This window comes from Epargyreus clarus, unplaced genomic scaffold (assembly GCF_041222505.1).
Source record: "Epargyreus clarus isolate Ecla_fem2 unplaced genomic scaffold, WU_Ecla_fem_2.2 ptg000009l, whole genome shotgun sequence".
NCBI lineage: Eukaryota > Metazoa > Arthropoda > Insecta > Lepidoptera > Hesperiidae > Epargyreus > Epargyreus clarus.
Window position 1 is genome coordinate 2,984,575 of NW_027332217.1, and position 121,896 is coordinate 3,106,470.

Genomic DNA, 121,896 nt, shown 5'->3' on the forward strand with positions numbered 1-121,896 from the left:
AGGCAGGGGATACCGTAGCCCTATTCTGGTCCCGCAACTACAAAGACAAAACGCTACCCCCAGAGGACTAAGTAGGAATGCCTCGAAAACTCGTGATTATAAATATTTTACCTAATAAAATTTCTTCGTAAATAATGATAAAACCAAAACTTGTAATACTATTAAGGAAAGCTAAGTGACCTAAGACGTTCCAATGGTTGTGACAGATACAACGCGAAACTATTAATTTGTTGGTAATTCAGTTCTGTGTTTCGTATTTAATTAGTGTCTTGTGGTTAAGCGTACTATTCTATATCTATACGTATTATTTAATATAATACGATTATGAACACGCTAAATTAATATATTGGGGAATTTGTCTATTATATTCAAATGTAACGTAATATATATTCTAAGTACAGTCAGCTTCATGAGTAGATAAGCAGATGAAGATTTCAAATATCAACATCTTAATATTAAGGATAGTATTATTTTGTGCCAGCATAGATTAGTAAAGATTTCCCGCTCCTAACAAGAAAATGTAACCTTTTGACATTTGTCACTGTCATCTATTTTCGTGTTTGAAAAATATTTAAATATGTAGTTTTTAGATCATTTACGAATGAAACGATATTTCTTCGCACTTTTTCTTCGATTTCACGTGTTGTTCCGCGTAAATTACACCGATTCCGATTAAAATAAGCGATGTTTTTGGTCCGTAAGATCGATTCTTCGATTAATCGATCTCGGATAGCCATCCCCACTGATCAGTAACAGTTGCTTAAACGTTATGAAGGTAGCTCACATAACTATCATTCAAGCGATATTAGTCAATGGGCGGTGCCTTTAATACAGCACGGCGTGAAGTTAGCGCCCGAGCGCAGCGAGGGTGCTAAACGCCGTGCACATAATAGGCTACTTATGTCACAAGTATCGTATACTATTTTATATCTCGTGTGACATAAACCCGCTTATACTTTTGAAGTAATATGAGAATAATTGATAATTATTTTGAAATAAAGGAAAACTTATAAATGATTGAAATTAAAATTATGAAAATTTAAAAAAGAACGAAAAACGTGATACTACCAAATCTATTGAAACTTGATGTGAAGCGAACTCAGTTTTACGCGGACTATAACTTTGTAATGACTCTTGCAGATCAAGTACATTTAGAATCGGCGATTCGCGTTTTGGCAATTGCATCGATGCTACATCGCGATTTGGTGACAACAATCGACAAATCGCAACTAGAAAGTAACTATCAAAACCAAAGACTCAATTGCTTGAAAATATAGCTAAAGTTATCCTCGCAATTTAAATGAATCCAACGACAATAATATATCAAAATTTATGAAATCGTTTGGGCTTTCCAAGGAATAAGACATACATACTTTACTTCCGAGAAGGCGATCGCCTCTCCCAAGGCGAAGTCGGATTCCTCGTCAATAAGGTCCTCACTGACAATGTTGTAGAAGTATCCAGCGTGTCGACCCGAGTTGCATACCTTGTGCTGAGATTGACCAACAGGTATTCTCTTAAGGTCATTCAGGTGTATGCGCCCACTTCGTCACACTTGGATGAAGAAGTTGAAGGTGTATATGAAGATATCGCAAAAGCCTTGCATAACACCACAAAGGCCCACTACAACATTGTCATGGGGGACTTTAACGCTAAGGTGGGTATCCAGACTGGCGTCGAATCGTCTATCGGCGATCACGGTTTTGGCAGGAGAAACCACAGGGGACAAATGTTGGTTAATTTTCTTGAGAGCGAGGGGTTGTTCTTGATGAACTCCTTCTTTAAGAAAAAACCTCAAAGGAAATGGACCTGGAGAAGCCCTGATGGTAAGTCAAAAAACGAGATTGACTTCATCATATCGGACTGTAAGCGCATATTTAGAGATGTCTCCGTGGTCAATAGGTTTAACACCGGAAGTGACCACCGACTTGTACGAGGCTCTCTAAGTATCAATATCAAGCTTGAAAGAAGTCATATGGTGAAGTCTGCGCTCCGACCAACTCTCCAGCAAATCGAAATGTGCTCCGACAAATTTCAGTTGGAGCTGAAAAACCGATTCGATGCCCTGGAACCCACTGTGGACATAGACGAGGATTTCGAAAGAGTGGTGAATACAATTAGGGCTGAGGGCAACAGGTTCTGTCGAACGAGACATAAGGGCAAGAGGTCCAAATTCTCAGACGAGACTCTGGAGCTTATGAAGAAAAGACGAGAGCAAATTAATCCCACACCGTCAGAACTTCAACGCCTTACAAGGGATGTGCGAAAATCGATACGTAAAGATCTTCGGCGCTCAAATGTTGAAGTCATACAAGAGGCAATTGAGCGTCACCGGGGGTCTAAAGTATTCGCACATCACCTTGGAAGGAGTAGTTTGACGAGGCTGAAGACCCAGGATGGTAGAACCGTCGCTTCTAAGCCCGAGTTACTCGCTGAAGTCGAAAATTTCTATGGCCGGTTATATGCCTCACGCACTCCACGACCAGAACCTCAAGCCACGGATCCTAGAGCCACCTTGACACGCCACTACACCGACGAGCTTCCTGAAGTCAGTCTTGGGGAGATCGTACTAGCCCTCGGGCAACTTAAAAACGGAAAAGCCCCTGGTGAGGACGGCATCACTTCCGAGCTGTTGAAGGCTGGAGGGAAGCCAGTCCTTGAACAGTTAGTTAGGATATTTAACTCCGTCCTACAAACAGGGAGAACTCCGACGGCGTGGAACAGGAGCATCGTAGTTTTGTTCCATAAAAAGGGGGACAAAACAATGCTAAAGAACTATCGTCCCATCTCGCTCCTGAGCCACGTCTACAAGTTGTTCTCGAGGGTTATTACGAATCGACTCGCACGAAGACTTGACGAATTCCAGCCACCAGAACAGGCCGGGTTTCGTAGAGACTTTGCTACCATAGACCACATCCACACAGTGAGGCAGATTATACAGAAGACTGCAGAATATAATCAGCCCCTGTGTTTGGCGTTTGTGGACTATGAGAAAGCATTTGACTCGATCGAAACCTGGGCTGTTATGGAGTCCCTGCAGCGATGTCAGGTCGACTGGCGATACATCGAAGTGCTGAGATGTCTCTACAATGCCGCCACTATGTCCGTCCAAATCCAGAACGTCCAAACAAGACCCATCCAATTAAGCAGAGGCGTGAGACAGGGATATATACTGTCCCCGAAACTGTTCACTGCTGCATTGGAGGATGTCTTCAAGGTATTGGACTGGCATGGACGGGGCATACGCTTAGACGGAGAATACATCTCGCACTTGCGGTTTGCCGATGATATTGTCATTATGGCAGAGTCGCTGCAGGAGCTGCAGGAAATGCTGAACAGCCTAAATGGTGCCTCCCGACGGGTGGGTCTGGGAATGAACTTGGACAAAACGAAAGTTATGTTCAATGAGCATGTTGTTCCTAGCCCTGTTACCGTTGAGGGCATGACTCTCGAAGTTGTTCAGGAATATGTTTACCTCGGGCAGATCATGCAATTAGGTAAAAACAACTTTGAGAGGGAAGCCGATAGGAGGATCCAGTTGGGCTGGGCAACATTCGGGAAGCTTCGTCACATCTTCTCGTCGCCTATACCGCAAAGCCTGAAGACCAAGGTCTTTGACCAGTGCGTCCTACCGGTGATGACCTACGGAGCCGAGACGTGGACACTTACAGTAGGGCTAGTCCATAAGTTAAAAGTCGCTCAACGCGCTATGGAGAGAGCTATGCTCGGTGTATCTTTGAGAGACAAGATCCGTAACGATGAAATTCGCATGAGGACCAAAGTCACCGACATAGCTCTGAAGGCTAGCAAGTTGAAGTGGCAATGGGCTGGCCACATCTGTCGAAGAGCCGACAACCGCTGGAGTAGACGGCTCTTGGAGTGGAGACCGCGTCTAGGCAAACGTAGTGTGGGACGCCCTCCTGCAAGGTGGCGCGACGATTTGCGCCGGGCGGCGGGAGCTAGTTGGATGAGAAGAGCCGAAGACCGGGCTCAGTGGCGTACCTTGGGAGAGGCCTATGTCCAGCAGTGGACTAACGTGGGCTGAAGATGATGAGTATTATGGCTAATTTTGACAATAATTCCTAATTTAAGTATGTCCTACTTTAATGTTATTCTCTAAAAACATAATATCCTTCTTTATTTTTATTTAGTTCCCCGCTACATTGCTGCTCACCAGCAATTAAATAGACTCTTGTTAACATAAATTAACTAAAAAGTATTGTAATTAAAATATACCCTTACAATAGGTACACATTGTCAAGAAACTAAATACACCCAAAATAAAATATTAACATAATTATTGCTTTAAACAAAGTAATCCTTATTAACATTTAATTTTCAAATGACATTTAAAAGTACGAAACCTTCGTAAGGCTAGTCTACTGATATTCGAACAGTGTAAAAATCGGCTACTTTGGACACGGAAAAGCGTGGCTAAAATGCGGGTTTAGGTCACAGAGTGCTATTAAGATCTTTAAATTATTTACTCTTTTCAAACACAGCTTTATCAGTCACCGTCAGCTAATATATTTTAAAGTTGTGGAGAGAATTCAAATAAAAAACGTATAACGTAGTTATTTATTAAAATTTCATTACACAAAATTCTTACATCAAAATTCACGTAAAATATTAACAATATTATCAAAATTTTACTCGTATTGGCCTTGATCTTGCCCGGTCACATTGACCTCATCTGAATAACCTTTTAGAAACAAGTTAAGAATATATGATTATATTTTTTTGGTACTCATAACTTATATTGATAGTATTAATTTTTTTGTCCTAAAACTACCTCTGACTTGCGTCATACTAGCGACACAAAGTAGTGGACGTTGGTCCAGTGTGCGTTGTTAGAGAACCAGTAGAAGGATTTCGAGTCAATTGTTTTCAAACTCTTAAGGTTTTCACAAGGATCAGCTGGTGCCCTATTCTTGTTCATGTGCCACTGCTGGGCATAGGTCTCCCCGAAGAACTCAAGAAACGTTGAGCATACTCCATTACGATGCTCCAATGCGAAGTGTTCGAAAGTACTGGTGAGTTAGTGAGTTTCCAAGTTGTTCCGAGGTTATTCCCGAACGCATAAGGTCTTCGCAAAATATAACTATTATCTAATAATATCAATCGGACGGCGGCTTCACGTGCCCTCTCTCGGTCATCCATCCAACTCCCAACGCTCAACGTTGCTTAACTTTGTAGATCGTACCTTTTTTTTTTGTTTACGAGTGGTAAACCTTCAAAAGGTACCCGAGGACGTGAGAGCGACGCCGGGTTATGTGGGATTTTTTCCGCACTGAAACCCCCCCGGTGGCCGTCTTCAGCGCTTGGTGGAGAACTCCGGGATCTCCGATGGAACACAACCGGAGTTTGTAGTTCGTAACTACAAAAGCTTTACGCACTTCGTACAAAATAGTATTTTCTCGATAACTATTCAGACTTATTTATTGATTCTTATCGTACAACAACACGTCGAAAGTTCAACATAAGGTATATAATTATATTGTTAATGTGCACTTTGAATTCGGGAGGAACTTCCAACTTCACACCTATAAGTGGAGTTAATTCATAATTTGTATAGTTTTGAAACCCACATAGTTTTTCCATACAGCAATGATTGACGTCCTTGTAACCGAAATCAGAAGTTGAGGAGTGCACTGAAATAAAATAGAAAATAATTATAATATGATGAATACTTCGTTCGTGTGCAGTTACAGCTTAGTAGTGTTAATTTCGGCCTATTACTATGGTCTTGGGTTCTAAGCCCTAGCATATTTTTGTTTATTTCTCACAATTAAGCAATTATCATTAGACGATCTACGAACCTACATGTATGTAGAATCTATACTGTATATCAACCTATACTTGGACGAAAAAACATTATTTTAAAATAACAACTATAATTACACTACAAAAGATACTTTGTATTTATTACGAGTCTATTTGATTCTTGCATCCATGATAGTTCACAAAAACACACACTATAAATAAATATTACAGAATGTATACTAAACATCACTCCATGTATTTTACACATTTTCTTTAAATAATCACAATTTTTATCTAATATCACAATCTGGCACATTTTAATTAAAGAAATAATCACATTTTAATTTATAACTTACCTTCAGACAAAAATATTGTAAATAAAAGAACACAGAATATCGATGTTGCCATTTTTATAAAACCTGTTAGTTATATTTTAAAAATTAAAAACTACATCTGCACTGAACAATGTCTAGATGAACAATGAAACGAAAATATTTCCTGTTCCCTATAAATACTGGTGTCGATTAATGAAAAAATATTTTGCAATCGTATTCTTGACAAACCAAATATTGGCAATGTCTTCTATATGAATCCTTTATTTTAATCGGTATAATAATAAATAGATATTACTGAAATATGTATTTCGAAAAGGACCTCAAAAAAGCAATAAATATTTTGCAATCATATTATTGTCAAAATGCGAATTTGTAGTAATGTATACTTAATACATTGTCTTCGTATCTTAATTACTATAAAAATAATGATAAGTTTCATATTAACATTAATAAAACGTTTTCATAAAGTCCGCGAAAAGCCGATATAAACCGCGAACTAGCGAGTTGCGCAATATTTTGCTAATCATTGTGTAATGTTACTGTATGACTTATATAATATATTGCAAAATCGATGAACTAAAATATTTATTTATTTAGTGCTTTGTTTATTCAATGTTTTATTAATTAAATGGCAAAATATGACTAAGTTTTATAATGTATTAAAAAACTTATGAATGTATAATAAAAAATATTAAATTACATAATTGATAGACATTATTTTATATATTTCAAGGTTATTTGAATAATCAGTAATACATAATTAACAATGATTCGATATTTATAACTATGCTGGCATCGTGGTCAAAGGTCATTGAACCTGTAATGTGTAACGAAGGGCGCTCAGGTCAAAGTTTACTCTCATTTTTCGAAAAACTAAAGGCTTCAGATAGTAACCCATTGCTATATCTAATTCCATAAGGTAAGCTAAAGATTAAAGAATATGAGATTTGTATATGAGCGTATGTGTGTAAATCTCTAACTTTGGCACGCTCTGCAGTTCAAACAGTTTGGCAGATTTTGGGAGTGACTTATGGTCTAACTCATTGTTGTGGGAGTGAAACAAAAAACCGTCTTAACAAAATTAAACTTATAAAATAAAAATGTCGTCCAAAACCCTTTCTTGTGGCATAGTGCCCAGAACACTGGCAGCGTTACCTCGCTGTATAGCAAGGCTAATTTTTTGTGCGAAATAGCTGCCAGCCCTCTGGTCACCCGAAGCGAGGATAAGTCTGTGGGACATATCTTTTACAAACTTTTTCATATCAGCCGACCACGACCACTTAATAATTATTATTATCTTATCTCGTATTACTACAACAAAAAAGTCGGTTTTTATTATAGTTGTATGGAATTCATATGACTTCGCAGTCATTCGCGTTTTTATGAAACTACAATAAATATACTTAAAACTTCTGACTACGGCTGCAAGTAAATAGTTTGTATTTTAATTTCAACTATTCGAAAATTACTTGAAACCCTTTAATTCGGGAACCTACTATTGAAACATCACGCTAGGCGATGCAAACAGCATGTTGTGTCAAACATACCTAAACATATTTTTATGAAATCACATTATGAACATTCAACAACGCGGTGATGATGTGATTCTGGTCATAGATAATATATTTAATTCGAGTCAGCAGGCGTCTCGTTACATCGCGTAGCGTGGCGTTTCCATAATACGTTCCAATGTTTATCTCTGCCGTGTGCTGTAACAATGTGCGTCATTCATTGTAGAATAATACTATTATTCACGACCACTTTATAACCAATGATAATACAACCAGTATAGTCGTTTTTGAGATAGTCCAACTTCAGAGTACTTTTTAAAGTCACTGCCATAAATGTAATCGGCCATGACCTTTCATCGAATGAAGCGTCTGCTGTACATTAAAGACGATGCGGATGATGCGTTCTAATCACACGATTGTAAATTTTATGAATGATTGATAACTAAAGTGAGAAAGAAGATATTTACTTCATGTAATTATAAAATATCTAATATGTGTGACAAAGATACACACGCAAGAAAAGTCACGGCACTTTAAACTATACTACGCAAGTAAGGCAATATAATAACTCAATTACCAAAATATAACCACGCAATAGATCGTAGTCTTCGCTTGATATAAGTGTTATAACAATTATTCTTTTAAATAATCAGTAACAGTAATTTTTGGTTTTTCGACTTCTTGAGAAACAATAATAACCTTATGCTAGAAAAATCTTAGTACGTACGATCTAATTAAACAACCCATACACAGAGTTTTAAATAAAATATTTTTAAAGTGCATCAGAAATGTTTAATTTAAAGTTGAATTCAAAACAGCAAAAGTGATAAATAACAGAATCTAACAACCATTGAATCTTAATTATTTTTTAAATATACTTCCAACTCATCAACATGTAATTTCAAACGTTGACCAGACTAACGACAAGCGTAACAATAATAAATAATAAAGTATATCTCATTACGTCATCTTATTGATCGTTGGCTACTTCATCTTCAGTTTCCATCAAGGTCACTCGTATATTGAACCTGCGCCTGGTCAGAGTCAAGCTGTTGTCGCTGCTATGCACCACGAGCGATAACAACTCGTAGACACCACTGAACTCAACACCAACTCCTCGGAACCCAATAGCACAACTGGTGAAGGGCTGGACAGCTTGTTGGAACCAAACATTAGGGTGGGGAATAGTGTCCGTAGGAAACGCCTCGTACATAGTCCCATCAGGAAAGATCACGTGGCAACTTCTCAAGGTGTCTCTGAAGTCCTTTGCGATGCCTATGGACCTGCCTAGGTAAGGGTGCCTGATGTGGTTCACTTCCAGGTCTGGGAGTCGTTCTTCCCGCAAACTGTATCCTGGAACCGGCAGATTTGGTTTAATTAAATTTAATTTTGATTTCCTTTGATAACAAAAACAATGTAACTAAAGTCAAAATATCTAGAAGATACACTATCTTCTAAGTAGTAGAAGGTATGACTTAGACAAAGTGCTTACTATAGCTTGCCAATTATTTAGTCGTACAAGAATATAAAAAAAAGTCCACCGCATTTTTGCAACAAACAAATAACTTGAGAATTAAACAATACCTTATGAATTAAAACATTATGAATTAAAATATATTTGCTTAAGCTTAGAGAAAATAACATTCATAATAAAGCAAACATTTTTCACCTTAGTTATCTATTACAACGAAATGATTGAACAATTTGTAAAACAGACGCGTTTTAAGCAATCTGGAACTCTGCAAGATTGTTTTGTTTTCGTAAACAATCATTTTGGAAACGTTCTTATTATTTGATAAATAGACCTTATTATTTTGATGTTGCTTTCATTCGATCCCGAATTCCCAAGTTCCACGTCTAAATTATTGTTTCCAAAACAAACGAGAGAACTTAGTTCACGGAAGTTGATACAATAACAAAACATATTACTTTAACTTTTAGATACATCTTAGTATGGCCTTCGGAGTAGGAAATCGATTTGTAAGATACATTGCTGTTTCAACGTCGTATTGTCTTACGATACGATACGATGGATACGGGTCTTCTCTCATAATGGAATGTTTTATCCATAATCCACCACACAGAGGAAGTGCCGATTGCTGGAGCCCACAGAACTCAAGGTCCTTGTGAAAGATAGGTACTTAGGCTTTTTTCACAATATTACTTATCTCTGATCATTACGCTAGTATTAACAATATCATGCATGTTATTTTTAACGAATATCACATCTACAACAATATCATTAGATCATGCAGGGATAGATTCAGATGGTTGATTTATTTCATAATGCATCATCTCACTATAACCAAGTATTGTCTGAAGTATCCATAATCCATCAAATATTTCCCTTATTATCCTTATTTTAATTGTAATGTTAACAAAACGATATTAACAATATTGATAATCTGAAAATAACTACGATTACATTTCCTTCCTAATTCTTTATTTATTATTATTTAAGACAATTACCTGAAGATACAATTGCTGCAATAATCAAAAGACACAACACTTTAGACCCCATCGTTAGACCCAATCAACTAAAGAATCATTTTCATTCATCACTCCCTTATATAATTTTAACATAGCAATAATATCTGCTTTATTATTATCACCTAAAATATCCGATTATCGATATCTTTAATTGTATCTATTACTCGTATATTCAATCAGTGTAACGAATAATGCTCTATTCGAAAATATATTTTGATGCTTCATTTTCACTTAAATGTTTCTAAAAATATTTTTCGACGAGCTATTGACTGCAACATTTATAACAATAACTATTTGTAAAAAAATGATCGAATATCAAATAATCTGCACATTACTTTGGATTTTATGTTAGAGTTTTTTATTAGTTCAAACAATTATTTACTCAAAATACGGTATGTATCATTATCCTATGATAATAAGAGATAAATTATGTGATCTTCTAAATGAATTGTAAGGGATGTTATTGGAATTGGAAAATAAATAATATCAGACCAAGACCTTACCCAACATTTAATGCCGTATGTGTTATACACACATACAAATGTTACATTTATCAATATATAATAAATAATTATTAATAAATGTTCTGTGATTGTTGTAGTTGTTCTATTGTGATTTATCTGTTGATAAATATTCTTATCATACTTATCGAAATACGTGACTTATAACAAGATTGATATCAGTATTACTAAGGCGTTACTACCGTACACACTACAGAACTCCGTCATTTAAGTGTAAAGAAATTCTTATATATGAAAAATGAATTGTATTAATATTAATTTTATTTAAATCAATTGTATTAATGTGTGTGTTTTGTCATTCATAATTCCTCTATTCAATCTATTCAAATTTAGAATATTTCTTCTTACAATACACTCATAAACCTTTATTATAGCGGTCATTACAAAATATCAGTTACCCAAGCTACCTTTACTGTTCTCAGCTTTTTAATTAATCTCAAGTTTTATGACGTCATAAGCCAAGTTCAAAATGGCGTCATTACGGTCTTCCAGCACACGAGAACTACTCTCCAGAGAGCGATAGAACACGTTAAAGCTTATCATGCTCTTCATATCGCTGAGATTTTTCTCCACTTAGGCGTTATTGGTAATCATTTTTAATAGGTAAATGTCCTTAAATAATAATTCATTGTCACGTGCTAGTGTTATCATCTCAATGTTTGATTTTATTGTATTCTCATAGTATTTATTGTTACCGCTAAATACAAGAAAAGTTAACCGATTTGAAAATTCTAATATTCTTCTAAATCATATTTTATACTTTTACAATCCGTGACCGATAGCTGTAGACAATGATTGTTGAATTTAAATATTTTCTTTAGTATATTATGAGAATTTTATATCATTTATAACTTGTGCTATTTATAAAATAGGGAATGTAAAAGGTGTAATATAAAAAGTCTAAGAATTAAATGCTAAAATTTCAAAAGTAGTTTCGAGAGGAATACCGAGCTAAGGCTAAGTTGAAAGCAATTTTAAGAGAAGCTTACGCGGAAGCGTACCTCCAAATCAGAATTAGAGCACTCGTTTTCAGTATCACAACACAAGTATTAAATTAAATCGGAAAACGAACACTGGACCGGAATGTTGACGATTCGGAACACGCACAGAGACCTCTCCCGTTCGTTATAACGCGTCACGTAAAACAATTTCCAGACCCCTTAGTCGAGACTGCGTCTGGAATACAATACACTCACTACAATCCACAGAGTAATCACAAGTAGAGGTAAAAATAATAAATGATGAAACCACAAAAATCGCGCAGTTGTCCGCGAACATTACTACAATGTTCGCCTACAATTTGTTATTATTTGCTTGGGTAGTTTTACCGAAACAAATGTTTGTAGCTGTATATTGTTGTGGGCACTTCACCCACATTATCATTATTTATGTTTATTTAGTTTATATATTATATTACACATACACACGAACATATGAAATATTCATGTAAGTATATTACACACACACACTTACATACATACAAACATACACACTACACTCAGTGACACACCCCGGACTCGAATCCAGGACACTTTAGACTTTATAGACAATCGTTAGTGTTTAAGTTTAGTGTCTAAGACTTTGCTATCGTTCCTTCACTCCTTCTTATTTAAATATGGTAGATTAAAGTGCGGACCTTTATTTAGCTTTAAGTTCTAGTGTTAGTGCATGGTATAGACTCTAAGTTATTTACTAGTGCTTGCGCAATAAACTGTTTTCGTTACAACAGACTTGTGCATCATTGAGCTTAGCCCTTCCTGCACACTCGCTTGGACATTTCACCACACGCACACACTCATCTCCATACTGTGTAGCTCAGTCTCTGCTCAGCTCTGTATACCGTGCAATTGCAATCAGCGCCCCTAGCGGATTGTATCAGAACTGATTGGAAATATGTGGGAAATACGTAAACAAAAACAAAAACAGTTCTTTTTGGCAAATGTAAAAACTTATACTAAGGGTACAGTTCAGCAAACTTGTGAAAAAATGTTTTAAAAATGTCCTAAGAAATACAGTAGCTCAACAAGATGGTTGTATCTTGTTGACTATTTTAGGAAATTATTAAGTTCATAAATATCTATTAAATTCAAAAGTATCCATAAAATTTGTAAAATTCTCTTTTATGTGTTGAAACGAGTTTAACTGTTGTGAAAATTAATTATTATGAAAATACAGAATGCAAAGATGAAAATAAAAGGAAATTAAACCGAACATTTAACAAAACTGGTATTCCTTTGGCATATATTTTAAATTCTCGTATTAAAAGTATATATTTTCTTTTCACAAGTAAATAAAAAAAACGAAAACTTTTAAAATGACCACAATATTTATTGCTAAATACCGTTGTCTCTGTGGTATGTTTAATCTTTAGCAAATGTAAAGTAAACCGTACCCTTCATTGAGTTCCACCTCTGGTTTCGGGTAGAGGGCAAAAGAGTTTAGTATTTTTTCTTTACAAAAAGACGGAACAGGAAGATCATCGTAAGGCCAAATTTAAGAAAAACAAAAGTTACTGTATTTTTATAATTAGGAGGATTTATTTATTTATAAAATTTGTGGAAATTCTGTGAAATTCTGGAAATCGTTTATTATAAATGGGTAGTTTATACATATTTAGCTTATATTATTCATTGTTTACAATTAACAATATTATAAACTTAGGCAGAGATATTTCTGGTTCTTATTTATTCCTTATTAGTTATATGTATGGATATTATTTCTTCATGGTAAGGGAGATTCAAGCAGTTACACTTACATTAAGCTGGTATTTAAACCATTTCATTTCAATTTTCAATTGGGAGTGGTGTCAAGTTCCAATTATTTTACTATACCATCTTATATCCTCATTTATATATTCGTTTTATAGTTTTCGCTGTTACTAGTCAAACGATACAACCCATTGTAATAGTATTGAAAGCGAAAAAGAATTATTATTATTAGGCAAAAGCTGTAAATACACAACAGCTTCCGTTAACGGTTAAAGTTAGGCAGTTTGAGAAATGAATGAAAAGAAATTTGGCAAAACCTTATTGAGCATGTTTACATGTTTGCAAAGTTACGTTAATAAAACGAAGGCTATTCTGTGACAGATTAGTAGAATGATTTTTGTCCTCTTTTACACCGGATGTTTGGTTGTATACCTGTTTGAATAGACCTTTTTCGTCTAATTTATAAATATAGATTTCACTTTACAATTGAGGTCTCATACTCTAATTCGGATTGTTTGAGAGAGGTACAAGTTTGTCAAATGTGGTCATGGTCAAGTCATGGCGGATATTTTCATACTTTTCTTTGAAATATGGCGGAACTATTGTAGTTCGTCTAGGAAGGTACCAATACCACAAATATTTGTAGCTGTGGTAATATTATTCACGTTTCGCACATTTTTAAGAGCCAATTTGCTATTATCTACTATGGAACATAAAAAAGATTCCTTTGCCTGTCGATAGAAATCTAGTTTACACTTTTTTAACATCGTTACTATATATTATTTTCAAGAACATTTCATTTTATATTTTCTTACTTAATACGAACTAAAACAATTTAAATCTTGTTTTGCTATATAATATTGTTTCTGAACCCCAGTAATTCGTAAATTTACTTTAAACATCCTCAGACATAAATTAAACAGAGAACCGTCGGAGTAAACTACCTCATTACATTACTAAGATAAATGTATCCAACCGTTCTTTAGTTCCAAGGAATCTCACACGCTTCAACCGTTATCAGAAGATATCTGAATCTAGGGCAAGCGAAGGATAAATGTAGTAATACTAAATTGAAACACTTAGGTAATATCGTATGTACTCTAATTACTATTATGGAGATTAACGACGCTTTAGCAAGCCGGGAATAAGAAACACACGACATCAAACAACAAACATCCTAAGCACATACCTTTAAATATCAGGGTTGGAAAAAACACGGGTGCATATAACGGTTACTGATGTGTGTAATTGAAAAAAATATTTTTTCTTAAATATTTTACTATATAGTCTATAGATGTTGCTATAGTCAGACATGCCGAGTTTATTGTCATGATCCCTTAAGTTGGCTGGCGTTTAAAATTTTAATTCGATTTTGATTTCGTTAAAAAATAATATAAAATCTCGATCATTTTAATTACTTATACAAATCATAATAGTGCTCTATCAATACATTAAAGGTCACCAAAGAGATGTCCTTTGTTGTTCTTCAATAAATACTTTTGTAAAATTACTTTCCGTTATGTATCAAATAAAACGTGGAGTGAGCCCCCATAAAACAACCCCGTATATCTTTTACGTTAGAAGATATATCAAGTAAGGGAGTTTGGGATACGAAGTTTCGGAAGACAATACTAGCGAGATCTCGACACTGATAGATGATTGCTAACGATTTGAAGGCTCCTAATCAAGTTAAGTGGTAGTTTTTGTACCTTATGGGTTTGGGATCCAATCCTGTATTCCAATCGGAGAGTCAATCGGAAATGAGATTGATATTGGTTTAAGGGATATGTGTTTATTAAGAATCAGTGGATGTTTATAAGAGAATAAGTTTTATTTATATAATGGTAGTAAATAATAGATGTTTCTTGCAGAAGAACAAGAATTAGTAAAATGGGAACAGATGCAGTATAGTGTCTTAAGTGAATTAGTGTGATTGCAAGCTGGCTTTATTGCTGGTTATGAATCTATACCAAAAATAAAAAAGCGTTAATTAAATTAAATAATGTCATATGAGACATTGATGAAAACATAGCCACGTGAAGACATGGATAGTATGGACGAAATAGGTGAGTAAGATGAACACGTTGTAACTTGTAACAATGATAAAGTACTCAATAAAAACAAAGTAAAGACAAATGAAATTAATTTTGAAAATAACGAGAAAATGAAAATATCAAAAAAAATATCATCATATTAAGGAAGCTATAAATTATTTTAGTCTTCAATCAACAAGTACTAAATTTTTTGACGAGGTTTCAAATTTCCAATTTCATTTTTTACAACAAATTTTATGAATCACAATAAAAGCCAACTACGAAATAAAGCACTCATAAAGTGCAATGCTCATCACGATATCCACTAAAACAAACTAGAATAAAGGGATTTATTAGAGGCCATTAAAAATTAAGTTGGATCTGTTCCAACTCTGCTAACGTTATGTAATGCATGTAATTCACTTCGGAACTATTACAATCCGGGTTCTGTTTTGGCTTGGTATAACTCTTACTGAGCATTAATTAGAGAGAGGACTGAGCATCTGAACCACATTACAGAATGAGCTGTGCATCACATCTGAACGTTAATGAGTAATTTCGTGAGTTTGTCTCATTTGGGCAAAAGAAAACAGGAGATGAAAAACGTTTTTTCGGTTCTTTTAAAATTCGCTCCTTTTGAATATAATTCGCCCCTTTTTGATGATTCCTAATTAGATTTATGTCAAACATCTGTATTCCCAATTATCATATTAACTAATGTACAAAATGAAATATTGTTATATGAGCGAAAGTAATAGAATTGTGAAAATTACTTACTCAAAAGGCAATTAAAATTTCAGTTTGCTATGAATCTAATACTTGTAGAAATGTTTACTTTTTGTCTTGGTATAACTCTTGCTGAGCATTAATCGGAGAGAGGACTGAGCATCTGAACCACATTACAGAATGAGCATCATTTGGGTAAAAGCAAACAGGAGACGAAATGAATTTAAATAGTTATTTTAAAATTCCCTCCTTTTGAATATAATTCGTCCCTTTAGAATGATAAAGTTTTACGTCAAACATCTGTATTTCCAATTATTATAATTATCATTTTAACTAATAACTCAATAGTGAGTATTTTCACATTACTGAATAAGTTTTGTATCACATCTGAACGTTACTGATTAATTTCTTAATGAGGATATTTTGCAATGTTTGTCTCGTCTGGGTGTACAACTCTATTTCAAAAAATATTTAGATTTTTTATATGTCAAAAACCTTGAAAACAAAGTTACAACATAAAACTCCAAAGCCTTAACCAGCTTAACCAATTTCTGCCTACCATGAAATGGAAAATGATAATAAAATATATAAGATTTAATATTAATCTTACTCCTCACTTTATCCGATATCAAATATTTTGAAGTATTATCATTATGTATTTACTTTTCTTTATTTTTACATTTCATATTTTTTACATTAGAAGTCTTTAGAAAAAGGAGTCATAATCATGTACTTGGTACCTATAATAGTGGCAGTAAGAACCTTTAAATAATACAAAACAACCTCTTACTTACTACACTTTTCTTTTATAAAGTTGGTAATGATACCGAGGTAATGACGTTATTAGGGGAGCTTCGTATAAGCCTACGACGAAAAGACCGAAGCAATTAAATTTTGATCCGATATCAAATTGGCAGCGTTGAAATTTTAGTATATTTGATACGAGAAATAAATATTTTCTTCTCAATACAATTTTATTATTACTCTATTCGTACGTTTGTATTCTCTCCGTGATTGGGACAATTCTGGGGCATACGTATCTACACTACGAATTGGCCCAGTAGAACAAAAATATTTGCTGTCAAACTGTTATGAATTTTTCAATAAAAAAACGATTACTTTTCAAATTACTTAAACTTCCATTTTTATATCAACATGTTTCACACCAATTGGAAATTAATACTTATATGTATATGAATTTTACTCTATGCAAGCAAACAAGGAAATGAAAATATTTAATTTTCAGAAAGTAACGATTGATTTGCACCATTTGCAATCATTCGAGGCGATCATAAACAAAGCGAAAGATCATATAGAGTACTCGGCTCACTGTATTGATAAGTGTTATCACACATCTGAGTATTCTTTGTTCGTAACGCTGAAAATACATTATACATTACACTTAAATGTGTCTCCGCCTTAATAACAGAATATTCGAATCGTTTTGGCATTTTACAAAATACCTAATGCCACAGGTTCTAACCTTGTACAAAATTCAAAGTTTTACTCGTTAAATAATTATACGGTACATAATATATTTAATATAAAAATAATTAAGGGAAAAAAAAGGATTCTACTTATATTTTTCCTGCAAACACAATTAAAATGTTATTTGGTTTCTTTGTGTATATTTTAATTTTTGATTTACTTTTTGCATGTATATAATGAATTTAGACGTAAGCGAAAATTGGGATGTTTTATTTATATTTACTTTGTTCTTAATTACATAACGTTTATTTTTCTAATAATACTCCAACATGAAGACTAAGGGCTAACACTTAAATCAAATTGTTTGTCGACAAGCACGAAAGTATGCACAGGAATTCCTTATAATAGCATAGATATTAACTATACATTAAAAGCAATAATTTAAGTCAAACTTATCTATGCGTATTGTAAAATTTCTGATTTCATTCAAGACTAGTTTTTGCCCGCGGCTTCGCCCGCGTTTAAAAGAAAATAATATGACATACTAATATACATAAAACTGAAAATTCGTACCTTTATTGGAATGACAGTGGCGCCATCTGGCGAAAATTGGTCGTACCAACTCTGAAACCTTCGTGGGCTCATGGACAACAACTTTGCTGAAGATCATCACTTGATCAAATGCATAGTTTACGATTCAAACCTTACTAATATCGATTAAAATAATTGATTTTTTCGGTTCAAAAGAGCGATTCTCCGATTAATCGTTCTTAGATCGCCATCTCATCATGATTATTAGATAAATCTTAGACTGAAACTTTGTTCATTGCACCTATCAAAAATATGGCATCAAAATAAAAAAGAAATAATAAATATAATAAGTATGGAAAAAAGATAAACCCAATGAGTTTTTAAAACATTTCAACCAACTTTGAAGAGGAGGGAGGTTCTGTATTAAGATGTATGTATTTTTAGCACTACCGATTGGGATAAACTTATTTAAATTTAAGTTGCAAAACCCTCATATACTAATTAACTATCTAAACAAATTAAGAGCTTGTAATGTAGACGAAATTAGCACACAAATGTACGTGTATCGAAAATAATCTTTCTTATAAATATGGTTTCCGAAAAACTAAAATTTTGTCAACCATCACTAAAAGTAACCAATTCTGTTTCCAAAAACAATATACACGTATACATTATCTTGTAGTTATCCTTCCAAGAAAATTAAAATGCATATTATAAAGTTGAAAAAACGTAATCAAGATGTAATCGGTATTTTTGCACGTATATAAACCAGTTAGTCACAAAATATTCTTATAATCCTCAAAAGGTTTCCCGGTGGATAAGGAAAATAAGTATTTTGAGCCTTACTACGTTCAGTGGTACATGAAAATGCGAGTGGTTATTTTGATTACTACCGTACTTGCCTTTACATTGGCAAGAAAAGATACTCCGGTAAGTCCTCATATATTGAAACATCTTTGTCATTTTTATTTTTATTTTGCAGCAGTTTTAAGCGCCCCTGTATTCCGCTTTGAAGGGTGTGTTAGAGTGCTCTTAGTAAGTCGTGGAAAGAAGACATAATAAGTATGTTCCAACTTAGTCCCTAAGTAGCACTGCATCTGTGGCCGGCCTCAAATAAAAATCTAATCTTATCTGGGCTTATTACAGATAATCACACGAATGGCAGTAGCCACTTACCATCAGACAGATTGCATGCTCGTTTAAAAGAAAATATTACTTAAAAAACCTTACAAACAATCTAACACACCATTCATTTAATGATAATAATAATAATAATAATAATATTCTTTATTGTACCCAAAAAAGAACACAAAACAAAACATACAATTTTGGACGATACAAAAGGCGGTCTTATCGCTAAAACAGCGATCTCTTCCAGACAACCTTAGGATGAGGAGTTAAAGAAGAGATGACTTAAAATAATAGGGAGGGTGCAATTAAATGATAGATGCAGGACTAATATATAAAATTAAGTGTAAATATAGAGATAGCATACTATAGAACAAATAATAAATAAAGGGGAAAGAAGCTAAAAAAATAAAATTACAAAAGAAAGTTAACACAGTTTTATAGGTGAATAGCAAGAGCACAGATTTTGGGAGGAAAAATAGTTAGAGGTGAAGGTAGTGAGATTTTACGAGATTTTTGAAGGAGTATAAGGATTGGGAGTAACGAATAGATACAGGGAGGGAGTTCCAAAGACGGATAGCGGATACAGTGTAGGATTTTTTGTAAAAAGAAGTTGAGTGAGAGGGAGTACAGAGAGCAAGATTTTCTGAGGAACGAAGGGTTCGGTCATGGGACAAGTGGAGGAACTGGAAGCGTTGTTTGAGGTAAGGAGGAGCAGTTGGATTAAATAGTAAACAATAGAGAAGAGATAGAATATGAGCATTCCGGCGAAGGCGAATTGGGAGCCACTTGAGTTTAGCACGATATTCTGATACGTGGTCATATTTTCTTAGGCCGAATATAAACCGTATACATAAGTTTTGGAGTCGCTCAAGCTTATTTAATTGCTCCTCGGTAATGTCGGGATAACACACATCAGCATAGTCAAGTATTGGTAAGAGGAGGGACTGTGCAAGCGTAATTTTAGTTGGAATGGGTAAAACATTTTTTAGCCTACGTAGCGAGCTCACTGCAGCAAAGAGCTTTCTACTGACCTCTGAGATCTGAGGTATCCATGAAAGGTGTTGGTCCATGTAGATACCCAGATTTTTGACCTTATTACTATAGGGAATACGCACATCATCCAGTACGATTGGTGGTAACTGGTGCCAATCGATCCTAGAGATCAGACGCGAACTCCCTATGATAATAGCCTGAGACTTGGTAGCATATTAATGGTAGCATAATGATATTTCATTATAAACTTCTAAGAATAAAACATAAATGTAAGACTGAGACCAAAGCAGCTTTAAACTTCATCAGCTGTTACCTGACACACGCTGGACACGCCAGTGAAGATGGACACTTCGTCGTCTCCAAATTGATTAATGTTATCAAAGAGCACCTAACCTAACTGTTAATTTATTTCAGGATATGGTCGTAATAATACCAAAATCTTTGACCGACGTTCTAAAGATAAAACACAAATGTGAGGTAGAGACCAATCCTCCTCCAGACTCCTTCAAGAATATGTTAAAAGCATCTTACGAGAATGAAGCAGCCTTAAACTTCACCTTCTGTTACTTGACACACGCTGGATATGTCAGTGAAGATGGACACTTTGTGGTCTCCAAACTGATTAGTGTTATCAAAGAAGGTTATCCCAAAAAAGGAGAATTGATAAAAACTATCACAGAGTGCAACAAATTAAATGGAAAGGATCGTATAGATACGTTGGGTGTATGGTTTGATTGTTTTAGAGAAAATACACCTGCTCTATTTACACTTTAAATCTATGAAATCGAAGAAAATGTAATAGTGACTGGGTAATAATGTTATTTTGTAATGTCAAACACCATATGAGTCGGTAACAAGTGTAATTTAAATAAAAACTCCATCACCAGATTTTAGTTTGTCTCAATTGCAAAAACAGCCTTAATTTTTAGTAAGTATTGTACTCTATTAACTACAGAGCTTTTTTTGGGTAATATGCATTTATAGTTACACACTACATTTTTTTTTACAAGAAAAATCAAATTGAGGACAAATATCAGAAGGTTTTAAAACTGAAAATAGCCCTACTTTTTCAATTAATCTTACTCCTGATATTATTAGATTTATGACCTTTTGAAGTGTTTGATTATGTAAAATATATCAAGGGAACAATCTAATTTGTATCAATCTATTTATATCTTGATATTATTATAATTATTATATACTTGGATAGCACGAGTTGAATTCATTTACCTAATTATTATTAAGCGCCTGTAACCGACGACTTGCAAATAACACAAAACAAACTTCTGTGTTTCAATTAGGATCACAACAGCTCTTAACACTGGTGTTATTAGGCAGAAATAATTATGGCGGTGGTGCCGCCCGAGCTGAATCACACAGGGTCAGGGTCAATCTACCACCTGAACTACCGCAAAATAGATCGCATCTGTGGTCGTAATGCATGTTATTTCTTAAAAGTCGCAACGTTTTTATGATCGGATTCAAGTAGAATCCTTGTGTTATAAGGAGTTTGTATAGATGAATATGGACGACAGTGACCACTTACCATTAAGTGGCACTAGCTCGTTTGTTAAGGCTTATAATTATTACTTTATTTAATTAAAAACGCCTACTACTTTAATACAACGTCGAGACGAACAAGAAAATTTGCATGGTTACATTTTTATTACATCCTCAATTCTTGTGTTTAACAAAATAATTGTTTCTTGGAGTTTTTCATATAACCTTATAAATAAGCCTATGACTTACCTGATTTTGATAATAAAGATATAAACTTACAATGCTCCCAAACTGTTTTAGGTGACAGCTCATTATAATAAAATGCGATCATCACAACATGGTTTACATAACAAGCATACGTCGTTGATATCGTAATTATTTGCATTAGGTATTTATAATTATTTGCTTTAATAAGGATAAACATTCTTAATCAAATATTCTCAAAGATATATAGGAAGTAAGAAGCTTACTTATTCGCACTTCCTTATCTAAACTTTTTTGACTTTAAGGAGAGACTGTGCCCATCGGTGGGACAGTAATGCATTGATGACGTAACTATCTAAAGACAATGGGTGAAATTTCAAAACCGGGCCAGATATTATCACACACAACATAATCCATTGTATTCAATAACAAGTAGATACACGAAACTCGCTAACATGTAACTGGCAGTGCAACTTCGGCCGACTAACAAACTTAGCTCCTAGACGACAGCAGCTCCACTTCGCCAATAAGTTGTCGAACTTCGTGTTAGTCTGTCCTCTATTGGATTATGCCTGTAACTTGGGAATATCGGTTATTATTTCAACGTGTTTAATATGACACGTAAAGTAGTTTAATAAAGTGTAACATTTCCAATATTTTGATTACGTTTAATATTTTTTAAGAGTTGAATTAGTAAATGATTTTTTTTTTATAATATAAGTATATACACGAGCATGCAATTCATGTGATGGTAAGTGGCTACTGCCACCGATGGACGTCTGAAATCGACCTCAAATAAGATTTGATTCCTACCTAAGATCTCTCACAGATGCGCCGCTATACCTGAGGACCCAGCTGGAACGCCTTGGATAAGTATGTCTTCTTTAACATACCCTTCATATCGGTACCCAGTAGCGCTCTGCTTCAAATGATAATGTTTTAACATTTATAATGTACCTATTCAAGTAAAGATACGAGTAGTAATTGGCCACTGCCACCTACCATAATCAACCACCTATCAACCTGAAGCCGATTGAAATGTGGCTACTCCTGAGAACTAAAATATTCGCCTCATATGCAAATCAATTGTTCAAAAATAGGTGCAACCGTTTGATGTTAAGTGGTTACCTCTATCAAGTGAACATAGTAAGTCGACTAAGCTCTGTTGTAAATTGTCTACGTATGCTCTTTCATTTATTTATTTATTCGTTCAGTCAGATTTACGTACTACATCAAAGATTATTATTGATGTGAAACATCTATAGCCGCACGTAAAAAAGATTTCTGGCGTGGCGACGCTTACCTTTAACTACATAGACAAATGTTCTGTAAGGGACAGAGCTATTAGAACAATGTGATAAAAAAAGACAACTAGTGTTTGACCTTGCGTTTCAAGTGTACGCAAACGTAAATATTGACAATGGAATATAGTGACCAATGATTACTTCAGTCAAAACGGGACATCGATTTTTTTATGTCAAATACTTTTTTCTTGAAAAAATATAGTTAAAAATAATAAAAAACACGATTTTATGATAAAATTAACTAAAAAGTAGAAAATAATTTTCAATCTAGGAATCATTTAAGGAAAAGTAAATAGTATAATTGTGCAAAAAATGTGGGGCGCTTTATGAAAATGATAAATGGAGCACCCCATGTTTTTTTCATAATTATAATATTTACTGTTACTTAATTGACAATGGCAACGGTTCATTTCGGAGACAACGGCACGAAGCATCGAAAAAAGGGACTGTCCCGTTAAAAACGGGACGTATGGTGGTTTTCCCATTGATACGCATGCTTGTCAAAGACAATGAAATAATGGAACAGAAGGTAAAAAATGTCCAAAACTGTCGATAATAGTTTTAGTACATCGTTTACGTAGAAATGTTATAGTACAGTTTAACTAAATAAATTATTATTATATAAATATATAATTTGAAAGAATGTATCTATACAGATGTATCGACTGGTTTAAAATATACGATTTAAAAATTGTTTATATTTATTATCATAGATTAGTAAAGATTACTCACTCCTAACAAGAAAATGTACCCAGTTTTGAGAATTGAAATAGTTGCGTAAAAAAGTTTTGCCACGTCTCCGTGCTAAAATGTCCCTAAAATATTTGAAATAATTATTTATTTATTATGTAAATTACGCAGTATTAGTTATTTATTTGTAAATTTTCTCTAAAAATGTTTTTATTTGTCAAGAAATAAAAAAAAGAACTTACTAATAAGCCGTTTGTGGCTTCATTCAATTTCAAGGCGGCGAAGTATCTTTACTAATTTATGTTTATTATTTTCAGTTTTATTTTACACACGACCATTAATTGCAAAGTTGTGTACATTTTATAAATGTTATGTACTAGCTGACCCAGCAAACATTGTGTTGCCATATAAATAAAAAAAATGTTAAGGGTGAACAACCCTTATCACTTAAGAGATATGAAAAATAGATAGTAGCCAATTCTCAGACTTACTGAATATGCATATAAATTTTGATGAAAATCAGTAAAGCCGTTTCGCAGGAGTAAAGTAACTAACATCGTGACATGCGAATTTTATATATAAGATTCGAATCTTACCGTGGTCTTTTTGAGGATTAATTTCTGGCTATACAAAGATTGTTTATTAAATTATGTTTAGGTTAATTTATTCAATTAAAGAAATTTTAAAATACCGTATACTATCCTATATAAATTTTATGGTAATATTTTTTATTATTTACCAGAGGTATCGAAGAAAATTTAGAGATTAGGATACAGAATTTCCCATATATCGCTTTTATTTTATTAAAATAAACTATAAAAAGTTATATTTTGACTAAAAACACACTAATATAAAAATTAAGCAGTGGGATCTTAAACTATAACATACGACATATGAACATCGTGAGCTTCAATAAAATGTCACTTCTGTTCTGTTGATCTATGACCATGCATTTTGCGTCTTTATCACTTTTATTGACAAAAACATACTTTGTCTCTTTCTGGTTACTCACGTAATCATGGCGGATCGAACACGAAAAATAAACAAAATTTAATAATTTCTCTTTATTTACGTGTGATAGGTGATTCCATGAAGCTTGTTTCTTTTTCGAGCATAATTTTTGCATTTACGCATTGCACAAGAAGGCATTTTGAGGCTTAAAATTCAAAATAATGACGTTTAACGTGTTCAGTGACATTAGTGTGTATTACTACGCTGCACGAGAGCGACTGGAGTCGTTTTAACTCGTTTTACACCACGTTTCACATCTGCCAGGCGTCCCGTGACGGCTCACATTTTTTTTTTATTATTATTATTTTTTAACTACACATTCTATCAATATTCGTTACAGCCATTTATAAAAGCTCTTTGGTACAATTTTAATGGAATTCCAAATACTCTTCCATTTGTGTTCGGTAGGGCTTCGTTCGGATTAGTTCTATAATTCCATTACCACTCGCTCGCCGATGACATATCTCTTTAGAATATTACTGCTCTATTTGAATCCTGACAACTTTAATAATCCATACAAAATGAAGCTTTTAGCAGCGAAGCGAATTTTGCATATAAGATGTCAAACCGTATATGAAATCATTCTATTTGCAGATTTGGGTTTTACGGCTCACAATAGTACTATTTTTCATTTGTGTGCCATTGTGGCTTTGTTTCGTTGATTATCGTTTCGCAGCTATTTGCTTGATCAAATCAGATAAATATAGATTTGTGATAGCACAAAGTCTATTTTGAGTTCTTCATCTAGTAATTTGGAGGTAAGGGAAGAACAAACGTAAGAATTTACATAGATACCACATCTTGCATCGGATGGACAGTCGCATTTTTTATTTTATAGTAATTTTCTATTCATAGCCTCTTGTTCGCCATATTGCGTGTGTTAAATCCATGTTTTTTTTTCAAACTGCCGATAAAGTTTCTGATATAGCCAACAACTTGAATTGACGGACTTTCTCTCGTGGTTTAAACATTTAAATGAGACACATGACCCATATGCGATTGTTATCACGATAAGACAACTTTTTCGGTCTATCTCGATGCTATATAGACTTAGAATTCAATCAGAACGAAATCAGAGTCCTTTTAAAACGGTGTCCTCCTTGAGCCCAGGAGCGAGGATTAAACTCGTTTTACCTGCGTCTCGTTCATTCCAGAGTTGCTGACTGGACGGTTCGAGCTCCTACTCTTGCCCTTAACAAAGTTGCCTATTAGGATGATCAAAAAATAAAAATCTAAATAAATCTATTCTGGTCTCAGGCATGTGGCCTTCCAAAGCACTGAAACACGCTCAACTCAACGACTAGTCACTCATTCAAGTAACACGAATGTAACTTAAAACAAACGTTTAAAATACCGAGTACAAAATAAGCAAATTAAAAATGCCCTGACGCTACATTCCATGGGTTTTATTGCAGTTTCGCTCGATTGTCACTTTGTTTCCAACAGCTGGTATTACAAGTATTTAGGTACAGTATTTATTTGCTGGCGTGAAACTTGTTGGATTTCAATGACTGTGAAGTAGATGTGTGTTATACTGTTGTTTCAATGAAATAATGCTAACCTTTGTATGTGTTACTAGTTTTTGCCCGTGGCTTCGCCCGCTTAATAAATATAACATACTAACATACATAAAACTGAAAATTTGTACCTTCAACTTTGCTAAAGATCATCACTTGATCAAATGCATAGTTTACGATTCAATCCTTACTAATATCGATTAAAATAATCAATGTTTTGGGTCCAAAAGATCGATTCTCCGATTAATCGATCGTAGTTCGCCATCCCTAGTTCCCGTGGGATTTCCGAGATAAAAACTATCTTATGTCCTTTCTCGGGGTCTCAGACATCTTTGTACAAAATTTCATTAAAATCGGTTCAGTGGTTTTGGCGTGAAGAAGAGACAGACAAACAGAGTTACTTTCGGATTTATAATATTAGTAAGGATTACTTCACGTTGATCTCTTCTTGCACCGTAACAACTAATAATAGCAGTGTTAAGGGCCACTGTGTCCCAATGGAAAGGATAGAAAATATTTATGCGAGGCGTTACAACTTAGCCCTCAGGATTATTTTAGCAACGAATCTGTGGTAAACGTTACGTAGGAATCTAGTCTTATTTGGCGTTGATTACAAATGTGCATGGCACATGTGGCAGTTGTCGCATGGGTCGCACTCACCAACAGATGAACTTTAACAATTTCTGCCTTTTTTTTTGACGAGAGGGAAACCTTCAAAAGGTACCCGGTGCCGTGGGAGCGACGCAGGGTTATGTGGGATTCTTACCGCACTAAAACCCCCCCGGTGGCCATTCTCGCGCTGAGTAGAGGGCTCCGGGATCTCCAAAGGAACGAATCCGGAGTCCTCTTAGCGCATTGCCCCGTGGGGCTCCGCCCAGGTGAGCTTGTCGCTCGCCACACCGTCTGGTGGGCACGACGGTATGCGACCACACATACCGCCGCCCATACAAATTAATACCACAGGTTCAAATACTCGTATCACACAAAATTCATCGTTTAATCATCAAATAGGTATGCGGTACATTACATTAATTACACAAATAATTAAAGGAATATAAAAGGATTTTTAACCGACTTCAAAAAGGAGGTGGTTCTCAATTCGGCCGGTCTATATATTTTTTTATGTATGTACAAAAATTACTCCGCCGTTAGTGGATCAATTTTAATTGTTCTTTTTTTATTGTGTAGAGACAAGCTGGGAGTTGGTCCCACTTAAATATGGTTAGGATCCATCTAAGGTTTCTGGAGAAAATGAAGGAACTCCTCAATATATTTAATTAAGTATTCTTTCTGGATATAGCCCTGGATAGCTCAACTGGTAGAGCATTCGGCGCGTAACTGAGAGGTTCTGGGTTCGATTCCCGGTCTCGGACTATTTAAATTTTTCTCAATTTATTTATTGGTTAGGTAAGGTTGGAACATACTAGACAATATAAAACTAAGCGAGCAGGGCGCGGTAGCGCCCTGCGAGCGGGTGGGTCCGATCTGTATAAATTCAGACTTTACCTTTATTCATTATCACGTTTATACAATTTTATATAATCTATATATACGAATATAAACGTTAGTATATCATCACTACAAAATGTGAAAAAAAGTTTTAACAAAAAAATATAATTGACTTCTATGTCACTACAAAGTAAAAAATAATTCAAATAAATGTTGGTTTAGTACATAGTTCTGAAGTCGGTGCTCATATTGGACACGCTGTTTACGCCGCTATCAATCGAAATGTATTGAGCAACTTATGTTTTCCTGTAAATACTAATTAAAATGTTATATAGTTTCCTTCGGTATGTTATTATTTTACTTTTGTATCTAGACGTAAGCGGAAATAGTCATGATTTATTTGTATTAGTATATTTTTGAATTAAATTAAGTTTGTTTTTCTAATGAAACTCCAGAAAGAATACCGGTAGTCTACAAGCATGAAATTATGTACATGAGTTCCTTATAATAACGTAGATGAGAAGTAAACTAATACCCTATTAAAAGGGGGTACAACAAGTACAGTTTAGCCGGAGAGAAAACGCCGCTATACTTATTTCTACCATCCTCAGGATAAATGCATAGGACAAGCATCAGGTAATACCTCTGTTCTATATAAACTCAAGTACAAATCTCCTAATAATGTTCTCAAATAGGAAAGGCTTTCATATTTGACAACTTTATTAATCAAAACTGAACTCAACTTTATAATTTTCTGATTTTAAGAAGAGACTGAGCCCATCGGTGGGACAATAATGTATTGATGGCAAAATTCTCTAGATCTGATGGGTAAAATTTCAAAACCGGGCCAGATATTATCACACATAACATAATCCATTGTATTCAATAACAAGTAGATACACGAAACTCGCTAACATGTAACTGGCAGTGCAACTTCGGCCGACTAACAAACTTAGCTCCTAGACGACAGCAGCTCCACTTCGCCAATAAGTTGTCGAACTTCGTGTTACTCTGTCCTCTATTGCATTAAGCCTGTAACTTGGGAATATCAGTTATTATTTCAACGTGTTTAATGTGACATGTAAAGTAATTTAATAAAGTGTAACATTTCCAATATTTTGATTGCGCTTGATATTTATTAATAATTGAATTAGTAAATTATGATTTTTTATACACTTGGTACACGAGCATGCTGTTCATCTGATGGTAAGTGGCTGCCAGTACTGCCACCGATGGACTTTTGTAATCAACCTCAAATAAGATTAGATTCCAACCTAAAATCGCTCGCAGATGCGCCGCTGAGGACCTAGCTGGAATGCCTTGGATAAGTATGTCTTCGTTAGCACACCCTTCATATCGGAACCCAGTAGCGCTGTACTTCAAATGATAATTTTTAATTTACCTAATTAATTTAAGATGATAATTGGCGACTGTCATCTATATAACTGTAACCAACACACTATAGAACAGGATTCAACCTGAAGCCGATTGAAATGTCGCTGTGGACTAAAATATGCAAATCAATTGGTCAAAAATAGGTGCAACCATTTGATCTATATTTATTTATTTATTATAAGGTTGCCAACATTCTTTACACCTTTATATTTTCAATTAAACATTACAGCAAAAGGTAAGTGCTAGAATAATTACAAGCAACGACAGCATGAAAACAAGATGTTAAGTGGTTACCTATACCAAGTGAAGATAGTAAGTAGACTAAGCTCTGTAATAAGTTGTCTACATATGCTCTTTCATTTATTTATTCATTCGTTCAGTCGCATTCACATACCACATCAAAGATACCTTTAATAAACCCTCGTAAGCATACTCGTATATATAGTTACCAATTTTCGTGAACGACATTTTATCAATACTCGTTACAGCCATTTATAAAAGCTCTTTGGTACAGTTTTAATGGAATTCAAAATACTCTTCCATTTATGTTCGGTAGGGCTACGTGCGGATTAGTTCTATAATTCCATTAGCACTCGCTCGATGACATATCTTTTAGAATGTTACGGCTCTATTTGAATCCTGACAACTTTTATAATCCATACACAATGAAGCTTTTAGCGGCGAAGCAAATTTTGCATATAAGAGGTATGTCAAACCGTATATGAAATCATTCTATTTGCAGATTTGGGTTTTACGGCTCACAATAGTTTCATTTTTCATTTGTGTTCCATTGTGGCTTTGTTTTGTTGGTTATAATGTTTCGCAGCTATTTGCTTGATTAAATCAGGTAAATCTATCAGAGTCGATTTTTGAGTTCTTCATCTAGTAATTTGGAGATAAGGTAAGAACAAACGTAAGAATTTACATAGATGCTACTTACATCGGATGGATAGTCACCAGTCACATTTTTTATTTTTATAGGATTTCTCTACTCATAGCCCCTTTTTCACCATATTACGTGCTATACCATATAAAGTTTCTGATATAGCCAACATCTTGAATTGACGAACTTTCTCTCGTGGTTTAAACATTTAAACGAGACGCATGTGGGATTGTTATCACGATAAGACAGCTTTTTTGGCCTATTTCGATGCTTAAAAATGTATCAGAACGAAATAAGGGTCCTTTTAAGACGGTGTCCTTCTTGAGCCTTGGAGCGAGGATTAAACTCGTTTTGGCTGCGTCTCGTTCATTCCAGTGTTGCTGACTGGACGGTTCGAGCTCCCACTCCTGCCCACAACTAATTTGCCTATTAGGACGATCACAAAATACCGTAAATCTATATTGATCTCAGGCATGTGGCCTTTCAAAGCACTGAAACACGCTTGACCTCAACGACTAGTCACTCATTCAACTAACACGAATGTTACTTAGGTACATACACAACTTGTCAAATTTTAAAATAACCCTCTCACCAAAGAGTACAAATAGCTGCAATGAACATTGTGCATTTTCGACTTATTAACTTATTCACGCGTAGTACGGAATTGATCAATTCATAAATTAAATCATTTCATTATTTCATAAAAATCTAAACAAATTTGATTTTATATTACAACAATAATAAAATATTATATAAAATAACAATTAAAAACGTAGCGATTTACTTGCAGATATTGCCTTTAATATGTATATATAATTCGAGGCGATCATAAATAAAGCCAAGCTCACACTTGGCTCACTGTACTGATAAGTGTAATAAAAAATCTGTGTGTTATTTGGATATAGGTAATGCTCAAGTTGTAACATGATGAATTACACTTACACTAAATGTATTGCCTAACGTGCCGGCCACAGCTACGGGCGGCGTGGCGAGCGGAGCGGCTAGCAGCGGCATGCCACAGCTCGCCGCAGCGGCGACGGCGGTTGATGTATTTAGGACAATTTAAATTAGAAAAGTGTCGCCTTTGCCTTGAAATGAGTGCGTTCTTAGGTCAAAATATTATTCAGTCAAAAATAGCGGCGCACCCACTTAACCAAAAAAGAAGAGATCTTGGCGAATTTCACACCCTTTATTATGAATACATAAGTAGTTCCTGTATTTCCATTATTTTTTTTAATATATGAGAGCAAGTCACTGATAAATCGTTCTGTATCCATACATTTTATCTTAACGCGCAATTAAGTTAAAACAAAATTAGTGATTTCAAATTTCGGCGCGCGACTTTTGTTTCAACCGCTCGACTCATGCCGCGCCGCTCGCCGCTCCGCTCGCCGCGCCGCTGTTGGCTGTGGCCAAGTGGTTAGTGGTACTATATTCGAAATCATGTTGGTATTTTTTCAAAATAAAACCACACAAAATTCAAAGATTACTCGTAACTATGCAGTACATAACATATTTAATACAAAATAATTTAAGGAATATAAAAGGATTTTATTACTTATGTTTTCCTATAAATACTAATTAAAATGCTATATAGTTTCTTTCGGTATGTTATTATTTTACTTTTGTATGTAGACTTAAGCGGAAATAGTCATGATTTATTTGTATTATTCTATTTTTGAATTAAATTAAATGTTTTTTTTTAATGAAACTCCAGAATGACGACCGGTAGTCGACAAGCATGAAATTATGTACAAGAGTTCCTTATAATAACGTAGATGAGAAGTAAACTAACACCGTATTAAAAGGGGGTACAACAAGTACACTTCAGCCGGAGAGAAACCACCGCCATACTTAATTCTAACATCCTCCGGATGAATGCATAGGACAAGCATTTGGGGATAACCATTGATTCTAAACTCCAGTGGGGTCCCCACATCTCTGCTTAGTCCAGCAGACTTAGTACTGCAGCTTTTACAGTCAGAAGGATTAGACAGTTAACAGACATCCCCACGGCCAGGTTTGTCTATTTAAGTTACTTTTACAGCATTATGTCTCATGGCATTCTGCTGTGGGGTAGTGCTGCTGACATAGACTCTATATTTACTATTCAAAAAAGAGCAATAAGGTCAATATATAGTCTGCGACGTGGTGAGTACCTGAGAGAACTGTTTCCCACTATTAATATATTGACGGTACGAGTACATAGTCAATACATCTATGAAAATATTATGTATATAAGAAAACACACTGTTTTTTTGAAAAAAATAGTATTCACTATAAGTTTAATACTAGAAATAGAAATAAATTAGCAATTCCTAAACATAGGTTATGTAAGGTGGCTAGATCTTTCATTGGTAACTGTATTCGCTACTATAAAATACCCGACCACATTTTGAATCTCACAGAAAAAAAGTTCAAACATGTCGTTAAACAAACGCTATGTAAAAAAGCGTACTATAAACTAAGTGACTATTTCACTGACAAAACGGTGTGGTCTGAAGTAGTTCCAGCTCCACAAGTACTATTAAGTTAAGTTTGACATTGTAAAAAAAATCGTTTTTACATTCTCGTCAGAAAACCCTTTCATTTGATCCTAATATCATATAAAAAAGTGTTACAGGCACATCGCATTGATCCATTTATATTGCTGGTTGTTAATACTTTACGTCACTCATTAAATACTTTTCTATTTTATATTTTAGAATGTGGAGTCTTGCTTTGAGTCATAAAATGTCAGCTGATATTTGCAATGTCTTTTATAATGAAGATATGATAAAATAATGGTGGATAAAGATGTATTAACGTAAATGTTGATGATTATGGAAGAATATATTGTATTTCTGGAATTCCTTCTGAGCGTTTTAATAGCTCAGAAGTGGGATTACTGCAAAAATATACTGTTTTTGCAACGCCCACGGATGATGGATGCTCAAAGGTCATGTTATTTTTGCTATTTTTTGTAAACGATTTAAAGAAATAATGTAGAATACACGATAATTGAAATTATAGTCGAATGAATTTATGAAGTAAATTAATACTGAAAGAATGTTGAAATATATGAATATGTTAAGATGGTGAATATTCTGTTTTAAAATGTTCGATACAAGTTTAATCGTTTTTTCGCTTCAACTGATTTTTATTTTGTTTTGAATTACGTGATGTATTTTTGCATTTTTCATAAAAATCGAGGCGTCATAATTTCGCAAATTTCACATTTCACATGTAAATAAACATTTAAAGACATTGAACTATCTACACCCCAGCGAAATTGGAAGAATGTTTACCAACAATCGTTGCTTAGCAACTGATAAGGGGAATATAACAAAAGCCTTTTTTTCGTCGGTGCAACGTATTTAGAAATAATATTATAAAATTTTATTTGTTTTATATCAATATTGCTTCTTCTATTCGGCACATTACGTCTGTTTTGAATTCAATATTGTGAATAGATATTTAAACTTGACTTTACTTTTAGTTTTCGCGATTAATATTACAAATTTTAATTTTTAATTCGTATTCAAACGTATATTAAGTAAATTCATACGTCTTGTACTTAAAATGCCGTGTGAAATTATATTCTGATGATATAAATGCATACCAGTCTCATATTACAATGAATTGTAAATTGAAGATACTCACATTGTTATACAAACCAGCTGGTGCGGTGTGCATTATTGAATAGTTTCATAAATTAATTGAAATTGTATTTAAAACACCATAACAAAATCAGACCAAATGTTCTAACAACCTGACATTCCTATGGCATGGCTTATTCTTAGGGTTATTACTACTAAACTTATTTGGATATTTTTTTGTATTTGTCTGAGCGCAATAATATCAATGTTGTAAAAGTGCGTCGTATGTAATGAGGTTTAGAAATAGTGGTCATGGCGAAATAAAATATCATCCTTGACTTATTACCACCAATTCGAAATGGTGTCAGTATGAACCAGGTGATCGTTTTTTATGAAAATACTGATAAGGTCCTATCTACAGCCTTATATATTTAACTTTGAAATAAACCCCATAAACGATAAATAATGTAAAATTAATTAAACGAACAATTACATAGGATTCATGTGTAAGTTTCAGATAAAGGAAGACAAACAAAGTGAAGTTATCCATCCATAAATGCGCTTTAGATGGTCGTAGCCAACTGGAGAAGTTAAAAAAGCCAGCGATGATGAGCAACGAAGCCGAAGTATTTCCAGATGTAGTCCGAGAGTTTGTTATGACCAGCACCGCAGCCGAGGTATTTCCAGATATAGCTCGAGAACTTGTTATGATCAGTACCGCAGCCGAAATATTTCCAGATATAGTCCGAGAGCTTGTTATGATCAGCACTGCAGCCGAAGTGCCAGATATAGTCCGAGAGCTTGTTATGATCAGCACTGCAGCCGAAGTATTTCCACACATAGTCTGAGAACTTGTTATGATCAGCATCGCGGCCGAAGTTTCTTTAGAAAAGATCGCAAGCCATTCATTACGGGAAATGTGTTAAGTCCCAACGTATCTACGTGATAATGAAAGAAGAGGGAAATCGACAGACTATTCATTATTATAATTTAAGGTCGAATAATAATGAAAATCTTAATCAAGATTGCTTTTGTTAAAGAAAATCTGTTAAAGCAAAATGAACAACTCGTGTCTACGTTACTGCACTTGAATAATCACCTGAAACGAAAAGTATTCGTTCCTTACAGAAGTGATACTAAAAGTACAGTGCTTTATAAATCAAAATACCTACTCTTTTTCTACTGATTATTTTTGGAAGATTTTGCAAAAGTCCTTAAGAGATTATGGTTTCCTATTCCGCACAAAATAATGTTTCTGAAGAGTTTTATGAACGTGAAAATAAGAAGATAAAGAGATAGATAAGATAGATAAGAAATAAGAAGATAGATGAGAGAATATAGAGAAGAGATAAACACAGCAGCACGTTATCAAAAATAGACTAAAGGACAATTAGACTAACGAAGTAATATATAATAGATTAGATATATGAAATATGAAATATGTAGATTTATATGATATAAAATATGTAAGTAGTGAAAACATTTTAAGTTACAATTTTGTCAACGTGATCACAATAGTAAATCAGGAAAATCAAAATATAACCTAAGTTTGGAGTTGATACTGAATTCAAAGTGTACTTTATAACAAAGAATACCCCATACTTGGTACTTCACTTGCTCGAAATGGTAGAACATACAGAATTATACTATGTGTAATTAAACCTTTGCTGATCCTGTTTACTCTTTTAAGTGATAATTAACATTTAAAGACAATAGATAGTTTATATCTTTTTATTATTTCAAATAACATATTGTACTAAATGTTATATGAATGATGAGGTAGTAATGTTTTATTTGAATGGAGCATATAATTACATTTTACTTTTATAAGATGAGTACAAATAATGTTTATAATGATATTTACGATACGTGTATATAACATACGTATATATTCATGCAATTATTTTAATGAAATTTATGATATTGAATAATGAGAAGTAACAGTGTAAGGATATCTATACTGTCTACATATCACATGAGCTTGGTCCATGAGAGAGCATGTTCCATGCATGAGTGTTATGTGACAAATTTAGATATCTCTTAACTTAGTGATTAACCATAGGGATAGAATAGTGGTAGCGATATATAATTTCATAGCATAATAAAATACGTATGTTTATGTATATGTGTTCATTTTATTGATGTGAAATTGAAATGGAATTTAAGTTCAGACAAAAATGTAATTTTATGATCCTTTTTATTAAATAATATAGAAATAGTGATTTAACTTTAAATAATTGGAAGACCATATTTATACGAGTATAAAATAAGTGATGTAAACAGTTAACACGTTAAATTAATTGGCACAAATTACCTATATACCTTGACACAAATATCTTGCGATATTAGTTAACTTATTCCAAGACTAAATAGACGAATCAAACCCCAGGCCATATTACAAAGTCTACGGATATTGGGCTAATTAAAATATAGTAGGGTTTTAGATATATTTAACTGTACAAAATATTCATCATAGGCTTATGGAATATTTATTTTTAGAAGCAAGTGTTTTTATGATACAACTAATACGGATTAACAACAGATTAATTGAAAAAAAAAAAAAAGATTTGATACTGATATCAGTCTATTTGGCGAAAGAAAGGAATGGTATTTATGTTACAGTTCTATGATAAAGATCGCGATTGTGATTTATGGAGAAAATTATCAATAATTGACTCTTACGCATCACAGTCTCATTATGAGTAGACCATAGAAAGTTATTGTAAATATTTTCTATAAATAATGTGCGTAAGACAAAATTACTGACATGCACGCAAAACCCACTGAAATTCCCTGAGCAAATCGGAACTTACTTGCAATAATAAAAATTAATTCCAGCTAAATTATATTTTATCTGAAACATAAGAAGACTTAAAGTGAAAGTCAGTGCTAATGATGAAATAATTAAGAGAACAGTTTCCGAGTTATTTCAAGAAGGCGTTGATGGATATAAGGAGCCAGGACACAAGTTTAAAAAAAAAAAGTTGAAGACAGATTTTGTGTTCAAGGCGGAAATAATGATTTTAGTGGAATATTAGAAATAAACTTTACACCTTAAGATAGGGAAGAAAGATGGGGGTTTCCACGGATCTCTTTCCTTCGAAGAGTCAATCCATTGATAGAGGTACATCATACTCAACATCGATAGAGGCTTTTGTGACGTCAAGTGGACATTCTATATCTATTATGATAAAAATGAAGCAAACATACGATTAGGTAAAGGTCGATAATGAAACTGCAGAATGATGAACACAAATAGAATTGTTTAATTTTAATCGATTTTTGAAGGAGGTGGTTCTACGTTTGACTATATATTGTTGGAGTTCATGCTGTACCGGCAAAATGTCAGAGGTTCATGTCAACTGTATATTTTAACGAGTCCGAGACGCCAATAAGTTAACACGCAGTAGATACTTCGTGAAAGTGTGTAGTCCAGACGGCGTTATAAAGCTGACTGACGTGGGGAACGGGAAGGAACCGAGCGAATGCGTCTTGCGGAAATTGTTAGTAAAGATACGAGCGAAACGATCCAATAAGATATTTTGCTGGAAAGGAGTATGGGTCATATAAATTAAATGTGATTGCTAATGCTAATTCTAATAATGTGAAAAATCAAAAATAAAATAACCAACGGCTAAGATTTGGATTAAATGTGAAGATGCTGAAGGCTTGTATCTTCATCGAAAATAAAGTAAATTCAAGATATGTCACCAACGAAGAATCAACAAAATACTTAGATAAAAATTGTTGTGGCTCGAAATTGTTTAAGAGAAGAGAAGAAGCGGCATTTAAAAACTTTAAAAATAGATTTATGGGATCTAAGACTTCCTTGGATATGGAACCATTCTTTGGATATGAACTAAACTGGCAGGATTTTATTTTATTCAGGACCTATCAGAGTATGAGTTAGGTGTAATAATTACATATGCCATGAAGGACCGTTCTGAACAACACTAATTATGGCTTCACGCACTCTAGAGAATAATAATGTACGAATAAATTGACAAAGAAGCTTTTGCCTTTGGATTAAAGTAATCAGTATTAAGCAAGGATATTAATAGTTAATGCCGATTTTCTCAAATAGATGGACAATTCTTGCAACATCGATGGTTACCTTAGTGAGTGTTTTGAGGACATTCAAAGAACGAACAGCCGACAACAATTCGCTGAAAAATAGATTTATTAAAAATTATCGATGGAAATAGTAAAGATGAAAAAGTAATAGCTGAATACTTCTATATTACGGAAAGTCATGTAGGTCAAAGTCATTAAGATAGAGCAAATTATAAGTGAATGTAAGCTGCGTCAATGATGAGAAACAATCATCCGAAAAATTTAGAAAACATGAATCGTACTGGACAGACTTTGGAATATATTGATTTTGCTAAATTTTATATGAAGATCCATTTTTTGTACTGGTTGATAGCTACAACAAAAATAATCTCAGAGGGAATCACCTATTTGTGGTGTTGTACCACACATATATTTTTTTTTTTAAATATTTGCCTTGGTCTTTCAATAAGTTTTAGTTTCAGAGAATGAACTACTTCTAACCCCAATGTTACCTTCCGAAAGATGACAAAGGTAGGCAATGTAGGGAAGCGAAGAAGGGGAGCGTCCTGCACTAAAATGCAGATAGTCAGGGCATCTTAAGCCGTCTACCGACCCACAAACGGACAACATCGTAAGATTGGCTTGATTGGATGAGAACAGTGCGAGATCGGGACTTGTGTAAGACTAATGGAAAAGCTGACATCCAGCAGTGGATGGCGAATTGAAGAGAAAAATAAACGAGCATTGGTTTGGAAGAATCTATTAAACAGGAATAATAATATTTCACAATCTTACGAGTACTGAGTCAAGCGGAGATTACCATTAATATTCTTCTACAAATAAAAAAAACAAATAAAAAAAAAACACCGGTTGAGATGCTAAATGGTCGAAAGTATTGTACTGCGATCTCAGATAGGTATACTTCGAGATGCACAATCAAATAACGCTGACCAGCAGTCAGAAGTTTGATGTATTAAATAACGAGGGGACTCGTTACTTTGTCGGATGGCCGAATGTTACAGGCACATCGCATTGATCCATTTATATTGCTGGTTGTTAATACTTTACGTCACTCATTAAATACTTTTCTATTTTATATTTTAGAATGTGGAGTCTTGCTTTGAGTCATAAAATGTCAGCTGATATTTGCAATGTCTTTTATAATGAAGATATGATAAAATAATGGTGGATAAAGATGTATTAACGTAAATGTTGATGATTATGGAAGAATATATTGTATTTCTGGAATTCCTTCTGAGCGTTTTAATAAAAGGTTTATAAAAAAGAATTAGTCCCCCATCTTGAAGCATTCGCCATGTTAGCTTTAGAATGACGTCACTAAACTAAAGCATATGCACATATAAAATAGACCACACTAGTAACAAACGTGTCCTAAAATAGTTTATATTAAAATATCCGCGACCCGCGTGGCGGAGCGATCACCATACCGGTCTGACGCGCAGAGGGTCCCGGGTTCGATCCCCGGTCAGACAGAAATCTAAATGATGAATTTAGGTTTCTGTTTCTGGGTCTGGGTATTTGTGTATTTGTCTTTGTGTGTGTCCATGGCACCCACGATACAGGGAATCCTAGTGTGGTCTGTGAGTGTAGAAAACGTTACTGTTCTTTAATTGATTCTTAGATTGAAATTATGTACCTAAAACAATACTTGCCATTCATTCTTATAATTATGGTTTCCGAAATATCAAAATTTTGTCAACCATCACTAAAAGTTCTGTTTCCAAATAGAATATGCACGGTTTCATTATCTTGTAGTAATGTTTCTAAAAAAAATAAAATGCATAATGTAAATTGAAAAAAACATAATTAACATACAAGTATATAAACCAGTTCTCATAACTCTTTCTTATAATCATCAAAAGGTTTCCCGGTGGATAAGGAAAATAAGTGTTCTGAGCCTTATTGCTACGAGTACATACATGAAAATGCGTGTGGTTATTTTGATTTCTACTGTTTTTGCCTTCACATTGGCAAGGAAAGATACTCCGGTAAGTCGTCATATATATGTATGTATATTGAAACATCTTTGTCATTTTATTACCTAATTGCAGAGAGTTAAGTTTTGATGGTGATAGAATCCTTATTTGTAGTTCGACTCCGGAGGCGCCATGCCTATTCTGTCTTATAACAGTACTGTTAAATGTCGCTGTATTTAGCTTAGACGGGTGAGGTAAGAGAGACTTACTTGGATATGGAAGGAAGACATACAGTCATATTCGAGATGTTCCAACTTGGTACTCAAATGGCCGCATTTGTGGCCATTCTCAGGTAGAAATCTAATCTTATCTAGGGGTTTATTACAGAATATTTAGTTTATTATCTGGACGGCAGTAGCTACAGATTTTATTTATTTAATTAATTGGAACGGTTTCTCATTTACAAAAATTAATAAAAATAATTAAACTAATCATTAAAATATTATTAAAATAATAGTATAAACTTAAAAGTAAAATTGTAAAATACATAAAATTAAATACAAAGGCCATTTTTAATTAAATATAAAATGATTGAGTCTGGTTTAAGGTGCCGTATAATTATATAGATTCTACAATCTGAAACTTGAATTTACAGTGAAATATATGAATTCAAATACTAAAATCCGACAATTCATTTGGCGTGCCAGAGACTAAGACATACATACATACCTTTTGTTGTTTACGAGGGGGAAACCTTCAAAAGATACCCGACATCTTAGGGAGCGTCGCCGTGTTATATGAGATTTACCGCACTAAAACCCCCCACGGTGGCCGTCCTCAACGCTTGTTGGAGAACTCTGGGATCTCCGTCGGCACACAACCGAAGTCCTCCAAGTACGATGACCCGATCGGACTCAGTTTTCGCTCCTCCCTCATCATGTGGTGTTTACGACGTTACGCGACCACACATACCGCCGCTTCCGGGGTCGCTTGCTAAACGGTTCGAGCTCTCACTCCTTTTAGTCGCCTCTTACGTCAGGCAGGGGGTACCGTAGCCCTATCCTAGTCCATGGACTACAGACATACATAACTACGAAAGTCATTACCCTCTGCTGTTGGGCAAATATACAGCTACAGGTTCCAACATCACACAATAATGTAAAGTTACATGTTAAGTGAATATGTAATACATCCCATATTTAATACAGAATTAAAGATATAAAAGGATTTTACGTATGTTTTTCATGTAAATAGGTAGGTACTAATTAAAATGTGATTAACGATTCCTATACTTTATGTTTTTAGACGTAAGCGGAAACTGAGATGCTTTATTAATATTAATTATCTTTATATTACAAATAAAACTATAATATAAAAACTAAGGACTAACACCCAAATTAAACCGGTTTTCGATCTTGAAATTATGCATACGAATTCCTTATAATGACACAAATAGTAGATAAACTAATCTTTATTAAACGGATCTTTATTAAAACCAGTATATTTTAGCCGAAGGTTTAGAGAGTAAGGTGGAACCTTTATTGTATATGAACTCGAGAACAAAACTCTTAATAATATTCTCAAATTTACTACTACTACAACTACTAAGATACTACTGTACAATTTACATTCTACTTTCCTTTCTGCACGGAGGCCTATTCTCAGCGGTAGACTATTGAAATAATCGATACGAGAATTATTTTCTCATTTCTACACAAAATTCTCTAAATATAAATTTTTGAATCTTTAATATTCTCCTCAGAAAACCCTTTCATTTGATACTAATGGAGCTAAATAAAAAGAATTGGTCGGCCACGGCCAAATATACTAAAACAGATTATTTTAAATATTATTTACCTATCGAAAATAATATTAATCGTTCGTTCTTATAAATATCATTACCACAGTGGTTTTCAAAAACTATAATTTTATCAACTATCACTAAAAGTAACTTTTGGTTGCAAAAAGAGGTAACACAACAGCGTTATCTATTTATCCTTATAATTAAAATGCATAATGTAAAGTAGAAAAACATACTCAAGATACAATCGGTAGGTATATCTACAATTATATATAGCAGTTGTTTTAGATCCTTTCTCATAAATTTTCAAGTTTGCATGCTAGAAAAGAGAAATACTTAATGTAAAAGTTACTACACTATGCGATACATAAAAATGCGTTTGGTTATTTTAATTTGTGCAGTATTTGCCATTACATTGGCAAAAAAGGATACTCAAGTAAGTCGTCATTACGTTGTAACATTTTCGTAATTTTTATTAACCGACCGACCCAACTGATTCTACAACTTTTAAAAATACGTAATTTTTAAAAGTTGTAGAATCAGTTGGGTTTGACTCCAGCGGCACCACCGCTACACCCATTTCTACGTAATACCAATAGTGTTAAGCGCTGCTGTGTTCCACTTTAAAGGATGTGGTAAGAAAGACATACTTATCCGAGGCGTCCCTAGTTAATCCTCAGGGTCAGCAAAGCACCTGTGGCCGTCCTCAGCTAGGACATTAATCTTATCTAGGGTTGATTATAGATGTCCATGGGCGGCAGTAGTCACTTACCATCAGGTGGAATGCATGCTCATTCAATAGCATTACTTATAAGGCCAGTTAGCGTAGAAGTAACCTAACTGTTCTTTTATTTCAGGAAGAGGTCGTAGTAAAGCCAGATTCTCTGCCCAACGTTCTAAAGATAAAACACAAATGTGAGATCGAGACGAATCCTCCTCCAGAGGCCTTCAAGAATATGCTAAAAGCAACTTACGAGAATGAAGCAGCTTTACACTTTAGCTACTGTTACTTAACACACACTGGCTATGTCAGTGAAGATGGACACTTCGTCGTCTCCAAACTGATTAGTGTTATCAAAGAGCAGTACCCCAAAGAAGAAGAGTTGATAAAAACTATGATAGAGTGCAACAAATTGAATGGAAAGGACCCTGTAGACACGTTGCGTGTGTTTATTGATTGTTTTAGAGAAAATTCGCCTATTGTATTCACCCTCTAATGTATTAATCTTGTCTTAATCTTCGGTACTATTAAATGCATTTAAGGGTTTAGAATTCTCTAGGTATTTTTATAATTTTTAAATGTATAAGGTAGCGAAACTTTTAGTCCAGCGGTTGGCAACTTTATTGGCAAAATGGCATATAGTAGGTATACGAGGTAATGGCAGGCCGCATTCAAAATTGATTGGTGAAAAAAGGCGTCATAAAATTTGCATTATAATTTGAAGTAATACGGGCATAGATTAGTAAAGATAACTTGCTCCTAGCAGGAAAATGTACATAACCTTTTGACAATTGTCACTGTCAATGACAATTATTTTCGTGTTTGAAAAATATTAAAAGAATGTAGTTTTTAGATCATTTACTAATGAAGCGATATTTCTTCGCACTCTTTCTTCGATTTCGTGTCTTAACTGCGCATGTCGGGATTATTCCGCGTAAATTACACCACGACAGCCATTAAACGGCTGACAGAATTGTCAACTGTTTAAGTCATTTAATGGCTTCCTTCAATTACGGAGGAGGCGCTGAGATATCTATACTTATCTACGAATACGGGTGAGATATTTGGTTCTAGGTACACGGGCCGCACGGAGAGCTTCAAGGAAGGCCCGCGGGTCGCAATAAGAGTATCGCGGGGCGCCGGTAGCCGACCGCTGCTGAAGTCTATCACTCACTCATATTATCAATCAATAATATTATTAATCAACGTGTAAAATTTAAAATAAACAATATTGCAAAAAAAGTACAAATATTGCCTTGATTTCTAAAGTCATCCTTAGCATTATTCATGCGTATATTACATATGTATGTAACTTACATACCTTTGTTTTCGATCACATCTTGCGCATTTATCAGAAGTTTCGAGTAAGGATGCAAAAGGGATGTATACCACGATATTTGTGCAATGAAGAGTTAACATGAAACATATAAATGGCAGTATAAAAGTAAAATGAGGAACAAAGGAAGCGTTGCTTCAATTAATTTGAACCCGAGACCACGGGTTGTTCACGTCTGAGCGCTTAAAGGATTATATCGCATTTTCTGCAAAGAGGACTACAATTTGACATTCTACGTTTTCGGTAAAATTAAATAGATTCCTGAGACTTTAGCGCTGGAGACTTCAAATATTCTTACGCTGAAAATAAAATGCAAGTAATCCAAAAACTGATGTTATCACATCACATTTATTCATATACCTGATCACATATTTACTGGTTGTTGATAAATAAGTGGTCCGAGACTCAACCCGCACTTCTGATTTTTCAAAGTTATGTGCGTTTTAGAAATGAATTATCACTTGCTTAAAGGGTGAAGGAAAACATCATGTGATATCTTTAAAAAAAGAAAGAAAAGCTTTCAACTGTATGTGAAGTGTTGATGACGATGATGATAGATAATTTACGTCTTTTTTAATACTTTTTACAGTGTTTATGTAGAATTAAAAAATATATATATTATTTTTGAAATCCTTTCTGAGGGTTTTAGCAGTTAAGAACCATTTTGGCCAATTATTTTAATGACAAGCATAAACACTTTATTACGCTTATATGAGGAACTTTCAATATTTTTTAGTATTTATTAACGTTATTTCGAGATAGAGATCTCCTGACAAAAATATGTAATAATGAATAAATATGTATATATATATATATATATATATTGGTTTTGTACCCACTGGTGTATAAGATATGCTTTATCAGTTAGTGTTACTTTTATGCCGTACAGATCGCTATTAAAAGAAAGAAAGAGATACCTTTATTCCACAATTTTAATGGCACAAAATAAAGGTAGGTACATTTAATTAATTGGAACTTAGGATTACTCGCCATCTGACTTTGCTAAAGTATAAGTGCTAAAGGGATTATAACTCAATTTACTCTGAAGGGCATTTTGTAACTTTAGTATTTTATTAGTATTGAAAATGTTCTCTCTTTAGTCAATTCATTCTAAAGATGGCTAAATGAGAAATAATTCCAAGCGCTCATGTCATCATCAACCCCTTATTGTCCCACTGCTGGGCACGTCTCCTCTCAGAATGAGAAGGATTAGGCCATAGTCCATCGCGCTGGCCAAGTGCGTATTAGTAGACTTCACATACCTTTGGGTTTTTTTTATAAATCTTTCAGGTTTCCTCACGATGTTTTCCTCCACCGTTTAAGCAAGTGATAATTAATTTCTAATACGCACATAATTTTGAAAAATCAGAAGTGCGTGCCTGGGATTTGGCCCTCGGACCCCACAATCGAGAGACCGAGTTTCTTATCCTATCACTGCTTCATCGCTCATGTATTCTTTGCTTTTTGGTGCCCTACTTTTTTAATTAAAGAAGAAACAATGCATGCAGTCCAACTAATGGTAAGTAATCAGTGCTCAATACAAGCTATGGCTACCAAAATAGCCCCAGATACAATTCTAGTCCAAGTCGAGGTCCATAGATGCGTTGCGATGCTACCCCTAATAAGACTAATTTAGGGCACTTGAATACTTTTTAAGATCGGTTAGAATCGGGAAAATACCTTAGTAAGTTGGCCGCTTGTTGCTAAATTAATGATTTTAACTTAAATTATATGAAAATTATTTGTATTTACTGCAGAGAATAATGCTTTTGAAGCTTATGTATGTCTCTGTCTTTGGCTCGCACTACAACCGACTTGACAGATTTTAATATAGGGGTGTCGTAAGGCTTGTCTTAATCGTGCGACTAATATGTTTTATTAGTTTTAATATTTTAAATATGTATAATGAACACTTATGTATGCCTTACTCGCTTATCGCTGTGAGTGAAACACTACAGCCTAATGATTCGCAAGTGTGACGTAACTCTTATGTACGCCGCCGGCTTTTTAGGATCAACACGGAACTTTGTTGTTTAATAGTGTAAATATATTTGTTTTTTTTAAATAATTAATTCATAAGTTTATTTTGCTCGCTTATCGCCGTGGGTGAAACACTACAGCCTAATGATCCGCAAGTGTGACGTACATGTTGTGTACGCCGCCGGCTTGTTAGGATCAACGCGGAATTTTGTTGTTTCATGGTGAAAATATATTTAATGTTTTTTTAAGTATAATTAATTCTTACCTATGTACATTTTGCTCGCTTATCGCCGTGGGTGAAACACTACAGCCTAATGATTCGCAAGTGTGACGTACATCTTGTGTACGCCGCCGGCTTGTTAAGATCAACGCGGAACTTTGTTGTTTCATAATGTTCATATGTTTTATTATTTTTAAATATTATTATTCCTTATGTAAAATTTACTCGCTTATCGCCGAGAGTGCAACACTATTGTCTAATGATTCGCAAGTGTGACGTACATCTTGTGTACGCCGCCGGCTTGTTAGGATCAACGCGGAACTTTGTTGTTTCATGGTGTATTTAGTAATTAGAGGAATTTCTTATGTTTATCTTACGGTTATTTGAGCGGCCCGTGGAAGGGCACGCCAAATGTTTGGTTTGCTAACTCTAGGGAGAGTTTAGGGGAATTAGCGCGTAGAATATTATATTGTAGCGATAACAAAATCTTTTTAATTTTTCTTTTAAGATTAAATTGCTATTTTGTCGTCAAACTTTTATAGTCCCACTGTTGGGAACGGGTCTCCTTACAAAGTTTTAGGCCATAGTCCATCACGTTGGTCAAGTGCAAATTGATAGACGTTATACACTTTTTAAAGCTTTTTTTTTCTCGGGTGTGGGTAAGCTTGGAGTTATGTTAGTAATAGTAGTACACCTGTATATAAAATTTGCTATGATTTGGTAAGTAGTAAATAGGTATGAAATTATAACGGAAAAATTGTAAACGAAAATTATACTAACTTTTTTTATATAAATCCCACTGTTAATTTTGATTTCAAAATCTGTATAATCTCATGTATCGCAGATGTAAAGAAATGATTCCATTTATTTTTTTACAGATCATTGATCATAATTATCATCGTAGCATGTACTATTCTCATTCAATTTATTTAAAGGCCCAGGTGCGTTGAATATAACCCTCTTTAAATACTTTCAAGAAATTATAATTTATATTACTAAAGAATTTAGGAAAGTAATTTATCATATTCTAAAATAAATTACATACTAATGCATCAGGTGAAACAATCAGTCAACAAAACTCATCATGGCTGTATATCACCGCATACGAGAAAAGTTATACTATACGAGGCTTAAGAAATTCATTAGCACACGCATACGCTGGCTTAAAATTACTCGCTGCGAAGTTGTTATTACCATGTAACATCTTAAAATAAAATAAAATCATTAAAAAAATAGATAACTATTACATTGAAATAAATATTCATCCGGTCCAGTACAGTTCAGAGTCGAGTCCAGTTTCGCCTAGGCGAGTCCAAAGTCGAAACCAGTCCAGTTCAGTCCTGCCCAAATTCTAGTCCAGCTCAGAGCCTAGTCCAGTCTAGAGTCAAATCGAGTCCATTCAAGTCGAGTCCAGAGTCGGGTCAAGTCTAACCTCGAGTTCGCGTACGCAGTCGCTAGCTCAGAATTACTCGATGCGAAAGGACACGCTCACATTTGTACTTAACCTTTAAATATTCATCCATTTCAGAGTCGAGTCCAGTTCAGTTCAATTCAGTCCAGAGTCGAGTCCAGTCCAGACTCGAGTTGAGTTGGACCGGGTAGCCGGATGGAAACTTGTAATCTCATCAGTTTAAAATACATTTGAAAATAAATTTTACAACCGTCTCACTTACGAGGTAAGCACTGTTAAAATATTACCCTGTTAAATCCGTCAGGTAACCCCTCAATCCGTCAGCGAAACATCTTGACGGAATACATCATTGCAAACGAGAAAAGTTTTATTGGCGAGACCTTCAGAAATTCATTAGCGCACGCAGACGCTGGCTCGGAATTACTCGCTGCGAAGCGGTAATAAAAACTTCTGGTAATTCCGAAGTGCTTCGGTTGAAACGGGGAAGTGTGAAGCGAGTACGCATTTTAGGGATTAGTTCCGGTGCGTGGAATCAGTTTAAGGTTGGTATTAGTTTTCATGTACCGATTTATTATGTTTTGGCGATTATCTGATTTCATATATCCGGAGGCAATGGTAATTGATACCGATAGTTGAGTATTCTTTCGATAAAATAAAGCTAAACTTTTGTTATTAAAATACGATTACGCCACAAGATACGATAACGCCACACCTATTCCTACCTAATTACAGCAGTATTAGGCGCTGCTATGTTCCACTTTGGAAGGTGTGGTAAGGGAATCATACTTCAAAGGTATTTTAACTTACAACTGGGGCCGACCTCAGCTAGGACCTCAATCTTAACCAGTAAATATTAGACACCTGTAATAAACTCCATGGGTCCATGGGTGGAGTCCATGGTCGTTAGCTATTTCTATTATACATATAAAAAGCTTAATAGTATTTTATCCTTCATTTTGTATATCAAAACTGTAAAAGAGTTTTCACCCACAAAAGCTAATGCTTGCGTATAGTGGGGCAGGTTTACGAGCTAGTTTAATGGTGATGTGGATAAAACATTAGAGCACCTGGGTGGTTTAATACCGTTCATATACGTTCGATATATGTGATCATAACGTGATCGTAACGTTTTATAACAAAAACCCGATGTTGTTTTATGTTTTTATGATAATCACAAATCACTATTAGTAAGTAAAGATAGTTAGTGTTTTGATATGGAATTTAGAAAAGAAAAACGAACTGGATAAGGTAGATCGATTAATCTTCTCAATTCTCCCCGCTACCGCAGTTTCGTCGGGACCACGTCGACGGTCGATGCAATTAGATCGAAATATTGGCATAAAAGTAATTTAAGCCACGTGGGTACCTATACCTAACCATTTGATATTAAAATACCTGAAGTGCGATAACATTAGCCTAAAATCATATGAAACTACAATTTTAAAAGTTATGAGGATTTTTTAAAATACCAGCAAATGTTGCTATTTAAAAAGTGCATAAGGAGTTTCTTTTCTTACTTAATACAAGTAGCAACTAACCGTATAATCCTCTTTATTTTAATTGAACACTGTACATTGTAAGCTTTTCTTTCTAGGGGAGGCTTATGACTAGATTTATTTATAAGATTGCTTTATAGATCAGGGGTTCTATCTGAAGTCTCTCACAGATGCTTTGCCACTTCCTGAATCGCCTTGTGCGTAAGGGGTCGTTCAAGTATTACGTAACGCAATTTGGGGGGGAGGGGGGGTCTTGTAAAACGTTACGATGCGTTACAGGGGCGGGGGGGGGGTCTTCCGTAATACACGTTACGTAACATTTTTTTTAATAAAAAAATAGGGAATTAAAACTCCTAAATTGGCAACCCTTTTCATTTACGTTTTACGGGAAATCCCTTGAATGAGTGGGTTCAGCCGACTTAGTTCGGCTTTTTCGGAGTTGATGTTTTATTAGTTTTTACAGGTAATATGTAAGTAAAAGTATCCCAAGGATAAAAACTATAACATAACTTTTTAGCGAGTTTAGGGTAAAAATTGACACTTGAGTGTTACGTAACGTTAGGGGGGGGGGGTATAGAAAAACGTTACGGTGCGTTACAAGGGGGGGAGGGGGGGTCAAAAATATTCAAAAATTGCGTTACGTTATACTTGAACGGCCCCTAAGTTAGCCAGCTTCTACACCTTTCCAAGGAAACGCAAGTATCGAGAAATAGGGATAGCATATCTTCCCCGGTCGAACCATACTCGTTTTTCCACCTTTTGAAAATATGTATATTGCTAGTTTGATAGTAAATAAATCCACATATGCATATTTTTAGGCTGGGAAACCAATGAGACGTTTCAATACGTGGAAAAACGCCAGATTCAAAACATGAACTAACTTGAAACAAAATTATAAAAAGTCGAAAACTTCCAGTCACAACTTCCATTGCAATATCATAAAGTGCAAGACATTTTCACTAATTAAGGGCGCAGTTTCCATTGTGAGGGAAATATTTAAAATTTTCCTCAAAATTTTCGAAAATTTTAAGGTATAATTTCCATTACTATAAAATCGCGCCGACCCGGGATTTTCAGGAAATAAAAGTTTTATAAGATTTTTAAGACCGCTGCAGTTTTTCCTTTCATTGTTGTGAAGCTTTGCAATTAAATTCTTCATAAAACTTACGTTAGCTTGTTGGCTTTTTCCAGAGGTTTATTTTACAATTGTAATTGTATCTAGATTTACTGTATCTGGTATTTTATTAAAGGTTTTTAATCAAGGTTTTAAAGTCGTAACTCAATCTCGAATACATACAACATAATAATTATATAATAAATAAAAAAACAACCAAACGTTTCAAAATTGTAATATTTTTTATCTGTAAAAAATAAAATATTACAATTATTTCCTTTCTTATGGTAGCAAGAACCCATGTAGGTTTGACTGTGCCACCTCCATATCTATTTAACTGTAATAACAACAGTGTTAAAGGCTTATGTGGTGTGATTTGTCTGATGGATTAAAGGTAAAAAAACATACATGAAACATTCCAAGTTCGTCCTTAGGAATAGCAACCTTATTTCCTATATGTCCTGATTATGGTGATATGTTTGACCGAGTCGAATATAATAAAAAGAAATGTGAGGCCGCCTTTCAACCACTATGCTGATAAAAAATAATAGATTACTCACATTGGGAATATCTATTTCTATCTGGGGTTGATTACTGATGTACATGGGCGGCAGTAGTCACTTACTATCAAGTGGACTGCATGCTCGTCTGCTACCCCAATATTATAAAAAAAAATCCTGATTATTTGAGGGCGCGTTTCATTTCATAATAATAATAGATTCATATTCATCATTCATTCATAAAAATAATAGATTATTCACTTGTATATCTTCATCTAATCTTCTGTCTAGCTTGATCTTCGTTTAATTTAAACGTTCCCAAAACCCGTTATCATCTAACGTAACCAGAGTCACATGGTTTTGCATATAATTCACGGGTCCCAACATTTTGCACCCAATAAATTTATCCAGTGTCAAATAAAGCCAATGGAAACTAGATTTATTGGGGCCGACCGTAAGTATTTACGCTTACCGGGCCATACCTGGATCGCTGTTTAGCATATTATCTGCTACTATGAATAATTTTCATTTTAGGTTTCTCGATTAATACTAACGATGTAAATAACACTTATTGAATAGAAAATTTAAAGGTGTACAACTTTGTGGTTCAACTCCTAGAATCTGGAAAGTATTTTTATAAAAATGTACAAAATAAGTAGTAGTAAATTAGAAATAATAAACGGTCGTGCGTAGAGATACAATATATATGTTTGTTTTAATTGTTGATTTTGAAGAGATGGGCCTTCAGGGTAGCGAGATAGGTGCCGACCACAAGGAGGCAGAGAAGACCTACCTATTCATAGATAATAATGATAGAATTCATTAACGGCAGAGACAACTTTTTTATAATAGAGAAATAGCAAACAAATGTGCAGTCTATTTGATAGTGAATAGTTATTAGAGTCTATGGACATCTATAACCCCAGGTACAAGAAAAGTCTTACCTGAGGCTCACTATAAATGCATTGCTATCCATAAGGACTAAAATAAAAAGTAAAATCTGTTCTATGATTGGAACGCCTTGGTTAAGTATGTCTACCTTATTAGCACACCCTTACCATCAGCTGAACTGCATGCTTATTTACAACGTCATTTTCTTAAAAAAATACATTAAATTTGATTCGTCACTCCTTAAACTCTTAAAGCATGTGATCACAAAATTCCGAAGACTATAAGACGTGACGCTCTATTCCTAATAGGAAAAGTTGCAAATTGCCAAAGTTTAATGGGATCTTTAGGTATTGTGACAGTTTACAAGCAGCCAACTTGTTTAAGTGCTTTCGTTGCAATTACGAAGGGTTATCTATTCATCACCGTGCCCGTAGTCAAGTGTTTACGTTGAGATTTAGGGCTGCGACCCTTATCGAAATTAGATAGATAGAAATCGTTTAAAGGAGATGCTTTTGCTTTCTACACTCACAACCCTAAACTAGGATTCCCTCTGTCGTACGTGCCATCAACACACAATAGTACACACACAAGCACCCAGACCTAGAATGTAATTTAGCCACTAGCGATCACTCAACTCACTTGTAATCGTACTCTGCTTTGTAGATAATTTAGATAACACGTAGAGCTAAATACACTTAGTACATAAACATGGTACATCTAATTTAAACATTAAAAAGGAACCAAACTCCAACAGGTAACTAACGAACGCATTCACCGAAACGGTATGAAACCCAATCAGTGCGAGAACAATTGGAGGGCAAATATTTGCGCCAATCAACAGCGCAAAGTTGTTGCAAAGTCCACGCCGCAAATGTACGTGATGGAAATAAAACCGAAAACTGCGCATTTCAAATCATTCCAAATTAAATCTTTTTCCGCATCGAAAATAAAACCAACGGCTGGAAATTCCAAATTTAAAACGGTTCGAATTTTAAATTTATTTATTTCTTGTAAATCTGAATTGCAAACTATGATTCAGTTTTATTGCAAATACCGGTTAAACTGGTATCAATATTAAAATTGTTTGAGTAAGCCGATGCACTATTGATTGCATTTCCATGTTTAAACTTAAATTCCTGTATTTGTACCTACTTGAAATTGTTAGACTAGTATATTATTTTCGGAAATACAATGTTACGTCCATCTTAAATAACCACTCCCTATTTTGAGAGCTAACCCATTTGTCACATTTAATTTGAAAAATACTCAATGTCATAACTAAAAGGACGCTCACCATCAGGTATCCCTTTCATAAAAATCCCTAAAAGCCTTCTTAAATTTCGCGTAAAAATATTCTAATGGAACTTAAGAAACTCGTTGAGGTATCGCTGTCATTTCTTCTACATTTTTCTTTTAGATTATTTTTCTAATATTAATATTGAGATATTTTAGGTACTAGAATATATTGAGATTCTGTAACCCTCGGGTTTTTGATGATAGGGCATAAATATGACTCGTGTGTGTAAAAAATAATAAATTAAAAAGTATATAAACTTCAAATGTTATGTTTATGGCATATGTATGTGCATCAGTGTTTATGGTCAGTGACTATTTAGACAAAAAGGACATTCATTTTTTATGATATCTCAGCAAGCAAGCATAGATATCTCACCGCCTTGTAGTTGAAAGAAGCCATTAAATAGTTTAATTTTATGACCATTTAATGGCTGCATGGCGTAATTTATGCAGAACAATGCCGACATGTGCACTTAAAAAACACGGTGCAAAAACACGAAATCTAAGAAAAAGTGCGGAGAAATATCGTTTCATTCGTAAATGATCTAAAAACTAAATTTTTGAAATATTTTTCACTTATTTTATTCCGTAATGTCTAATTTGGTACCCAAATAAAGTGATGTTTACAACCCTATATTATATATTTTATATATTTAAATCTATTCTACGAAATTGATAAATTACGGATAGAATATTTTAGTTATGAGTGACAGCGACGACGCTCTACAAAGCAGAATTTATCCGATTGTTTTTATAAAACTCTGTGTAATATTTAGACTTGATATTTTATGAGCGATTATAATTCCTTATTTTATTAAACCTACACGTGTTTTGTCATAAATCTTATTAATTAGGAGACGATGAAAATCGCCCAGAGCCGTTCAAAACTGAAATATTCCTTTCCGGGCGTAAGTCTGTTAACGAGGGGATTTACTGAAATTCGACGCTTAATTAGAGGAAATGTGAAAAACGTTATTGAAAAAATTAACAACTTGGGTGGTAAATGTACAGGTTTATGCAATTAGGAGTTCTTAGAAAATTATTTACCTTAATTATTACTACCCCTGAATAAGATAAAAGTTCTATCTGAAATCCGGTATAAAAATACCTGAGGTCACAATTGAAACATCTTGTGTAAGTGCCCATATAGAATATAAGAGATTTCCACAGTTCACCACCACTACGGGTCACCCATCCAATTCCTCATAGCGCCTGATGTTGCTTAACTTTGTAGATTAGTTAAAATGACCATGAAAGTCAGGGCTGTATCCTCCTCTATTCTAGTGTTGGTGGGGTTGGTGTTGGCTGTGGTGGTCTTTTGTAGCCCCAAAAGAGCAGTCTTAAAAAGTCTCATCTTTCTTTTCGAAACTGATAAGAAAATAAAACATATAAAAATATAGACATAATAACTAATATTATGCATACATATATCACTAGCTGACCAGGCATACGTTGGGTTGCCATATAAATTAAAAAAAATGTTAAGGGTGAACAACCTTAATCACTTAGGGGTATGAAAAATAGATAGTAGCCTATTCTCAGACCTACTGAATATGCATATAAAATTTGGTGACAATCAGTAAAGCCGTTTTGAAGGAGTACGGTAACTAACATTGATACGAGAATTTTATATATAAGATATATCATTATATTCGCTAAAGATCCGCGACTATAACTCAGCGTAAAAGGTTAAAGGGTTTTAGAAAGTGGTTACAGGATATGCGAGCGTCAGAGAAGACTTCAACGTGCGGTTAGAGCTTCTAAAGGTAACGCAACTAATACGTTATATTAAAGTAAGTTTTCTAGGTAACAACTTTGAAATATTTTATACAGATCCTTTGTAACACATAAAGCAGATTCTATGTGATAGTTGTGAAGCAGATTATATGTGATAGTTTCAGTACTAATGAATTATTTTTTATTAATTTATTTATAGACTGTTATGATTATTTATGAATATTTCTGTTATTTCAGTTTAAAAGAAAGCAATCTTTTGTAATTACCTTAAAGTAACTTTAACCTTAACGGTAACGTTTTACGAACGCTTCACGTGTGTATATGTATGTATGTTTGTTTCACTCTTAGGCATGCCTTGTTGTGTCCCTGTAGTTCCGGGACTAAAATAGGGCTACGGTATCCCCTGCCTGTCGTAAGAGGCGACTAAAAGGGGGCTTCCGGGGTTGCGGGCGGCAAGAGTGGGAGCTCGAACCGCCCGGCCAGCGGCCCCGGGAAGGACGACGGTATGTGTGGTCGCATACCGTCGTACACACCAGACGGTGTGGCGAGCGTCAAGCTCACCTGGGCGGAGCCCGACGGGGCAACGCGCTAAGAGGACTCCGGTTGTGTTCCTTTGGAGGTCCCGGAGCCCTCTACTCAGCGTAGAGGACGGCCACCGGGGGGGTTTTAGTGCGGTAAAAATCCCACATAACCGGCGTCGCTCACACGTTGTCGGGTACCTTTTGAAGGTTTCCCCCTCGATAACAAAAAAAAAAAAGGGTAATTAGCACTTATATTTTTTTATCGATAGGTAGAGAATTATAATTAACTTATACCTATACTAGCTGACCCGGAAAACGTTGGTTTGCCATATACATAATAAAATGTTAAGAGTGAATAACCCTTGTCACTTAGAGGTATGAAAAATAGATAGTAGATGATTCTCAGACCTACTGAATATGCATATAAAATTTTGTTAAAATCGGTAAAGCCGTTTCGGAGGAGTACGGTAACAAACATTGTGACACGAGAATTTTATATACCTGTATGAGTGTGTTTGTAATTATAAACAATTTTGATAATGTTTCTGTTAACTTGTGGCTGATACTGTCATGCCCCAGATGTCGTTAAGATATTCTCTTAATCTAATATCTGACAAGGGTTTCAAATAGGTATTCAGTTTTAGTCTTAATTAGAAAATCGAAATTTGGACTTGGTATAATGGATGACGTTGACTAACAAAGTAAACAAGCAAACATAGTAACAAGTTAAGACGATAAAGTTTAAGATGTTTTACAGATAAAATTTAATCGAATTATCAAATACGGGAAAAATACTTAAAGTTCCTTTTAATTCAATATGGTGTGCTTAAGCTTCACTTAAATAATTAATAACAGATAAAAAACACGCACATGTTAATACACAGCACATGCACATGCAAATAATACAATGTTTTTTTACCCGACTGCCAAGGAAGGGTTATGTTTTTCGCGCGTATCTTGTATGTTTGTCTTTCTTTATTTGATCGGATCTAACAAACGGCTGGATGAATTTCGACAGTTAAGGTATCATTACATACGTCTCAATGACCCAAGTGTCCTTAGATAGGTGTTAGAAAAAAATAATTTTTGGCGTGAAATAGTGACACATTTAAAAAAAAAAGATAACCGAACCTATCGAATAGGGTATTAAATGAAAGGAAATTAAACGGTGATTATAAAAACATATTTGTATATATATAAAACAGCAAGGTGACTGACTGACTAACTAAATGACTTTTTCATTTTTTAGAAATCAAAGTACAGCCAAAACCGCTCAACTTATAGTTCAACGCTCAACGTATACTTCAGCTTTTATAGTGCAGTCGGATTTTTTGATTTTTTAATTAATTACTTGTTTGTAATTTTATTTTAGTGGATTGTGTTTTAAGAATATGTTTTGAAAATCCACTCTCTTCTATCAAAACAAAAGTACAGTTTCACGACTGAAATAGAAAATACCCTTTTCGAAACCTTTTAAAACATGAATGTTTATATACTCACTTATCAATGTCAACATCTATTCCTATTACACTGCCAATTTAAATGTCACTAAAAACCTTTTATGAAAAAATATTATCAAGACCTCCCTAAATAGGTCGGCTTAAAGTAATATCTTTGAGGCTTTGAAGGAAATTCGTCTGCGCTGTAACCCTAATTGCCAAAGTTCGCTTGTATGGCTAAAGTTCGTAATTATTTGTAGCGACAAAAATTTGAAATGTCGCGAAGCTTCAGCTAAAGTAGAAATGTTCAAGCTTCAAGATTATAGTCGTGGTTAATTAAAATAGTTCATTATCTTTGTAAGTTGCCCTAGTTTTCTGTTCTACAAGTTCTATCTGTGAGGTAAAGGGGTATGCCGTATTTAAAACTATTAAAATTGAAGGTGGTAGAACCCTTTGTGGTTCAATTTCAGCGCCACCACCACACTTATGCCTACCAAATAATAGCAGTGATAAGCGCTGCGTTCCGCTTTGAAGAGTGTGAAGAGAGATACACTTATCCGAGGCGTTCTATCTCAGCTGTCAAGGATGGACGCATCTGTAGCTAACCTAAGGCAAGAATCTACGATCTGGAATTGAACATCCAAAACATCTTTTGTCGTAGAGCTCTTAATGCCCCCTGGTACGTCAGGAATGCCGACCTACAATGTGACCTGGAGCTCGCTCCCATTTAACAAGTCCTCAAACAATTCTCTGCACTGCCCCCCTTCCTACACGCTACAACTGCCGCCAGCCAAGAAATATCTTGACCGACGCTCCTAAGAAACTCTCCTCAGATCTGGAGAGCCTTTTGGCCACCCAGATGGGCTAACCACTTTCTGTTAATAATCGTCCTCCCGACGATGATAGTCTTAGACTTGATCCGTTGACACTGCCTCTCGTTTCCAGAATGAGAGGTCGCTATCCGATGTCGGCTGTACGGTCCCCTAGGACGAAAGCTTGAAAGGAGGAGTTTAGTGGGTTGGCTTCCCTTAAGGATTGTCCTTTCAGGAGCCCCACACTCCCCAGGTACCGTCGTCGCGGCCTGGGCGTGTTAGGATGCATTATCCCGCCTCCCTTCGCAATGGGTAGCCCATTTTTCCACCTATTCATCTGGGAGTAAAAAAAAATGGGATTGATTATATATTTCCGTCTGTAATCACTTTTAGATGGTTTGCTTGTAGATATATATTTATTACGCATTCCACGTTCTCATGGATAAAAACGCCATTTGGTGCCAACATTAAGTACATTTGACATATCTAGGTACTATTTCAATTTCATTAAAGTTAGCTCTGCCTATATAACTTTTGAATTATTGTTATTCGAGTCCACCCACAATTCAACCTACGTGTGAAGTTAAACAATTATAACTTACTACTGTGTAGGTGTGTGATAAACTATGTAAAATTATTTATTATTATGTATGTTTTTTAACATTAACTTTTTTAACATATTTTTTTCTCGTTTGTTTTTGTCTCGAGGGGGAAACTTCAAAAGGTTCCCAGTGCCGTGACAGCGGCACGGGGTTATGTGGGACTTTTACCGCACTAAAACCCCCCCGGTGGCCGTCCTCGGCGCTGTGTAGAGGACTCCGGATTTCCAAAGGAACGCGACCGGAGTCCTCTCAGCGCACTGCCCCGTCGGGCTCCGCCCAGTTGAGATTGTATCACCACACAGTCGGGTGTATACCACGGAATGATACAACACATACCGCCGTCCTTCCCGGGGTCGCTAGCCGGGCGTTTTAAGCTCCCACTCTTGCCGCCCGTAACCCCGAAAGCCCCTTTTAGTAGCCTCTTATGACAGGCAGGGGATACCGACGGTTCCGGAATCAGAATAGGGCTACGGTATGATACCGTAGCCCTTTTCTGATTCCGGAACTACACAGCACAAACAGCTTGACAGATTTTAACATACGAGGTGTCATTGGATTTCCTTAAATTGTGGGTGTAACATAGATTAATTTATGCAGGTGTTTTTTTGTTTTCAAATAATTACAAGTTAATTTAAACGAATATAATTAGTTAAACGCTTTCTACACTCACAGCCCCTCACTAGGATTCCCTGTATCGTGGATGCCACGGACACACACAAAGACGAATACACAAATAGCAATACTTACAATACAGAGAAACATATGTAGAAGTAAATGGTTTCAGTAATAAAAATGATTTATCCCGAAGTTGTAAAAAATACTTGCCTTTGCGTATCTTTTACCTTTTTTGAAAATCTTAGGCGAGCGGTTAACAAGGAAGCTTGGCGTTCGCAATTTTAGTCACAAGAGAAAATGTACAGCATTTCACGGGATAATTGTTACGCTTTTTGCTCGAACAAAAAACAAAGCAATCTCCTGTTATAGACAATCACCGACCTTTTCCAAATTACACCAATCAACGGAATTAGTCGCGCCGAAACAACTCGATCCACTCCAATACCCAAGGCATGGTAGATAAACTATTTGCCGGATATTAAGAGCATTTAAAATGTAATGTGTCATAGGATTTTTCTGTCTTTATAAGCAATAATTTGATTACTAGTAATTATTATAAAAATAAACATCCGACTGCTTTAAATTATGCCTATGTTATTCCCACAATTGAAACGAATCCAACGACACCTCATATGTTAAAATTCGTCAAGCCGTTTAGACTGGAAGGAATGCCAAAGAATGAGACATATATAGATTCGTAAAACATTACCCTCCATAGACTGATAATAAATACAGAGTTATCAGTGTTGTAATTGCTACACGTAAAAAGAATTAAGATATATAATATAGGAGTGACTGACTAACATGCAATCCACCTGATGGTGAGAAGCTACTGCCACCCATGAACATCTGGAAACAACCTCAGATAGCATTAGATATTCCTACCTGAGTTTGGCCACAGATGCACCGCTACACCTGAGGACTAAGCTCGAATGCCTCTGAAAAGTACGTCTTCCTTACCATACCCTACAAACCAGAACACAGCAGCGCTTAACACTACTGTTATTCGGCAGAAATAGGTGTGGTGGTGGTGCCACCGGAGTCGAACCACAAACCACAAGTTCTACCACCTTCAAAATCTTCAATGTATCTCATAACTATATTGAAATTCTAACAACTATTTTGTCACACGATGAAACTAAGTAATATAACAGACAAGTATTAATTGACTGAAACTACTAATAACTATGTCCTTGTACTATTGAACTAGATACATTGTATAAGTCAGTACAAGTTATCATCCAATATGGTATTTAATGTAATTAACATCATTTTAAGTGTGTTATTACCACTTAAAGATATAAGTATGTTATACTTACTATTTAATGTTTGTTACCATTATTGATTTTAAATATAACTCTTACGTTACATGTTTCAATACCTAGACTGTAAGGCTAATATACTGTTAGCCATATTGTTCAAAATATTAATATATTTTTTAATATTACTATAAATAAAATTATGTAGTCAGCGAGCATGAAGTGAACATGACAGATAGTCATTTCCGCCCAGCCCTTCCAAAAGTACAATTTGGTGCATTTTCTACCTAAGAACTAACTAATACGTTGTGAACGAGTTTTTACCGTTAAAGTCGAATCATTTAAATACACATAATATATGAAAAAATATTTATTATCGTAAGTACAACAAATTAATTATATTTAATTAATAAAAAGAAATAATTTCAATATTAGAATAAAGAAACGAAACGAAATGAAAAGTTTTATACCTAATGCTAATTCAAGGAACCGTTTAGAATATTTCCCCGACTAAAAGGATTTACTTCACGAAAGTTCAGCTAAAACTGAAAACTTTGTCCTCAATAAAACTCACAAGATCCTTTAGGAAGCGTGTCTCAGATATTTTACGTTTATGGACACTTTTATTTGTTTGTACATAAAACAATAGGAATTTATTTCGTCATGTAGAGTTGGGTGCAAAACACTACTTAGGTAACAAAATGATATTATCCGGTGTAAGTTAGGGTTGATACATTTTAATATTTTTACAAAAGTTTTCGATGTTTTTTTTATAATATAGGAGTATCAGATAAGCTGGCAGTCGACCTGGTGGTAAGTGACTACTGCCACCTATGGACATCCGGATCAACCCCAGATTGGTTTAGATATTCCTATCTGAGGACGGCCACAGATGCGCCGCTAACCCTAAGGAATAAGCTGGAGCGCCTCGGATAAGTATGTCTCCCTTACCACAACTTTCAGACCAGAACACAGCAGCGCTTAACAGTGCTGTGAATGTGAAGTCTTCCAATACGCACTTGGTCAGCGCTATGGACTAAAGCGTAATCTTTCTCATTCTGAGAGGAGACCCGTGCCCAGCAGTGGGACAGTAATGGGTTGATGATGATGAATATTTTTACAACCTTCTATTAAACTTGTATTGTTAATTCATTTATGGGGGTCAAATCTTAACTAGATTTTAATCAGTTAACCCCATCGAATATAGTCATTGCCACCCCTAAGGACTACGTTTTAACGTCTTGGTATATGTCCACTTGCCACATGTTTCAAACGGATACACATCTGCGCTTAAAACTTATTTTCTGCCTATAAGGTAGTAGATTTGAACTCTGTAGTTGTAAATGGCTTCAATTAGACTAAATCACATTTCTAAGTCCAATAATACATAACACGCTGTAATACATATATAAGCTGCTTAGAGATCAGTAGGTACATTATAAGTCGCTATAATTCTACGCTCTCTACTCTAGATAAATAATTATAATGATTATTATCTTAGTAAAATAACAATTGGTGCAAATTGGTGTAAGTGTATAAATATAGACTATTAATATATATTTAGCAATTAGTGTATTTACACATGATAATTATTACGATTGAGTAATAATCACACTCTAAAGTAATCCAGTGTGTTGGAGGCTAGGCTCGCTTTAACCATTACAGTAAATAAATTAGGACCCATATTTTATTCGTTTTAAATTATTATAACTAAGGACAAAACAGCTCGCACTTTTTCCATTTTGTTTATCGACCGGTTTTATTTCTTTCCAAACTCCATCCAAATTGTATTAGTAGCTTTTATAAAAATCGCGGACATACAAGTTTACACCATAGCGGTCGAATATAGAACCTCCTTTATCGAAATCGGTGAAAAAAAAACGGAATATTTATTTATTTACTTATTTATTATTTATGCACACACAATACAGATACAAGAAAAAAGAACACATAAAGAAATACGATGTACGACGGCAGAAAGGTATTTATGATTATTGTTAAATTTTGACATCTGAGGGACCACTTGTTTTTAAAACCAGTCGTATATTTTAAAGATTAAAACTATTTTTAGAACAAAGTTGTGACAACCCTACAAAGGAGACGATTTATAGTGAAATAAAATGTTTAGCAGATCTCCGGAGAGTTTTCAAGAGATACCGCACGTATACTCGGTGTAGGGTTACTGCATGTTAGTTGTTTATATGGATAGTTCCTGGTAAATTGAATATGGTCTTAGTTAATACAGCACAGACGAAACATTGATTAAAATTACAAATTAGTTTTAAATCAGGTGCCAGTAGTGAATGTAAGGGTTTTTTTTAATTCGACAAAGTTCAATAAATGCTATTCTACTGACCGTGAATTTTACGTCAAGTGGTTCTTATGCTATGACCATAGATAAGTATAGATATCTCACCGCCTTGTAATTGAAGGAAGCCATTAAATGGCTGAAACGGATGACGTTTCTGTCAGCCATTTAATGGCTGTCATAGTGTAATTTGCGCGGAATAATGCCGACATGCGCAGTTAAGTGGTGCAAAAACACGAAATCGAGGAAAAAGTGCGGAGAAATATCGTTTCATACGTAAATGATCTTAAAACTACATTTTTTTAATATATTTCAAACACGAAAATAGATGACAGTGAGTCAGTAATCTTTACTGGTCTATGGCTACGACAGTAAAATATTTAAATAAATACATCCAATCTAAGTTATGGAATTACAATAATCAGAAATTTACCTTCTGCTTAATTTTGCGTTATTTTGTCCATGAAAGATTTTTATAAAAATATGTTTTTAAATATAATTTTACATTTAAATTAAAGATTATAGTACTCGTATCTTTATCTTTAGCTTTCGATTTTCCTTTTGTGCTTTGAAGGTGGTAGAACCCTTTGTGGTTCGACTCCGGCGGCACCACCGCCACAACTATTTCTACCTAATAACAACAGTGTCAAGCGCTGCTGTGTTCTGGTTTGAAGGGTATGGTAAGGGAGACATATTTTCCGAGGCGTTCCAGCTTAGTCCTCAGGAGTAGCGGCGCATCTGTGGCCGACCTCAGGTGGGAATATCTAATCCTATCTGGGGTTGATTACAGATGTCCATGGGCGGTAGTAGCCATTTACTATCAGGTGGACTGTATGCTCGTCTGCTATTTCTATATTATAAAAAAAAAACCTATAAAAATATTTTATTTTATTTCATTTTATTCAAGTTGGACAGTGTCCATTTTTCCAAATATTATGGTCACCCTCATCTGTGTAACCTTTTCAGAACTTCCAAGAAGTTTTCCTTTCTTTATCTGAAATTCTGAAATAACAGTTCTTTTGCTAGACTCCATTAATTTGGCTTCTAACTTGACAACGGTTTGTGTGTGTGTTTATGAAATGTAACTGTTATGTACAAGATGTTCTGTTTTCACATAATACTCTTTATTTTATGTAACGGTCGGTATGCGGAACTTTGAACTTGATTGTATGTTCCATTGTACGTCAGGAAAGAACAGTAAGTGGTTACGTAGTCGAAAACAAGTGCGACTATTAAAATATCGTGTTAATAGGACAAGGAACGAAACCCGACATGTGAGAAGGACTTAAATTATTATCTAAGACAGAACTCGAAAAAATTATTGGCCACTATTTTCCCATTTTCCATTTCGTTCGCAGCAAATTAAAAAAAATGACTTTAATTAAATAATTATAAAAAAAGATAATAATATGAAATGTAGCAAATAATATAAGTTATTAATATAATTCGCTAAGTACGAGTCGAACTCGCACATGGAGGCTTCCGTATTTCATTCATTCATTATTTTTTACTTATTTTTATTCATTTTATTATTTTAATACTTAGTTATATGATACAACAATAGATGTCGTTGGGGTGAAGATGAATGATACGTCAACAATACTTAGTTATATAACACAAAAATAGATGGCGTTGGGGTGATGATGAATAATACATAAACAACGTATAGTAAAATTAAAATAACTATATTAAAATATGTTTTATGTTTCTTATTTGTATTTATTATAATACCAGTTGTAGTAGTAAACGGATTGTAAAAATTTCAACCGACTTTTTAGTACGGTGTAAGAGTTAGATCGAAAAATGCCGAAAAATACCCGTTTGTTGTATGAAAACCCCCTTTAATATTCAACTTTATATTTTTTTGTATTTGTTGTTATAGCGGCCACCGTTATGCATCATCTGTTAAGATTTCATGTCTATTTATTACGGTTCCGGAGATATAGCCCTGTGACAGACGGACAGACAGCGAAGTCTTAGTAATAGGGTTCCGTTTTTACCCTTTGGGTACGGAACCCTAAAAGTCACTTAGTATGGGATATAAAAAAAATATTTTCCTTGTTATTTTTAATGCCTTTCCCCAATATACTCGTACAACTGCCAAATAATAACTGAAGACACAAATCCCAAAATTAAATTAAGTTTTAAATAATCTATTATTAATTTAATTTAATTGGTATGTAATCTTTAATTTACCAGACATAATATTTTATAACATTTTTTACACATAACAGTATAATAAACAGTACCAAACTTTTTAATGTTTACGTATTACATACTTACAAAGATTACACATAATGACGCAACGATTAAAACACAGAAAACAGTAGGAATCCTCGCTCTATATTTATATTCGGCTGACGTCAGTCTACGCAGTCGCAGTCGCCGCCGCCGGTAGGTTAGGAACACACGTGTCAAACTTTACAACAGTGCTGTTTTGTAAAAATGGTGAATCCGGTGAATTTAGAACAACTTAACCAGAGTGATTTGGAGAAGTTCCTCGCTTCGTTCGACCATGTATTCTCAGACTGTGATGGTAAGTTGCGTCATTGATTACAAACACGTTATCTATGTTGACCTTAGCAACGGCAGTTATTGATCTATATTGTTACATGTGTGAGCGAATTGTCGTTTTAAGTCGTGATAATCGTAATAATTTGTTACGTTTTTTATGTCGACAGCAATCGTTAACACCTATATTGTGATGGTTCCATTCATATTTATCATAATAAAACAATGATTATCTGATGACATAATAAAATAATATGTAATAGAAGTTAATACAGAAATATTTAACCAATTCAATTATTATTTTCTATACCTCCGAAGCAATGTGATAATAATCCTCTATGTCATGTGAGACTTCAGAACACAATATTATGCCTTGGAAATTTTAAGTATCACATTTTATACTTTAAATTACCTAATTTTGTACACAATTATTCTAAAATACGTACTTGTATCAAGTAATTTTATGCAAATTGACACCATTGCAGTGATAATTCATTTAATTTGTTAGAATTATTGTATTTAATATATACTTACTATGTAAATTTTCTGTTATTGTATTTATTATACTTCTTATAAATATAATTTAATTTTATGAGTCCTAACAATTTATATGCGAATACCTACCTACTCATATTTTCTCACTCTATAAAACTCATAAAATACAGTGTAATAAATCTTAGTACAATAAAATCTCATAACTGTGGTATAGGTAGAAGATACACTTATATCGATAGATATAGTTAAATTTCGTATTAAGTAAAACTCGGATAGATTGATTATTAATAACCGCCGTTAGAATTTAATTTTACAACCATGTACTTTAATCAAAGTAGATACTAGTATTGTAAGCATGACATAATTTGAGGAAACTTAATTATCAACTTGCTTCGTCATGATGATAATATTATGAGTAAGTACAATTAATTGGCATTGAGCAACTAATACATAGGTATAAAAATGCTGAATAATATGACATTTGCTGCTTAGTGGGCCAGGCTGGACCAATTGTCGTCCACCCATTACTGTCCCAGTGCAGCGCACGGCCTTTTCTTAGAATGAGAAGGATTAGGCCATAGTCCACCTCGCGGACAAGTGCATATATTAATCTACCACGTTGCTGCTAAAATAAGAGCTCCATTATATTGGACACATAGTCCCATACTTGCAATGGATGTGTTGGTGCCTGCTAATACGAGTACACTAAGCACATCCGCAAAAAACAGCCAATCGCAAATCATAATCCTAAATTCAACGTTCGGGTTTTGGCTGGCTGGGGTCAATGACCGCTGCGTGACGTGATAGTTATCCTTATCACCTTAGTATATTATTGAATATGAGACCTCAAGTTAATTGCGAATGTTGACCACGGGTTCTAAGCAAAATGGATCTCGGCCTCTCAATCAGTGGGTCCGAGGTTCAAACCTCACGTACCTCCGATTTTTTTTAATCATGTGCGTGTTAGAACTTATTTACCATAATTTGCTATAACGGTGAAAAAAATTGAAGAAGTTTCACTTCACTCCCACATCTGTGAGTTCAAATATGTATGTGTTAAGTCTACCATTTGCTCTTGACAAGCGCTGTGGAATATAGCCTAAAGCCATTCCATTCTGAGAGGAGACCCGTGTCCAGCAGTAGAACAGTAATGGCTTTCCGACGACTTAAATGAACAAATATCTGGGGGGCTAGCCAAGATGACATTTTACAATCGCTTGCGCTGTAGAAACTCTAAAATGTATGAAAATATCGATGATCACGTGGTCAAAATAGCGAAGTAGAAGTGTCTTAGAAGTAAGCGTTAACACATTTCACAGTTGAGCTACTCAGAGCACAGTAGTATAAACACATGCTTTATAGGTTTTTGATAACGTTTAACGATGTATGAGTACTAAAACTGAAATCGATAGCATTAAAACCTTCGATCAACAATTGATCGAAGCATTAAAATATGTGTTCCACTACGGCCTTGCTGAGGGTCATGTGACCAGGAATTGCTTGACGATGATGACTTAAAATGTCGTGGAGTTGGTAGAACCCTTTATTATTTGACTGCATATGCACCTATTTCTGCCTAATAACAGCAGCGTTAAACTCTGTATTCTTGTTTGAAGGGTATGGTAAGGGAGACGTACTTATCCAAGACGTTCCAATTTTATTCTCAAAGATAGCTAGAGCAACCCAACTGTGATCAATCTCTGGTAGGGCTCTTATTTTATGTCGGGTATGATTAACGGATGAACAGATGCATACTTCAAATTATAAAAAAGCGTGTTAAAAATAAAATTAAATACTTTTATAACAGTTTCACATTTAATACTACTGGCAACCCTACAAGTCAGTCATGTTCTTATCCCGTGCATAACATGCATAGACGCACTCGCATTGTTCTACCTTGTGATACCATTCCTGTTTCACATAACCCCTATTACCACAAGCATTAGGAGTATATTCGCGTAGCTGTTCCATGTTGAAATTGTCAAATGAAAATGGCGTTTTGACGTTACAGTTAAGGTTCGAATTTGTAAAAACGCGTGTTGCTAAGCGAACTCAGTTTTAAAACTGGTTATATGAAGTATGCTTAATACTTCGTGAAATCTGAAGTTACGGTAAATAAGGAAGCATTTGCAGCAAATGGTACTCTGTACTCTGTATTTTCATTCGTACTTCAAGGAATGTGTGATATGAGGCGTTTCAACTTAGTCATAATGGGTAGAAAAATAAATGCTGAATCTATTCTGACAATAGCCTAGTAAATATACATACTGTTATCTTACATGTTTTCAGGAATTTATAAAACGTTCCACTTACGCAAACAGTATATCAGTGATGAATGTCAGGTAACACCTAATTTGTTTTTGAAGTTGTTCCTTTCCTTGGTTGGCCACTCAACATCAGATGAGTTGCATGCTTTTTAACTGTATCCTTCTTGTCCGTCATGAAACTATGCCATGAAAAAACTGAATACAAAAAAAGTACAAAAGCACTCAGGCTCTGAATTGAAACCTCAATCATCTAATATTTGACTGGGGATCCTGACCGGGGATCGAACCTACTCCTCTACGTATCAGCCTGGTATCAATCAGCCGCGAATGAGTTTTCACCATAAACTCAATCGCGGAATAATTTTGATAGTTTCCTGACCTGGAATCGAACCTGTAACCCTATGCGTATCAGACATTTATAGTGACAACACAACCACGCGAGTCTCAATCCGTATCAAAATATAAGTTTTTGATACGGATAGCGTTATCTCTCGTATTTTATATCCGCATGATAAAATTTGTTGATATAATTTATCTGTTTATTTATGCAATAAAATAAATTAAATGTTGTGTCTGTGTTTACAATTTGAACGTTATCTCACTGTACCGATATTTTGGGAAAATTATCAAAAAGTAAAGTAAATATTGGTTTTGAAATGAGAGTAAACTTTCTAAAGGTATAGTGAGCGCTAAACTGCTATTCCGCTCTGAATATAGAAATGAGTCGCGTCACCATAGCAAATTGTAGGACTACATCTGCTCGCAACAACTTCAGAGCGGACTATCAGTTTGTCGTTGACTGCAGAAATATAACCAACTTGCCTATTTCGCTTATGCAGTGTTAAATGCTGCGGGATTCTGATTAAAGGATGTGGTAAGGCAGAGCCACACAAGGCGTCTCAACTTAGTCTTCTAAAGAAGCATAACCAGGCAAGTAGGTTCCAATTCTATTTGTTGTTGATATGTCCCTGGATGGCTGTGATCACTAAGCATCAGATTTTTTATATAATCCATCCACCCCAAGCCACCAAAAACCCCACCGGTGGCTACTTACCATCAGGTAGATCTTTTGAAATCAACCCTAAATAACTTTGGAGTCCTTTCTGAGGTCGTCCACTGATGCTTTGCTACCTCTAAAAGACTAAGTACCTCAAAAATCGAACCAAGGAAACTTCAAACTACTTCTTAAATTCCATATAAAAACAGTCCACAGCCATCACTTGGCTATGAGCCCTGCGAATAACAACCATTAAAGCCCGTAACTCGATATTCGATGGCTCATCAGTCACGAAGTAATTATCAGAGGGTGATTAATTGGTAACGAGAGTTGCCTACAACTTCCGTAATAAATTGCTGATATAATTTATTAATTGAGTAAATAAATGACTTATCGCGTCATTTGCGTTAATTGAAATGGTATCATTGCAGTTAAACTTCGGTGTTATAACCGACACTCCTATTTCTGTCTTTTAATCGTATCATATTAGTCTCTTGGTATGTTTAGGCCTCTTACATTAGGGTCCAGTACTCTTACCATGAGTTTTCAAAACATCCCACAATTTTAAGTTACATTTACTCAATTAATTATTCCGTTCCGTAAGTGCTCAAGTGACGATGAACTTTTTGTCTACCTCACATGTCCCCAAAAGAGACAAAATATAAAGCGCCATTTTGTCAATTTCGACATTTAATGTTACGTTACTGACACTATAGTTCTGAAACAATCCGCTAGGGGCGTTGATTGTGTATTGTATGGGCAAATATGAAAAAACAAACACCAAAACAGTCATATTTGTCAAAACGTAAAAACTCATGGTAAGGGTACAGAGTTCACATACCGGGCGCGCAACTCTTGTTTTTGAAAATTTTACGCGTGTTGCAAATTAAATATCATATACTTAAACGTTGAAGGAAACCACCATTAGGAAGCTTTCATGTCTAAAAGTTTTATAAAGAAGTTTATTCACACAGAATAGTATGTCAACTCTTTACCAGCGTAGCCCAAATACTTCTCGATCTGAGAGGAAATCTAGGAGTAGTGAAAAAACAAAAGGTTGCTGATGATGCTGACTTAGTCCAGGGCAAATGGGGTGAATTCAATGATTTCTTTATAGAAGTAGCAAACAATAATGTATTCTAGATAGGTTTCCATAATACAATAAATACAGATAAGAACAATAAAACACATTTTATATAGTTACTAGCTAACCCGGGAACCTTATTACTTAGGGGTATGAAAATAGATAGTAGCGGATTCTCAGAGCTACTGTATATGCATATAAAATTTGGTAAAAATCGGTAAAGCCGTTTCGGAGGAGTACGGTAACTAACATTGTGACACACGAATTTTATATATAAGATTTTAATTTGTGTACGTATCATTCATCATCACCCCAACTCTACCTATGATGAATGATGATAGATACTTGTCAGAAATTTGTGATAGGTAGCTTATGTATCGGTAGTTATTTAGGCTTAACTTGATGGCATTGTTGTTTTATAAAACTAAGTATTGTTGAAAATAATAACATGAATAAAAATACGTAAAAATTTAAATCAATTTTATTGTTCCTAGGTGTAATCTGGGCGAAGACGCCCATCCCAGGGTCAGGAGACTTCATCGAGCTGATGAAGCGACTCGGGAAGACGGTGCATTTCGTCTCAAATAACAGTATTAGGACACAGAAGAATTACGAAGATCTGTTTAAAGCGGCAGGCATTGAGTCTGGTTATGTAAGGTTTTTTTTTATATTAAATCTGCTTTCACTAAATGCATCAGAAGTTAAACTTCGCATTACGTCAATGTATTATCCAATTCAGCTTGTTTGTATTAAAATGGTAAATTTATTTAAAACAAAATAATGACGAAATATCAATTTCTTGGCTAATCTCTTCCAAAAATCTTCAAAGATGGTATAATCCTTTGTAATAAGACTTCGTTGCTAAGCTATTAGATAAGTTGCCCAGGGATGTTTTAAAAAATACATTAAATATGTTTACGATTGGACTTTGCATTATTTATAAAAACCGTGAAATGCCAAATGAGAAGTGTTACTTATGTAAATGTTATAATTAGAATTATTATATTATATTGATACGCCCGAATGAATGTAATACCTTATCATCATAGTATTCAATTAACTGTAGTTAGACTTCGTTGGAACTCTTTAATAGGAAATTACTGACACGTGATTTGTTTAAATAATATTCATTATCATCTGATTTACTTACACATTCAAAATTCAGCTCAATGGGTTACCAGGAAGTAAGTCAAACTTAAATAATACCGAGGTATCCACACTAACATACATACATAAATACGACTAAATAATAATCAGCTTTTAAAATACGTAACATAATTTGACAACTCAAATTTACATCATTTATAGAAACTGTGAAATAATACCAATCCAATAATATCGTGAGAAGTGTAACTACTGTAAATGTAACAATGAGAATTATTATGTATCGATACGCCCGGATAAATTTAATACTGAATTATCATAGCGTTTAATTAACCGGGTTGCAATACGAGATAATACGTGTGATAACATTTATTTTCATAAGTCGAATGACACGCGACCCGATATGCGAATTGCGAATCAGGTTACGACACTATTATAATAATTGGAATTTTATTATTTTATCTAACGTCTATAGATAATTATAACTATAAATGACGCCGATGGCAATAAACGAGTTTTCGAAACTACTACATACAAGTAATTTTTTTTTCAGTGATATTGTATATGTGGGATTAAATAATACTTGAGATTTTATTAAAATCCACTATATTTGTAGTTGTTCTATAAAGGTTTCATATCAGCGTAAGTTTCGAAATATATTTTATTTCTGAGATTACCGTTCCGTTCTTCATTTACACTTCTAGTTTTACATTGTGATAGTATCTACTATCTTCAAAATAAATAATTTGAAGATGAAGATTTATAATGCAAGATATATTATCATTTGCCATCCTGTAGAAGTTTTTTAAGGTGGTAGAACCCTTTGTGGTTGGTCTCCGGCGGCACCACCGCCACACATATTTCTACCTAATAACAGCAGTGTTAAGCGCTCCTGTGTTCCGGTTTGAAGGGTGTGGTAAGGGAGACAGACATTTCCGAGGCGTTCCAGCTTAGTCCTCAGGGGTAGCGCATCTGTGGCCGACCTTAGGTAGGAATATCTAAACCTATCTGGGGTTGATTACAGATGTCCATGGGCGGCAGTAGCCACTTACCATCAGGTGGACTGCATGTTCGTCTGCTACTCCTATATTATAAAAAAGGCAACTATGTTCCCTCATAACCCTTCGCGGTAATTAAAAAAATATTTTAATTAAAAATGAGACTGATTGAAGTTATCCAATCACAGTTCTTTTATTTATTATTATCCTTAGTATTATTATAAAAGGTAGTATTTATCAGCTGCATTGTTGTTACTGATTGCCAATTTTACGAAAGTATTGTTCTGTTGTATGAAATAATTTGACCCTGTTTTATATTTCATACCTAAATGATAGCTGGATGTATTGCTGCAATTTGGGCTATATTAAAAATAATTAACTTCTTTGTTCCTATTCATATTGTTGTTGATAAATATATTTTCTAGCTATTTAGAATACTTTTTATACTCATTTACGTGTTCATTCATTTTTCAGTGTTCTACTTGAACCCTGTACTTGTACTCTTTAGCAGTAATTTATTTCCTACATCATTTAAATACACAAGGGTAAAAAAAAAATAGTTCTCCGAGTCAATCATAATAATAACAGTGTAAATTAATCTCCAAAATAATATTGTCTTTGTTGCAGGAAAATCTCACAGTTCCATCTCAGGCTATTGCAGAATTCCTAAAATCAGAAAATTTTGACAAATCAGTATATTGTGTAACATGTCCTGAAACAATTGAAGTATTGAAAGCTAGTGGATTCAAGTGCAAAGATGGTGTAAGTATTTTGTAAAAAAATATTTAAATTACAAATATAAGAAGAAGGTAGAAGGTTCATCAATTTTAAAGTCTGTATAGACATTAAAATATATTATTATACATAACCACAATACATTATAAATTTCTTAATATTAAACCTCTTTAGCCTGATTTGGGAGCAGAGTTCTATGCTGAATACCAACAGTACTTGGAAGACGATGAAGAAATAGGCGCAGTAGTATTCGACAGCGATTTCAAAGTTAACATTCCGAAGATGTACAAAGCCATTACATACCTGGAGCGGCCAGAGGTGATCTTCATTAATGGTGCCAGTGATAAATATATTCCTCTGAAACCAGGATCATTGTCACTAGGTAAGGAACTTCCTGATTTTCTTCTTACGTTCCAAAATATCAACAGGAGTAGTGGATAGGTTGCAACATTTTTATGACTCCAAAAATCATAAACTGTATAAACTGAGGATTTTTTGGTAGTTCTGATCATTATAATATCATCATTCGTCATAATACTCGCCAAAAAAATTTTTTCTTCATTATACAGTTACTAAATACCTATTGTACTATTATTTTGAAAGAAGAGTAGTACTTAAAATACTTATTTAAATCTAACACTTAAGGTCAGAAACTCATCTGTAGCTGACTCCTAAGGTTTCTACCTAATTTTTTCTAATTCGAGGTTGACAACAGATGACCATAGTTATCTTATCGTCAGATGGATTTCACGATCGTACGCTAATTTCAAGAACATACAGGATAATCCCTTTATTTAAACAGGTACGGGAATATTCAGTGAACTAGTAGCAAGTGAGTCGAAGCGAGAGCCAGTGCAATTAGGAAAGCCGGGGAAGATGTTTGGGGAGTTTGCGATGAAGCGCGCTGGTGTGACAGATCCCAGCAGAGTTTTGTTTATTGGTGATATGTAAGTGACAAATTTCTTTTTCGGTTTTACATACATTTTTGAATATCTTGAAGCAACTGAATAGAAACAGTAGAACTAGAAGAGAATTTGGACTACCTAGAAATCCGTTGGTCAGCATCATTGTAATGAAGTAAACTACAGACAGTTATCGGATGTAATTAGATAATAATAAATCGAGCCATGGCTTTAAAATAAGCACTTCTGTTTATTACTTTAAAGACAAGTGAAATTATTTTTACGACTCTTCTATTTTAAGATTTAATATATTAACGGAAAGTGGTCATCTGCTACTAGTTATAATATTTTTATTGTGACACATCGGCGGTCTTTTTGATATTGAAATGTTCAAGCGCCACTTACCTACTGTTAGTTTAAAAAATATCCCTTTTACAGGATTGATCAAGACGTTGGCCTAGGAAAAGCTTGTGGCTTCCAAACTCTATTGGTGCTGACCAACATTCCTGAAGACGAGATGATGGCGCATCCAACAACAAAGCCTGATTACTACGCAAAGTCCCTCGGAAGTTTAGTGCCTTTACTTAGTTAGGTACGATACTTAAATATGTACTTAACGTTGTAATGGAAATTGCTTTATTTATGTAATTAGTAGGAAGTGTCACAGTAGTTAGCACTATACTAAGGTATCTGGTAGTAAAACTACTATCCTGTTTTGAATTACAGTACAATCAATAAGTATTATTTACTTTCTTATCAGTAAATTAATAAACAATAATACGTATTTTATATGATTCCTCACGACACGCCTTTGGTTTATGACCACGTGTTACAATAAACTAATGGTGTGACGTCATCAATCAATATGTTCCTACTATGTAATAATATTTACACATTATGTAACATTTATTTTATCACAGACTGCTCTCATAAACGGAACTAAGGTATTTAGTACTAAAAAAATGTTTTGTAAAGTAAATTCTCATTTTTTCCCATTCCTTGGAATTAAACTTTATTTTACTTTTATACGTCAAAATATTGGCATTACGGATAAGTTTTATTCTGATAAATCCAAAATGTAAAATTTAAGCTGGATTTAACCAGAAATGACTGGAATGCATTTTATCTTATACTTAATTTTAAATCCTTAAATATAAATGGATGTGTGAATAATCACTTTAAATTATATTTATTTTTATTACCACACTTTTATTACTTTGAGTATTTTAGTACATTATATCATTTATTGTGAACATATAATGTTATATAGTTATATTATTGTATACTTAATTATGTGTATGTAAAATCTTAACGAAGTTGTTCTTATACTTAATTATTATTCCATTGATATTGAATATCTTAGTCAATTAATAAAATTGAATGATGAAAAAATCTTAATTGTTTTTTTTTTATACTTTATAAATTTTTCTGCATAATTAAACGTGAATCGAGATTATTGCGAAATTCTATCCTTTCATTTTTGTGAAAGATCGAAACAATTCTTTACGTATATAAAAATAATTCATCTTGTATTAGAAGAAATATAACTTCTTAGATACTCCTATGAAAACTGGAAAACTCGAATAAAATTAATTTGTATGAATTTATCTGTACATATAAATAAAATTGGAGTGTCTGTTTTTAATATTGAAATAACCGCTTTTTACTACATGCATATAATGCATATATGCATACGATACATACACCAAAATATTTTTTTTACAATTTTTGTCTGTCTGTTTATTCTGGCTAATCTCTAAATTAGCTAGACCGATTTTGACGGGATTTTTATTGACAGGTAGCTGATGCAATAAGGAGTAACTTAGGCTACTTATATTTTAGATCTAGCTGTGCCCCTGTTTCTTTTCAACGCGGGTGAAACCGCGGGGCACAGCTATTAATAAAAGTTATTAATAAAATTGTTACGTTGAAAAGAAACGCAAGTTATATAATGCTTAATTATGTAAATAATAAAAAAAGTAATATTTATTGTAAGAGACACAAGATACTCGTATTATATTCTGTTACCTACTCGTACATTATGGATTATCTTCAGTATGACATGTGCAAACCGATCAAAATTTATTGAACCTGTCGTATTCACTTGCATTTCACTTGCATGACACAGTGTAGTGTTAGTGAATTAGTGATAAGTGAACATTATAGAACACAAGAACAATGTGTCTACTCCCTTATGTGTTAAAACAAAGAAGTGCAGTGTCAGAGGACGCCACCTTCATTATATGATTATTTAGCAGTTTAAGTTAGCGTAGAATTACTAATTAGTCATAAATTAGACTAGATCGTAATTAATATAAAGTACCTATTAGTCACTTGGTACTTTATACATTATACAAAGAAAAAAAAAAAAACTTGCATTTCAAAATTCCGCGGATACTTTATTTTGACTAGGTATACTCTCTTATGCACCTAGAGAAGTAAAACTTCTTTAAAAGCCTGTAAGACTAAAAGCGTATAGTAGATGGGTACATTGCGTCGCGTGTACCTGTCGTCATATTTGTTATCGTAAAACCTAGGTGTTCGCTCGAGGATAGCCACTCGTTACTAAAGTGCATGACGTCATAAGTTACTTTGCTAGAAACATTTATGACAATATATTGAATGCTTTTTCCAGTAATTTCAACGAAATAATCACATAACGGTGGCTTATTATTATGAAAATAAGAAAAAATCCTACATTGAAAATAGTTATATACAGTTTCACTCGCATTTAAAACCAGTCTTCATAACTTGATCCATTCTTCTACAATACCTCTTGCCCAAAACTCCCAACTGAAAAAGTTCTAATATCCATTTTGATCACTACATGACGATTATCACTACTAAAGAGACATCACTACTAAAGAGAGGTCAATCTGGATCTCCAGAGGCTGAAGTTCCAGATTTTTATTCTTTTCAGGATTAGCATACAATTGTAAATAATGTAATAATGTACATATAACAAGATTACAAATAGACTTAATGTATCCTTATAAAAACATTGCAAGCTTTTAAGGAAAATTCGCCTCTTAATGAAACCTTGTGACATAGCTGTCACAAGGTAATAGCATTACATACATAGCACGAACACGTACGATAATATTCGTTATCGTAAAAGTTAGGTGCTCACTTGGGGATTGCTACTCGATGTGAAAGCACATTGGTGTGTGCGCTGCAGCAGTTTCATGTAGGTACTCATTTTTACAAGCTATTCAACTTACAATGTTTGTAAGTATTACGCTGTATACTATAGCGTAACGTCATTGTGTGTTTCCACTATAGTTTCGTGTCGCTGGTCGTTGGCCCCTCTACATCTTACGACACTCACGACTTGGTACCATGGACATACGCTAAGATGAATATATATATTGTCTCGAACTCTTCTTTGATGACTATTTGCGCAACAACATTTTTGAAGATGGTAGAACCCTTTGTGGTTCGACTCCGGCAGCACCACCACCACAACTATATCTGCTGAATAACAGCAGTGTCTGGCGCTGCTGTGTTCCGTTTTTAAGGGTGTGGTAAGGGTGACATACTTTTCCGAGGCGTTCCAGCTTAGTCCTCAAGGGTAGCGGCGCATCTATGGCCGACCTCAGGTAGGAATATCTAATCCTATTTGGGGTTGATTACAGATGTCCATGGGCGGCAGTAGCCACTTACCATCAGGTGGACTTCATGCTCGTCTGCTACTCCTATATTATAAAAAAAAACATGAAACGGATATTTAATCGCCATCGCCATATCTATTTTTGCCTAATGCCGACATAATATTTCGAGGTATTCCAGCTTAGTCCTCAGGAGTAGCGGCGCATCTGTGGTCGACCACGTGTAAGAATATAAACTTATATGGATTTATTACAGATATTTATGGGTAGCAGTAGCTACTTACCATTAGACTGCATTCTCGTTTATTATTCTTGTATTAGGTACAAAAATATGACAAAGCCGTATTCTTGGGCCCAGAAAAATCCACATGTATCTTACAATATTACAACACTATCAGAATTTTCGATATGACTTTTTTGTAGAACAGGATCTTATTTGATTTTTAACAGTGTAAAAAGAGCGATAATAATTGCACGTACGTCCTTAACAAATTCAACACCGGGATCGAGTTCTGTGATCCGATAACGTAACCCAATTTACGTGCCGTGTCCCTTAATAAATCTATGACACAATTTTAGAACGATGGCCTCTGCAGTGATGAAATTGTATTAAACGGGCTATATCGGACGAATTTAGTTTTTTAACCTTTTTAATGTTATTAGTTTTTTAATTCCATTTTATAAATAGTTTATAAAAAGTAAATTACTAGGTCTAACGTGCTTAAAAACTTATATATTGTAATCCTATCTAAGCGGAATATGTTATTAGCTATGCGGCATAGGTGACGTTTCAGGTAAGAGATTTTCTGCTTCATAACGCGTGATAAATACGAGAGCGAAGACGGAAGATCTACGACATCTGACACTCTGGTTAGCCACTAAACAGAATAAACTTCCATCATTCGTGAAATTGCAAGGTGAACTATTCTTAGTTTCATCCCAGTTGGCACCATGTTTTGTTTACGTTGTAATGTTGTAGTTACTGGCCCTAGCGGCCTTCACAGCTTTTCCGCGTTCGACTAATATTTCAGATGGAAGATTTTGGTGGAAACAGGTGAAAACATTAGATTTTTTTGGTATAAACGCATCTTACTTTACTTTCCCGAAATCACTGATGATACTACTAAGGTTTTAACAGAAATGTCTCATGTGTGACTATTTTGTGTAATCCTACAACCTAGAACATAGCAACGTTTCAAACTACTTTTTAAGAGAAAAAGACATGGCGGTGGTGTCTCCGGAATCAAACCACAATGGGTTTTATCAACTTCTCCACAAGAGCGAATCCGATACTCAGTATCGGTGACAACGGTAACGCGCATTTCGACGTTTCCGCTTGTGGAAAGTCTTTGGCAAGATTTATTGAAGGACGAAATATAAATGTCACGCTACCTGGAATCAATTTTATCCCTTCGAATCCTTGATCCGGGATTGTATTAGAAATTGTAGATCACTTTTTGGTTTCTTAAACATTGCCAAGTAAATCTTAAATATTGTGGTTGACATTTCTAAAGACTAGGTTGGAACGCCTTGGATAAGTTTGTTCGCTTATACCCTTATAAATAGTACACAGTGGCGTTTAACACTGTTGTAATAAAGCTAAAATAGGTGTAGCGGTGTAGTCTCCGGAGTCGAAGCACAAAGGGTCTGGCACAAAACTTTAACTCCTTTAATTCTAGAATTCTCGTACCTAAAATTGGGAACAGCACTGAAAGAATATTCCTCATCCCAACCATGAACGAAAACTTTCACAAGTAATCAAGTTCATGAAGTTGAACAGAAAACAATTCCTTTTACCGTCTTAAAGAAAATGATATCGTAAAAGTAAAGTAAACATTATCTTTTATTATCATTGTTAGCTTCGCATTAATTACTTGAGATATCAAATAAGATGGTTAATTAAATTCGTAAAGATAATACTGTAGAAAATAGTCAAATAAAACTTGATATTTGTTTAATACCGTTTATTTTGAATTTACTACTTAAAACTAAAGTGTAATATGCTTTTGTACATTTTATTTCTATTATCACAAATATATATTGCTGTATATAAAAATATAATCTTGAAAATGATTACAGTCAAAATATAAAGTAGCTATTTTAAGCTTCGATATCGATAAGTTTTCACAATTTTCAACCATCTTAGTAAAGCACTTTTTAAATCTAATTATACAGGCTTATAAGAAATATATTATACAGACATATAATATCACGTATTTTGTAAGGAATTTTCTTGTTTGAAATTATTATATTTGAACAGGAGACAAAACAATGGTTAGTAAAAATAGACTATGTAATGTTAATAATACGTTAAACGCAACATATTTTAAATAATACAGCTCTTTACGAAAAGAGTTTTTTTTTACTATTGACATGAATACAATAACACAAACATGTAACAAAAATATGGAATTATTGATAATACTCAGTTACGTAAAAACAGTATTACGTAGTATATTTTCTATTTTAATAGACATTATACAAAAATCTCGTATATTTTAAATATACAGTCAACAAATATTTCCTTAATTTATACATTTGTATAATTTATCAGGGAATGCAATTATTGAACTTTACAATTGTGTATATATAGTTGTATATTTACGTACTTGTCGTTTTTATTCAGTACTATACAGTGATTTTTAAATTATACTTATACAGCAGAATCAAGCAGTATCAGCAGTTTATCAAGTACCTACTTCATTGATACATTAGTTGTGCTTTAGTGCAATTGAACAGGGAATGCGATTATTATTGAACTACTAGATATTTTTGGTACAATACATTTTTGGTTTAGTTATACAGTGCTTTATTTATTACCTACTTTACTGACTAAGTAATGGTACTAAGCTTTCAAGAGATTGCGCGTAATACTCAGGTTTTGTAGTTGGATGCGCCATCATCTTCTCCTTAGAAACGTTGGTGAGTACTAAGAGCGTATGAAACCCGCAAGCTCTGCCTAACCCGATGTCTTGCTCGATCCTATAAAGCAAAATTGAAATGAGAAGGTAAAAAAATGGAAATTCTCTGCTGCGGTTATCGTAGACAAAAAGATAAATATATAGGGTTAGTTGTGGGGAACTAACCCTTTCCCCATCAACACACAACAGCGTAAAGGAGGGAGTGCACTCCTGCTTTCCTTGAATTATAGATAGAGACTCAGGCCCAGCAGTGAAACAAAACGGGCTGCAGTCATTCGTCTTCTTCAACATCCAAGCAGAGAAATTATAACACTATTCTAGGCTAGGACCTAAAAAATACGACACTGTACCGTCAAGGTTTTTTGTACGGAAAAGCTCAACTTTTTCTACACTCAAATGCAATAAAATTCACTTCTTGCGACCTTGATTCCTATTATTAGTAATTACATTACTGGTTTAATCGTGAGAATTAATTTTATGGAACATTATTTAATTAGGAATTAGTTATGCAGGTATTACCTAATTATTGACCATGAGTTACGATTGTTCAATGTTGTTACTATTTCAAGCATTTAAATAGTAGTCTAACTAAATCGAGTTCAATAATAACAATTAACTTATTATTAAAGTAATAAGGTACATGGAACAAAATAATTATAATTAATTTATAGATTAATAAAAACAGAAACCCGACTGCGTAAGAATATAGCCAATGTCACTCTCACAATTAAGGCGAATCAAACCACACATCATTTGTAAAAATCCGTCAGGCTGTTTGTCCTGCAGGATGACAAAAAACACGCAGCAAGATGACAAGAGACATACATTCATATGCTTAAAAAATATTACTCCCGACAGTCAGGTAAAAACAAATGACTGCAAAAGTCCCTAAATACGTACCGTAGTAAAAGTTACTTCTATAACAAGTCAAGAAGTGAATAAGAAAGTATTCTCATAGGAACACCCTTTATGATTCACTTGTTGACAAGTCAGCAAGTTGTCAGCAAGTGCGTATAAGATATCAAAGAAACTATGCATAAACACTCACGTATCACCGATAAAGAGCACCCTGCTGACATTTGTAACACCGGCTCGCTTCATTGCGAAGTCTCCAAACATCTTGCCTGGTTTTCCCAACCCTAAGGGTTGTCGTTTAGCCTCTGATGCCACTATCTCCGTAAATACACCAATACCTACAAAAGTAAACGTAGGATTATCTGAACCTACACTGAAATGTCTGATTTCACTATGAATCATGAAATTGTAACCAGGACCTTTTATAATTTATTAATCACTTAGTCAGTAATATAATTTATTTACAATTCAAAATTCCTTTTAATAATGTACATATATTGATGGAGTCTCAACACTCAAAACATCCCGCTTATAACCCTCTAAATGTAAAAACGACATACAACAGTGCCTTTAATATTATTTATCCAAGCATCAGTACCAAAATTAAAAAATGCGAGTTTGTTTGAAAGAATTAAGCCCATTAATTATTTGGTTTTCGTATCTAAATTACCTCATTAAAATGTTTAACAACACTTACTAAGCTACCCCTTACTTTGTCGTCTACAAAAACTATAAATGTTTTCGTCGTATATTTGTATCTTAGTATGAGATTTTACATTAGAACATCTTATTTGTGACTTGACCACAAATAATGGAACAATATAATATAAGAGTAGCACACGAGCATACAGTCCATCTGATGGTCAGTGGCTACTGCCTCCCATGGACATCTGCAATCAACCGCAGATAGGATTAGATATTCCTACCTGAGGTGGGCCACAGATGCGCCACTACCCCTGAGGTCTAAGCTAGAAAGTATGTCTCCCTTACCACACCCTTCAAACCAGAACACAGCAGCGCTTAAAACTGCTCTTATGAGGCAGCGATAGGTGTGTACTTACTAAATATCATCGACCCTGGCTTCAGAGACACAGTTTTGTCACTGGCTCCATTAATGAATAGGACATCTGGCCGTTTCAGGTACGTAATGGCTTTGTACATCTTAGGCATGTTGACCCTGAAGTCACAGTCGAACACCACTGCACCTATTTCCTCGTCATCATCGAGGTAATGCACATATTCTGTGTATGAGTCTGCGCCCACGTCCGGCTGAAATCATTTCTGAGTTGAAATGCCATAAGTAGATATATGTTACCATACCCTTCGAAACAAAATCTTACCTAAACGTATGTAGTTAATAGCTATGTCAATGAATTCACAAAGATGTCTCAACATTATTATCAAAAAGTTTTATATTAGTGGAACGTTCGGTAATTTACATTGAAACACCAAAAGGATTTATTCCATGAGTCCTGACTCCAAGATGGTTGTGTTCAGCAATAAGACCCCGTATATTTTGTGCAATATATAGAATATAAAACACGCAACCTTTTTCTTACTCTTACCAATCAGAAATAAGACAATACCACAAGGAAGATCCTAATAATAATATCTACTATTGAGAATCTCGGTCATTAAGACGGGTGCAGACCATTGTTAACTAGATGGCCCGAATGCCTCTCGTTAGATCCTCATAAATTTTAGAACATTCATCAGGGTTCATATTCCCGTCATTTTCATGCATTATTAATGCAACATTAATTACTTTGCAATACTAACCCCATACTTGCACTTAAATCCATTTGCTTGCAACACTTTTATTGTTTCAGGACAAGATACGCAGTAGACAGTCTTGTTGGAATTTTTCGATTTAAGGAACTCTGCGATTGCTACTGACGGAACTGAAAGATTTTCCTGTAACAAAGGTTAGGATTTTTTTATAATATATGAATGGAAGCAGACGAGCATGCAGTCCACCTGATGGTTAATGGGTTTCTTCCACCTATAAACATCTGCAATGAAACTTAGGTAAGATTAGATTCCTACCGGGTGACGGGCGTGCGGTGGACAAGCTGCTGTAATAAATATATGTACGCTACTTCGGCGCCGTCATTAATTATCGGTATCGGCTCGGTGACGGTTGCAGTGGACAAACAGCGTAACACTGCTGTAGATATAAATAGGTGAGGCAGTGGTGCCGCCGAGTTCGAACCACAAAGGGTTCTACCACCTTCAAATAATGCTCCTATATTCCGATATTTCTAATCTTAGTCGTAGAAAAAATGTTCAGTAATACTGGAAAATAATACTTATATAAAAAGTTGTAGTCAATTGTAAAGGTATAAACGATTATTATATTAATGAGGTACTTTTGGTCTCCTACTTTTTTGAGTCTATTAAAATTCTTCAAAATACTCACGTAACCAGCTTCTATATCTGTTTCCCTGAACAGATCTTCGTAGTTTTGCCGTGTACGAATACTGTTATTGGAGACAAAGTTCACGGTCTTCCCGAGCCGCCTCATCAACTTGATAAAGTCTCCTGATCCTGGGAGTGGAGTGGTTTCTGTCCAAAGAACGCCTGGGAAGGAGGAAGTTAAAATAGTAGCTGATTTTGGTTCTCTCGTCTGAGGTTCAAATCCTAAGCATGCAGCTCTGATTTTTCAAAGTTATGTGCGTATTATAAATTCGTAAGGTAACTTAAACTTATATAAATCTTATAGATTTTTTTATATAAATCTCACAGGTATGTGAAGTATACTAATACGCACGGGCCAGGATGGACTATGGCCTAATAAACATGAAATCATTTCCCAGAAACGAAGAATCGAGTTGATAATGTTGATGAGGACAAATTTTGGAAGTTAATACAAATGTAAAAGGAATTATTTGCATAGATGTACCGCTGCGTTATCTATTTCCATACGAAAGCTGTTTAATTTAGAAGCAACGCATCTACGACTGATCCCAGGTAGACATATTAATTTGCTACTTTGATCTTATAAAAAGCAAAAAGGCTATTGATAAAATTTGAAGTACATGTTATATGCCAGAAAATAATTATAAGATCCTTAATATTCAGTTCATGCTTTTTTAAGGTTATAACTTTACAATATTACAATACCTAAAACATGTTCCAATTTCATAAATTGTTTTTCACAATCGTTTCTACCATATTGTTGATCAAGCGATTTTTATCTTTGTAGGGATTTGGAATGACATATGATGCAATATGATTCGTGTGCAACAATATCAACATTTTACACGCGTCATCTTTTATATGTACTTAAAAATATTGCACGTAACCGTAATAATTATTTTTGAGGTGTTGCATTATTTGCAAGATGTCAAAACGTATTCTTTTAATGTTTGTCTGTATGTATTGGTAATTGAATAATCAATCCATACTGAAGTAAGAAGTGAGAAGAATTATGAAGTACGATCAAAGGGCATTTGTGGGGAAAAGCCCGTGCCCAACAGTGGGAAAGGATTACATCTCAGTAACGAAAATCTTCTAAGTGAAAGTGCGTTAACAATTTTGTTACCAAATACAAAATATTTCCTTCCTAAACACAAAAATACTTACATGTAGAGTACGTTGCATGAGTTCTACTCGCATTTTACTGATTGTTTAATACAAAAAAGCATCATAAACTGTTAAATAAGCTCTATTGAATAATTTTACCTACCTACTGTCTGAAAAGTTTCTTGGGAACTAGTTTCGCCCTTGGTTTATTCCCAGAAAGTATTAAATCACGCATGGTTAAACGCCGGTACCAAGATCATTATCATCTATTAATACTTAGGTAGAAAACGGCAAATCATTTTCAACATTAGCTGTTCCGTAAAGAGCTGATTCTCGTATAATATTTATTTAGGCATTGATGATAAGCAGATTAAATCATATTGCGAATAGATATAGAATAGGCGTAGGATTATTATCACACCACAAGATAAAGCGATGTATCAGTAAATTATACATAATACATGTAGTCACATAATGTGACTATACTATGTGATTATAATTTCTAGTTAAACCCGATGTACATAAGTAATAATAAATGAGACTGTATTTCTAAGTTTTCATAATATTCTTTTAAATTATCGTTTTTATAAGTAGATCTGTAGGTAAATGCGTTGTTATGATAGTTATGATAGATTGTTATGATAGATTAGGGTCCCAGGTAGAATTCCAATTTTTCGGGAAAGTAGTCCCGTACTCCAGTAGACAAAGCACACCCCAAGATAGAGGATTTCCTACAAAGTGGCATAAGATATTTTCCACTCCAGATATGTCTAAGATGGTTGGTTAATAATTTACAAACTCAGCTATGTTCAAGTTTACGAAGTAGATTGTTCTAGCTTTTTTTTTATTATTATCTCATTTCCTTAAAATGTGAGTTAACGCATAGAAAATGTTTAATTGCTTTGCCTGTAAAAGATTAAATATTTAAATTACATTTATGTTAACTTCCGTAATCTTAAAATTGTAACTAAAACTTTACAATTTATTAATTTACTCATTGTACTTTACAATTATCTTTAAAATATCCATAAATATTACAAACAAATTAGCAACACTAAAGCTAACTTTGAATGTGTAGATTACCTAACCTTGACGGATCGAAGATCGATAAACGCCATGCATGCAACCAATTGCTATTAGTCGAAACAAAACTATTTTATAAGCATATGTCATCAACCCATTACTGCTCCACTGGTGGGCACGGGTCTCCCCTCAAAATAAAAGGGGTTAAGGCCATAGTCCACAGCGGTGACCAAGTGCGAATTGGTGGATATATACATCACTAGAAATCATCGTTAATCCTTTACCTTATTCAATATTATCATAACTTCTGCCTTATTTTTAAGTATTCTGATGCAACGTCAATTACTATTTCATTAATAATTTTAACGTGACTCAACGATACATAGAAATCGCTAACTTCATGCAATGCAGCGATGACACATTGCATTAATAACAATCAATAAAAACCAACCCATAATAAAACCACAGGATTCTCACAGTACTTACCATCACAATCCGAGAACACGTGATCGAAGGAATCGAGGAACTTTTTCAATTCACTCGCACTCATTTCTTGCAAATTAATCGGATCCATTGTATTATATCTGATAATAAAGGAAATGTCAAACACGTGTACTCCTAACCTATTAGCCGATTACGACTGCGCGCTGAATAAATTCTGTACTGCGGCTGCGTTGTGACGTTTATACCTAAATATAAACACGATCATATGGTTTTTGCCGTCATGGTAACGTCATTTTACGTCATTAAACGAATCTTAAACTATAATCGAAATATATTAGGGAAGTATATAATAGAATGGTGTAAAAATAAATCGGATATTACTTAATTTTCCTTTTATTACCATTAACTTGTTGTATATTTTGGAGGTGAAAATTATCATTACTTATTTATTAAATAAATTCATTTTTAAATATTTCATAAACAAAGACAACAAAAAAATATTAAATATTTAAAATAGTTACGAAAACTGGGGACCAAACTTAAATTCAATTTTATGAATAAAGGATATAAATTTAAACAAATTAAAATACATATTAATTTTTAATATAAACTGCTGTAGTTCTAAGCACTCGTGAAAATTTGGAGAAGAGGGAAAGAAACTGGTTTTAAAATATTTATAACCTGAAACAGGATGTATTTCTCTATTGGCCCCCTATTTTATATTTAATAGTTCTAGACATCAGTAGATAAAAATAGTAAAAGTAAGATGTACACTACATGTATAACATAGACCTGTAATGTACAGGTCTGCGGTATACAAGGTTAGATAAGTTTCAAATCTTTTTGGAAACATATGTAACTATTACTGCAAAAAATCTAAGACCGTAGTAACTTTTACGCAGGGCTAACGATCGTCTGTTATCTAGATGGGACGGAATGTTCGCCAGTCCCTTAGTACTTCATTACGTGTTGATGAGTTTTAAATAACTCATTCCGCCTATCTTATACGGAAGAAAGTTGCTAATGAACTTGTATATTTTCACATTATTTTTTGAACGTGAAATTCTTCGGTATTAGGCTACGGTGTAATAATGAGTAGCTACAGGTAATTATTTACTATCCCAACGCTGAGCACGGGTTTCCTCTCAGTGTGAGAGCAAAGACGCAAATATTTAATATCCTATTGTTGTTATTATTGTTTTTATATCAGACACATTTTTATAAATAAAAGTGTGTTACATTGTATGTTACAATCTAAAAACATTTCAGGTGTTATAATGATTTTCTAATTTGTTCCATCATCAACCTTTATCACACTTCGATTCTAATCGATTCAAGAATCGATCTTTTTCGGAAAGAATCGCGATACCTATTGCCAAACAGTAATATTACATAGCGAATTGTAACACCTTTACATTAATATAGGTTTCCATTATCTACATGACATATAGACAATTGTACTAACACTACTACTATTACGGGAACTAGACGGTATAAAAGTAGATTATTAAGTAATAAACCTAACACCCGGTGATAAAGCGATTACGCGTTACTTACGGTTATCCAGAGGTCGACCCTTGGCTTAATCTAAATATAATTAAACCGTAACCCTCGATTATTTACATTTGAAGGTGGTAGAACCCTTTGTGGTTCGACTCCGGCGGCACCACCGCCACACCTATTTCTACCTAATAACAGCAGTGTTAGGCGCTGTTGTGTTTCGGTTTGAAGGGTGTGGTAAGGGAGACAGACTATTCCGAGGCGTTCCAGCTTAGTCCTCAGGGGTAGCAGCGCAACTGTGGCCGACCTCAGGTAGGAATATCTAATCCTATCTGGGGTTGATTACAGATGTCCATGGGCGGCAGTAGTCACTTACCATCAGGTGGACTGCATGCTCGTCTGCTACTCTTATATTATATAAAAAAAATATATATTATTATGGTCCGTTTTAAAATGGACTGCGTTATGGAATATTGATTATATATTAAAAGAGCCCATAAAAATAATTTGTATATAACCTTGAAATTGGTTGAACCCTTTAAGGTTTGATACAGAAGTACCAACTCCCTTTGAGATGAGCAGTATACCTACCCGGCTAGGAACCCGGCTGCCCTTAGACCTTTATGACTTACTTAACTTTAAACGTTTTTGAAATCATTTCGTGTGTTAATAAAGAAATTTTAATAAGGTCGCCAGGTCCCGTAAATTTAACGGAACGGACGTAACTGGAAGTGAAATAAACGGTCATGTTACCCTATTTATAAGCAAAATAACGTAGCGATGTTAAAATAGGCCCGATAACGAGCCGGTTTCAATTGGAACCCGCCGACCTGTGTAAATTACCCGGGCGCGGTAACGGAGCTCGGTGCGTCGGTGTAAAATGTCACGAATTCATGTGATGATAGGTATTTCTATGTATGGTTAAATTTGAGGGACAAGTTACGGAAATTTACATTGACACTCGATGATTCCTGCACATACACGTAGTGTGTAAGATTTCTTATCGAAGATGAACAATATCAAATATCCAAGATAAATATACACCGAACTCAAAATAGATGAAAGTGTCAACAAAATAGATTAAAGTAAGCATTTAATATAATTTAGATTGTCAACATTATTTACTCGTAATACAACATATACAGGGTGAATTTTTCAAACGGGCGTTCAGGGCCAAATCCGAAACTATAAGGATTTGCGAAAAATGCTGAAAGGACGACGAAGATTTGCGAAGTTACGACGCCGATTTTGATAAAAGCTAAAACTGCATCATTACTTTTTTAAAAACTTTTTTCCTAGCCGGGAATAGAAACGAGTTCATTTTGAAAAAAAAAATACACTCATTATATTATTCCACTATCTGATAGTGTTGCTTATAAGGATCAAAATCTGGGAAGTAATAATTAAAAAAATATTATTATTAGTCAATATTTACCTACAAAAGTTTGAAATTTGATTAACGTTGCACGATTAACCTATGCGACCTAAATTGCATATATTATTTTTCGTAATGTGGTAGACAAAAAAACATTACCCTCTGAAGTCGATTAAAAAAATGCGAGTAATTTTGAAAAATATTTGGTATTTAGAGCACACGACCTAGCATAGAAGAGTGAAATATCATCAAGTATTAGGTACTATAACTGTAACAAAATAAATTAATAAAAACTAATAAAAAAGACATTCTAGGTTTCACAATTTCTCGTCAAAAGCTTTGAAGAGCTTTCTTTACATTTCCCCTGAATGTAAAAACAATTTTAACTGTGACATTCAGTGGGAGGCAATTAAAAGAGAAAGTAATTAGCGCCGTATTTAAATATAGCAAGAGAGGGTTATTATCTTTTATCTTTTTTCACTTTTCGTTTTTCTTTTTTTCCTGCTTCAAGAACGGAAATGAATTTACTACTCCACTGACATAGAAATGGCATTCTGTTATATTTCTTTTCAGTGAAAATGTTGACGCCTCTGAAGTAGTTGTGGTGAAACATTAATTAGGGGAAAGTGTAAGACAGATTCTACTCATAGAAATGTTTAGTATAACTTGTATTAATAAAGATTGTAACTTAATTCGTATTTCTAGTTTCTTTTCACCAAACATACAGAACTATAGATAAATATTTTTTTATTGAATCAAGTTATAATAAAGTTTACCTCCACGACTACATAATAATATCTTAATTTAGTCTTGTTATTTTCTCGACTGAAAAAATATGAAATATATTTTACACATTTGCGATCTCAGAAGCTACAGAAATCATATTCATGGCAGTTCAGGGGGCCAACCACCATCTTTTAATACCATAATAGTTCGGGAAAGTTTTATTTCCTCCTTAAAACAGTAAAATATTCCGTCATACACAGTTGAGCAAACTTAAACCCTTATTAATTTTTCGCTTATCGATTGTATAAAACCAACTGAAATTGTCATATTTTGCTTAAAAAGTTAAATTTCCTGATAAAAAAGGAAAAGTATGATTAAAATAATATTGTGTTAAGAGATGGTAGCAACCTCCCAGTTCTATTGCAGGGTTCAGCATTATTCTTAAAGTAAAAAGGTTAGGTTTAATCCATACTCCATTCTTTAAAAAAACAATTGAACGTACTAAGTATATTCTATACAGAATTTTACTTGAGTTAAGTTTGAGAGTGAGAGAGGTTTTTTTAAATACGTAAATTCCTTAAAAATCAGAGGTGAAGGATCAGGGTTTCAAACCCGAATCCTTAGAATGAAAGACCAAATTTCATACCAATAGAGTAGTAAACTCAATACTTTTTTACGTGTAAATCTAAAATTATTTGTCCGTCAAGAAATAGTAGGTATCTTGGACAGGACGGAATTATTAAGGATAGTCTATAAAGCCATTTGAGATACGAAAAGCCCCAACCTTGCCACTCAAAGTTGACAAAGAGAGACCTCGTAATGAGCCTTCTCCAAGCGACATTCTCAACATTTTATTTCAACACTGAAATGAGTGGATTTTTAGATAAGTTTTATTATTTTATTTTTAGGAATGTTGTAGTATTACATACTGCTGTAACAGAGAAAGGGTTGTACGGTGGCCAACATTATCTATCCGTGTGTTGTGGTTTGAAGGGTGTTTTAAGGTATGTAGTACATAAGGCATACCAACATAGCCCTTGATAGATGTAAAATATGTTATGTCTTTGATTTGCATTGAAAGACGTGGTGACGAATTTTTACCTATGTAAGGATTTTTTCTTAGTGTTCTAAGAAACGATCGACGATTTAGCTGATTTTCGGAAAATTTAGGGATCGATCTCTACACCCCGGATACCTGCATCTGACAGCCAAGCTGAACTGAACACAATGCAGCTTAAATGCAAACGCTAAAGGCACAAATTGGATTTTGAAGGTGGTAGAGAACCCTTTGTGGTTCGACTCCGGCGGCACCACCGCCACACCTATTTCTGCCTAATAACAGCAGTGTTAGGTGCTGCTGTGTTCTGGTTTGAAGGGTGTTGGTAAGGGAGACATACTTTTCCAGCTTAGTCCTCAGGTGTAGCGGCGCATCTGTGGTCGACCTCAGGTAAGAATATCTAATCCTATGTGGGGTTGATTACAGATGTCCATGGGTGGCAGTAGCCACTTACCATCAGGTGGACTGCATGCTCGTCTGCTACTCCTATATTATATAAAAAACCGTGATAGAACGTAGCAAGGCGTCAAAACATTTTTAATGCAACATTGATGCAATCGCCAAAACGCATATCGTTAATGCTAAACCCATAGATTAGTAAAGATATCTCACCGCCTTTTATTTGAAGGAAGCTACAAATGGCTGACACATAGGTAAAATGTCTGACAGTTTTCCCATTACGTCTCCGACTGTCATGGTGTCATTTACGCGGAACAGTGCCGACATGTGCAGTTAAATGGTGCAAAAACAACACAAAATCGAAGAAAAAGTGCGGAGACGTATCGTTTATTTCGTAAATGCTCTAAACACTCATTTTTTTAATATTTTCAAACACGAAAACTGATGACAATGAAAATTTCAATTGTAAAAACTGGTTACATTTTCTTGTTAGAAATGAGTAATCTTTACTAATCTATGGCTAAACCTAACCAAGTCTACTAAACTACTAAGTTGTTAAAAATAGCAAAGCATGTATATTCAAATCAAATCAAATCAATGCTCTTTATTGTACCCAATAAAAGAAGATACAAATAAAAATAGATAACTAATTTAAAAGACAATACAAAAGGCGGTCTTATCGCTAACCAGCGATCTCTTCCAGACAACCTTTAGGTGAGGAGTTATAGTAGGGATGAATAGTAAAATAGGTAGGGTTCAAATAATAATAATAAATATAGTTATAGGACTAAGATAGCATAAACATGTTGGAATAAATAAAATATAGCATACACTAAGCACCAGTAAAAGAAGGAGACTAAAATAGAATGGGAGAGATGATTGAAAAATAAAATAGCAAAGGAAAATAATAATAATAATATTAAAAAATAAAAATAAAAAATAAATAAAAGAAGAAGTAATTATTAAAACCAGAATTATAGCTGTAGGTAATAAGATTTAACCAGATTTTTAAATGAGTATTCTACTTTATATAACACTCCTGTCCTTAAATAAAACTCTCGTTGCCACTTCTTCATTCGCTACTTCAATTAGGAATGAAAAAACATACAAGCAATGTCGAAAAATTCCGTTTAGCACTTCTTTGGCCCAAAAAATGAAAACAAATAATAAATTAAATTTCTAACTTTGGAAGTGGGTCAACAAAGCAGAAAACAAGCAAAGTGCACACCTGCCATTAATTTTAATTCGTCTCCGAATATCCAAAACTTCGCTCACCTTGTTAAACATTTTCCGTAAATCAATTAGAATTTTCTACTGGCGTTCAACGATGTGCACCATTGCGAGTTGAAAGCTGCAGGCGATAAATTATTTTAAGATTAAAATAAAAAGTGCCTTACGCCTGTTGTTCATAATTTATAATTAATCTTAGTAAACTGTTTTTACACCATAATGAGAAAAAGATGCAGCTCCCTGATGTACCGTGTTCGGGATTGCTCCAACAGCATCCTGAAGATGATAAGCAATACAGTAGACTGTAGATTTATTTCTCATTGCTGTTTTCTACATTTAAAATTGTAACGTACTTAACTTAAAATTTTAATTGTAATTCAAAAATTAGTCTTTGTTACTTGAAATAAATAATTAAATTATTATTATTATTATTATTAGTCAATATTTACCTAGAAAAGTTTGAAATTTGATTAACTTTGCATGATTAACCTATGCGACCTAAATTGCCTATATTATTGTTCGTAATGTGGTAGACAAAAATAGGTTAACGGGCGTTAGTAACCAAAACCTTCTTTCACACGGGGACTATCATAACATTATATGCGTTTTAAAAATTAATTATATATCACTCGCTTAAACGGTGAAGGAAAATATCGCGAGGAAACCTGCACACCTGAGAAATGTTAAAAAAAAGTTTTTAAAGGTATGTGAAGGCCAACAATTCGCACTTGGCCAGCGCGGTGTACTATGGCCTAATCATTCCCACCGTGAGAGGAGACCCGTGCCCAGCAGTGGGACAATAATGGGTTGAAGATGATTTCAAATTATCGCGTTGTTCGCTACAGTCCTCGCGGTCACACTATAACAATAGCCTTAAACAAAAGAAATAGGATTCCGTTTCGGAACTTTTGCACCATCGAGTTTGTAATTGCCGAGTAATCTTCGCGGACTTTAATATTTCAACTGGTGTTTTAATTTAAAAGTTATACATTTTGAGGTGCCCCCGATTTGCGATCAGAATTTACAACAGTTAATATTTTATGGTCTATTATTGTCTTACAGGCACTTTGTGCTAAATATTTTAAGGGCTCTGAAGTCTAAGCACATCTTAAGGTTATGTACCTTTAAAACGATTTACGATACGCCACCTGATCGTAGTTAAATTATTAGAAACTTCTTGCTTTCTAAAACATCTTTCAGAGCTGTAGAAATAAACGTAAAATTTAGAACCAATTTCAATTGATTAGCCTCAATAACACTAATACACAATCGTCACTTAAGAGCTGTGAGGACGTTGTTTCTATTAAATTGTAACGTGTCTCTTTTCCCTCTTTTACAGCATTACAGAAGCGCTTAACACAACTTATAAAAGGTACTGTGCTAAGCTAATAGTGTAAGCTTTATGTACCCACAATTCTTAGACATAGAAGTAATTCATACAAAAAATGTATGACTGAATGACGTAATATTTCCTTTTCATATATCCATAAGGAAAAGTTACAATATAACACGAGGAGGAATTTTTTTTTTCTGGTTTTCCTCGTTTGATTTCACGCAGAAGGTCAATTGGGACCATCTAAAAATAAAGGCTCCATCCGTCAAAGTATAAGAATATTGATGGCAGACGCGACATAATAATAATACTTACACACACACACGCATACACTAATGCTCGCAGACAGACGAATACATAAGCACCCAGACCCAGTATACAAATCTGATCCGTAAGTAATAATCAATCTCCAATTTTTGTCCTCCATAATTCGAAATTTGACTATTCATATTACAAATTCGGCAAAAAATGCAGGCAAAACATTGCAAATTTGAAACTTATGCATATTTTTTTGTCTAGCCGGGGATCGAACCGATAACCCATTGCCTGTCACACCGGTATGATGGACGCAATGATCGATTATTACCCATTCATATTTCTGCACATAATTTTGCAAAATACGAGTTACAATAGGACAAATAGTTTCGCAGTATAAAAATAGGTGTAAAATCCGCCACATTAAAACTTTTAGCAACCCGCAGACTACAAAAAGCCCCACGTATCCGTACAAACAAAGGTGAGGTCCCCAGAGGGCGCTTCCGTCTTATTGCAGAGAGTTTTTCCATCAAATCGGTGCCCTTTTGTCGGGCTCTGGTTTTGAATTGTGCCCAAAGAACAATGGGTCTTCTCGCGTATTCTGGCCGCCTGGTATACGGAATTGTAACGTATTGAAACTAAAATCAGTTTATTTTTTTGAAATGTCACAAAAATACTTTAACTGAATTTGGCAAAATCTAAACAAAGAAATACAATTCCAAAAACAGTCTTGTAATACAAAATAAGTCAATATTTATACAATTTCACATAATAAAACCCCAACACAGTTTAAATCGGAACAGAAAAATGAAAATATGCTACCCATTACGAGTTCATTAAAAATTACAATAAAAAGCCTAGTTAGAAAGATTTGAATCAGAAGAAAACCTTAATCATTGATTAAGGTGTTATTGATACGTTGAACAATAAGGTGTCTAGTCGGTATATAGTGTGTAAACAATACCAACACTACATACCAATACCATAAGTATAATTAATATCATAATTACCAACCCCTAACACTACAAAGATACCATAAGTAGTGTATTTAGGTCGAAAGCAAACAACTGCATCAGTTTGATATTTTAGGTCGAATATAGGATGCTTCATTAGCTAAATGGATTCATGAGAATAAGTACGTCATAGAGGAAATTTCGCGATACCGACATATAATTACACTATCCTTTGAACGCGGTTCCGCCTGTGCGATTTTCTTCGATTATGATAAAAAGTATCTTATGTTTTAATCCAGATCATAAACTATTTGTATGCTAAATTTCATCTAAATTCAATCATTATTTTTTGTATGAAAGAGCAACAAACGTCCGTACGAAGTGAAACATTGTGTGTGTGTGTGTGTGTGTCATGTACTAACATGAGGTTATAATATTTTTGTAGGCAACGAAAGCAGCAATTGCTTAGAGTAGCTTAGGATTGCTTCATATTGACATTTTGGTCTTACCTTTCAAACTAGAACACAACAGAACCCAGAACACAACATCACATAGGTTGCCTTATATTGATATTTTTATTTGGCCACACTCTTCAAACTAGAACATGGAATAACACATAACACAACATCACTTATATGAGGTAGAAATGGATGTAAAAGTGGTGCTATGCACTACTTTCGAACTATGAAGATTTATACCATCCTTAAAATGTGTATAAGCGAAGACTAAGTTTGCTATAAATTAAATTATCTTCTAGTGTAGTTATCTCAGTTTTCTCTAAACTATATAAAGATATGACGTAGGAACAGTTTTACAGGTAAGAGCAATGATAAGTTCCATCAAACTTGAACAAACTTTGCATAAATTGCATTAAAGTTGGGACCGGAACTCTGTATAACTTGAAGTGACGTAATTAATGATTCTGCGATTTTAGTTTCAGTTCTGTATTTATTAGAGTAGCTAAAAGATCAATGACCTCTTGATATTTTTTGATGTTATCAAAAACTATTTGTTCTATATAATATGAGAGCAGCAGACGAGCATGCAGTCCGCCTGATCGTATGTGGCTACTGCCGCCCATGGACATTTGTAATCAACCCCAGACAGGATTGGATATTCCTACCTGAAGTCAGCCACAGACGCGCTGCTACCCCTGAGGACTAAGGTGATACGCCTCGGAAAAGTATGTCTGCCTTACCACACCCTTCAAACCGGAACACAGCAGCGCTTAACACTGCTGTTATGAGGCAGAAATAGGTGTGGCGGTGGTGCCGCCGGAGTCGAACCACAAAGGGTTCTACCACCTTCAATAGTACTGCAAAACTTAACGATATAATTATGTTTTAGAAATATTAAGCTTTACAGGCAGATTACAGACGATACTGTATTGATATCGGGTCGAAAAAACCTATTACGCTCTGTATGTACCTATTAAACTTACATTCTGAAATCTAGAATCAAATATAACAGTCAAAAATATACTAAGAAAATAAACTAGATTTTTATTTCTTACTCCATCTTATTTTTAACCAAACCTTAAACTTTTAACAACTTCACAAGAACAGGTATGAGCAATGACAAGTTTGATGAAACTTCGCCTCGATAGAACACAAACTTTGCATAAATTGCATTAAACTTAGCACTTCCTCCGAGAATAAGTTTGTTCTGTGTACTAACTGGTAATTAGTACACTGAACTGATTTTGGAATTTGATAAGAAGAAGAATATTTTGAAATAACGATAACTTGAAAGAACCAGAGAGATCTATCGGTCAAAATGGAGGATAAGTAGGCAAAAGAATTTGTCGATTGATTCTCATACTAATTATTTTACACAGAGAAGTTTTTTAAGAATAAGCTTTCCATTTATTATTTTGTAAGAACATTTATTAGAAACCAGCACTTCTACCCCTTTATGATCCCCCACCCTTTTGCTCCAAGCATCGCCTCCCTCTCCAATCCTTCCTCGTCGTTAAATGTCAATTGACGCACAGATGCACCTACGTCAATGAAACTTTGGGAACTTGACATGGCTTTGCATCGCATCTTAAGCGCCGTACGAAAATCGGCGCATACATAGGGGCGAGCGACGTCTAGTGTGTGGTGAGACAGGTCGGCGGCAGATGGCTGCTGACAGACTGATTGCGACACAGACTTGATTGCTTTGAAGTGGTGATTGCGTGGTTGTTGTGAGGTATATAGTATTCGTGCTATATGATGTTTTCTCAAACTCATTATATTCGAGTTATCAAAAAATTAGCGTTATCAAAGATAGCGTTATCAAAGTAGCGAGTTATCAAAACCTGACCACCGTCCAGCCATATTCTGGACATCATCTAGGACCAAAATCCTTGCTAAAACGAATTCGACGAAACCAAACCTGATGGGGTTGCATTTTTTAATTACAGAGTTCACGACGCCTACTAACTTAAACTTTTAAAAGGTCTTACCAAAATCTAAACTCAAGTAGGTTTCGTTAGTTTTTATCAAAGCTCAATAACGTTTTAAACGTATCCAATAATCATCATTTGATATATTCTGCAACAAAACAGACGCGCAAATTACATTTCGGTGTGACAACACGAAATTTTTATTCCACCTGAATATTCCGAAATAAAATTGTGATAAACCTTTATTGGTGCCCTTAAGAGACGTGCATTGTTCTCGCGTTTTGTTTGGGAATGATGCTTTATTTTATTTTTACGCAATTTTTTGCATCCCTTGAGGTGAATCAATTCTCATCCTTATATCCCTTATGTAAATTGTCTGAATAAAATTACTCAGACAAATCTTGTTACGGAAACTGAAGATACAGAGACTTTTATGGATCGAGTTTATCGTAATGACTCGTAGTAAAGAGACCAATCTATACTATAATAATATCATATTAGGTCAGTGTGGTGGATAATATTTCGGATCTCTTCCAGATGTACGGAGAGTCCAGAGTCCAGACAAGAAATAAAATGGCTGCGTGAGTGTAATTAGATATGTAATTAAACCCACAGTAATTTGGTACGGTATATTTCCAATCTGAACATTATTACAGCTCACAATCGAATGCTCACAAAAAAACTCAGGCTCCCAACCAAGTGCCTACAAAAACCCTACAAATAAACATTTTCTCTTTTTCTTACATTTTTATCAATATCGTTTCAAATCAAATCAATATCAACCCATTACTGTCCCACTGCTGGGCACGGGTGTCCTCTTATAATTAGAAGGATTAGGCCATATTCCTGGCCAAGTGGTTGCGTAGACTTCACATCACATCTTTGAGATTTCTTCTTTTTTATAAATCTCTCAGATATGCAGGTTTCCTCAAGATGTTTTCCTCGCCGTTTAGCAAGTGATAATTCATTTCTAATACGCACATACGAGTAACTTTGAAAAATAAGAGGTGAGTGCCTGGGTTTTGAACCTCGGACCCCTCGATTGAGAGGCCGAGTTTCTTAACCACTAGGCTATCACTGGCTCTATCAATCTGCTATCAATATCGTATACTTATATTTTATTTTAATTTTAACACAGATTAAATTCATAATATTGGTATAATATTCTTTACAACATTTTAATAAATATTTGATAACATAATCCGTAACTCTACATATGTAATTAATTTTCCTGTCTAATCTTCTACTACTACTACTATACATGTACTTAACTATGACCAAACTCCATTAGCGAATCAAAATAAGCTATTTGCATATCGCATATTCTAATGCATAAGCTATTGCCGGTAAGAGGACTATGCAAGCTAATGTACTGTAAACTGATAATAGTATTGTTGCATTATAACCAGATTTGCAGCCAGTGCTGTTGTTAATGGCTTACCATCTGTTGTTTCCTGGTTATGTTAAGCGATTGTGGTTTAAGGAATGTTATCGTACTAAATAAGCTATTTGGATTAAACAAATGTTGTTAAAAGTAGGAGAGCTAAGTACCTAATTATTTTACAACTTCGGTCAAATCTTTATTATGTTGTAATATCACCAGTTCAAGGTTCGAAGAATATGACAAAACTTATGGCACAGTACAAATAATAGATCCTTATACTGCGCTTATGGCAAGGCCATTCGGACAATCTGTTTTTGGACTTAGGACCACCGAAAAACCAACGATTTATTCAAGTACTAATAACTTAAAGCGATAGCAAGAAGATATAAGGTAACAATTTTTAGTGCCCAATTTTTGGTGTTTGTAGTAATATATACCTGTAAATTTTGCCTTTAAAAATATATTCTTACTACATAGTTATAAAATGTGTGTTGTATTTGCTACTCCTAATGTTACCTTTACTCCTCAGTCAACTAAGATATGTTTTACAAATAAGCAGTTATCTCGCACAAAATTTATTTTATGGTTCATGTTAAGATACAAAATTGTTAAAATGAAATTAATAAAATCAAAATTGCCGAGCCATCTGAAAATGTTCCAGCATCATTTTGTAGGCTACCTGATATCTTATGGAAATTGCTTATAATATCATTTCGCGAAAATGTATCGAAAGCAATCGTCTAAAAGATTCGTATTCGACCAATTGCTTATCCGGTGGCACCGATTGGCTCCAATCCAAATAGATTTGCAGCAAAATGCGTTTGCTGAATCGACTTGGAACAGCCAATGAAATTATAAAAAAGTCATTTGGGGTTGTGTAGTCCTGGAACTTACATTCCGGCGAAATAAGGGAGAAAATGTATGCGCAATAACATTGCTTTTCATGAATATTTTGATAACTAACATTTGGCTGTTGACCAACTTAAGATTTAGTAAAACTTTATTCATATGTTTCCTATTCTCGCAATATGCATTTTAACAATATTATTTATTTGATATACTTATATCTAAGACGTCTATCTATATAATTTAACGCCTTATATTCGCTATGGTATCTATGATAAATTGGTTTAGTAGCCGATATTCAAACTTTCTAATCAAATGTGACACAAAAACTGCTCTATAATTACAATACGCTACACTTACGATATACTTTTGAAGGAAGAACTTCTCAGAGACAGAAAAAATAATTATCACGAGCTCGTTTATATATTACAAGATAGTAAATATGTTGCCCATGTGATTTGTATAACGAAATTGTACTGCAGCAGTGCTAAATAAGATAAAAATAAGCGACATGAAATACCACAAAAAATAGGTGTAGCAGTAAAACTTTAACATACGTATTACTTAAGGTGCGATACACTTGAAGCTATTGAGTTAGTACGATGGAACTCCAGCGAAATAAGTCACGACACTTCCAACATAACTTTCCCCACAATCCGCCGGCAATCCGCAACTTCCAGAACTGCGTGAAATAATTCCATTCGGATCTATGCCCACGAAATAGAAATCGAGATTGGTGTATCCCGAACAGAGATATATTTTCTCTCCACATTCCCAACGACGCCCGCGAATACAATGTTGTTTACTCAGAAATTCCTATCGTCAAGATCGTAACACCATGCAATGGTCCGTGAAATTTACGAAAGAAACTTTTATTAGGATTCCGACAAACTGAGCGCAAGAACGTAACGTTTATGCTCAGTTATTTCACTAGATTCTAGAATGTCTTCTAATATCTCCTTTAGAAGACATCGGTTTGTCGTCACTAAGCGAGAGTGTCGAGGATTTTTTTCAAACATTGTTCTTTTAATAAGTAAATGGGATTATATTGCTTTTATATTAATTACATGTTTTAGTTAAGTAACCTTATTTTTTTAATTTATTTTTTGAGCTTTCAGTTCCTTCCAGTCTCCTCTCCTCTCCTGACCAATCTTTATCGGGATAAATCATGATTTTTACAATACTAATCATGGCATATGGATTGAATGTGTAAACTACGGAAATACATTTGAGTTATTTACCAAACAAAGATTTATTAGACTTTGCACCAATTAAAAAGAAACTCAAATTCTTAAGAAGTAAGAGCCATAAATTTGCACGCAAGACCTTTGTATTCTAACTTCGACAAACTTTCCGAAATAGCATTATATTTTCATATTATTTTTAGTGGCGACCAAAATATTCTTTCGAAACCTATTCAAGACATGAGACATGACATAATATGGTACCTCTGATGGTAAAAGTTGCAACTTAGTCCTTAGTAGCAATGCATGTGTTGCCAACCTCATGTAGGAATCTAATCTTGTCGAAGGTTGATCACAGATGTTTCTGGTAGCAGCCAGTACCATCAGTGGCTAATTCAACATTGTAAATTAATTGTACATAAAAATACGTAATAAAACTTTGTAATATTTCCCTAGAGACAAAATATAAATTCCTAAGAAATAAGTTCTAAAACATCTGATCTTTGAAAAAATATTGTAATGATAATTTACCGAAACCCACACGGCTGGGGCAACAAAACAAAGTTGAGTATTATCCCAACTGTCATCTAGGTCTATTACGCTACTATCTCGAAAGACCTTGCTAACAAAACTTATTAGTCCCGTCAATTCTAGTTGATATCATGTTATAAGTTACTTACATCCCAAGGTTTTACTATGCCAAGTTTAATTAGATTCGTAATTGTTTTATTCAAAGAAAACAGCGTTGAGCCTACTTAATAATTTATTCTTTGTTTGTTCTTTCATCACTTTTATTAACTTCGTGTTATTTTATTTTAGACTTACATTATAGCAGAATTCATGATTTTATGCGATGTTTAATTTATTTCTTGTAATTTTACTACCATGATATTTCTCGTGTATACCTGTGGCCATCATCATTAAGAGAATTTTCAACTACTACTTGTGTAAATGATTACATGGCCCATCTTGACAACGTCCATGGTGTAATCACAGGTTGGTATAAGAGTTTATCCCTCTAAAAAGCATACAGGCGAAGTCACGAGCAGAAGCAAGTAATTAATATATCCCGTAAGAAATTCATACCCAGAAAAAAATGATTTATCAATGTCGCCCGCATAGTTCGACATCAATTTTCGTTTCTGCCGCAAAAAAAAATACTTTATGTTTCGTCCGGGATTAAATTCGCGAAAAATGACCCAATTTCTGTTCGACTGAAGTACCGCTAGGCGTATGGGGTGATACGTCATTTTTATGATCGTACGAAAATATTTATATTGTTTGTGAACGGGGCGGCCACAATTTTGCATTTTTATCCCCCTTTTTCTATTAGGGTTAAACGTTCGCCGTAAATATAAATGAGGCGTTTTTATTATTTTATATGATCGCTGTGCCTGCCCGGAATATATTGTAGGTATTATGGCAGGTCGCTCCAGCCAAATATCAAAAGATTTTTGCTTTTGTGCCCCATAAAGCGTCTAGCACTGATGTCATCAAAGCACACAGATCGTATAAAAGGCAAAAGGGACGAGTAAGAAACGGAAACTTCGATTTCTCAAATGCTAGACGCCATATGAAACAAACGGTCAATTGTAAATTACTTTAACTATTTAATAATACTCAAAAGTTCTTCATAGGCATGATAGAACTAATAAGACCTCCGAGCCATTAGATGGACGATCATAAGGCAGATGATATTTTTTTATCATATTAGCATTGTGCTGACTGTTAGAGAACATCTCTGGCGAAGTTAATATTCAACAAGAGGTGCGTAAAGGATGAAGATTGTATAATAAGAAATTTTAATAAGGACGATGGAAAGTTTGAACCATTCTAGATGACAATGATAAATAAATACATAAAATGAAATAAACAGGTCTCATTTTAAAACTTAATATGTAACAGTAACAATCATTAATTTATAGTTGAAGTTTCTAAAGTTAAAACGATGAAAAATTAAAATTAAAATCTGTTCGTTTTAAAGTATTTTCTAAAATGCTATCACGTTCCACATTCAGGATCCATTTCCAGTGTCAAGTCCCGTGACCCAAATATTAAGTACACGAAATCAGTAGTAGATCAGAAGTCAGCGAAGATCACAAATCCCTATATGATACCGCAGTTCAAATAACTTCGACAAACCTCGATCAATATTGTTTCGTAGTTGGTAGAAACACACGACCTCCTTTATTACTTCGGGTACAGTCAGGGTCAAATATTACTAATGTGTTACACATTTGTGCTTGCGTAATTAGTGTGTAGCAGGATTAATTTAATCGTTCCCCGTTTCGCTGTTTTGCTCTTCTGGCTCCTAATTAAATACGATTATCATATTGATTTTCAAGGCGACTGAATCATTAACGTGTCTAGATTCTGTATCTAATCTAAATTACATCAGTATTCGTATTGACAATTATGTTTTTGTTTTAAGGTAGAGAAATTCATGGATTAGTAGTGCCAAGTTCCAATTTAGTGTAAGGAATATATATTTACGTAGCAAGTTGAAAATTTAACGTGAGTAATCTTTAGTTTTTGTTTTTTTTTTTGTTTTTTCATTACTTCTTTCATTAGTACAAGTCCATTCTGCAATTTTTTTTTAAACAAACCGAAATTATCCGTTTTTTTTTCTAAAGCAGTATTAATCAGTTTAACATGGATTTTATTGTGTTGTGTTCAGATATTATTAGTAAATTACTAACGTATATTAGGATTAATTTCAGATACAAGTTTATAATTCACGCCAAGGATTACCATGAGCTTTTGAAGTTTGACTCTGTCATCTTATAAATCACAATATATGGCAATACTGTTTTAATGTAAAGATTGATCTACGGAACTGTACCACCGCCTTATGTAAGCAAAGTTGCGTCTCTGGGGTACAATCAAACTTTTGGGGATCGTGTACCTATGGAAAATAACTTATTGGTGTTCATATTGTCTGTTTTCACTGTTATGAAGTAGCCATTTACACATTATTAAGCTCAACATTCGAACCTTTCGTTCTATTCTTCAAAATTGATCACATAAACAGGTATAATCGTCTATCTACGTTTTTTAACGTAGTTTCCCCAGCACTCAGTAGTAGATGTATGATAGAACAAGCTATTCCTGCGACTTCGTTCACGTGGATTTAAAATACATATAACGTTCTTTTACTGGTGCTCTCCTTCTTCTACTGGTGCTTAGTTTATGCTATATTTTATTTATTCCTACATGTTTATGTTATCTTACTCCTAAAATTGTTATTTTGAACCCTACCTATTTTTCTATTCATCCCTACTGTAACTCCTCGCCTAAAGGTTATCTGGAAAGATCGCTGGTTAGCGATAAGACCGCCTTTTATATTGTCTGTTAAATTAGTTATTTATTTTTATATGTATTTTCTTTTACTGGGTACAATAAAGAGTATTGATTTGATTTGATTTGAACGTTAATTGTACAACGCCATCTATCAAGCACACAATTGAAATTCTCCGCTACGCATTCATTTAAGGAGTTAGAAAAAATACTTCTGACTTTAAATTGTGATATTTCAATGTGGTAAAGACTAAATGTTAAAGTAAAATATGAACTATGAATAATTATCCGCTGAATTCAGTTAAGTAGTATTCGTTTGATGATTTTTCAAACACAGACAAAGAGACAAATTGCTATTTTTACGTAGAGTTGCTTTATACTCTTTCTAACCTTGTGAGAATCCTTCTCTAATCGGTTCAATGTTTTTAAGTTCGAGCTAATGAAATTAGAAAATTATTTAATTACATGAGCTCAGAACATGGCACTATAAAATTATAAGCAATAAAATTATAAGAAAATTATTAAAATACATGAGCTCAGAACATGGCACTATAAAATTATAAGCAGAAACTTTATATAATTTAGTTGTACCTACAAATCTGGTTTGCTAACTTCAGAAACTTTCAATTTTCTGAATAAAAGGACTTACGAAACCTTATCCTTTATCTGCCTATGTTATAATAGTTAAACAGAACTGAGAATGTTCATCTAAACTTTAAATCCGGCGCCCGAAATTCTCCTTTTCATTTGAATGACACTTTCATTTGAAATTATGATATCTAAGTTTTTATTAATTCTTAAGATCTATGAAGTGTAGGCTCGAAAAGGGTCTTTTAAGTTAGGTATATCTTTTCAGCTTACAATTAACAATTTGTCATTATCATTGGGTATGTGTGCAAATTTTAATTATTGTAGAACTAGTAAGGGTCGATGTTACGATTGCTGCTACGATCCAACTATTTCTGCCTTAAAAAGCAGTATTAAGATTAGCGATGTTCAGGTTTAAAAACGGTCAAATACGCGAAGCGTTCTAACAGATCTTTTTTTTTTTTATAATATAAGAGTAGCAGACGAGCATGCAGTCCACCTGATGGCAAGTGGCTACTGCCGCCCATGGACATCTGTAATCAAACCCAGATAGGATTAGATATTCCTACCTGAGGTCGGCCACAGATGCGCCGCTACCCCTGAGGACTAAGCTGGAACGCCTCGGAAAAGTCTGTCTCCCTTACCACACCCTTCAAACCGGAACACAGCAGCGTTTAACACTGCTGTTATTAGGTAGAAATAGGTGTGGCGGTGGTGCCGCCGGAGTCGAACCACAAAGGGTTCTACCACCTAATAAAGATCTAGGTATCCAGATCGCGTTTCTACCCAAAACGCAATCGGCATCAACCTCAGATAGAATATCATTTTTAACAAAAGATTAAAGTAACAAACGAGTATAATGGTAATTGGTCATTTATAAATCCATTCAACATGAAGACAATCACAGTTGCATTACCATTATTGAAGACTAAGATAGTTTTTTTTATATAATATCTATTATCAACCTCAATCAAGTCCTATCTAGACTAATCCTAATAAATCTGGACCTGAGGTCGGTCACAGATGTGCTGCTACTCCTGAGAACTAGGCTGGATCGCTTCGGAAAAGTATGTCTCCCTTACCACACCCATTCACCTAGAACACAGCAGCGTTTAACACTGCTGTTATGAGGCAGAAATAGAGGTGGCGTTGGTGCCGCCGGAGTGGAAACACAAAAGGTTCTACCACTTTCAAATAGTAGCCGTTATATACTCGTTTAGATCTTACCAACATCCGGATTATTTTAAAACCAAAAGCAAAGAAAGTCTGCCAACCTAAGCCAAAAGTACAAAACCCGTAAAGTTATAAACGCTCACGAAACCAATAAAGATAAAGAAAATCTCACGTTGTACGAACGTCGTACAAAGTCGCTTAGTCACATAAAACTATGATTTAACCTTAACTTCCAAGGACGTCCATCAGGAGCTGTTATTTTGATCGAACATTGTGAAAAATTGAAGGCTTTTTCAAATACTGCTTTTCCTGTGTCGTCTTTACATAATAAATTCATCTAGTTAATCATCATCATCAACCCATTATGGTCCCACTGCTGGGCACGGGTCTCCTCTCATAATGAGAAGGATTTGGCCATAGTCCACCGCGCTGGCCAAGTGCGTATTGGTAGACTTCACCCTTGAGATTATTTTTTTTGATAAATCTCTCAGGTATGCAGGTTTCCTCACGATGTTTTCCATCACCGTTTAAGCAAGTGATAATTAATTTCTCATACACACATAATTTTGAAAAATCAGAGGTGTGTGCCTGGGATTTGAATCTCGGACCCCTCGATCGAGAGGCCGAGTTTCTTAACCACTAAGCTATCGCTGCTTTATATTCCAACATCTAGTTAATACCGGGTTATAAGTCAACATATACATAAAAACTAAATTAAAAAAAAAATGTGAGTCATGAATAAAAGCATAAACAAATTTTTACTTTTAAGCCACTGTTTGGTTGCAACATTTGAGCTTACAAAACAAGTGGCCAATAAACATATTTATTTAAGTATAGATCCAACATAGTTTTATGTTACACCAGGGGCTACTCATCTAACCATAAAACCCTACATAGAGGTGTAAAAGCCTCATGAAACTAAGTCACGTGCCGCTATGAGTAACCCCAACTTCCGTGAAGTTTCTCGACCGATCTTTTGTTGGAAGTTCGAAAGACTGGGGTAACTTTTTAAAACAGCTTCATAAGTTCACGAACTTTGTGGTTAAGGAAAAAATCTAATAAGGGTTCTGCCAAAAATTATCTTTGTATAGTTAAACAAAAATCTGTATCATTTCAAATTTAAACCATTCTAGTAGTTACTGTATTACTCATCGTCATTTGTTTTAATGATTAACGAAACATTATAAAGTAGTAAAATATGTTAAGTTTACTAATTTGCACTTGCTAATAGGTATTTATAAACTTTACTCTATTCCGGTTTAAAAACAGTCCTATACCTATATAACAACTTAATTCTGCGTAACCTAAAACAATGCAATGTAATAATAAATAGTAACAGAAATTCATCCAAATTATTTTTGGAAACTTTCTTTAAAATAAACCTTGAATGTAAATGACCATGCAGGCTAACAGGCTCTAAACATAATCGCAGAGAAGTAGTAAAACCCTAATCCCGTCACAACGGCAATAAAGATAAGAAAAGATCTGTGTTCACAGAACCTCTGACTAAGTCGCTAAGTCGCGTAAAATGACGTAGGTAACCTCAACTTGTCGGGACTGTATCCATACCATGAGTTTTTAAAACATCCCACAATTTTACCTTACGTTTACTCAATCCATTATTCTGTTCCGGTTGCTTCAGTAGACTGAGTAAACGTAACAATACGAGTAAGTAAGTGCTCAAGTCTTTTTGTCTGTTTCAAATGATCACAAAAAAGAGAGACAAAAAATAAAGCGTCATTTTGTAACAATATTAACATTAACGTAACATTAAATGTCTATTTTTTTTTCTAATTTAGACATTTAATGTTACGTTTTGAAGGTGGTAGAACCCTTTGTGGTTCGACTCCGGCGGCACCACAGCCACACCTATTTCTACCTAATAACAGCAGTGTTAGGCGCTGCTGTGTTCCGGTTTGAAGGGTGTGGTAAGGGAGACAGACTTTTCCGAGGCGTTCCAGCTTAGTCCTCAGGGGTAGCGGCGCATCTGTGGCCGACCTCAGGTAGGAATATCTAATCCTATCTGGGGTTGAGTACAGATGTCCATGGGCGGCAGTAGCCACTTACCATCAGGTGGACTGCATGCTCGTCTGCTACTCTTATATTATAAAAAAAAAAAAAAGTTACTGTCACTATAGTTCTAATACAATCCGCTAGGGTCGCTGATTGGAAATTGTATGAGCAAATACGTAAACAAATACGAAAAAAGCCATATTCGTCAAAACGTAAAAACTCATGGTAAGGGTACTGGTCACGACCGATCTTTTGTTCCCAAGTTCAAAACATTGAAGCACTTTCAGTTAAAAGTTTAACACTTCGGTTGAAGAGAATTTTGATGAAAACGTTTTTGCTCTAAAAATATCATACTTCAAAAGTTCAAAAGTTGCGATATCTACAATTTAAAAAAAATACTTTCATATAAAATGTGTGTCATGTAATACCTATTCGGTAATCTTGAAAAACGGTAAAGCTTTAATGGCTAAAATAATGAATTACTTTTTATTACAAAATACCGAGAGTAATAGTTAAAAGCATGGCAATAAAAATATGTTTTTAATCGTAAGATTTTTTATTGTAAGTATCAAACGAGCAAGTAATCCTACGCGATAGCAAATGATCCCTGCCACCAATAGATATCTGTACTCAACTCTATAAAGTCAGAGATCAGGAGTGCTCGAAGCCGAACATAGATTGCCACTAAGTTTTTTTTTTCGAGGGGGAAACCTTCAAAAGGTACCCGACGACGTGGTTGCGATGCTGTGGTGTGCAATGATGTGGGATTTTTACTGCACTAAAACTCCCCCGGGGGCCGTCCTCAGGTTTTGTTGGAGAACTCCGGGATCTCCGCCGGAACACAATCAAACAGACGGAGTCCTACAAGCGCGATGCCCCGATTGGGCTCTGCCCTTGGGGAGCCTTTGCTCCTCCCACAACATCTGGTGATTACGACGGTATGCGACCACACATACCGCCGTCCTTCCCGGAGTTGCCGTCCGCAACCCCGGAAGCGCCCCACGCTAGCGTGCATAAATGCACGCTAGAAGTAAATGTGGCGGTGGCATCTCCACAAGAGAACCGCACTAATCCTACTACCTTTTCAATTTGACACGTACTTTGGACCAAAGGGGCGTAGACAGCCGGGTTAAAACAAAGGCCTTCAAACGAAAAAGTAATTAGGGAAGCTTATACATTATTAATTACACTTCTTGGCCCAAATCTACTGTAAAGACTTAATTAATACTGATTAAAATATACAAGAGCGGAAATTTACAAAACGTTACATTTCGAATCTAATATAAAATTAATAGAAGTAAAGAATTTCTGCAAACAATTCTCTTAAGTAATTACAGAGTATAACAGGATCTAATCAAAGTGGCGTTAATTATTTATAAGTTATGAGAATGTATATATGAATGTATTTTATTTAAAGGCTTATAAGTTTTTTTTATCTTATAATAATTTGAAGTTATATCATTTGCGTATTATATTTTAACCACCATTTTCGCTAAACGTACCCGTTATTTATAAGTCTTGAAAAATATAAAAAAATATTATAAATGATTTTGTTCATATACCCATTAAGCCATGTACTATGCTTTTATGTACAGTCTAGGATCAATTTCCGTCCATAAAGACATCAAATATGATGAATCTACATTTATATTCTGAGTCTTGGTGTGTATGACATCTTAGTAGATGACTAAGGCCCGACTAGGAAGAAAGGAATTATAATATAGGGCTTTGACAATACACGGGACAAGGTAAAGACTCCATAAGGGACTAACATAACTTGACGAATCCCTTACACCGCACAATATATCACCATCCATTTTTAAGAATTATTATTATCCTCCCAAAGCAGGTTGGTACTTGCTCTTGTCGCAATAAAACAATTAGTTTAACTACTTATGACTTCGAACAGTTAAACCGCAGTAAAAACTTGTCCTAACGAGCCTTTATGAATGGTGGGACAAAGGACGGGTTTTTGAAAAATCGCTTTAATCTTCAACTTTGTTGAACGTAATAAAATTTTATTGCAATTTTTTACCGCTTCTTACACATAATCCCACTAGAATTTTCTATGGTGAAGGACGTACGAAAAATAAGTACCTTTTTACATTATTATTGATATATGACTTAAAAATACGTAATACGTTTTGTGGATTTGAACCCAGAACTCAGAAGAGTGATGTATTCATACTATTTGGTGTGACCATTCTAACTGTTTTTATAATAACTAAGCATTAATAAGGATCTATAGAAAAATAACTAAATAACTTATTATATGAAATCTGTAAAACCTGTAATATAATAAACCTGTAATATAATAATTAAAAATAGGGTATATTATTTTCTTTGTCACGCTTTGTTTTTGCCGGTGTATCTCTAAATCTCTCTCTCTCTCTCTCTCTCTCTCTGTCTGTCTACATATTAACACCTACCTAACACCGAATAATATTGATTAGCTAATAGTTAATATAGCAAAAGCCAAAATCGATTTTGATTTCGCTGTCACAACAAGTCCAACATTTGGAATGTCCAACACAACCTGTTTTAGCAGAAAAATATAGATGCTAAATGTACATTTCAGTATTAAAATCAAAAACCGTAAAAGCGTGAACTAGTACAACACAAAACCATATAGTATAGTTAGAAGTTGCAGTTTATGTTCCTGCAGAGGGCTCAGGTGTTCCAACTCCGCGCTGCAGTTTTAACGAACGTTTTATGGTTCCCTCTACAATATTTTTCAAAAAGTACACTTTTGTAAAAACAGTTTACAAGGAATTGAATGTTTATTCCGTGTCGTTTTTAAATATTTTGTTAACAAATATACGAGTAGTAGTGTTGTTGCGTTTTGTTTTATTGTGTGCTTACAATAAGTCTCTTTTCCTTACCATTTTGTAAGCATTTTATTGGATTTTGAATTCGGTACTTTTGATTTAGTTCTTACCTATTTCTCTGAAACTTTTGTCTTCAAACGAACGTAATACAATATAGTTCCGTATTAAAATCAAAAACCGTACAAGCGTGAACTAGTACAACATAAAACCACGTAGTATAGTTCGAAGTTGCAGTTTATGTTCCTGCAGAGGGCTCAGGTGTTCCAACTCCGCGCTGCAGTTTTAACGAACGTTTTATGGTTCCCTCTACAATATTTTTCAAAAAGTACACTTTTGTAAAAAACAGTTTACAACGAATTGAATGTTTATTCGGTGTCGATTTTAATTATTTTTGTAAACCAATATAGTAATGTTGTTGCGTTTTGTTTTATTGTATGCTATAGATTTAGAATTCGGTACATTTGATTTACTTCTTATCTATTTCCCTGAAGCTTTTGTCTACAAACGAATGTACTGCAATTTTGTGAGTATTTTTTCTAATTTTTGTAGTCATATACTGCAAATATTATTTTTTCAAAATCGTCTCAAAAGACTTCAAAGATGTGATGATATCATCTTGAGTTATTTAAAGTAAGATTTTAATATACTCATACTTATTAAAGTAAAAAACGTAAAAACAATTCAATATAAAAAAGAAAGTGTTAAAAGCTGAAAGTTCAAATAAAAGGTTTCTGATTTATATAATTTAATTGACAAACGTGTAATGTCAAGATGGAATTACTTTGAAAATGTCATTTCCATTACAGTAATTACTTAACATTATTAAATAAGATTTAATATACATTTATCATCCCGTGACTTACAATAAAATGTTAGTATTGTAAAAAATAATTATAAATCAGGAAAAAATATCCAAAGGGGGAGAGTTAGTTGTAGTTCGACTACTGCTGAACCATTGGCATGATTGATTCTGCTTGTAATACATACAAATTCTATTGTAATCTGGTTTTAAAAAGTAGGTATATAAGTTGATATATACATATATACAAATCTACATATATATACAAATCTAACAACAAAAACTTACTAAAGTATTATTGTGTTTAACTATTAGTATTAAAAAACCTTAAACGCTTCGAAATGTCAAATTGGGAAACGTAAACGTAGTGTAAGTTTCGTACTATTCTCTACTATTGTACTAAACTTAGATTAATTTATCCGCCTCCACCCACATAGAGAGTAGTATGCATAAGTATGTTGTAATTAAAGTTCAGGTAGCAATTATTAACTTTCTCTACTACTGTATTACCCAACGTAGAGCCTTCACGGAGACAGCCAGTGGTTTGTGGGCAGCTGATGTGTTATTAAATCAATTTAAATCATAAAGTCGCTATATAAGTCCTTACAGTAAGATTATAAGGTTTAAAATGTATTTTATACGCGTCTTCGTGAATTGAACGTTATGTTTTCCGTAAACTGATCCCCGCAACTTGAGAATTGTGATTTAACATACGAGAAATGATTCAATAGCTTTATGTAAGGCTTCAATATCATATAGATATATTAAATCGATTAATAAGAACGAGTAGGCAATTTTTTTGTTAACTGATTAATTCAACACCTTTTTTTCTGAATGTATAAGTATGTCGTTTACCTGATGGTAAGTGGGTATTGGTGCTTTTGGACATCTGTATTTAACCCCAGGTAATTTTAAAGTCCTACCTGAGGTTAGCCAAAGATGAATTGCTTTGAGCTTTGAGTCTAGGAATAGCGATATATCGCTCTTGCCATACGAGTAGAAGACAGCAGTGCATAACACTGCTGTTATTAGGCAGAAATTGGTATAGCGGTGACGGCGGTCGCAAAAAATAATACTAATTAATTATAAATAATAAACACCCAAACATAAATCGGCCTATCAATAAAAAGAAAATAAAAACATTTGATAGACTTAAATAAGGTTATTATTATTAAAAACTTTCAAGAAAAATAAAATGTTGAATTAATCTTTAGACAATATTAATATTTTTTTTTATTTGGCGATATAAATTAAAATATAAAAAAATATATTAATGTTAACAGGACTCGTACATCGTTAATTATTAAATAATAGCCAAGACTTTATAATGCGAACATTTCACTCCACAACACCTTCAAGAGCTCGGATTTTCCGAGTATTCATTCCGTGTTCAAAATTTATTGTGGAAAGCCATGAGAAGTTATAATTGGGTAAGTTTTGCAAACGGAACACTTATTCGTTTGTGGGTTCATTAATTGCCTGTGTTTAAAGCACACATTACATTTCTACCCCATTTCGCTGGATTACTAACTCAGTAGTTTGTTTGTTAGAGCTTCCTTGCCATTAATTGAATGTCATAAAAATGTAGTGACAGTGGGTACCAATTTAGTTCCTTCCCTAGATGCCATAGGACTAGGTGGCTCAGTAGTTCAGTAACAAAATTGAGAGAGAATCTTACGAAGTTTTTCAGCTACTGACAATCTCGGTGACTATTCAGACCCAGTAGATTGGAGTTGTCATTATTTTTTAGAAATTATGTATTTAAATTGATCCCTAACCATAAACATTTTGCTTTTTGTGTAATTCCTTTATATCGGATTAAAAAGTAAATGACTTTATGGAAAGTCCTGGCCCAAACTTATTTCAATAATATTTACCTTAAAATACTCAACTACGAATATAATCAATTTTGATAGTTGCTTTTATACATCCATCAGGTACATTTTTTATATCTAAATCCAGTTAATTTAAAAAAATATATTAATCCCATTAATCCCTTGAATGAGTTTCATTAAAGATTACACATAATGGTTTATCTCGGAATTTTCTAGTTTACCTTCTAAGAAACTCCAGTGTAATGAATGTGCCTCTTCCCACGATCTAATAATAACTTCAGGTATTCGAACCTGGTCTAACAGGGTTTGGCTCTCAGGCAGACCGGTTCTGACTCACCGCCGCACTATAGCGCTTACTGTTAAAAAGTATGGTTGAATGTTCCTTGTATGTATGGAGTAGGGGATCAATTAGTTTCTTACTAGTCAATTTATTACGTTCCATTCAGTCAGCATCGGACGGTCACAAGAGTGAGTGCTCTGTATTGTTCTTTTGACTGAGTGATTAGTGAGTGAGTTGCGTACCGAGATCGTATTGTTTAGGTGAGTGCGATTTATCTTTTATTGAATTGAATTTGTGAATTTAATTTATTGTTCTTTATTCAAATTTAGTCTTAAAACCGAATTACTTTGTTCGTTATTGAAATTCGGTTATAGATTTTAATTATTATTTTTTGTTATTAAATGAATAAACTTATACCAGTATATTAATTTGGTTATTAATGCAGATTACTAAATCTTAGCTGGTACAGTCGTGTTAAGATAAAATATCATTATGTATTACAAATAAAAAAAACTTGTATTATATAATAACTTAAAAATATGATAAATGAAAGTGTGAAAAAGTTTATTATATTTGATTTTTACTTACTTAGGAATTAATTTCAGTTTGTGATTTAAAATATTAATGTTTCATATTACTTTGAAAAGCTTTTAAAAACAATAATTAGCCTTATTATTTAACTTTATCAATAAATAACACAGAAAAATTAAGTTTGCTTTTCGTAATAATTCATTTTCACTTATTTCCATTGCTTTGTTTTCGAAAAAAAATATTGAAAGTTTTACAACAATAACACTATACAATACAAGACCAGTATCTACATCCCATCTTCAATAAAACGGAAGGAACGCAAGGAATTGCATACCAACGCCAAAACCAGTTCTTCATACTCTACGTAGAGTCACCGAGGATATGAAACAAAAATATCACCTGTTTTGTTTGCAAAGGTCACATGTGTCGGTCGAACAATACCGCATTGTTATTATATAGCCGACCGGTTCAATACTTCACAATGACTACCAGCTCTACAGACTCTACACCTATATAAACATCGTTGGAATTCTAGGAATGATAGCGTTGCGACATCTAATGTTGAACGGTTGATTACGAAACGTTATATGCATCAGATTAGGATTTAATGACATGCGTTAAAGCTCTATGCGCTTGTATTAGTAATATTGGGATTCTAAATTGTTATTATCTTATATATATTCTCGTGTCACAATGTTAGTTACCGTACTCCTCCGAAACGGCTTTATCGATTTTCACCACATTTTATATGCATATTCAGTAGGTCTGAGAATCGGCTACTATCTATTTTTCATACCCCTAAGTGATAAGGATTGTTCAACCTTAATTTTTTTTTATTTATATGGCAACACAACGTTTGCCGGGTCAGCTAGTAAATTGTAAAATTTTATAATTTTCTATTTATTTCTGTTTTATACAAAAACGAGCATGCAGTACACTTGATGGTCAATGCCATGTAGACTGTAGAGGCATCTGAAACGTAGAATTAATTTGTGGTTCTACCATAGTTTAACAAGAAATATGTCAAAGTTGGTAGTACTTTAATTTTATTGTTGTCTATTAATAATTTAGCAAAAAGATACAACTGAAATACCAATCATACATGACTCTGATATACATATTACGATACCCTAATAAGTTAGATAAATGTACTTAATATAATTTATTCTGGCTAACACTTATTATTTTAAATTTTGTTTTAGTGAATTAGAGTTATATTCGAGTTATATAGAATTACAGGCATAATAAATTTTGTCGTTCAAATATAAGAAAGCACTTTCTCGTGTAAAATACACTTACATGAATAGCAATTTTGTTATTAGGGTCGTTTCACATCTGTGCCCAGGTCTGTGTCAGGTAGAATATCCCTTTGGTATTCTATTTGAGGTTCGCAGCAGATGTCTAAACCCGCTTACCACCAGATGGATTGCATACTTCTTTGTTAGTTTTCCAAAAAAAAAATGAAGGCATTATCTGTACAAATATTGCTTTAGAATTTTTTCACCATAAACCTGCGTTCGAAATAAGTGTGTTAAGTCATTTTTACCATAGAATTATAAAAGCAGGTAGAAATATTGACTATTGAATGTGTAGAAACAGTAGGTACTGTATGTCCAGGTAGGTACTATCATGTCAACTATATGAGCGAAGCTCTTCTTGCATTTCGATGGAAGGGTGTTGATGCCAGCTAACTTACATCTTAATCCCTAGGAATGGCAAGAAATGTATGATCGACTTCAGATAGATCTGTGATTCTTTGTTCTATGTGGAGTTGGCTACAGATGACTATATCTACCTAATAACAGCAGTGTTAGGCGGTGCTGTGTTCCGGTTTGAAGGTTGTGGTAAGGAAGATAGACTTTTCCGAGGCGTTCCAGCTTAGTCCTCAGGGCTAGCGGCGCATCTGTGGCCGACCTCAGGTAGGAATATCTAATCCTATCTGGGGTTGATTACAGATGTCCATGGGCGGCAGTAGCCACTTAGCATCAGGTGGACTGCATGCTCGTCTGCTACTTTTATATTATAAAAAAAAAGATGACCATGGGCGGCAGTAACCAGTTATCATGAGACTATACCGTCAATGCAGTCATGCATGGGCGCTTGTTACATCTGTCTTTAAAAAATATTCTTCATTATTTTAAATGTATATAATTATGAATAATAAATATCAAATGACTTATATAAGAAACTTAAACGCTGTTCTAATATAATATAATATCCAATGTCCAATGCGAATGACTCAAACTAATTTCATGAACAATAGAAATTCACGTCGATGCCTATGCAATAATTCTACTATTTTGATAAAGATCTGTTGTTTTATAACTAGCGTCGTGGCTTCAATAGATCTATTATACGAATTACCATTACCATTACCATTTTAGTAAGGCATTATTTAACTAGTGTATAATATAAATATAATCAAAATTTACCCTTGAGAAGAAAGAAGGTGTGAAAACTAGTATAAAATCTTTTCAAATAATAGTAATAAAATACACACAAATTGTTATTACAACATTTAATATAAAATAAGTACAAATATATAGCTAGAAGGAGTACCAAATTTAATAATTTAAGTAAATAATTTCTTATAATCTGTGTATAATTTGATTTATTCATAAATTAATTGATTTAAAATTAAAATTAATTGATTAAATAAATTATTATTTGCCCTTCTTCTGGTCTATACTAATCCTGTAAGAAAAATCTTGTATCGACTAAACATCAGGTATTATTTATTATCAGGTATTCAGGAATACAATTTATATTAGTAATTTATATTAGTTCATTCAGACCGAAATAGTCATTCAAAGGAAGCTACTCAAGCTAGTCTCAATAATAAAGCCAATTGTTTTCCTCCATTTAAATACATTGAACGGCATAAAAGAAAACATCTTGAGAAAGACGATAATATCAATTGTAAGTGAGACGAGTATTCTTACAAACGGAATACAATAACAAGTACGATTTCACACAACTCTCAAGATTTGCGAGTACCGTTAAACCTTTTGTTTTTAAATCCTTTGATGTCATAATTCCCTAGCGTTTCCGTAGATAAAGATGTTTTTTAGGTAACGAAGACGTAGATTGTGGTAACTTCATTGATGGATTTTATATTTTGGATAGAAAACAAGTTTTAGATGATATTCGACAAGTACTTACTGACCTACTGACCATAATTGACTACAGCCCGTTTTAAATAATCTAATCCAATTTTTGCTAATCGTTCTTCTTTATTTGACAATTTCTGCTTATTGGAAATTATATACATATACTTCTTATTAATTATACTATATGTAGTACGAGTATGTCTATTTTGTAACTTTTTAAGTAAATTTATACAAAGCCCTTTAATAATAATCAATTGCCAACCATAGTTTAAAATTTGACAATTTAAGTAAGCAAAGCTGCCAAATTTCGTTGTTTAGTAGGCAAAACCTTACGAGGATTGAATGACGAGCGTAACGTGACGATGGTAACAAAGTAAATTACATCCACAATGGTTTACCTATTCCTATTCCTAATGTGCCTGTATTTTTCCATGAAACAATATTGTTAATCATTGCATTTCGTTTTGCAATAGTTTGCATATCTAATACGGTCATTAGAAACTAATTAGCCAATGCCCATTGTGTTAAACACCTCGTGTAATGAGTTAACAGGCTCGTAATTTATGCAATCTAATTATATTACAGCAATGCATTAACGGCCGTTAATATTTTATTCGGAATAAATTAGCTGCTTTAAGTAAGTTATAAATAACTTACACCTTGCGATATACTTGTTAACGATTCTTATTTTGTCAATATGTTATGATCAAAGAGATTATTTTTATTGAGTTTTATATAAAGTACTGAACAACCCTGGTCCATTTTAAGGTTAAAATTAATCTTACCATTTATATTGATACAAAAGTTTATTTAACGAAAATATTTCTTAAATTTTGCGTAATATTTGCATTTTGAAACAATTTTTTAAAATTTATTTTCTATTGTTACAGATCAACATGGAGGCTTTGCCTGGAGATGTCAACAAAGAAAATGTGCTACAGCCGGCAACATTACAGGAAGCTAAAAATATAATCAAATTTCTAACCACATCGCACAAACAAGAAATGGCGAAATTGAAAGAAGCGTATATCAAACAGGCGGATATGATAAAGAAATTGGAGTCAAACAGGAAAAAAGAACTCGAGTTTTTATCAAGCGAACTTCAAAAGTATGAATTAAACTTAGCAATCAGAACAGATGCAGTGAATAAACAGCTAGCGCAAAAGGAAGACATTATTCGAAATCAAGCAGAAATTATTGAAGATCTCAATAAGAAACTTAAGATGAAAGACTTAGCGGTGCCAGAAATCACAATTGTTGTTGACTCGAATTCTGACTCCGGCGTTGCTATGGAGAATGAGGACAATGCCGTCAAACCAGAAGAGATTAAGACTGAAATTAAAGCCACAAGAAAATGCAGTAGACGCTTCGGTGATCCAATTAGCTACTTGCGAAGAATTGATTTCTCACCGATGAAATATAAACCCAGCAATACTAAGAAGAAAGAGGATAAGAAGAAAAATTTAGAAATACCATGTAAATCAGCTTTGGAACGTCAAATGAGTGTTGATAAGGTAACTAGCGAAGACGAGAGAGGTTTGATATCGGAAGATTCTATTCTCTCTGACAGTACTATTGAACCTGTAGTTATAAGGCCTAAGAAAATGAACGAAAGTATGAACAACCACTTCTCTGATGATGGAAGCGAAGACACTAGTGAAGAAATCTTCGACCGTGTCATGACAAGGAGTAGTATAAGAAGATCGGTTAAAGCGAATCCTAAATATAAAAAGATAAACCGAACGAAATCGAAGCTTTTGGAGCAAGTCAAAGTGAATATTGTTGATTGAAAAGGCTAACTTAATATAGTTTATCGCATTTATTTATGTATCCTTAGTGCAATGTTAACTGTAATTTAATTACATAAATTTCATTTGATGAAATAATTTTAGTTTTATTATTCCTTTTAAAATATAGAAGTAGCAAATAAGCATGCAGTCTACCAGATGGTAAATAGTTACAGCTGCCCATGGACATTTGTAATCAACCCTAGATAAGATGAGATTATTTCCTGAGGTCAGGCACAGGCGCGTTGCTCTGAGGAATTAATTAGTATATCCCGGAAAAGTACGTATTCCTTACCACATTATTCAAATCAGAACACAGCAGCCCTTAACTCTGCCATTATTAGGCAGAAATTAAAGTGACTGTGGTGCCTCCATAGTTACGAGTATCACATGGATTTTTTTTATAATATAGGAGTAGCAGACGAGCATGCAGTCCACCTGATGGTAAGTGGCTCCTGCCGCCCATGGACCTCTGTTATCAACCCCAGATAGGATTAGATATTCCTACATAAGGTCGGCCACAGATGCGCCACTACCCCTGAAGACTAAGCTGGAACGCCTCGGTAAAGTATGTCTCCCTTACCCACACCCTTCAAACCGAACACGGCAGCGCCTAACACTGCTGTTATTAGGCAGAAATAGGTGTGGCGGTGGTGCCGCCGGAGTCGAACCACAAAGGGTTCTACCACCTTAAATATTATATTAGTATATAGTATACCTACTTACAAATACCTAAGAAAAATATAATATGAAACTTTTATAAATATGAAATAGAAAGGCTGTACTTACCAATTCTGTAACATAAGAAACGAAATAACTTAAGTTAAATGAAGTCGTAAATTGTATACTTTGCCGAGTTATTACGATCGTGACACAACTCAACGAATAACATTTTTAATACAGAAGTAAGTTGGTAACTTTCGCGACTACAAAGTCACAGTAGGATTCGTAGTGCTAACACTTTTAGCGCTTTCATTAAAAGTTTCGGACGTGGAGAGTTAAGCGTTTTACGAAGTAATTACGTGGTGGCTATTAAATGTAACATTACACTTCTGCAGTTCACTTTTAAGCTTCTTTTCTGAGCGCGAAAATTCTGAACCTTATTTCCTTTTATTTTAACTTTAACAGCACAATAGGAGTCAATAATAGACAAATTAAGAAAACCTTAATTGGCCAGTACCCTTAGTAGGAGTTTTTAAGTGTTTACAAAAGTAACTGTTTCTGTATTAGTTTAATCAATTCTGATACAGTCCGCTGGGGGCGCTGATTGAAAATGTATGGGAAATATGTAAACAAATACAAATAGTCATTTTTGTGAAAAACGTTAAGAATTAAACGTTAATATTAAAGGTAGGTACAGTTACAACTAAAATGATGATAGTAACACCATTCAAGATAATAGTTAATGACCTACTGTCCCTCTACTGGACATGGACACTTTTTAGACTATTGTAGGTTTATAATCTTTAACTACACTCCACACACCTTCTTGTATATCATAAAGAGTTCTCAGATATATAGGTTTCCTTACGGTGTTTCGTACATAGCTTAGATAGACCGGTGCTACCTATACACAAAACAGATTACAAATAAAAAGGAAAGACCGGAAAATTAAATTCAGTCACAAGAGGACCGGTTGCAGTAGCACCAATTAATTCGAACCGAAACTTCTTAATTAGTTGAAATTTATATCTCAAGAATATCAAAACCTTCAAATTTAAATAAATATTCTTCAACTTTAATCTATAGATAACTTATCAGAAAATGTAACTGATACTCCCTACGTATAGTAACGGGATATAAAATTATGTAAGTGTGACAAAGTACTACTAGATAAAGGGTACAAAAAGTGAAACAACAGTTACAGAGATACTGCAACGGGTTTAGGAATGAACATATATATAATTTAAAGCTTAGATACGAGTACACTTGAATGGCAGGTACCAAAACCTGTATTACTGCCTTATCGAAGCATAAGAACCTGTGCTACTAACATGAAGTGTATCTACTTATGTACTAAAGTATATGTACTGGCGCAGTGGCAGCCTTTTGATGACGAGGGTACCTTCAAAAGGTATCCGGTATCGTGTATTCGATACAGGGTTATTTGAGGTTTGTCATACGAAAACCGTCCGGGTGGCCATTCTCGGCGTTGCGTTGAGAACTCCAGGATATCCAAAGGAACCGGAGTCCTCGGAGCGCTATGCCCCGTCGGGCTCTGCCCAGATGAGCATGTATTCCCTACAACGTTCAGTGAGTACAACGGTATGTTAAGTGCGTATTTAAAAATAATTATCAGTTGTTTATACGGAAAAGGAAAGTTTGAGGGTGTGTGATGTCTACCAATTTGCACTTGACCATCGCGATACTGTGGCTCAAACCTCTATCACTCTAATTGGAGACTTATAAAATGCTATGAAATATTGAAGCAATACAATTTATCTACGACCCTAATCCGGCGAAACATTTCCTCTCGTTGTAATGCATTAAATACAAATTTCCCTTTATTTAGACTAAGCCTTAAATTTCCTCTCCACGCTTTGCATTACGTGCTTCATCCCTAAAGAGTGCTTCCACCCTCATTCCCTTAAATATCTTGTTTTCTGAATGTCTCTCCAGTGGATTTTGGATGTCTTTTGAATACTATTCCAGGCGTTCAACCGTAGATATTCGCTTTTTGATATGACTGTGAAAAAACGTTTTACTGTTATTAAATGTTTGAATATTGTAGTAGGAATGGTTAAATTGGAAGCCTTCCTTTTTTGTTTTTGTTATTGTGTTTCGGTTTTGGCAATCTTTGGAGATCATTGTGTTAAAAGGTTTAATCTTCGTTCCCGAACTCATTTCTTTTTATGTCATTTTTGGAGAAGCTTGTGGTTCCATTATGAACGTCTATTCCAATATTGTAGAGCAACTGTTGTGTTCCTAGTTTTTTTATTATATATTTTTTTTATAATAATATAGGCGTAGCATACAAGCGTGCCATGAAATGAAATGACAAGACACAGATGTGCCACTGCCCTTGAGGATTAAGCTGGAATACATCATAAACGTATGTCTCGCTTACCACGCCCTTCAATCCAGAACACTAAAGTCTGCTGCCGCCGGAGTCGAACCACAGAGGGTTTACAACCTATCTTGTCACGTTGTGCCATTGTCACACATAAGTCAAAATGACTATTTACTACTGTCTGTAATTTCTGTAATTTCATACCTGTTAATATGTAACATACTCCAGTGGCTTTACATATGCCGAATATTCTCTTACTAAATTAATTAACCCAATTAATAGAACCTCATAATATTAACACATGTTACTAATGATTACGATTTAATGAGCGTGTGACCGCATAGCCCCGTAATAAGACACTAATTAACTGAGTGTAATGAAACAATACAAAGGAAGAAATAAATGTTATCGGTAAACATCCAATCCTACAGGAAAATATAATAAGGGTTTTCTTACAAGCTCAAGGCTGAAATACTGGATATTTGGACCCAGGCAGAAACCTAATTTTTAGACGTTTGTCATGCCGGGAATCTAATATGTCACCGGCGAAATGACGGCCCTGCAATGTGGTTCGTCGTTTGATGTATCTTGTATACACATACACTCATTTTTTAAATATAGAAGTACTCGTAGCAAACGAACATATAGTCTACATAATAATAAGGGGCCTAGGCTGCTTAAATAGTCTAAAAGAGGATGGAAGTATGACACAGATGGATTGCTATCCTTGAGAACAAAGTGGGGACGACTGGAATAAGTATAAATTCTTACGTGAACCAAGTCGCAGGAGGATGA

At 34.3% G+C, this 121,896-nt stretch overlaps 4 protein-coding genes across 5 annotated transcripts; 3 read left to right on the plus strand and 1 right to left on the minus strand.

The window, feature by feature from the left end:
- The first annotated feature begins 41,865 nt into the window (after nt 1-41,865).
- Nucleotides 41,866-42,709, plus strand: LOC140745128 (uncharacterized). The gene is made up of 2 exons (XM_073076900.1): nt 41,866-41,928; nt 42,350-42,709. Exons 1-2 carry the CDS (start codon nt 41,866-41,868, stop codon nt 42,707-42,709), a joined length of 423 nt encoding a protein of 140 aa, XP_072933001.1.
- A 21,407-nt stretch (nt 42,710-64,116) lies between these two features.
- LOC140744766 (uncharacterized) lies at nt 64,117-73,730 on the plus strand. The gene is made up of 6 exons (XM_073076419.1): nt 64,117-64,286; nt 69,599-69,756; nt 71,834-71,968; nt 72,116-72,323; nt 72,744-72,888; nt 73,282-73,730. The coding sequence occupies exons 1-6, from the start codon at nt 64,196-64,198 to the stop codon at nt 73,433-73,435; spliced, it is 891 nt and encodes a 296-aa protein (XP_072932520.1). The 5' UTR covers nt 64,117-64,195; the 3' UTR covers nt 73,436-73,730.
- A 4,711-nt stretch (nt 73,731-78,441) lies between these two features.
- Nucleotides 78,442-112,728, minus strand: LOC140744763 (uncharacterized). Of its 2 annotated transcripts, none has more exons than XM_073076413.1 (6): nt 112,605-112,728; nt 82,647-82,807; nt 82,007-82,141; nt 81,289-81,496; nt 80,421-80,565; nt 78,442-79,433 (listed from the first exon to the last, which is right to left on the minus strand). In XM_073076413.1, the coding sequence occupies exons 2-6, from the start codon at nt 82,749-82,751 to the stop codon at nt 79,277-79,279; spliced, it is 750 nt and encodes a 249-aa protein (XP_072932514.1). In that variant the 5' UTR covers nt 82,752-82,807; nt 112,605-112,728; the 3' UTR covers nt 78,442-79,276. The 2 variants fall into 2 exon arrangements, with proteins under 2 accessions (XP_072932514.1, XP_072932513.1); XM_073076412.1 differs by lacking the exon at nt 112,605-112,728 and adding an exon at nt 85,262-85,446 and having other exon boundaries at nt 78,444-79,433.
- Nucleotides 112,729-112,762: 34 nt separating this feature from the next.
- On the plus strand, nt 112,763-118,190 carry LOC140744761 (uncharacterized). The gene is made up of 2 exons (XM_073076411.1): nt 112,763-112,923; nt 117,195-118,190. Exon 2 carries the CDS (start codon nt 117,201-117,203, stop codon nt 118,092-118,094), a length of 894 nt encoding a protein of 297 aa, XP_072932512.1. The 5' UTR covers nt 112,763-112,923; nt 117,195-117,200; the 3' UTR covers nt 118,095-118,190.
- The last annotated feature ends 3,706 nt before the right edge of the window (nt 118,191-121,896 follow it).

Coding starts and splice junctions, on each gene's coding strand:
- LOC140744766 (XM_073076419.1), top strand. CDS start 64,196: ATGGTGAATCCGGTGAATTTAGAACAACTTAACCAGAGTGATTTGGAG. Junction 64,287..69,598: donor TGTATTCTCAGACTGTGATG/GTAAGTTGCGTC, acceptor TATTGTTCCTAG/GTGTAATCTGGGCGAAGACG. Junction 72,889..73,281: donor GTTTTGTTTATTGGTGATAT/GTAAGTGACAAA, acceptor TCCCTTTTACAG/GATTGATCAAGACGTTGGCC.
- LOC140744763 (XM_073076412.1), bottom strand. CDS start 85,349: ATGGATCCGATTAATTTGCAAGAAATGAGTGCGAGTGAATTGAAAAAG. Junction 82,142..82,646: donor CAGATATAGAAGCTGGTTAC/GTGAGTATTTTG, acceptor CCTTTGTTACAG/GAAAATCTTTCAGTTCCGTC. Junction 79,434..80,420: donor GTGCTCTTTATCGGTGATAC/GTGAGTGTTTAT, acceptor TTTGCTTTATAG/GATCGAGCAAGACATCGGGT.
- LOC140744761 (XM_073076411.1), top strand. CDS start 117,201: ATGGAGGCTTTGCCTGGAGATGTCAACAAAGAAAATGTGCTACAGCCG.
- LOC140745128 (XM_073076900.1), top strand. CDS start 41,866: ATGCGTTTGGTTATTTTAATTTGTGCAGTATTTGCCATTACATTGGCA. Junction 41,929..42,349: donor TGGCAAAAAAGGATACTCAA/GTAAGTCGTCAT, acceptor CTTTTATTTCAG/GAAGAGGTCGTAGTAAAGCC.